The 119,189-nt window shown below is 31.6% G+C and overlaps 12 protein-coding genes and 1 non-coding gene across 17 annotated transcripts; 7 read left to right on the forward strand and 6 right to left on the reverse strand.

Moving 5' to 3' along the window:
- The first annotated feature begins 1,342 nt into the window (after window positions 1-1,342).
- On the forward strand, window positions 1,343-9,401 carry LOC124835750 (alpha-mannosidase-like). Its single transcript, XM_088100583.1, has 29 exons — window positions 1,343-1,606; window positions 1,692-1,775; window positions 1,958-2,046; window positions 2,240-2,414; window positions 2,568-2,687; window positions 2,766-2,849; window positions 2,954-3,025; window positions 3,135-3,248; window positions 3,350-3,450; window positions 3,556-3,649; window positions 3,761-3,928; window positions 4,036-4,113; window positions 4,364-4,429; window positions 4,502-4,558; window positions 4,793-5,012; window positions 5,261-5,400; window positions 5,571-5,615; window positions 5,705-5,761; window positions 6,433-6,504; window positions 6,914-6,961; window positions 7,113-7,235; window positions 7,328-7,393; window positions 7,519-7,631; window positions 7,703-7,787; window positions 8,201-8,311; window positions 8,386-8,481; window positions 8,568-8,615; window positions 8,860-8,928; window positions 9,099-9,401. The coding sequence occupies exons 1-29, from the start codon at window positions 1,397-1,399 to the stop codon at window positions 9,285-9,287; spliced, it is 2,994 nt and encodes a 997-aa protein (XP_087956709.1). The 5' UTR covers window positions 1,343-1,396; the 3' UTR covers window positions 9,288-9,401.
- Window positions 9,402-13,533: 4,132 nt separating this feature from the next.
- On the forward strand, window positions 13,534-19,244 carry LOC124835747 (protein EARLY-RESPONSIVE TO DEHYDRATION 7, chloroplastic-like). Its single transcript, XM_088100109.1, has 4 exons — window positions 13,534-14,516; window positions 15,478-15,644; window positions 17,587-17,671; window positions 18,422-19,244. The coding sequence occupies exons 1-4, from the start codon at window positions 13,612-13,614 to the stop codon at window positions 18,609-18,611; spliced, it is 1,347 nt and encodes a 448-aa protein (XP_087956235.1). The 5' UTR covers window positions 13,534-13,611; the 3' UTR covers window positions 18,612-19,244.
- Window positions 19,245-19,580: 336 nt separating this feature from the next.
- On the reverse strand, window positions 19,581-21,249 carry LOC124835746 (large ribosomal subunit protein uL2x). Its single transcript, XM_047310737.2, has 2 exons — window positions 20,723-21,249; window positions 19,581-20,068 (listed from the first exon to the last, which is right to left on the reverse strand). The coding sequence occupies exons 1-2, from the start codon at window positions 21,160-21,162 to the stop codon at window positions 19,723-19,725; spliced, it is 786 nt and encodes a 261-aa protein (XP_047166693.2). The 5' UTR covers window positions 21,163-21,249; the 3' UTR covers window positions 19,581-19,722.
- An 18,397-nt stretch (window positions 21,250-39,646) lies between these two features.
- Window positions 39,647-46,603, forward strand: LOC124835741 (histidine kinase 1-like). Its single transcript, XM_047310732.2, has 13 exons — window positions 39,647-39,999; window positions 40,237-40,479; window positions 40,826-41,623; window positions 41,809-42,056; window positions 42,402-42,561; window positions 42,645-42,771; window positions 42,884-42,973; window positions 43,572-43,766; window positions 43,866-43,935; window positions 44,119-44,161; window positions 44,346-44,486; window positions 44,795-45,961; window positions 46,126-46,603. The coding sequence occupies exons 1-13, from the start codon at window positions 39,712-39,714 to the stop codon at window positions 46,339-46,341; spliced, it is 3,786 nt and encodes a 1,261-aa protein (XP_047166688.1). The 5' UTR covers window positions 39,647-39,711; the 3' UTR covers window positions 46,342-46,603.
- An 83-nt stretch (window positions 46,604-46,686) lies between these two features.
- Window positions 46,687-46,760, reverse strand: TRNAI-AAU (transfer RNA isoleucine (anticodon AAU)). Its single transcript has one exon. It is a non-coding gene; the product is annotated as a tRNA-Ile (tRNA).
- A 3,868-nt stretch (window positions 46,761-50,628) lies between these two features.
- LOC124835734 (L-ascorbate peroxidase 3-like) lies at window positions 50,629-52,854 on the reverse strand. The gene is made up of 9 exons (XM_047310717.2): window positions 52,592-52,854; window positions 52,386-52,510; window positions 52,121-52,170; window positions 51,889-51,954; window positions 51,737-51,785; window positions 51,434-51,516; window positions 51,259-51,338; window positions 51,051-51,153; window positions 50,629-50,958 (listed from the first exon to the last, which is right to left on the reverse strand). The coding sequence occupies exons 1-9, from the start codon at window positions 52,852-52,854 to the stop codon at window positions 50,785-50,787; spliced, it is 993 nt and encodes a 330-aa protein (XP_047166673.2). The 3' UTR covers window positions 50,629-50,784.
- Window positions 52,855-53,542: 688 nt separating this feature from the next.
- LOC124835725 (pyridoxal-phosphate-dependent serine hydroxymethyltransferase, putative (DUF632)) lies at window positions 53,543-57,765 on the forward strand. The gene is made up of 4 exons (XM_047310700.2): window positions 53,543-54,628; window positions 54,864-55,069; window positions 55,418-55,641; window positions 56,718-57,765. The coding sequence occupies exons 1-4, from the start codon at window positions 53,902-53,904 to the stop codon at window positions 57,499-57,501; spliced, it is 1,941 nt and encodes a 646-aa protein (XP_047166656.1). The 5' UTR covers window positions 53,543-53,901; the 3' UTR covers window positions 57,502-57,765.
- A 786-nt stretch (window positions 57,766-58,551) lies between these two features.
- On the reverse strand, window positions 58,552-62,250 carry LOC124835727 (L10-interacting MYB domain-containing protein-like). 3 transcript variants are annotated; one of them, XM_047310703.2, is made up of 3 exons: window positions 62,075-62,250; window positions 61,032-61,385; window positions 58,552-59,146 (listed from the first exon to the last, which is right to left on the reverse strand). In XM_047310703.2, the coding sequence occupies exons 2-3, from the start codon at window positions 61,383-61,385 to the stop codon at window positions 58,583-58,585; spliced, it is 918 nt and encodes a 305-aa protein (XP_047166659.1). In that variant the 5' UTR covers window positions 62,075-62,250; the 3' UTR covers window positions 58,552-58,582. The 3 variants fall into 3 exon arrangements, with proteins under 3 accessions (XP_047166659.1, XP_047166658.1, XP_047166660.1); XM_047310702.2 differs by having other exon boundaries at window positions 61,032-61,553; window positions 62,075-62,249; XM_047310704.2 differs by having other exon boundaries at window positions 58,552-59,137; window positions 61,032-61,553; window positions 62,075-62,244.
- Window positions 62,251-62,878: 628 nt separating this feature from the next.
- LOC124835726 (3-dehydroquinate synthase) lies at window positions 62,879-68,225 on the forward strand. Its single transcript, XM_047310701.2, has 8 exons — window positions 62,879-63,281; window positions 63,754-63,904; window positions 63,991-64,158; window positions 64,262-64,488; window positions 66,801-66,924; window positions 67,433-67,495; window positions 67,606-67,749; window positions 67,834-68,225. The coding sequence occupies exons 1-8, from the start codon at window positions 62,968-62,970 to the stop codon at window positions 67,963-67,965; spliced, it is 1,323 nt and encodes a 440-aa protein (XP_047166657.1). The 5' UTR covers window positions 62,879-62,967; the 3' UTR covers window positions 67,966-68,225.
- A 5,526-nt stretch (window positions 68,226-73,751) lies between these two features.
- Window positions 73,752-76,585, forward strand: LOC124835728 (rac-like GTP-binding protein RHO1). Of its 3 annotated transcripts, XM_088100230.1 has the most exons (9): window positions 73,752-74,018; window positions 74,097-74,169; window positions 74,260-74,479; window positions 74,770-74,857; window positions 74,945-75,054; window positions 75,199-75,262; window positions 75,842-75,906; window positions 75,987-76,052; window positions 76,130-76,585. In XM_088100230.1, exons 3-9 carry the CDS (start codon window positions 74,381-74,383, stop codon window positions 76,229-76,231), a joined length of 594 nt encoding a protein of 197 aa, XP_087956356.1. In that variant the 5' UTR covers window positions 73,752-74,018; window positions 74,097-74,169; window positions 74,260-74,380; the 3' UTR covers window positions 76,232-76,585. The 3 variants fall into 3 exon arrangements, with proteins under 3 accessions (XP_087956356.1, XP_047166662.1, XP_047166661.1); XM_047310706.2 differs by lacking the exon at window positions 74,097-74,169 and having other exon boundaries at window positions 73,752-74,079; XM_047310705.2 differs by lacking the exon at window positions 74,097-74,169.
- A 1,263-nt stretch (window positions 76,586-77,848) lies between these two features.
- On the reverse strand, window positions 77,849-88,823 carry LOC124835724 (vacuolar protein sorting-associated protein 35A-like). The gene is made up of 21 exons (XM_047310699.2): window positions 88,516-88,823; window positions 88,299-88,395; window positions 88,054-88,177; window positions 87,429-87,614; window positions 86,922-87,009; window positions 86,715-86,771; window positions 86,516-86,605; window positions 86,296-86,418; window positions 85,239-85,373; window positions 82,414-82,530; window positions 81,885-82,124; window positions 81,748-81,813; window positions 81,483-81,572; window positions 80,635-80,724; window positions 80,276-80,365; window positions 79,938-80,006; window positions 79,776-79,856; window positions 79,522-79,629; window positions 79,330-79,433; window positions 78,470-78,583; window positions 77,849-78,376 (listed from the first exon to the last, which is right to left on the reverse strand). Exons 1-21 carry the CDS (start codon window positions 88,606-88,608, stop codon window positions 78,154-78,156), a joined length of 2,385 nt encoding a protein of 794 aa, XP_047166655.2. The 5' UTR covers window positions 88,609-88,823; the 3' UTR covers window positions 77,849-78,153.
- Window positions 88,824-100,476: 11,653 nt separating this feature from the next.
- LOC124835743 (GDSL esterase/lipase EXL3-like) lies at window positions 100,477-102,632 on the forward strand. Its single transcript, XM_047310733.2, has 5 exons — window positions 100,477-100,789; window positions 100,876-101,006; window positions 101,112-101,345; window positions 101,895-102,150; window positions 102,265-102,632. Exons 1-5 carry the CDS (start codon window positions 100,477-100,479, stop codon window positions 102,456-102,458), a joined length of 1,128 nt encoding a protein of 375 aa, XP_047166689.2. The 3' UTR covers window positions 102,459-102,632.
- Window positions 102,633-104,045: 1,413 nt separating this feature from the next.
- On the reverse strand, window positions 104,046-106,126 carry LOC124835748 (small ribosomal subunit protein uS11). Its single transcript, XM_047310739.2, has 6 exons — window positions 105,974-106,126; window positions 105,745-105,864; window positions 105,619-105,664; window positions 104,962-105,047; window positions 104,566-104,695; window positions 104,046-104,347 (listed from the first exon to the last, which is right to left on the reverse strand). Exons 1-6 carry the CDS (start codon window positions 105,974-105,976, stop codon window positions 104,280-104,282), a joined length of 453 nt encoding a protein of 150 aa, XP_047166695.1. The 5' UTR covers window positions 105,977-106,126; the 3' UTR covers window positions 104,046-104,279.
- Window positions 106,127-119,189: the final 13,063 nt, after the last annotated feature.

Below are 119,189 nucleotides of genomic sequence, written 5' to 3' on the forward strand. Positions count from 1 at the left end.
TTTGTACAAGTGGTAAAATTAAATTTATGAGGATGAGTTAGAAAATAGAATAATTATACAAAAAATCATTAAAAAAATATTTTATATGAAAAAAAAAAATAAAAATATTAAAAAGAAATTTAAAATAATCAAATGTGTTTTAAAAACGATTTAGTACACCACGAAACTAAATTTACATAAGAAAAAAATAATAAATAATTAAAAGTAGGATAAGGTAAAAAATAAGAAAAAAAATTTTAATATCAAATTAATTATTCAATAAAAAGATAATGAAATTTGTTTGACTGAACACAAAGTTCTTTAAATAAAACAAAATTTAAAAATGAAAGAAAATATAAAAAACAAAAGCTTTTACATTATCTAATAAATAAAATGTTTATGCTATTCAATCCTTAAAAGTCTGCAAATCAGACATTTTCATGTAAAAAAATAATTAATAAATAAAAATACTAAAAAGGAATATAAATAATAAATATGAGAACGAAAGCACCACAATTATGTATATATCTGTCCTTATCTCCATATTTTATTAAAAAAAATCCATTACTTATATCTTGTTAATAAGATATTTTCCTTTCATATGATTATTTTTAATATATTAAAATATTTTAAACTTTTATGAAAATTTTTCTGAATATTTAATGGTGTAATATTTAAGAGCATTTAAGACTATTCATCAGTTACTTATTTATTATAACATCTTTTATAACTCTCATAAATCCTCAGTTATTTTAAATATATTATTTTTTTAATGAATTTTTCTTGAGTTTTGCTTGTAATGTTCATACTAGTAGTTATTTTAATTGTAATCAATGATTTTATATGATAAGAAATGATAAGTTCTTTGGTACTTGAAGATGGCTGATATGTCAAAAGTACGTCTAGCATAAGTTTTATAAAAAAAATGTAATAAATTCTAGAAACTTAATCAAGTTTTAAGTATATTATTAATTTAAATATTTTTAATTAATATTATAAAAATATGTCTCTATTAAATACTTAATTTCTTTTAAGTTATCTAAATACTATCTATTTAATTTATCAACAAAATGAGACTACTATTAATTATATCGTTTCTATAGTTCATTGACCAACTTTTTCTTTCTGTGTGCAAAATAACTGTCATCTTATTATAATTATGACAGAAAATTAAAAGGTGGGGATAGTTAAAGAAAATCTTAAATGAACATATTCCAAATAGGAATTGAAAAATACTAAAAATGATGAGATAGTCAAATTTAACGGATGTGTAAAATAAACTGTACTATTGTTCCTCAATAAATTCGTATGCAGACTTATTTTTGCGGTCTCTACTTATTCATTGAAGTGTGAAGGCTGAAAATTCATGCACTTCACAATCGAATCCTTCTCAAGCCTATCCATTCAGAGGTGAAAAATGTCAGAGAGAATGACTATAGTTTCAGAGTGTTTCTGTGTTATTCTCCTGCTTTATTCATGTGGCTCCGTAGTTTGTGTCAAATACAACACTGGAGCAAGTATTGTGCCAGGCAAATTGAATGTTCATCTCGTTCCTCATTCCCATGATGATGTTGGCTGGCTCAAGACCGTTGATCAATACTATGTTGGGTCCAACCATACAATTCAGGTTGGAGTCATATAATCAATTATGTGTGTTGCATTTTGTTGAAATTATGTGTGTGTATGTTTTTTTATGGTTAATTTATTTTCAGGGGGCATGTGTGGAGAATGTGCTGGATTCGGTGGTTATGTCCCTGCAGCGTGACCAAAACAGAAAGTTCGTATTCGCTGAGATGGTAAAACATTGGAGTTGGTGTCTACTATTATAATGTTTCAGTTCAGTTTTTGGAGATTTTGTACCTTTTACTGACAAAATTACATAAAACCATGTTAAAATGATGTCAAAATCACTATCTATTACATCTGACTCTTTTCTTATTGAATTGAAAGAATAAACTGAATTCCATGTGAATGACAGGCATTTTTCCACAGATGGTGGGTGGAACAAACTCCAGAAACACAAGCGCAAGTGACAAAGCTAGTGGATGCTGGCCAGCTAGAATTTGTGTACGTTGATTCTGATCTGAGTTATGAGTGAAAGATATGATGTGTTACCTCTAATTGTTTATCTATCTGTTTGTGAAAAAAGGTTCTATGAACTAAGAACACGTAGTTGTGTGGAACTGAGAAGAATATAAATCTGAGTCATTCAATTACATAGAGTAAGTTGAAGTGAGTGTGATGTGTTTCTGTGATGTAGAAATGGTGGTTGGTGCATGCATGATGAAGCAACTACTCACTACGTAGACATGATCGATCAAACCACTCTGGGTCACCGCTTTATCAAAAACCAATTCAACAAGGTCCCTCGTGCAGGGTGGCAGATTGATCCCTTTGGACATTCTGCTGTTCAAGCTTATTTGCTTGGTGCTGAGGTTCCTCTCTTCACTTTCTGTCACTTCGTTTACGCTAAAATAATTATACTGATCAATGCCTTGCCGTGTCATGTCAATTCACATTTTCCTTTTTATGAATTGATATCATAATAACACCCCAAATGACTAATATGCTTTCAACTATCCCTGCAGCTTGGTTTTGATTCAGTGCACTTCGCTAGGATTGATTATCAGGACAGAGAAAAACGTAAAGTTGATAAAACTCTTGAAGCTGTGTGGCGTGGCTCCAAGACATTTGGCTTTTCAGCCCAGGTTTGGTTTTGTTAAGTCATATTTTCTCATTAACAAAACTACTTCAACTTTTTAATTTACCTTTTGCATCTTCAACAGATTTTTTCCAACACTTTTCCTGTTCATTACGGTCCACCGAAAAACTTCCATTTTGAAGTCAATGACGACTTTGTTCCCATACAGGTTCTTACATTTTACCACTAAAACTTGAACATTGCAAATGTTGTGCTGCATATTTATTTGGTTAAAGCACATTGCTCACTGTATGTTACAATTGACGACTGCAGGATGATCCCCTTCTATTTGAGTACAATGTGGAACAGCGAGTCCAGGACTTCATTGCTACTGCTATTACACAAGTAGGCTCGTTCACTACAGTATCTTCTGCTATTACACAATGTAGTTTTATTAGAAATAACAGAAAAAGAAAAAGATTCCATGTTCTTAATTTGATTGCATCAATAATAGGCAAATGTGACTAGGACGAACCATATCATGTGGACAATGGGCGATGATTTCCAGTACCAATATGCAGAGAGTTGGTTCAAGCAAATGGATAAACTAATTCACCATGTTAACAAGGTTTGTGTTTGAGAAGGACACAAAACAACCCACTTTTGTACGTTGTTTTGTATCATGATCAGGCAATAAACACATGTTTCTGCTTGTTTTGATGTTGTCAGGATGGCAGAGTGAATGCTTTATATTCTACCCCATCTATTTACACTGATGCAAAAAATGCTGCAAATCAACAATGGCCACTGAAAATTGATGATTACTTCCCGTATGGATCGACTTGTTTTGTTAATGAAGTAGCTTATACTCTGATATATGCTTATGTACAAACAAAAGATTGATTGTTGATTATTGATGATGATTTTTATCATAGGTATGCAGATGATCCATATGGTTATTGGACAGGCTATTACAGCAGTCGCCCAGCCTTTAAGCGATATGTTAGGATCCTAAGTGGATACTATTTGGTATAATTAACATTGGCTTCACATTTTGTTAGTTAGATTTTCTAATCAAATGAACTAGGGTGGATTATATAAATATCATAACCTTTGCTAAATGTTAATATTTATATATAGGCAGCACGCCAACTTGAATTTTTTGCGGGAAAGAAATCCACTGTAAACTACACTTCAGACCTTGGAGATGCTCTGGCCATTGCACAGCATCATGATGCTGTCTCTGGCACTGCCAAGCAACACACAACTGATGACTATGCAAAACGACTTGCCATTGGAGCCTCAAGGGTCAGGAGATTAACTCTTTCAAAATTTAACTCTCCATACTGTATTTGATGTCCTATTTTGGCATTTTTGTGTCAGTCAAATATTATAAAATCAATGATTTCTTGTAGGCTGAGGATGTTGTTAGTTCCTCTTTGTATTGCCTTACTAGCAAGAAATGCACAGCACCCACATCGGCATTTTCCCAGGTAATATTTATAAAACAAACTTAACATTCTATTATGTCTCTATTCCTAGTAGAATGCTTTAAACATTGGACTCAAATGCCATGGTTCACGTAAACTACAAAATCATATTAACTTGTTGAAGAAGGTTCTGGTACCATGGGAGCTACTGGTTAATTTTAGGACTGTTCTTTTCTTTTTCGGCTTCTGTAAGCCTTGTCCTTGTAGATTATGAATTTTAATATGTTTTTCCATATATTGTTTGATTTGACAGTGTCAATTACTCAACATTAGTTACTGTCCACCAACAGAAGACAGTATTACACAAGCGAATAGTTTGGTATGTTACCATATTTTGTTTAGAATTTTTGGTTAACTTTTTTGCTTATAACGTGCTAACGATTGCTGCCAGGTATTAGTGGTGTATAACCCACTTGGATGGAATCGTTCAGACATTGTAAGAATTCCAGTGAGTATCTATTAATTTGCTTGCTTTTGGTATCATAAAATAAACCAAGTGCTATTTCACGTCATAACTTATTGGACTTTCTTCTTAGTTTACCATATTTAAGTGGCGTTATACTGTAATGCTCACTTTCTGCATTTTTCACTGTGCTCAAATGCAATGCTTCTCTTAATTGTTTCATTAAATTTTCTGTACTTCATCCAACTTACATCTGAAGGGTATTATCGTTTGCTTTAGGTTAATGACGCAAACCTTGTTGTCAAAGATTCATTGGGAAATCATGTTCAAACACAATACATAGAAGTGGATAGTGTTACAGCAAATTTAAGAGAAATCTACGTCAAAGCCTATCTTGGGGTGTCACCAAATCAAGCCCCAAAGTACTGGCTTATGTTTCAGGCTTCGGTACCTCCACTTGGATGGAGTACGTATTTCATTTCTAAAACAGAAAGAAAAGGTATTGTTAAGCTTTACCCTTTTCCTTTTTCTAACTTCAAAGTCTAATACCATGCTCAGAATGCTAACCGGATACACATTTGATTGCCATACTCGTAATTTTCTATTTTTCTTTTCATCTTTTCTCCAAAGTTTCTAAAAACAATACTTAACTTTAATTGAATTCAATTTTTATACCAACACTATGTAAATGTTAATTTTCAGCACTTTCATATTTCATATCCTTTACTTGTGTTTCAATTTAATTAGTTGAAAGCAGAAAGGGATTTCTTTCGCACCTCACCACCAGTCAGAGAAACGATACAATTGAAGTAGGACCTGGAAATTTGAAGCTGTCTTTTTCTTCAAAGTCTGGACAACTCATACGCATGCATAATTCCAGAACTGGAGTAAGTAATTTTGAAACCTAATTCGCCCAGAAGATTAATATTCCAAATAGGGCTAATTATATGAATGTGTCTCTTCATATATTCAGTTAATTAACACTATATCGAGATATATTTTGAAGGGTGCAGATTTTTACCGAAGAATTTTCATGTTTTTTCAAATATTTTTTCAGGTAGATGTACCAATTCAGCAAAGCTATCTCTGGTATAATTCTAGTGTAAGTGTAGGTCTATGATTTTGTATTTTAAGAACAACACTTACTATTGTTCGAAGTATGCTACAATATCAGCTTTGTTATTCCTCCAGGATTCTGGCGCATATACTTTTCGGCCCGATTCCCCTCCAAATATTGTTTCAAAATCAGTAAGTTTCTACCTCTAACTGGTTAACTCAAATATTGAAGTGTTTTAGTTTCTAAATTTCCCTATAAAAGCATTTGCATTGGGTCTTGATGTTTTAACTTCTGAGTTGAATATGCTATTAATTTCACCTAGATCGTGGTTCATCGATAAATATTTCCTGGTATTTTGCCTTCTTTATATGTGTATTCACATTTGTTTTTATGATGACGAGTTTCCCAAAGAATATTACAGACATTTTTTCTCAATAGAAACACTTGGTTTCATCAAAAAAGAATCACAAAATAAGAAGTTATTCTGAAATTTTGAAACCCACCTGCTGTGTTTACAAGTTTTTCCTCACAATGTGGGACAATGTTTTTCAACGTTCATTTATACTTTAACCTCTTAAGTGGTAGAAAAGTATTACATTAAAGTAGTGTGTTTATCCGTATGTTGCTGTCAGATGTAAACTCAAGTATTCGACTGATTAAAGTATAGGTTCAACTGTTTGAATTGACAAAAAATAATGTTCTAATTAGACACCTAGCTAGCAAAGAGTGTTCAACTTGTGTGTCGTGAAGATGTTAATATCGGAAAAGGTCCGACACAACAACAATCTGAAAGCACGAACGTACTTCCTAGCAAAATATTGTGCTTCCACAGATGCATTTTGATTTATTTGATGCAATGCAGGTTCCCTTCAAGATAATCCGCGGACCATTAGTGGACGAGGTTCATCAGAATTTTAGTTCATGGATTTACCAGGTTAGTGAAACAGATAGACTCTTAATTGCTCTATATGACCATGGGTGTTTTTTATTCCCGAATTTAGTGGAGGTGAACTTAAAACCTATTTCTTGAGTTGGATAAGTGATAATGTGGAATACATATGCCGAAAAAGAATTGGATTCTTGCAAGAGGAGAAACAATAAGGCATATAACGTTGTCTAGGATATCTCACAATGGTCATTTTAATTTGCAGTCTTCAATTTGCATTACATAGATTAGAAATAACAAGGATTTTGAAATCAAAAGATAAACACATAAAGACCATTGTAGTGGAGGAAGTTTTAGAGCTAAAACTCATCCATTTATAATGGGTATTCTCTTTAATTGCTTACATAGTTTTTTTAGTGCGTGAGGAACTTACTGGTTTATTGTTTATTTTGTTTAGATTACCAGGGTTTACAAAGACAAAGAGCATGCTGAGATTGAATACACTGTAAGTCGCATCATCTAGCCTAGTGAAAGATAACTTATTTTCAAGGTGTAGCTACTAAATAAATACCGTGGCTGTTAGGTGGTCTAATAATGTTGATTGTGAAGTTGTAAAAAGAAATATAACATAAGGATATTCTGACATATTTTTGAAGATTGGTTCAATTCCTATGGAGGAGGATGGAGTTGGGAAAGAGGTAATCACACAATTGACAACAAGTATGCTGACAAACAAAGAGTTTTATACTGATTCTAATGGAAGAGATTTTTTGAAACGGGTAAGTCTCTTCTACAAATTTTCTTCGGTTTATCCTGCAGTATTCCAGAGGTTAAAAAACATACAAAATTAACTTTAATAAAAATTATGCAGGTACGAGATTATAGGGAAGATTGGTCCCTTCAAGTTAATGAGCCAGTAGCAGGCAACTACTATCCAGTAAACTTCTTTGCTCGGTTAATTTCTTCTGGAGTTTTTGTTTTGGTTGCTAATAATCAATATCCAATTGAAGAAAAGAAGAACAATTAACTTCTACTTTTCTAACTTATTTTTCTCCCATTCAGCTCAATCTTGGAATTTATATTAAGGATAATAAATCTGAATTATCAATCTTAGTTGATCGGGCAACTGGAGGAGGCAGTATAAAAGATGGTCAAGTGGAACTTATGCTTCATAGGTACAAAACTAAACTACGAGATACTTTTAGGTTGTATACCAAGTACGAATTACTGATTTTTACCACTCCAGGCGACTGCTTTCTGATGATGGCAAAGGAGTAGCGGAAGCTCTTGACGAACAAGTGTGCCAAAATAATAATTGTCAAGGACTAACAGTATGACAACAATGTCCCAAATTAGTTCATGTTCAAACGAATATAATTGATTGAGTGAAAATTTAGTTTTATGCTCCCCTTTTCTGCATGTGCATGTATGCATGCTGATCAAAATTACAGAAAAAATGAGTGAAAATAATTATAAATCATTTTCGAAATTTTAGAATCCGACATCTTGTATAATTCAAAAATGGGCTTGTGCTTTAATTTCCAGTTCAAGAACTTGTGTTTTTGAGTGCTTGTTGTATAAAAAAACTACTGTGTTTGAGTGGTTGTTGTACATAAAACTGTCTCCTAGTTGTAGGGAAAATGATACCCAGTTCTAAGGAAGCCATAATCAAACTTACAATGCTCTCCACATAGTGTCTATGAAATTCTATCCCCTTTTTGTAATATTTTGTTCTTTGTATCAGGTAAGAGGAAATTATCATGTGGCCATCCACAACCTTAGATCTGGTTCACAATGGCGCCGTACAACTGGTCAGGAAATTTATTCACCACTGTTATTGGCGTTTTCACATGAGGTATGACTTAATGGTAACTATTTCATGGATTAATCATCGCCATATTACATATTCTTAAGATATTTATTGATCAGAACATGGGAAATTGGAAGGCCTTCCATGAGACCAAAGGAACTCTCATTGACCCTAATTACAGCTTACCTCCCAATGTAGCTCTGATAACTCTTGAGGTACACTTACGCCGACAGAACTACTTGCTAGAGCACACTTGACTCTACTCTGTCATTCTTTCTCTCTAACTTAGGTAGTTTTGCAGGAGTTGGATGATGGAATGGTGCTTCTCCGTTTGGCACATCTATATGAGGTATAATAATTTAATCAATATCAAATATCATTTTCCACTTCACATTTTGTTTTATACATACTCTCCTCTCAGGAAAATAATGCATGAACAACACAAATGTGATGAGAAAGAAGTATAAATATGATGAACAATATGATAATAATAAATGGATAATATGAATTAGCCAGTACCAATATCTATATATCATTATTCGTCATATGTGAAATCTACTCATCAATTTTTTTCTTGTTTTAAATGTGATTAGTCTGGTGAAGACGCCCAGCTTTCAACTTTAACCAAAGTTGAATTGAAGAAAATGTTTATCACAAAAACGGTACATAAAACTCTCCCTAGCTTCAACGTCCACTGAATAAATATACATTTCCAATTTGTTGAAGTTTTTATATGTGAAGCTCAAACTTCCTTAGAGAATCATTATTTAGATATTTTTTGAGGCTACTGTCTGTGTGGAATAATTACTGTTTGGTGTTTTATTTTATGCAGATAAAGCAGTTGACTGAGGTCAGTTTATCAGCTAACCAAGAGAGGTCAAAAATGATGAAGAAAACATGGAAGGTTGAAGGGGACAAAGGACAAGAATCAAATGCAGTTAGGGGTGGTCCTGTCAGCCAAATCACTCTTGTAGTTGAACTTGGTCCAATGGAAATTCGCACTTTCCTACTGAAATTCTAAAAATGGCAAACTCAATATGAATATTTTATCATAAAACATGTTCATTGCAATCTTCTGTATCTTATTGTAGAATCCTGTTAGACTATTAATTATGCAAATTAAACTTACTGTTAATATGAATGGCATGGCACTACACATAATTCAGATAAAATAACACGCTATCTTTATGAAATCAACACATGCGAGAATGCTTTTGAAAGAAAAATAAAAACGGACTTACCTGAAATTCCTCTGTCTTCTGGCTTACGTTCCTTCCCATTGGCTTCTCTTTCTTAACAACATTGGAAGAATAACGTTGCCCAAACCAATTTCGTTTCAGAAACAAAGCTATTCAAAAATGGAAGAAGAAAGAAAATAAATATAGAAAGGAAAAGCTGATTTAAAGAGGAGAAATCGGATCTTTAGAAACTTATTCTACTTAGCTATATTAATAGCAGATATGGATGTTTAATTATCTTTTGTTAATGAAGTAAATAAAACTGTCATGTATTCGATTATATCTAATAATTATTATTATTAAATTTTAGTTAATTAATCTTTTAAATTTGAATGATGAAAATAAAATTAATAATGAAACCTATTAATCATTTAAGAATAATTTAAAATTTGTATTCACGTATTTCTATTTTTTTATTTAAACTTATAAAATTGAATTTATTTTGTAAGAGATTAAATTTTTAGAATTTATATTTTTGTTGCAATTCATTTAAATTTAATTTCTAAAAAAGTTAAATTTATTTGCACTAATTTTTCATATAATTTGATTTGAATTGTACTTAAGTTTTTTTTAATGGGTTAAATATGTTTTTAGTCCCTAAACTATTAAGCGAATTTGCTTTTAGTCTTTCTTTCAAACTAAGCTACATTTTGGTCATTCTCCTTAAGGAAACCATAATTTTTCGTCTTCTAAAACCAATTGCGTTAAAAATAAGTTGAGGTGGCTAACGATGGTGTGCCATGTCATTTTTTTTCTAACACTAGTCAACTTTTCCCAGCCCCTCCCTCTCCCTCCGACTCTACCACAACCACCTCCGACGCCACCTCCGACGCTACCTCCGGTGTTACCTCGAACACCTCTGTCGTGATCGCGAACCGCTCCTTCCTTGCCACGACCGTCCCCTGGCCACGTTTTCCTCCTTTGCAATTTTTGTTTTTCTCATTTTTGGATCTGGTGTTGTGTGAGTCATCTAATGCTTTGATGGATTTTTGTTCTATTAGAGCCTTTTAGTTTAGCTTACTGATATGTAGTATGATTATTTCTTACTTTATAATAGCTAATTTGAATTCACCCTTCCAGATCTTATACTTATTCCATTCACTCTTGATCGCGAGCTAATTACTTATTACTAATTACTTCCTTGACCAATTCTAAAAGCACGAATTATGAGTGCCTAATTACTTTTTAAAATATCTGAGACGGATATTTCGATGAGATATTTGTACCGTTCAATTTTGTTGCACGAGCTAAAAGACATTGGAATGCATCTTGATTCGTTAGGATATGGAAATTGTTAATGGAAATGCATTTCACGAGAAAGCTAACATTTGAACTGATAATTAGTGAGATCTATATTGGAAGCTGACCTTACACACTCCGATGTTTTTCGGTTTAAAATATGCTCCTTGCATTCACTTTAAGTTTATAAAATTGGGACTAATTCTATTATTGCTAGAAATGGAGTTTCTCAAACCATAGTTTAGAATCTAGTCAGTGCTTTTATGTTTTTAACATGTCTTTGTTTCAGTTTCCTCGTTGTATTTTCCATGTTTTAAGTAGTTGCGTTAAATTTTAGATTTCCTACATCAATAAAATAAAATCTTAAAATATTAAGATGTGCGAACATTCGACTGCTTCTAATCTGAAAGTTTTGTGAAGTGAAAATCATTATCACTAGAAACTTATTATTATATTGAATGAGATTTTATCCTATCCAATGGTTGAAAACTATACTGTCAGACTCTCAGTGACCATTGCTTCTTTGTTTTCTTGATTTCAGATTGTGGGGAAGTCCAGAAGTGACTTGCAGGAGGCACCACAGCTAGGGGCTGAGTTTCACGATGGCAGAGGTGAAAGACTTCAAGATCCGGCTCCAGGGGACGGCTGTGGAAAGGAAGGGGCGGCTCGCAATCACACCGGCGGTGTTCAAGGTGGCACCGGAGGTGGCGCCGGAGATGGCTGTGGTAGAGTCGAGGGAGAGGGAGGGAGAGGAGGTGGAAAACGTTGACTAGTCAGAAAAAAAAATGACATGACACACCACCATTAGCCACCTCAGCTTATTTTTAACGTCGTTAGTTTTGGAGGTCGAAAAATTATGATTTCCTTAAGGAGAATGACCAAAATGTAGCTTAATTTGAAAGAGAGACAAAAAACAAATTTGTTTGATAGTTTTAGGACTAAAAACATATTTAATCCTTTTTTAATCTAATATAAGTTTATATTTTATTTTTTAAAATTTAAAAATATAAAATATATATGTGGATATCCAGTGATATAAAAAAATATACTACAATATTTTCTCAGATACTCAATCGATAACATGATGACTAACAGATATGTCAAATTAAGTACAAATAGGTAGAAGAAGATTAAGATGACATGGGTGGGGGTGTAACTATTGCGTTCAGGTAATATAAATGAAGTAAAATTAGGATTTGAGAAATAAATTAAAAATAAAGTTTTAACCTTTAACCTAAAGATAGTTTTGAAAATAAAATAATTTGAGGAGGTGCATGAAACATGCCGTGAGGAAGGAACACTCTATTCCTAAATTCAAGATAAAATATAATAATTTTTTAAGATGCTTAAATTTAAAATAAAAATTTGTTTAATTGTTTATGAGTTTTAAATTGATTTTTTTTAATCTTTCTAATCTCATAAAAATATACTTTTAGTCACTATCCATTCTCATTATAGATTTAACATTATTATCAAATAAGTTTGAATTACAAAAAAATATACCTTGTTCTTATTTATTTTGTTCAATTAAACATAAACCTAATATATTCATCTAGGCACCATAAAAACAATAAATTAATTAAGATGTTAGAAATAAATATATACAAAATCAAGAATTGGATGAAAATTGCGAGAACTCTATAAAATAGGAAAAGCAAACATCCCTATTTGTGATTAAAAAGACCAAATCATAAATTGAAGTAAAGTAGCAAAATTATATCTAAATAAATGAAATATCGTTGTATTTGTTTTATAAACATTCATTTTGGCAGCATTTGAACAGGAGGGACGAAAATAACTTTTTGATTATATGATCATAAAAATAATTTTAAATTTTAGAAAAAAGCAAACTTATTATATTATAGGTTTAAAAGACTAAAAATATATTTAAAAATGTTTATATACATATATAAACAAACAATTTTTTTTTATGTAATATTCTCATATTGCATATTTTGTTACTATAAGCTCATAATCGGCTCATAGTTGGCCGAACAATAAAGGTTCAAGAGAATCTCTACATTACTTGTTCATGTCCGGTCCTGAGAAACGTTAAGCTGAGTTAAGACACAATAAATGTGACAACGGCCGTTAAATAATTAAGATTTTCATTAATAACCATTAAGAAGTAAATAATTGGCGAGATTTCTTTAAATCCTATAAATAAGGGTTTTAGGTTTGAAGTAAAGCTCACTCTCAGCTAAGGTTCCATAACCTATGTCTAACTTGAGTAATCAGAGTGTTTTTTGCAACTACCTCCCATTTTTTTCACGAAATCAACCAAACAATCAAAACTGAAGTCCATGGAACGACCAATACCGAAGACAACCGAGCGGTCTAAACTGGAAGCATACAAGTCAAAGGTTAGTCTCTCAGTCTCACAAAATCTCTATCGAAATACATTTGTTAAACATAATATCGAATCAAATATTTGTTTAAACAATTTATTTATAAATATTTTTAAAAAACAAAATAATATTTCGACTGTTGGAAGAATTTTCAAAATTCTCTTATGAAAAATTTCAAAATATTAATTTTGAACTTATACATACATACATACATATATATATATATATATATATATATATATATATATATATATATATAATTGTAACAAAAAAAAAAGTAAAAAAGAAATAGACACTACTAAGGTACTCTTTGGAATTTAAGATTAAATTACTAAGAATGCAGTAAGTTTAATATGAAATATTACGGGTATTCGCGCGGGAATCTTAAAGTGGAAGTTATAATCTGTCTCATTCCCACGCGTCTCTTCTTTATTGGCCATTCCTTTCTCTCTCGCGCTTTCAAAACTCAACGCTCCATTACTGCAACTAAGTTCACTCTTCAGCAATTCACTCTTCAGCAATGGCTTCTCAAAACCCTAATCAAAGAAATTCTCTCTATCCTCAGGTAATTGATTCTAACCCCGATCCTCCCTCGCCTCTCCTCAATACCAATCCCTCATCCTCTTCGCAAACCACACTTTACCCCTCCATTGACTACAACGACCTCGTTCAAAACCTCTTTCCCGAGGATGCCTCCGCTGCTAGCTCCCCCTCCGCGCCGCTTGAGGCCACCGAGGAGGTCCTCCTCCGCATCCCCGGCGCGATCCTCAACCTCGTCGATAAGGACTACAGCGTCGAGCTTGCGTGCGGTGACTTTTCCGTCATCCGCCTCCGGCAGGGAGAAAACGCCGTCGCCGTGTACGCGCGCGTCGCCGAAGAGATCCAATGGCCACTGGCGAAGGATGAGACCGCCGTGAAAGTCGACGATTCGCACTACTTCTTCTCGTTCCGCGTCCCCAAGGGCTCCGATCCCGGGGAGGAGGAAGAGGATGTTCTAAGCTACGGGTTAACGATCGCTTCGAAGGGGCAGAAGGAGCTTCTGAAGGAGCTTGACGCGGTTTTGGAGAGCTGTAGTTGCTTCTCCGTGCAGAGGGTTTCGGAGAATGCGAAGAAGAAAGGGGAGGCTCTGGATGGGAGCGTGGCGAAGGAGGTTTCGCCGAAAGATTTGAAGTCGGGGAAGAAGAAGGAGATGATGGAGGAGCGGTGCGCTGCGTATTGGACGACTTTGGCGCCCAATGTGGAAGATTATAGTGGAACTGCTGCGAGGATGATCGCTGCAGGATCTGGACATGTGGTTAAGGGGATCTTGTGGTGTGGGGATGTGACCATGGACAGGTTGGAATGGGGGAATCAGGTTATGAAAAAGAAGATCACTCCTGGTTCCAATGCTGAGGTTAGTCCTCAGACCTTGAAGCGGATTAAGAGGTGGGCTATTAGTTATGCATAATCTTGTTATTGTTGATGTCATTGTGATTTCTGTGCTTAATTCTACATGGGCAGTAGTGTGACAGATTTTTCGGGTTAATTTTGTTAAAATTTGGTAATTTACTTTTGAATTTCTGGAATTTGATTAAATGTATTGTTAGGATTTATTTGTTATAAAGATTTTACATTATCAACAACTAGGAGTTTAATTTATATACATTGTTAGATTATAAAATTTGAAGTCATCAATTTGATCTGAAATTATCACTATGGTTTGTAAGGAAGTTGTGCTAAAAATAGTTTGTAATTGGAAGCAACCTGAAAATCTTTTATACTATTGGTTAAATAATTAGAATTCGCTTTCGATATAACTTTTAAATACAGAGACTAAGATTTTTCGAATGAGTATATGTCAATCTATAGTGGGATGATTGTGTAAAAAAGCCTTTTACATTTTTTATGTATTACAATTAAATGTTAATTTACCGATGGTTGGTGAAATTTTTTATTATAGAATGGTCTGCCTCATATGTTACTAAATTTGTTAAGAATTCTTATTTTAAGTACTTGGTTTTGCAATTAAGCTTCAAATAGTATGGTAATACGTCTGTGCCCAGAATGTGCAATGAATTTAATTTATATGCATTTCTGTGGTAATTGTTTTTAAGATTTCAACTAATTAGAAATCACCATTGAATTTTAAACTACTTATTATATAATCAACAAACTTGTTACGTTGCTAATGTGTTTTACTAAAAATGGTAAATAATAATTTACCAAAAATCTAGCTCTGCCAGTATATTTCATGTCATGTCTATAACAAATGTTTTATTAAATGAGGAAGATAGAATCACTTACTTTTTTATGTTGTTTTAGTTAGTATCTCTTTTTGTGTTATCAGTTCAAGTGATCATTTAATTGACAATTTCGACCTTTGGTTTGATATGCGTTTCTTTTACAGGGTTAAGAGAGTTACTAAAATGACAGAGAAAGTAGCAAATGGTTTCCTCTCTGGGGTCGTGAAAGTGTCTGGATTTTTCACCGGTTCAGTGGTAAACTCAAAAGCTGGAAAGAAATTTTTCAGCTTTCTACCGGGGGAAGTTCTACTTGCATCGTTGGATGGATTCAGTATGTCAGCTATATTATTACTACTGAAATGCTTGCGTTCCTCGTTTTAACCAATAGTTTTATATTAAATATCTTTCAAATAAAATGACAGGAAGATTGAGATAACCCATTGATTTGTGATTTGACTCGCACAATTGTTTAGGTAGTTGCTTGTAACATGACTTTCAGACGACTTTGAATTTTGTGACGCATGAATAAACCTGTGGGATTTCGTATCATTCACATGGATGATATTGAATCTTATTATCAACTCAATGGGGGTGTTTTAACTTGAAAATTTAGCACAAGGTAATTCCTAGAATTTGAACCTTTGTCAATTTGTGGGGTTAAGTTTGGTCCTAAATCCAAATTCTAAGAAAAATATCGGCTCACTTACTCAAATGATTTTATGATAGTTTAATATTATTTTTGTTGATCAAAATTGTAATTCAAGAATTAGAAATCTTGTCCAGCTAGAAAACATGCGAATTTTATGCTTATACCAGAGTTGGTTGGCATTGTCTAGTGTAGTAGATAATTCAGTTAGTGTTGTATCTTAGGTAGTTAGTGGGCTGTTAATTAACTACTTATAATAGTTCTATAAATAGTAATGATCTATTGTGATACATGTGTGCGAAATATATAATTTCAGATTCAGTATTATTCTTTGTTCTCTTTCCCTTTTCAACTCTGTTTTTATGAGTGTGTTTAGTGTGTTCAAAACCTTTCTTAATTAGTTTGTTTCATTTTTTGTTTCAATGTTCACAACATATAAGAATTTGTTTGGTTTGATAGAACATTTTCAGTTTTCATTTCTTGTTTTCCTTTTCCAAAATAATTAAAGAAATGTCATCTTGTTTTTAAAAACGTATGCATGAACTAGTTAAAACAACATTTGCCGCTTTTTGTATTTTCCGTACAAATTCTCAAGAACTGAAATTAGAGTAACATGTGAAATTTTTAATTATTTATGAAAACTATAGTAGACATAGAAAATGTTCTCTAAAACATAATAGGTTAAAAGTTTCTTAATAGATAAATTAGCATGTATCGTTATGGTTAACTGAATGTCAATTATTTCCGCCTGCTGCTACAATCTATTTGGTCTGGTTGTAACGCAATGATTTTTTATCAACATTTTCACCTTACCACCAGTTACTATTGTATGCTGAAAAAAAAAAATTCAAGGATAATGATTAGTTATCGTAATATGTTGTTTTATGTTCTATACACTTCAATAATTCTGGAGTTGGATAGGATTGAAGAACATTTAAGTGAAGACCTGGCGTACATTGTTAGAAATTGGGTATGGTGATGATAGATGATGTTGGCATTGTATTTTCACACGGGAGATTCATGTGTATGTGATTTGTCGCTCCTTTTTCACTCAGATAAAGTTATCGTCTTCAATAATAGCATCCTTACCTGATTGTGGAGATACATATAAACGTAGTGATTTACTTTTGAGTTTGATCTGCGAGTCTGAGATTTCTTGAATCAGTGTAGCAAGATTATATGCTGTTTGATATGACTGTGATAGGGATTTGAGTATTATAGGGTGCTTAAGTCCCACATTAAGGTAATATGAGATACTTGGTGGAGTATTTAAGTGTTTTGTTCGTTCTTCTTGATAGCTAGTTTTAGGGTGGACTCGGCAAGTGTTTCAGTGCTTAAATGTTTGTGTCAAATTTAGCAACTCAAGGTGATTTACCTCTCATCAGATCTCCTTGATTCGTCATGTAAATATTGTTAGGACCCTCCATCTTGGTCCATGATAAATTTTTAGTCAGTTATATTTATGATCAAAACCCTTATATTTGAACTGTTAAGATTGGCAAAACATTATTTCGTTGGTTTTTTATCGTTTACCTAGCTAGTTATTACTTAATAGTCTGTCTGTCCAGTAAAAGTTTGAATTTTCTAATTTGCATACCCTCTTAAGCTTCAAATTTCTTGTAAATAGGTAAAGTGTGTGATGCTGTTGAAGTGGCTGGAAAGAATGTTATGTCAACGTCATCGACTGTGACAACCGAGCTTGTGAATCACAGGTAAAGCTTGATGTATGCATTATCTAGAGTGTAAAATACCTATGCATTAGGGAATGAGTCTGGTGATAATATAATATTTACTTTCTTAAACTATTGATCAATATCTCTTGATGTGATGTGATGTGCTTAACTCATGATACTATGGGAGACTACGGCATACAAGTAATTTTGCACTGGTCTATAAAATACCCACTACATACCAAGAGTTCTAGATTCGCATACTTGGGAGTGTGAATTAAAATTTTGTTCCATGTATAATCACCAAAAATGAGGAGATCTTGACTTCTCTAGTATATAATATCCCAATGATTCCATCCAAACTGCGGACTCTAGTAAGAGAGTTACAATTATTAAATTGGAAGTATTAGCATGTAATATCTTGAAATCCTAAATCTTTCAATACTTTATTCCTTGGGTGATTAGGAATTAGTAATGTACATCGTGTTCGTTTCTTAACCTTTGCTCTTAAGGGCAAGTAATCTAAATTCTATTTATTTGAATGATTTTGTTCAATGTGCTCTGAAATGCTATTATTGGATATCACGTAGAGGATGTGTTAGTAAACATTAAAAGCTAGTTACACTTTTAAATAATATTCAATTTGATCCCTTAACCATAGCCTTTAGGAAACTGTATCATTTTTTACGACATACTTTCATAATATAAGCATAAAATATAGCACGAGTGGGATGCCATCATGCTTCTCTAACAAATCAGAAGTGCATTTGGCAATCTGTATGTATACTGCAGGTATGGAGAACAAGCAGCTGAAGCGACGAGTGAAGGCTTTACTGCTGCTGGCCATGCTTTGGGTACTGCCTGGGCTGCCTTTAAGATCAGGAAGGCTATCAACCCTAAGAGTGTTTTTAAACCTACATCCATCGCCAAAGCTGGTGCTAAAGCTGCAGCTTCTGAATTTAAGGGTAAAAGTTCCAAGTAATTTATGCCTGGACCTCTTCAATTTAGGCTGTCCATCCTACTATCAGAAACTGCCACTTTGGCTTTTCATTTCCCAACATCAACGCGTGATTTGTTGTTGTTGATGTTATCCTTCCTGTTTTCACTGTGTGAATGGGATTTGGATCCTCTCTTTTTTCTATAATTTAGAGAAAGATAGTTACCATGTGAGAACCCACCATGATTTGTCATGAGATCCACTAGTTTTATTGAAAAAAAAAAAAGAAAAATCTCTCTTTAAGAAGACCATATATCGATACTGGAGAGCATGGTATGATCCAAAGATATATACTTGATGTACCTGTATAGCAACTGTATTTATGGCGTGGGCTGCAAGAACTTCAAATACATATGGGGATGAATGTTCGAAATTAAAATAGCCTTTTACTTCTGGTCTCCGTGAAATGTGTTTCATTGTTCGAAACAGTTGTTTGAAAAGTGAGATTGTACATATCTGCAGGCGATTGGAAGGTTTCAAAGACTAGTTCTTCAGATAAGCTGCCATGATAACGGTACTATTCATGGTGACTTGGGTTAGTTATACATAGTTTTCTTCTGACATTAATTTTGTGGATCAACCGATCATAGAATGAGACATGCGATATATATTTTATCACTTCACATGCTACTCACAAGCTTCTCACTGGTTTTTTCCTAACACCGTCGGCTTATTGTACAAAAACAAGGTCTCCTAGCTCTCAAGCAACATTCCTTTTCAAAGTCGAACTAACAACACAGCTCATCTGAATAACAGTTGAGCAAAACACCTAAAGTAGAAAAACTACGGATGGCAGAACAACACTAAAATACTGGCAAGCAAAACCAAATTGACCTATAAAAAAAATAGGGATCGGTAGTGGTTCAAAAACAGAGGGTAACCATACAGGAATGTTAAAAGTTACAACCAGTTGAAATCACCAAATGATTGACAAACAGTAGGATTGAATGGTACTGAAAATATAAAACACCGCACAATACAAGCTTTCATATTAATGGTGAAAATGGTACTCAAAATAGTAGCCAAAAGTTGAACAAAAACTATCAAAGAAACAAAATTTGAAAATTTGTAATTAAGCATATCTTTAACAATCTCCTTAAGTAGTCTTGTCAGCTTTAGAAGCAGTGGCGGCAGCTTGCCCCCTAAGACGACCAGTTCTCCTGGCGGCAATGAGACCAACCTTCTGGCCAGGAGGAGCATCACGTCTGACAGTACTAGCATGCCCAATGTGCTGGTGGTTACCTCCTCCGTGAGGATGCTCAACTGGGTTCATAGCCACACCACGCACCTTAGGCCAGCAGTTCCTCTTAACTCTAAACTTGTGGTAAGCATTACCAGCCTTAAGAAGAGGCTTCTCAGTTCTCCCTCCACCCGCAACTTGCCCAATCATTGCCCTACATGCACTCGGCACGATCTTCTTCGCTCCAGAAGGAAGCTTGATCCTGCCAAAAGAGTGCAAAGATGCATTCAAACGCTTGCACATTTGTCCAGAGAGTAAACTTCCACCTTACAAACTACTCTAAAAAGATAAAAATATAGAACATAGTTCATATATCTGCCGAATTATCAACTCCTAATTTGGCATTGCGAATATAACATGCTTTACAACAAGAACCTGATAGGCCGTTAACCATCTTCGTAATATAGAACAAAAAATAACTAAAAAAGAAACCATTTGATCTATTACCTAATTTGTGCAAATTCAATAAATTAACATCACTAAAATCTAATTATCCATAACCTAACCATAACTCATGGACAAGTTTACTTCATTTTTTTTCGTATTTGATAATACAAATACTATTTTCTGTTACAAATACAGTCAATCGATGGAAGTCATCCAAACAGGGCACCTAATTATATCTCACTTTACTCTCAACTTATTCATCCAGAATCCCTAACTAAATGCCGAGCTTTCAGTTCCCTAATTTCCTACAATATTAACAAATATAATTCACTTTAGTTAACAGTAAAAGAAAATAAAACACCACGCAAACCAATAGACGCACGCCTCAAACACGAATTTTGAATCACAAACAATCAAACAAATCCAAAAACAGTAATCCGGAGTAAAATAAAAAGACACGAGTGGTAACCTAGATGTGTCGTTATCCGGGTTGTGGCTGATAACAATGGCGTAGTCACCGGAGGCCCTGGCGAAGACGCCACGGTCGCCGACATGGTGTTCAACGTTGCAGATGACGGCACCCTCGGGGATAGATCGGAGGGGCAAGACGTTGCCAACAACGAGGGTGGCCTTCTTGCCGCAGTAGAGGAACTGCCCAGTGTAGAGACCTTCCGCGGCGACGAAGAGTTCCGTCTGCTTCTTGTAGCGGAAGGGATGGCGGAATGTAACCTTGGCAAGTGGAGCGCCACGACCGGGATCGTGGATAATGTCGGTGACCACTCCCTTCAGGTAGCCGTTGCGTTCGCCGAAATCGAGGCTGCGAAACCTCGCCGGACCTTTGCGGTGGTGGGTGTGGGACTTGAAAACAGACCCCGCACCCTTACGCTGGGCGCGAATTACCCTTCCCATTCCGATTCACCTGTGTGTGTATCCGCCGCGCAGATGGAAGAAGGATGGATGGGGAAGCTAGGGTTTTGGCTATGCGAGTAATATATAGCTGACGCGCCTACGTAGATTGCAATTTAGTAACTTAGGTTTATAGATTTCAGGGAGTGCAGGAAAACAAAAGGAGGTGCATGAAGAAGCAGCCTAGAAACTTTTAAGATCGGGGCCTAATCACAAGAGCCCAATAACTGCCTAAATGGGCTTTAAAGGAATGGTATTGTTAGCTTTCTGCGCCCCAATCAGTTATTGGCTATTATTATCTGCACCTTCATATTTTCTTCTCACACTTCTAAGACTGTGAGACACCACCGTTGCCGTATACGCGCGCGTCGCCGAAGAGATCCAATGGCCGCTGGCGAAGGATGAAGCCGGCGTGAAAGTCGATGGTTCGCCGTACTTTTCTTTCCGATTTCCAAGGGCTCTGATCCCGAGTAGGTGGAAGAGAATGTGCTTACTTAGCTATGGATTAACGATCGCGTTGAAGGAGTATGAGGGGCTTCTGAAGGAGCTTGACGCCGTTTTGGAGAGCTGCAGCTGCTTATCTGTGTAGAGGATTACGGGGAATGCAAAGAAGAAAGGGGAGGCTCTGGATGGGAGCGTGGTGAAGGAGGTTTCGGGTTAATCTTGTTAAAATTCGTAATTTACTTTTGAATTCCCAGAATTTGATTGAATGTATTATTAAGGTTAATTTGATACAGAGGTTTTACATTATCAACCACATGAAATTTTGTAAAACTCTTGAAATTTTATAAAACTTAAAAGTAAAACATTTTAGAAGTTGCGATACTCTAAAATTAAATTATTTTAATATTAAATAATTTATTTATAAATAATTTTGTTATAAACAAATTTTAAAATATACTATTTTTTTATAAAATTTTCTGTTTTCTCTCTACATCTAACTAGTTGTATTAGAAAAATAATCTCTCTCTATTTAGACCAGAACTCAATATTGGAGAGCATGTTGGGATCCAAATATATATATATATATATGTATGATGTGCCTGTGTATAGGAAGTGTATCTATGGTGTGGGCTGCAAGGACTTCAAATATATGTGGTGATGAATGTTGGAAATTAAAATAAGGTTTTAGTTGTGGTGTCCGTGAAGTGTGTTCATTGTTGGCAGCAGTTGTTTGGGAAGTGCGATTGTAATCACATATCACTTTCACTCTTTGTGGACTGTGCCACTTAGGTACAGACAAATTTTAAATGTGTGTAGGTAATTGGAAGTTTTTAAAGACTCAGTGCTTGAGGAAAAGCTGCCATGATAAGTTCTCTTATGACGTTACTTTTGTGGATCAATCCATCAATAGAATGAGATACACGTTATATATTTTTTCCTTTTACATGCTACTCACAAGCTACTCACTGGTTCTTTCCTAACACCGTCGGCTTATCTGCTGACATTTCACCACTTCTCGGTGGCTGACAATATTAATTGTCAAACCATTAGTTCCAGGGACTAACGAACGAGATTCAGCCAACTTTTCTGTGTTGAAAACGAACCCATATACAATATCTTAATTCTAATTGTTGTATGTACTCTCTTTTTCTTTCATTTATTGGTAAATGTTAGTGGTTAACTTTCTCATTTTCTTTATCAAAATCCTTTAAACTAACTTTATCTCTTAAATGTTAGGGAAAGAATTGAATCTACAACTTCGCTCGTCTTTCCTTTTAACTTTTTATCATTAGGTCAATCTTATAGGTCTTATGTCTACTTTATTTAAAATGGAGTGAAAGTTATATATCCTCTATTTTAAATAATCTTACATTATTATTTAGATTCTTGAAGTTATATGCAATATTTTATTGGAAATTTTCAAAATATCGAACTGAGAGGTTATGTTATTAATCTTTTAAAACATTATATTATCTATTTAAAAACTTATTGTTCAAGAGAGGACCATACCATAACCATAGTGGTAGACATTATTTCAATCTATAATTAAGAATTACATTATAATGATACGGAGATTAATACAAAGAATAGTATGTCTTAAACATCTCTAAACTAGACCTAGTTTATTTGACATAAGTTCACTTAGGTAAAAATCCATGAAAATGATATAAAAGAGACATTCTTCATGAAGTAAGGTAGATTTGTTTATTACAACATTTATTTTACTTCATAAAAATTATTGACTTGAGCTTACAATGTCTTTGCAAGCACCCACCTCAATATCTTGGCTAAAGAAAAGGTGATCATCTCAAACAAAAAAGGGAAAAAAGAGCAAAAAGAGAATTTTGTAAAGACACCTAGAATCTATGGTCAAGAAATATGGTGAATAGTTTAGCATCTATATGGTTTATCACATGGAAAATGAATTTACTACACTAAAACTATTTTAAGAGTTTAATAATGTTAAAAGGTTGTTTTTGTTATAAAAAAAATGTGACTCACAAATAATTCAACTCTTCGATTCACTGTAGTTATTTTCATTGAATATTGACAACCTTTAAGTGTAAATAGAACATTGGACCGAGTACAAATAATAAAAGTTGAAGATAAAATATCAAGAGACCCAAAATAAAATATACTTGATCTATCTCTATCTTATATTAACAAAATAAAATAAAATAATATTGCACCTAAATAAATGAAAAATCAAAACTACCAATCTATATTTAATTTCTATCGAAATCAAACTAAATATTACTATACCCAAATTAATAAAATAAGATTTAAACAAAATTATTAATAACCTCTGAAATTTAAGTTTATCCCAACAGTTTTAACTATAATTCTTTTCTTAGTGGATGAATTTGGTAGCAATTAAAAAAATATTATAGATATTTGATATATCACTTTTAGTAAAAGGATGAAGTAATACATGTTGTGTATGATGAAAATATGTATTTAGTAAAATCTTACATCTTCTAGAATAAGAAATCTTAAGATAAGCAAATGAGTGGATGTTGGTGACTATATAATCGATTATATGTCCATGATGTTTCTTGCCCCAAGTTTAAGACACTTTGAGCTAGTGTTTGACTTTTCTTATACTTTTGTAGTAGAGTGTTATGAGGTGTAGTTAATTTTTTTCTCTAGAGAGTGTGGGTGTACTTGGGGTCAAAGAGTGGTCTATGTGTTGTATAAATTTTCACAATGTTATTCTTTAGTTGTCTTTAGACAACGTTCATGATTTTTCTCTAGATTTGGCGTTCCACATTATATTATTTGTGTATTCTTGTGTTTATATGTTAGTAGGATGATTCTCAAAGGTAAAGACAATGCATTTCTTTTCCAATAAGTGGTATCAGAGCTTATGATTCAGTAGGATTTTTGTAGTATGTCCTATGATTATAGCTTAGTCTGATCTTTAACATCGAAAAAGATGAATCCTTGTTACTAGAGTATCATCGTTGTTTGTTGAAATCGCAATGAGAAATTTGATGGAAGGATCACTGTCAGTGTTATATTGGCGCGGTGAATCATGTACGATGTGTAGTGGAGTTCACATTTATAGTGAGATGCTCCTAGACTGCAGAGGAAATCACGGTTGGTGTTCGTTCATGGAAGATTGTACTGTGTTGGCGCATTTCGAATCTATTTTTCACGATGGAGATTTGATTTTGTGTGAGTTACGATTTACAAATCTGCTCTGGTTGTTCGTGCAACTCGTGGATTTGGACTCGAGATTTGTGTTGTTGAATAGAGACACAATGGGTGTGGATCTGGGTTTTGAGTTCGCGAATCTGGTTGTTGTGTGGAGGAACCCTAAGCTTGCATGATGGAGAGTGTTGTGGTTATGCATTTTTCAGCAAGGTCGAACCGTGGAGCTCACAGTGGTTGGAGATGTAGGTCATGGAGTTCAAACGATGATAGTGAAGCTTCGATGATAATCATAATCTATAAGATTATGTTCTTTTGGAAGAAAGGATCTGAGGGAGATGGAAAGGATGAATTTGGATGGATTTGAAGGTGAAATTTTGTGTCTTTTAAAGGATTTGAAGCTAATGGTGGAATGAATCTGGGAATAAAGTTTATGAAAATTTGTAAAAGATTTAACTTATATGACAAATTAAATGATTTTTTAATAAATTAAAAAGTAAATTCCTAAATTTCCCTTTATGTTAAAAGTAATATAAAATGATATTTAAACGAGTTAAAATTATTTTCTCTTTTTTTTAAATGAATAACTTTTTATGGAAAAAGTATTAATTGAAATAAATAAAGAATACAATATATATTTGTTCAACTTGTCCAACACTTCTTGCAACAAAACTCATTTTTTTTATTACAAACCAAAGCTTTGGAATCGGTTCCAAGCATGAGAGAATAAATTCCAATACCATGGAATAAGTTCCAAACAAAAGAGAACATATTTGTAATCGGTTCCAAGTTTTCCAAAATCCGGTTCTAAGTTTTCTAGATCCGATTCCAAGTTTTCTATATCAAGTTCCAAGTTTTCTAGATCTAGTTCCAAGTTTTCCATATTTGTTCTAAGTTTTCACATATCCGATTAAAAGTCTTTACAAATCCTACATTAACCCCTACTATGGATTCTTAAAATCGAGCTTGCTTGTCAAGCTTCTCCTATGTTTTCAAGCTTAACTACACTTCTTAAAATATTTTACCATAAACCATGAACATGAACCATGCACACACACTTGCCACACTAATTTTGAAGTGAGGAATCTCTCCTGTATTCTTTAGGAATCTCACATGTGCATGTGAAAATAACAATGGTGGTGCATATGAAAAAATAATAGTGAAAATTAAGCAACCTAAAAAAACAGTGGACACATGAAAATAAAGTAAGGATATTTACATTAAAACGATATATTCACTCGTAAATCACTTTGTGGTAGCGAAGTGCAAAATTCTTATGTATCTCGCAAATCATCGCTTTCTCATCTCTGAAAATAACAAAAAAAACATTCAAATCATCACTTCCTCTTCTCCCTCAATAATAATCACCTCCAAAAGAACACCGCGTAAGGGTCTCATCATAGTGGTTGTTGCTTGTTCATCCAATATGCCTCACATTAGCTTATGTGGGTCATAAAAAGGCGACCTAAACTTGAGGTGGGGTACACGTGGAGAGGTAGAGCTTTGGCAAGTGGAGTTATTTACCTTGACCATGTGCGAGCGGTGGAGTCATAATCTATAATCATTTCAAAGGAAGCTATGGTGGTTGCGCACAAAGATTGATGGTGGTCTGAGCAGTTTTTGTCACGTGTTTGGTGCATATTTGTCGATATGCATGGTGAAGGTGTGATCTCCAATGATGTCGTTTTGCATGGCTTGTGCGGAATTGCTTTGTTGGTGCATGAAGAGATTCACTCATGGTGGCTGTAAAATGAGATGGTTGTGAGGTGTGGTATTTGCAAGATGTAGGTGTTTGAAATGTGATTTATTTCGCAAGGTTCGTGTGGTGGTTTGTGTCATGGTTGCGACATGGCGACAATAAGGTTTCATTTCGAGTGAGTGTCGAACTATGGAGCTAATTAAGTTACGATTGGTAGTGGTGTTCAACAGTGACTTGTGATGAAGACAAAGATAAAGACTATATATTTTTCATATTTTCTTGAAGAAGAAGAACATGAAGTAACAGCTCCTTGTTAGTCAGATATGTGTGAGTGGAGGATTGTGGTTGGTCAGATTTTGAAAGTAAAGAATTTATGACATATGGTGGCTCCTTGTTGGGCAAATTTGTGAGTGTTAAGATGAGTCTTTTTTAGCTTTAATTTATACACGATCATTGGTTAACTTTGATGTATAGTGTATGAAAATTGTTTGAATGATTAATTCTAAGTAAATATACTCTTTATGGTGAAATATCATCTATTTTACTCATGGTGGATTTTGTAGAATATGACGAAAATATACATTTTGTAAAGTTTCACCTCTCTTAGTATAAGCAAAAGAGTGAGTGTTTGAAAATATATAATAGATTCTAAGTCCATAGTTTTTCTTTTATCAAGATAAAGACACTTTAAGCTAGTGTTAAGCTTTTCTTATATTTTTGTAGTAAAGTAAGTATTATGAGGTGTAGTTAAATTTTTGTTTTAGAGAATATGGATGTATCTAGTATCATGATCAAAGAATTTAAAAGTAGTATAAGTATTTTATATATTGTACACATTTTTACATCATTGTTATTTTTTAATTGCCTTTAAATAATAGGTATGGTTTTTCTCCAATTTGTAGTTTATACTGTAGTTATGTTTATTTATTAACTCGGTCGAAAAATAGTAACTCAAATATTTATCCTTATCATTATTCGTATTATATTACGTACGTTTGCAAGCCATGTTTGAGTTGTTTATGAGTATTTAATTAACAATCTCCAAGTGTCAGCTTCTGAAACATAAATTTGGAGAGAGAATAAAAAGAGTAGTGGGTTATGGAATCATGAGCTTTTGCATAAACTTAATATTTTTCTTTGGTGGCATGGCAGGCTAAGCACCAACTTAAGTTACGACAGTGATGTTTTATTTTAAAATGTGTATGCCAAGCTCTCTAAATATTGATCCCATAAAATTCTACAACTCTTTGCAGCGAATCAAATCGCCTATATCATAGTTTTATTATTCCACTATTATCCAATCTTCAATTTGTGCTCTTGAGGAAATTAAACATAAGCCACATTTTATAAGTTTGATCACCCTTCTTGTGATTAGGAAAAAAAACTGACTTATTATTAGTAGCATTGTAAATAAAATCAATATTTAATTCATGAAATTATTATAGTTAAAAAAAAACTTGTTTATTATGAGAGGATTATCATTAGTAGTGGTACTATTAATCTTCATTATTCCTAATAAATGAAATGGTTAAGGCATCCAATGAATAAGGACAAAGAAGTGTGTGGGTCAAAAAGATATGATTCCACTTGATTCCCTTCATTGAACATAATCTCCATGATTTGTTTCATATTTTGACATTCTGATCACACCATGAAGACGACTTCTGTTATTGTCATTTAAAATTATTAATGTATCACTTCAAATTAGGAAAAAAATTATCCTTATCTTATTCCCTTTTCAAGAAAGACCACAAATTAGATCGAATTCAATTCCTTCTCTTTCTCCCTCCATTGAATATATAAAACTAGTTTTAAGTATATGTGACTCAAACAATTCACAATTTTAATATACTTTTTCTTTTCACTTTATTGGTGTCCTAAGATTTTGCATATCAAGCTTTTGCTCTACAATTTGCTATATGTTGTCGGCTATAACACCAAAAATTTGCTATATATGCACTAAGAGGTAAAACTTTTTCTAAAGTCTTTTGTTTGATGATAACGCTGCTAATTCCCCTTCTCGGAAAATTATACTAATTTTATTATGAAAAGTTAATCGTACAATTTGGTGTTTATATAGTTTTGATCAATCTTAACATTGTATAACTAGGTGTATTATCCACTAAGTGTCCTTATTTTAATTAACAAAATACATTTCTTATAAACCTCTTCTAACATTAAATTTATTGAATTAAATTGTTATAAGTTTCGTATTGACTAGAGATAAAGATGACAATGTGGATCAATCTGGTTCGTTTAGATTCGACTCGCACTTGGCCTGCAATATGTAGGTCAGACTGGCCTGCCCCGCATTGGAATTGGCTCACAAACTAGTCTGCATACTTAACATGAACTTTTTTCTTAATTAATGATAAATTTCATACTTTATAAAAATAAAATTCACTTGTATGTAATGGTTGAACAATTTTCACAAATTTTATACATGGTTCAACAACTTTAGAAAAATGAAGCGGTTACTCTATATTATTACACTCTCATCAAACTTAATAGTTATGCCTGAAATGGCTGAGACTATTATATGAGTGTGTTGCTCTGAAATGAGAATAGATGACGAATGAGACACTATGTGTTGTGCTTCATGAGAGAGAAAGAAAAATGAAAAACATAAATAAAAAATGCAGAACACAGGATGAGTAAGTGAGATGTGTTTTGGGGAAATAAAATAAGATTTAGAATTGTTTGTGGATCAAGGGATTATTCTATCATGTCTAGTTACAGGTCCACACGGGTTGCACGTTATGCATGTCAGACTTATTTAGACTATAATAGGCTTAGAACCCTAACCTGTCTCTTGTTTTATAACAACAATTTGTAAATCAGTTTGTTTAACTAGTTTCGTATTGGCATCCTTAACTAGAGATAAAATAATTTCATAATATGTAAATTAATTTAGTTAAGTTAAAAATTGAAAGAAAAAAAAAGCATCTAAATGATATGTTTTTTCCCCTTGAAATTTACTATCTTTAGCTTTTTGTTTCCTTAAATCCATCAATGTTGTTCTTAGTTTAGATAGTAGGATTTTATAATTTTATCAAGTGTTGAATATATTCTTTGGAGACATGACAATCCACTTTTATCATTTTATTAATGTGATTTGATAAGTTAGTCACATAATAATATCAGTTATATATTTCTTTTTAAAAATCTTATATATCCTCTTTCAACAATTCTATAAAGTTACTTAATTTATAGTGAGATATACTATTAAAGGAAATAACAATGTATAATGATTGACATAAACGTTTAATTGAAGAAGATTAATTTAATGAAAATGCTGACTTATTTGATGTAACAGTTTGTATGCAAAGATATATTTAAAATATTATCTAATATATATCATATCAACATAATCAACTTTTAATGGCGATATAAATTTGATTTTCAAATAATTTAGTCAAGATTTTTTATTCACTTTCAATTATCGTTTATTTTTCAACAATTGGATAAATGATTGGAGATACACCAGTCTCCATCATAATCTTCTTATCATGCTATATCTCATCTTTAAATATTCATTAACATATTTTGATAATGTGTAGGTCAATTTATTTAATTCAATCATTTTTAATGTTTAGATACATGGATCATTGTCATAACACATTTGTGTGATCTTCATGTAATTCATAATAGACCTATAATGTCTTCACATATCATGAATAAAAAATAAGATAATAATAATAATTAAAATGTTTAAATATAAATTCTTACACGAGTTTAACTAAGATAACGAAAACTTAAAAGACAATATGACACCAATGTTACGAATTCAAGTGTGACTTCAAATCCTATATTGGATAGAAATAAAAAAGTATAGTATTATATAATGGTGAAAAACTCATTAACTCATTGTCTTAAGGTTTTGGATAGATAATGGTGTCAATCACTTCCCTTATATGGTTGGACTTATATCTCATTGGTGTTTTTATTTTCTTAGTGAATTTCTTCCTTGATAAACCCAACAATTGTATCAATTCCTTATACGGTTAGGCTCAGATCCCAGTGGTGTTTGTGTCTGCCCGGTGAACCTCATTCTTGATAAATTCAACAACCAACTCTAATTAATAATTGCATATAAAGTATTTTTCAAAATTAACCCCTACTTTATTAAATTTCTCTTTCTCCATCATGAATATTCAACATTATCAATTTTCAATTAAAATTTTATTACTTTTATTACTTTTCAAATTACATTAATTAGCAATGTTAGTTTAAAATTAAAAACCTTATGCTAATATTTAATTTTTCAAAAAATTATAAATCACAATAATAAATAAAAAATCGAATAAATTTATTAAAAAAATAAAATGTCAATTTAATAAAAGAAAACTTGCTTCTATAACCAAAAACCAAAAGTCAACAAATTAAATTAAAAATTAAACAATTGAAATAAAACAAAAACAGGCTTGTAAGCACAATTAAAAAAAACTATACATAAAAATACGCTTAGAATCACAATTTTTTTAAAATAAAAATCCGTGGTTTTAAGCACGACTAAAGAAAAATTATATTTCTAAAATACGATTTTTTTAAGAAAAAACATGTTTTAAAGCACAACTTTAATTGGGACAAGTGTAAAATGTTTTTAATTTTGTCCAATTCCACAATAGTGGATGTGAATTGGACAATTTTTATAAAAGAAAAAAGAAAAAAAAATCAAATTCTCTCCTGGATTCCCTTAGGTTATAGTGAAATATCATAGTAGGTTAAACAAAATATAATAAGATATTAAATATGTGATAAAAAGATATTATTTAATATCTTTATGATCAAAATGAAAAAGAAGAAGAAGAAATATTATCTCTTAAATCAGTAGGGGAAATGTTTAATGGGGTACTGTTAGAAATAGGATTTTTTGAAAAATAAAATATAAAATATTCTTAGTTATTATTTTACTTTCGAAATCAAATTTATTTGCGGCCACTTATTTAAGAGAAAACCGAGTAATTTTATAATTAACATTGACGAAGATTTATTTTTCATTGACGAAGATTTTTACAAGCTTTATTCTTAGTTGTTCATAAACTAAAATTTCTAGGATCTTTTGCCATTCCTGTGGGTCATACTCAGACAGAGTGGATAAGTTAGGTTTTAAAAAACTATTTTATTTTATTATAATTTTCATAAAGAATTACAAAAGAATCGAATTATTTATACTTTATTTCCTATTTTGAAATATTCGTACAGTGAAAACAAAAAAAAATAATAAATAAAAGAAGGTGCGGCACTTGGTTTTAGTATTTTATTGATGGTATGAGATTGTTGTTAGGTCGATGATCTTTTATACATGCAATGGAAATGAAATACTGTGAAGAGTTTTGGCACGTAGTTTAATTTGGCGTAATTGAGCATTAAAAAGAGGTTAATTAACCCTAATCTAATTATTGAAATTGAGGATGATACACCAAGAACGAAATTGATGTGGATTAGTGAGTTGGAGCACAAAAGTGTGTTCTAGAGCCTTCAACCAAGTCAAATGTACAAGTGCACGCCTTATAGGCCCACATTTTATCACTTTCATTTTTTTAATGCCCACTCACATGCATTTATAAAAGACACTTGTATATACTGTATAAACGGAAGACTTTCGATTACATAATTTTTTTGTAAAAATTAAAATTAATTTCTTTTCCAATTTAATTTTTTAACTTTAGAAATATATCAATTTAATTTTTTTAACCAAAATTTATTAAATTTATATAACATTTTAAAATATGTTTTTCAATTAATATTAAAATAGAAATATCTCAAATAGTATGGACAATTTAAATATTACCATAAAATATGTTTGAAATAAAATATGTTTGAAACGTTAAATAAATTTTTTCAGTTAACTTTGATAAAATTTTAAGAATAAATTAATTTTAACTTTTAATTAAAGTTAAAAAATAAAAAATATATTTAATCTTTCAATATATTTATATGAACATATTATCAAGACAATTCAGTTTTGATATTTTTAATAATTTAAAAAAAAAGTTTATTAGGAACATTCAAATGAATATGACATAAATTCAATTGATATAAAAGATTTCAACCAAAAATTTACTATTGATTTATGAGTTTTTTCTTATTTATTATTCAACTTTATTAATTTAACTTAATATAAAATTTACACTTACATTTAGAAATAATTGTTCTTCTTTCCTTTTGTTATCTCAGCATACTTCTTCTCTTTAAGTGGATTTCTCAATGAATGGTCAAGTACTGTTGAATTTTTCTTTCATATACTTGCTCATAGCTAATGTTTCATTGTGTGGTAAACTTAATGTTAATTTAGAAAAAAAAAATGGCGAAAAGAATGTTATTAGAAACCTAATAAAAAAAAATCATTTTTAACTTATATCAAATGTTAGATAAAATATCAATAAATAATGACATATTTAATTCTGACAGAGTACGCCGTATTTAGGCATTGGTGATTTAAAGCACTTATTTTAGTTGATATCATATGTTCTGGTGTGAACTTGGATAGCCCAAAAGGAACTGAAATTGTAGAAATTTGGCTTAATCATAACGATTTAATACTAAAGATAAAATTGTTTAAAGAATTGAGTGTGATTATGGAAAAGATAACGATATTTTGATAAAATTTTTTCTATAACATTTTAATATTATATTATTATGTGAGTGGTCCAAAATTACTTCACAATCAATAATAATAATCATAAACATCAACATAAATCAATTTATATATAAATAATGTTAAAATATTGTCAAAGTATAGTGAAGAATGTACTGTTGCTTTAATTTGTTATTTTTTGTATCTATAATTTTTTGGGAGATTTTGGGATGACGTGCCGCAAAAGTTTGCATTGTCTCGTAACAACCAACTCAAATGGAAAGAACAATCATGGCTTCTAGAAAAAATGCTTCATGCTTATACAACACATTTTCTTCCTATATGAGACTATGAAACACTTTTTCTTAAACTCCTTTTATGTCTTACAATGTTTAATTATCTCAACTCTATAAGTGTAGTCATTTTAAAACTAACATTGTATTATTTAAGGTGTGTTTTTATAAAGTATTTGAAATCATCAAATATTTTTACATAAAGAATTGAAATTATTTAAAAATTTATTCTCCTAATTTGATTATTTAAAATTACATAATTTTAAACTTTATTTAAAAATACCAATTCGACTTGCCAAAATATTCTGAAAAATTTGTTTTGCTATAATAAAATAGAAGAAAAAAAAGGAAGAAAAAGATGTAATGAACAAAAAACATAAGTGAATCTTATTGTATTGAAAAAATATCTTACAATAAAAAGTAAATTCTTCTTATATAGAAAATTGCTAACGTATTAAAGTAACATAGGGATAATTATCTTGAAACTGACAGCTATCCTTACATAATATGTTACATGAAAAACCTAAAATAAACATTAAGAAATATTTTATTTAAAAGTGAGAAAGCTATAAGAATTTTTTGTCGACGTATATAACCCTTTTGTTTATAAAAGTTAATAATAAGTTGTCTTTTTAATAGTAAGTTTAAAGATTAAATCTTAGAAACCTTATCCTATTAGGTTGAACTATAGGATATAATAGGTGGTGTTGATTACACATATGGGTTAATATTCTAATTGTAAGAACATGAAAATTAATGTAAATATAGGGATAAAAAAATAGTACCAAAAATCAAACCTTAGTGACTAATTAGTTTAGCTAAAAGATAATTATGGTGCTAACCTTTGTTGGGGTCTATGTTGGCATAATTAATTCATTGCTTTATCTGCATCATTTTTTTAATATTTTTTTATATGAATAGGAGCTTCACATGGTCAATAGTCGGTGATTTGCACTTTCAATGTGTTTTAGTAAGAACAAGTTAGTCTACTTAACTTTCATTATTGTATTCGAAAGTGAAAACAAGTACTTAACTTTCTACCTAAGTGTGTGGCTTTGAAAGCCTTGAAGGCTACTTAAAATCTTTTGGGACCATCTTTTCCACAATGATCATATGCATATCTCTAATGTTATTTCACCAAATCTATTTAAATGATAAATATTATTTTTTCATCATTGCATATGCAGAGGTTAAGAATGATTGTATATGCATGGGTTAAGAGATGCATTTTAAGTCGAATTCAATACTACAAAATTAACTTGTAAGAGATGGTATAATAAGTCGAACAAATAAAAAATCTTATTAGAATAAGTTTTAACTCATGATTTAGGTATCATGTTAAGAAATTAACTTTAAATATATTTTTAATCATACAAAATCGGTTTGTAAGATGAGACTTGCACCACTTATATATTTTAAAGTGATCTTATATCTATTTGATGTGAAACTTCCCATAACATAAAATCAGTCAATATGTTTTCACTCATAAAAAAAATAAAAATAATCTACTTTCATGGTCCAATACTTTACATTACACTCTAAAACTTAATTTCTGAATTGTTAAAAAAAGATTAGGAGTAAAGTTCACATAGTTACCTTAAATTTCACTATAATAAATAATGTAATACTTATGATAAGTTTTATTAAAATGTTAGAAGGAAAAAATATAAAAAAAAAATCTATAAGTTTAAAAACACTATTTTATATGTTGTGCCTATAGGATAATAAAATGAAATAATTTACGCATTAAATACTTTAGTGTAATAAAACACAGTTGTAAAATTAAGGTTTAATATTATTTTTTATTCTTATTTTAGTTCATTTTATTCAATATATGACTCAACTTTTTTGAGTGTTAAACATGGTCCTAATTTTTGTAATTTTTGTTTAAGTTGATTCTTTTTTCTGATAGCATCTAAATCGTTAACGACACAAGATGTACGTGAGCAATTGAGGTGTTCATTTTTGACCTAAATGGTTTGTCTATATTAGGGTTTCAAACTTCTACTTTCCCTTTCCACTCTACATGTTGCCACCCATGCTAGGATTTCAAATTTCCACTTTTCCTTTCTTTCCTTTCACCTTCCATGTCTCATTTGTCATCAATTCATGCCTTTTATTTTCACTTTCTTTCTACAATTTGGGTTTGCAGCTCAAATTTAGTAGAATTGCATTTGAGGTATTTTGTTTTGAAAATAGATCTAATGAATGTGTGCCCTGTTTTTGGTTGTATGGGTGTAATGTTTGGTTTTGTTTTTTATTATGTGGGAAATAGAAGGAAACATGGGAACTGCATCTTGGTTTATGATTTTATGTTGTTTATGAAGTAATGATTAGGAATTTATGATTTAGGGATTTATTTAGGGAGTTGCATCTTGGTTTCTGATATGTGCGTGCAGGTGATTCATTGTGGTGCGTCATCAACACTATGAGGTGGAGGTGCGTGGTGGCTAACGGTGATGGTTAGGGTTTTTGTGTTGGGGGTTGATGATGATGATGTGGCAATGTGAATATTTTGATGATGAGTCGCGTATGTCAAAAACAAAAACCTCATTCATTGATTGCTCATGTAAACACTATGTTGTTAACGATTTAGACGCTGTTAGAAAAAAATCAAATTGAATAAAAATTACGAAAATCAGAACCATATTAAACATTTGTCTCACATTTAACAAAGTAGAAAAAATAAAGAATAAAAATGATATTAAACCTAAAATTAATCATACATGGTTTAAACTAATTAAAATAACTTTTCAAACATACTCTAATCAAACTCAATTAATCATAGAAAAATATAAGAATTTGTCTTAGAAGCACATTCTTAATTCAAGTGTTTTGGTATTCAATACAACATTACTTAAAAAAAGTACAAATATATAACTTAGAAGTTACGGATAGGACATTTGTCTTTTCCAACCATATTTAATTTTTCTAATGAATTCTACTCCATTTAATTATAAAAATTTAAATTACAAAAAATACATGTAAATAAGTATACTTATTTTTTAAAATAGAAAATGACTTTTTTATATGTTGTTTCAAGATGTATGGGTTAGACTTGTTATCAGTCTTCAATATTGAGTATTATCGATTCTCGGGTTTCTTCTCCATGTCGTTCAAGTGTTCATGTTGTGTTTTGTGATTGAACAGGTACTAGGTCGAGTTTTCTAGTTCAGTTAGATGATACATGCAGAAGGTATTTTGATGTTAAAGTCAATAGATGACTGATTTGTAAAGTATTAATGCAGTGATGTCTATGAAAGCCACACCTTAGAGATTTATTTTTAGTGATTGTTATTGACTTTTACTTTTTTGTTGGCATATAATTAGGACTCAATCATATCTTAATTGGCATTAACAAGTTGATTCATTATTACCATTGTTAATCTGACCATTCTGTAACTGATGGAGTCATGTCGTTCAATCTAGATAATCAGTCATGTGTGATATGTCCATGAGATTTACTCATAGTAGCCATCCAAAGGAGCTCAATCAAGAGTAGTCAGTCACAAATAATCGATCAAAATGAACTTGGTTAGAGAAGCTCAATCCAGAATAACTAACTAAGAAAAAGTCAACCCAAAAAATTCAATGCAGAATAGTTAACCAAAAATATTATTAATCTTAAAATTTAAACCGACCAAAAATATTATTAATCTTAAAATTTAAACCGATCATGATTGACAGTACGAAATTGACGAGAGCATGGGTTACATATATGTAAAAAGTTAAAACTCACCAAATTATGTCAAAATACGAGAATCCAAATGAGGAAATTTGCTGATCTTTGTGGTTGTCATCTATTGGTGAAAGGCAAAGAGGTGGATGTGGCATTGTCACACAAGTGCGTAATGACACAACACAACCAAAAGTATCTATAATTAACGTTAATGACTTTTTCTTCATTAGTTCTCATTTTAATTCCATTGCCTCGGGTTATGTGGTTTAACATTAAGAGTTCCCTTCTCATCTCAAATTCTTGTAATAAAATCGTCTAATAGATGAAACAACTAGTTCTAATCACGTAGATTAATTAATGCGAGAACATCTAATTTAATATGAGAAGTAAGTCCGGAGTACATTAATATTAAATACTTCAAAAATCATTTTATTTATAGAAATTTTACTCTATTAAAACAAAAATGTCTTGATAGAAAATCTATGTATTTTATAAAAAATCTTATGATTTCCTTTTGATGTTATCATTTACCGTGATCAATAGATTATTCTCGTCAGCATTATTAGTGAGACTGTTATTATCCTCTTACATTAACAATAATATTATTTTTATATTAATCACATATTTTAATTAAGCTTAAAAAATAATCTATTTAATTAAGTTAAAAATAATAATCTATTTAATCACTCTTTAGTTCAATTAATAACTATGAAACTTAGTTCAAATCTAACAGTGTTTCAGATTAATGATTTTACAATCTTAATTTAAAAAAATCTCTTAAATCTTTCTTTTAATATAGTTATTATAAAATTTAAATAAACTTATTGTAATTTGTAGGTAACGAATATGATTCGGTAATAATATAAAATACTTTTACCCTATTGGTTAACACATTCTAATTAAATTAAATTGTAAACCTCTACTAGAATTAATAATTTCTCATAAATTTTAAATTTATATGTTCTTTTTGTTACAATTTGGGTGATATATATATATATATATATATATATATATATATATATATATATATATATATATTGTAAATAGAATCATATTATTAACTGTAAAAAATTTTACCTCCACTAAAAAATGATTAATGTAATTATTATAAGTTTTGAAAAATCATTATGTTATAAATTAATTTTATGAATTTAAACAAGACCCTGAACTCAAAGTTTAAAGTACACAAAATTAAATAAGACCCTAAACTGAGGTTAAAGTAGTGTAAGTGAGTTGTTACCTATTACGAAAAGACATGAGAAAGCTTTTTAGTTTCCTACATGGAGTTATTAAAGTTTATCCCTTTCGTTCTCTTCTTTAAGATATTTTTACTTTATTTTCGAGTTCTATATTAAGATGTAATTATCACATTTATGCTAGACGTGTCACAGTTCATCTTTAACCTTTATATTTCTTGATATTTATATATATATGGTTAACATTATGAGTATCAATATATTTTCTACCCAAGATTTTTTAGATAACTATGTTATTGCTATACGTGTCTATCGTTTTTCGTCAAGAACTATTTTTTTATAAGGAAGAACAGTTAATCACCTAAAAAATATTATTTTTTAATCCTTAGTGATTAAGTATTGATGAAGTGAGCTTCTACTTCTAATGGTTATACTAACATTGATTTGCTTATGCATTTCCCATAAATGATGATTAAGTTTTACCTTTTCCATTGACAATATTGACAACTTCTATGATGATTAAAAACGTATTATAGCCTTTAGTTATGGTTAAATTTATTTCTACTAAGGTGATTAAAGAACTAACCACAATTTTCCAGTTGGTAGTTAAGTTTATATTCTACCTGGTTCTGCAACTTAAGAACCTCGTCTTTTTAATGTCTTGAACATCCTCATTTTACTGTCTTTCTTCTTACATTGTCACGATTAATTAATAACAATTTATAGTGGTTTTATTAGCAAGATAACATTTTCAAAAATGGTTTTATTATAAAATCATTAACTATTACTTAGACAATATATAGACAATGCAAGTGTTTCATATTTTGGATACTTAGTCGCATAATTGGTGGAAACAACTGAGTGCAGTGTTTTTTAAGAGTTGGTCAGTGCGAGTGTGTTGGAAGGCATGAATTTTAGATTTGTTAATAAAAAAAAGAAGTCAATTTGATAGCAAACGGTTTTGTCAAGTTGCTTTTATTATCACGAAAATATATATATAAGAGTGTATACACTTGTCTAAACTTTAGTCTTTTTCAAATTAATAATTTTATTATCTAAGAAATTAAAATTATGAGAAAAATATAATTTTTTAAGTACAAAAATTAATCAATTGTTGAGATTTAAAATTAATCATACGTTTACAAAGTTTGCTATGAAATAAGATGAGATCAAACTTTCACTTTAATTGAAAATGTATACATTTGTTTTTTGTTTGGGAGAAGTTGGATGTCTTAGTACCTTTTCCTTAGTACAGTTAATGGAATGCTATAAAATTCTGAATGTATGTCTAATATGAATGCATTATTACGAAGATATATAAAACAATGCTTAATCTTAATGCTAAATTAAACGTTGTGTTATTATGTTATTAATAAATCCTCAAGGTATTGTGGTTACTCATACTCTATATATTGAAGACTAAACAACAAGCAGAGAGGCTTCTCTGTCTCACACACAGACCAACATAAACACAATCAGGTTGGAATCTCTCCGATGTGTGACTTTATATGCTCATGGCTTGTGCAGGAAGAGGGAGTTTAGTTATGGCAGAAAACAAAGACGAAGCCTATTCTGAAACTTCTGAATGTTCATCAGCTTTAACCATGCCAATGGCTAGCAGGTGCAGATGCTTGTTTAATAGATTATGCGGTTCTACCGATTCATGGAACAAAAGCACCACCCCAAAAGGTCGAAGACTTTTCCACAGAGATGTGGAAAAAGAAGAATTCCAGTATGCTAGCAGTCACTGTCTCTCATCGTACTATAGTGTCTTTGTGGTTCGACTAGCAATCATGGTCAGTGTTTTTTGTCCTTCAAGTTTTGGTCTCTAATTTTGCTAGTAACTCAACGATTTATATGTAGAAACTTACTCTTGTTTGTTTCTTACGTATGTTTGAAATTACATAAGTGAAGCCAAGGAACTGGTTGTGTAGAAAACAGCTGCTAGATTAGACACCCTTGTTGCTGATAACTAAAACATAAGATCGATTTCTATTTTTTGACTAACCAAAAACGATTTTGTTTTCATGCAGGTCATGCTAGCCATCTTGATAGGCCTTCTCACTATACTGACATGGCATTTCACGAAGATTTACACAGCAAAATCACTTAACAGTTTGGCATATGGTTTGCGTTATGAACTTCTGCAACGCCCGGTTTTGAGGATGTGGAATATTTTGAACTCTACTTCTGAAATTACTACTGCTCAGGTCAAACTGTCTCAGTATGTGATCAGACGTCACAGCAACCCTGCAACTCAAGCAGAACAAGTTGAGGTCGACTCTAAGACAATTACGGTTTAATAAACACAAAGTTATATTCAATAGCTGAACCATGTACTGTTATTCTGATGATTACTGCATATCAAGTTCCAAATCAATATTAATAACAAAGCTATTTGTTAAACAACGAAGCTTTAAAATAAAGTTTCAAGAAATATTTTAGATATGAGTAGCTGATTTACTAGACCACAACTTTCAATCTGACAGTTTGACACAGGATTTATTGAGTTGATTCTTGTATCCGATTTTCTTTTTTGTGTTGTTGTGTTCGATACTATATTAACACTTACCATATTAACCAACTATGTCTTGGTTATTTGTTATGTTGCAAATCTAGCAGCTGTATGAAGCGATGAGGGCTGTAACATGGGCTTTATTTGCAAGTCGGAAAGCTCTAAACTCTATAACTATCAACTATAAGAATGGATTTGTGCAAGCATTCCACAGAGATCTGAAGGACAACAACACATTTTACATCTATTCTGATCTTTCAAATTATTCTATGGGAGTCAGCAACTCCAATGAGGCCAATTCCGTTTCAACACATCAAGCATGGGATGATAAAACCCCTCGTGGAAACTATTCTGCAATATGGTACCGTGAGCCACTTGACCCTGTGAGTGGTGAAAAGATTGGAAAAGCTATGAAAATTGCTCCCGAAGACTTGATCAACATAGCTGGCCTTTCCCAAGTACCTGATGGTGTAGCTTCATGGCATGTTGCCGTGAGCAAGTTCACAGATTCACCACTGCTTTCAGCAGCATTGCCAGTTTGGGACTCTTCTAATGAGACCATTATGGCAGTTGTGGGGGTCACAACTGCATTTTACAGTGTAGGACAGTTAATGAGAGAGCTTGTTGAGTTGCACAGTGGCCATATGTACTTGACTTCCCAAGAGGGTTATTTGCTTGCAACTTCCACAAGTGCACCTCTTCTGGCAAATTCAACAAAGCCTCCTAAGCTTAAGATGGCCGTTGACTGTGAAGACTACGTAATTCGACAGGGAGCTGAGTGGTTACAGAGAACTTATGGGAACAATTTTCCTCCAAGTCACGAGATTCATGTTGAAAATGTCAAGCTTGGCCACCAAAGATATTACATTGACTCGTTCTTCCTAAATTTGAAGAGACTTCCTTTGGTAAGTTTGAAGATACTTCACCTATTCCTTACATTTTATCTTGCAAATAACATTACTTTTCATGATAAGGTGAAGTGAAACATTGTAGGAAAAGTTTCTGCCTTAATTTCATTTCTGTTTTGAGTAACCAACTATCCTATTATACTTTCTGAATGTCTACGGAATGTGATTTAAACTTTGTACAGGTTGGTGTGATTATCATACCAAGAAAGTATATCATGGGACAGGTTGATGAAAGAGCCTTCAAAACGCTGGTTATTCTGATATCTGCATCATTATGTATTTTAGTCATTGGGTGTGTTTGCATTCTGATATTGACAAACGGAGTATCCAAGGAAATGAATCTAAGAGCAGAACTGATAAGTCAACTGGAAGCAAGAAGAAAAGCAGAGGCATCAAGTAATTACAAAAGTCAATTCCTTGCAAACATGAGGTTTGTTTTTCAAGTAAAGTTATGAAAAACATAAAAGAAAAGCTTTCTTTATCCAATATATGATCTAAGTTTATGTTTTAGAGAAAAAAGAAACAATTTTATCAACAAATAGTCAATAAGGAATCTGAGACCACTAAATTTATATATTTCATGTATTGCTAAAACTTTTTGTGTTCTGAAACATGTTGATTGGTTACTACTATAAATTTGATCCTTTCTATTTATGATACTTTACTCAAGCTATTCAAATGACCTATCCTTTGATTTGGTTTATAAGTCTGAGATTATCTTTCCATTGAGCATTCAACAAGTGCTTCATGGTTGCTATATTTTGGTGAATAACAGTCACGAACTGAGGACACCTATGGCAGCAGTAATCGGGTTGCTTGACATTCTCATATCTGATGACTGTCTCACAAATGAACAATATTCAACCGTGACTCAAATAAGAAAATGCTCAACTGCTCTGCTCCGTCTTCTTAACAACATCTTGGATCTGAGTAAGGTGACACATTAGCCAAACATTCTTGTTCAACCCTTTACCTCTGCACTGCTGCCAAAAGTTTCCTAACACTATAAATACTTTAGGTGGAATCTGGAAAACTGGTCCTAGAAGATGCAGAATTTGATTTAGGAAGGGAACTTGAAGGGCTTGTAGATATGTTTTCTGTCCAGTGCATTAACCACAATGTGGAGACTGTTTTAGACTTGTCTGGTATGATTATCATTTTGGTAGTACGAGAGATTTTAGTTTAGTGGAAAGTAATTGATAAGAAGTTCTTTTAGCAAGGTTTTAAACCATCTAGCAAATAACTATTACCCTGCAGATGATATGCCAAAGATCGTTCGGGGTGATTCTGCAAGGGTGGTTCAAATATTTGCAAATCTGATCAACAATTCAATCAAGTTCACTCCATGTAAGTCGACAATTTAATGTTTCTAGTTTTGCTACGAAGTGGTAATGAAAAAAAATATAAAAAGGTTTAGCAGAATGAAATAAAAGGTCTCACAAAACATTAAAATTGGTTTATTGGAATGGATCTCCATTTTAACCCCTAAAATTTTGTGTCAAACTTGAACATTGGTCAGTTCCATTGTTTTCCTGAAGCATAAGGTTTGAAGGTGATGAAAGGCTTCTTCTTTTCAGGCGTGTTTCTCTTATGAGGAGTACTACATAATGACTGGACTACAATGAGAGTTAGTTTTAGTTGTTTTGTAGTTAGCTCCTTCATTATGTAAGTTGTCAATCATTTGAGGGTTATGTGAACTCTATTCCTTCCTTCCTTCTATACTGAATTTTATTTAAATTTCTTTAACTAAGTATTGAGAGAAGATCTTTAGATTTTATTCACTGATATACTTTTAAAGTTTTAGTTTGAGTTGAGATATTAAAGTTTTGACCACATTCATTAGCATTTCACCCCAAAATTCAGAAGACTTTTAAATGAGTCTATTGCTACGAACCAATAAAGCTGTGTTAGAAGACTAATCTTAACTCTTTCAAATGTGTTGCAGCGGGTCATATTGTTCTGCGGGGATGGAGTGAAAGCCCAAATTCTTCCGTTGGAAGTCCAAATGTTCCTCTTGACCAGAAGAAATTATGGAGTTTACAGAAGTGCAGAGAGAAACCAAACGCAAATCATTCAAAAAAAGCATCTATGAAAGACAACAAAGTGATACTTTGGTTTGAAGTTGAGGACACAGGCTGTGGTATGAACCTGTCTACACAGAACCCTCTCTTTGGTGTAATAGTAAAATCGATTTAAGGATAAATAAATCACTCTGATTTTCTTTCTCTGTGTGATATAGGTATTGACCCAAGCAAGTGGGATTCCGTGTTTGAAAGCTTTGAGCAAGCTGATCCGTCAACTACTCGACTGTAAGGAGTTCAAATTTTCAACAAAGACAAGAATAAAAATTTACCTTTTATCTAGCAAATGATATTATAACGAGATTGTCATTAAACTAAAATTAACTTGAAACTTTTATCCAAAGGTTTAAAAACCTTTTGAATGGTATGGCGTCAAGATTTATGGAGTTCTGAAACCTTTACTCATTTCAGGCATGGAGGCACTGGTCTTGGTCTTTGCATCGTCAGAAACTTGGTAAGTCTTACCCTGATGTGTAAAGTTTCATATCAGTTAAGTACACTTATCATTTGTAAATCATAATGAATGAGTCCACTGAAAGCAAAAGGAAAATGCCTTGGTATTTGTCCTTTTCTCTTCAAAAATAAATTGAGACTTGAATATAATTTCCTTTGATCTCGTTACTATTGTGGTGTGGCAGGTTAACAAGATGGGTGGGGACATAAAAGTAGTAAAAAAGGAGGGCGCAGGAACACTGATGCGATTATGCTTGCTTCTCAGCGCGCCCATGGATGTCACAGAACAACAGTGTGCAGTAGATTTGACAGACAATGGCTTAGTGGTGAGTAGAATCACTCTTCTGGGTCAATAATTTGAAAAAAGAAATATTATATATTTGTGTGCATGATTCTGTTATAGACTATGCACTAGTGAGACTCTAAAAGGGGAAAAAGTTGCACAGTTGACTTTTGATTTAATAAAAGTCATTCAATTTAAGAATACATTGTTATCATGTTTGTGTGTCTGTGTGTGAAGCAAATGGATACGTATCATTTGGTCATGTTAGTCAGAATCTATTCCTACAATAACAGAAAGGAATAAAAACAGGTTTCAAGTGGCTGCAGAACCTAATAAGAAGTGTTAATGTAGGTACTGATTGGCTTACATGGCAACATGGGTAGATTAATTACATCCAAGTGGCTTCAGAAAAACGGGGTGTGCACAATGGAAGCATCTGACTGGAATGGACTAACTCAAATTTTGAGGGAACTATTTCATGTACGAAGTTCAGTCCATAATACTGACTTTGATGCACACTATCCAGCAAAAGAGGAATTGAAGTCTAAACTACTCAGCATACGAGATATGAGGAACCCAGTTTTTGTCATTGTTGTTGACATTGGATTACTTGACTTGAGCACAGATATATGGAAGGATCAACTTAACTTCCTTCACAGGTACTTTGGTAGAGCAAAGTTCCTATGGATGCTGAATCATGACACTTCCAATAACATAAAGATGGAGCTCCGTAGGAAAGGGCATTTACTGATGGTCAACAAACCCCTTTACAAGGGAAAAATGATCCATATTTTGGAATCTGTTATAAAGGAGAGAAATTTTGAGCTACAAAAGAAAAGCATGATTGTTCCAAGGACCACAATGAAAGAGGGAGATTTACACGAATTTCTTGAGATTGATTCCACTCATTTTGATGCTGCTAGTTCTGATGATTCTGACATATCTGATATAGCTGGTTCAAATCCTGCTAGTGCTGATGGAGATAAACCAGTTGAGAAGCTAGACAGATCTCATCCATCATCACCATATCATATGAATAATTGCCTAGTTAGATTAACCAATGAAAATGAATATTTGGAGGAAAATGATTTGAGGAAAGAAGAATCTTCTAGTCCCGGCCCAGATTATGCCACTGAAGAAAACCAACCTAAATCACTGTCCACCAAAGAATCACCATCCATTTCAACAGGAGATCAGGATGGAGATTCTGAATGTGGTGAAACACACAGGGTGACCAGCACAAGTAAATCAGTAGATGGAAAGAAATCTCTTGAGGGCCTAAAGATTTTGCTTGCAGAAGATACACCAGTGCTTCAAAGGGTTGCAACTATAATGCTTGAGAAAATGGGAGCTGCTGTAGTTGCTGTAGGTGATGGACAACAGGCAGTAGAAGCTCTCAATTGCATGTTCACTGCTGAAGATTGCAGAAGGGAATCACTCCAGAAGGATAGAAACAAAAGATCTCAAACAGAGATTTTGTCTAGCCGTCCCTATGACTTGATCCTGATGGATTGTCAGGTATATATGATGAACAAAAATTACACAAAACAATGATAGTAAGAAAATTGAAAGAGCAATCAAACCAAATGTTAATATATATGTAATGATAACATTTTTCTTCTTTCTACAGCTAGTTAATATGAGCACTGATATTCTGATTCTGTGGTTCTTTGTGGAAACAGATGCCAAAGATGGATGGCTATGAGGCAACAAAAGAAATCAGGAAATCAGAAGTGGGAACAAGCTTTCACATTCCGATTGTTGCTCTTACAGCACATGCAATGTCCTGTGATGAAGCCAAATGCCTGGAGGTGGGCATGGATGCTTACTTAACAAAGCCAATTGATTTCAAAATGATGGTGTCCACCATTCTTTCACTCACTAAAACAACATCTTGAACTCTCTCATAAGGTCCAAACTAACAAAAGAATTGGCTCAGACAGTCTACAAATGTATAGAACTTTACCTCGTAGAAACATAAAAAAAAAATCATAGTTTGACATGTAATCCAATTTTCCCTGCTCTTATTATTCTATGGTGTGTGCATAGAGGTCTGCACTATGCGGAAGGAAAAACATTATGTTTACTCAATTATCAACTACTATTTACGTACTTTCAGATTGAATGAAGAAAGCAATGTGGGATCAATTTTTAATTTTAGTACAGAACTTTGATACTTTCAGTTTATAAATGCACCAAAATTCCAATATTTTTGGCATAAAAGGAAAAAAAAATGCTTAAATTGGCCCATGCAGGTCTCGAACCTGCGACCTTCGCGTTATTAGCACGACGCTCTAACCAGCTGAGCTAATAGGCCAGTTGAAAAATATTAAAGAATTTAGAAATATCACCTATGTATAAGAGGATTGATACTGTATTTTATTTAACTCTAAATGTTATTGTTTTATTTAACTTTTTTATATGGTTCACCAACAGCGATTGTTAAGTTCTTTTATTGTCATTAAAGGAAAACCTAGCGAGTTAAGTAGATGGGTCAAAAGGAATGAAAAAATGATTATATGTTGAAGCAAATTATATCTATTAAAATATGATGCAGAAGAAAACGAACCCAAATTGTGAATATCATTTCTTTGATTGCAGGATGATGCATCCTCACTCAGTAGTTCCCTGTTTGGTGTTACGAGAAATTTCAACTTTTTATAGTTTTTTTTTTTTTTAAATAAACAAACAATTGTGATGACCCAATTAAACATCTTACACAAAATAGGAGTTATCAAAACTTCAAAGCCTCCTTTGTCCATTGACCTTCAATGTCAGAACAATCTTAATTAAAGTGAACACTAAGAAATTAAATGTGTCCTATGAAGTATATAAACAGAGAGTCTTTGGTACATATTGATCTTACCAAAAGCCCTTTTGGGTATGATATCGTTCTTATTCCTCCACTTAGAGCCACCATGTCCTTATAGTCACTTAAAAGGTATTTCTTAAATACTGTGCATATAAAAATTGTCGATATAGAACTTTCATAAGAATTTTAAGTAATGTGATTACAAGTGGTACTTTCAATATCATCACCACCTATAAATAAAGCAAAAGATTATATGTAAAACAAATTAAGATTGTTTCAATTGTATAGTAAATTTGGGTGTTTTTGAGTTGAGAATTTATTAATTTTTTTACTTATTACTCAATATTTTTATTAACTTGGTGATGTTACTATTATTATAATTTGTTATTTTATCTATTTATTTTTTGTCTTCACTTTTTAGGATTTTAAGAAATGTAAGATTAATATAAAAATGATATTATAATTAATATAAAATCTATTTTCATTTAAAATGTGTTAAATATTGAAAATAATTATATTGATGGTAATGACTTCCTTAATCACTCTAAATGACAATATAAAGTCATCAAAACATATCGACTCCATATAAAATGGTGATAGAGATAATATCTTGATTATTATAAATGATTAAGTAAAAACTATAAAAAAATAAAAATCATTTGTCAATTTTATACTGGACATAATATAACTTATATATTAACTATAAACTATGTTGATACATCTAAAGAGTAAAGTAACACTTTCTTTCATTTAAATTTTCTTCCAACCTATCATATCCCTCACCAGTAAAAGGAAGGAGAAGAAAATTAACCACATAACTTAACTGTTTTATCCCTTATCTGTGTCTTGTTTCAACTCTTGTTTAGCCTCCTGTTCTTCTTTCTGCATAGTTCCAACTGTGCACCATTGAGTAATTAAATTAAAAGTTTCAGAATTAATGGAGACAGACCAAAGAAATTATTATGAATTTATTATACTTCCAACTAATTTTCATGACAGGTATAATTGAATGCTAATATTGATTTTCTTTTCCAAAAACTTGCATTCTGACACTATATATTGAGCCCTAATTCTAGACTACAACTATATATATATATAGTGATTTATGAGGAAGAGAGAATTAGAAAGAAATGGAAGCAGTAAAGCAGTGACGCTTACTGTAAGCGAAGCATGAGAGAGACGCATTTAATGGTGATGATGGAAATGCATGCAAGGCTTTGAATTGTTTAATTTGGGGAAGAGTAATCAGTGCTTATTTTTGCATGCTCGTGAAGGATTTCTGAAGGGATAAATAAAAGATTGAGAGAGAACACAACACAATGATGTTGATGCTGATTTGTTGTTTTGCTGCAGAACAAGAACAAAAACTGTTCATTTGGTGAACAAAGGAAAAGAAATTCATCGTCGTGTGTTTCCATCCCAAGGAGAAGTTCAAACAGCTGATAATTTTGTTTCAATATGAGTATGAAATGTGATCTCAAAGTGAGAACAATCACCTGTGTTTTTGGAGAATAAAAAAGTTTGAATGTAGTTAACAATGACTATAAATTTGTCTTAAGATAAAATAAATTTTATATGTATAAATATTATCACTTTATATATATATATATATTCTAACTAAAAATGACTAGTAAAAACACATACAATTCTTACATGTATATTCACTTTATAATAATAAAAAATAATAAAATTATTATTATTATTTTATTATTATTATAATTAGAAAATTAAGTATAAATAATTTTTATTGCTTTATTATAAATATTTTTTATTTGTTTAGAAGATAGTTTTATAATTAAAAAAATAGTTAAATTTAGATAAACAAACAAATAAAAAAACGGTTAAATTTAAAGAAATGGTTGAAAGTAAAATAGATAAAATAATTATTTAATTTAAAAAAAATATTTAAAATTTAAAATTGAAAAACAAATAAAGTTTGATCTTTATGGACAAACAGTACACGCTTAATCTATTTAAATTGTGCTTCATTAAATAATAAATCACATTTATATTTCACTAGTGAAAACTGTTTTTTTGTTATAGAAAAAACTATAACAAAAAATAAATTTAAATAATCTTATAATTTTATTATAAATAATTTTTATTTTTTAAAATAATTATTTATTATAATAGTTGTTTTAATTTGAAAAAAGTTAAATTAAAAAATAGTCAAAGAATAAAATTGTTAAAATCATTATTTTGATTTAAAAAATACATCAAAAGAAAGAACCTCTCTATATAATAATATAGATACTAAATAAATATTAATGACTATGCAAAAAGTCAGGTAAACAAGTTAATAACTAATTAAACAAAGCATGAGGTGAGTTAATATTTAAGATCATGAGTTCCCACAAGCTCATTACTTTTACTAGTATTGTATATTTATAAATATGATTTTTTTTACTGTTTTATTTTTAATATTTTTATTTATTTATAATAAATAATATATCATTTAAGTTTTTTTTATTTAACTATAGTAAATATTTATTATTTTATGGGTTAATAATAAATTTATTTATTTTTCAATTTTAAAAAAATTGGACAAATCAAGACTCACAGATTTTATGCAGACCAACCCATACCACCTATTTTTAACAAACTTGATTTGAGACAAATTAAAATAGAACGAGCTAATCTTATCAAAAACAAAAAAAAGGCAAAAACTAAATAGAAAGAATTTCAAATTAGAAAGCATAAAGGTCAAATAATTCTTTTATAAAAAAATAGTATCATTATCATAAAAAAAATTCACTGTTCATCTTAAATAATTCTTAGAACATAAATGTAAAGTTATATGTAATACCATTTTATTTTACATTTTTAAGCATGAATACATTTCTTGATTATTAAATAAACAAAATAATTACTAAAACTGAATTTAAAAAAAAAAATTGAAAAACAAAAACAAGCTGAGTGCTTGAAAGTTGGAGTTTCAAAATCTATAATTAGCTTAAAATTAGCCTCAAACAAGTCAAATTTAAATAATATTCTTATTACAATTAAACCTAAATAAAACCTAAACTTTAAATGCCTTGATTAAACTTAATTAATTACTCTCTTTTGTAGTTTGATTTAAAAAGTTTTATTGGTAGGGAGACTATGTACCATGCTGTCTACTAAGATGATTTATTTCTCATTAGTACCAATTATTTTGTTAAAGATCTTGCAATTTATAGTTGAGTTACACATTATTATTTTATAACCCACTAAGGTTTACCAAATAATATAAATTTTATGTAATTTACATAAAATAAACATTAATAATTAATTATGAATTATTATTATTATTATTATTATTATTATTATTATTATTATATATATGACTCTTCAATACCAAATTTATAGTTTAGTTATAACAATACAGCACACATTTCTCAATACAATACAAACATTTTTATTTTCGAGACATAGAAAACCAGCCAAGTGTCCTATACAGTATATCAAACATTAATTTAAGTTAATATATATATATATATATATATATATATATATATATATATATATATTTATATTTATACAGTATTCTTCAATTGGTTCTTTTGTTCAGTTCATGTAAGTAACCCAAGATCACTGCAGTTAAGGCAATACCGAATCCTATAACTCCCTTCGCCAATATGGAACGATGATTCTTCAAACTGAAACCAAGCTCTGAGAGTTTTTTGTGTGAGGTAGCATAATCTTTGAAAAAGGCATCCTCATCCTAGTACAATTCAAAACTATTTTTTTAGCAAAAGTTCACTCTGTATAATGACAGTAATATGTTAATTTCCAACTCTTTGATTTGTCTGTTACCTTTGCATACAGTTCAACATACTTCCGAAACATAGGATCCTCAACTAGAGCCTTGTCTGTGGGAAGTTTCAATAAATCTTTTGATTCCCCTTTCAGTAATTCTCTGTCAGAGTTATGTATCAGCAATTTCAACTTCTTCTTTTTTTACATTTTTAATAAATTAGCAGTAAATAAATATATCAGTAGATCATGGTAGTAAAAATCTTACACAAAATATGAGTTATCAAATTTGAAAGGGTCCTTTGTCCACTGCCCTTCAAAGTCAGAACGATCTCTATGTGCCTTTCCCTTATCGGTTAATAATATTAATGAAAAAGATTAAATTTACAATTTAACTATTGACTGATTAAAGAACTCTTGGATATATGTAACATAGTTTTTACCAAAGTGTGACCTCCAGATAGAGCCACTATGTCTTTGTCACTTAGCCCCATGCGATAGAAGATTTCCCTTATATGCGATGCACCTGAAAATCTTCCATATATATTCTTAATAACTAGAACTCAAAATTCACCATACAACACAGTGATTTAATTAATGAATGTTTTTACTTTCTACATGAATCAGATGAAAAAATAAACGAAGATAAACATGCATGGAGACATATTAGAAATGATGTCTTCAAAATATTTTTATCTGCTAAATGACAGAAAACTGCAGAAAAAATAAACAACACAGTGATTTACCTTGTTTGGCATCTGGAAGACGACCTTCTGCTGGCGATTCCAATGAATCCTAGTAAAGAAAGTAGCATATTGTACAGTAAATAGAAAATTAAAACATAGAAAATCGAAACACATGCATGAGACTAAACAAAATTGGTGAATTATATATATACTTTTCTTCCTGGAACAAAGTCAATAGTTGGTCCCCCGGTGATCTCTACTGCAACAACACCAGCTAGCTGAAATACAAAATAATCCAATGCATGCAACTTAATTAATCTGTTACATGTGAGAACTTACAGAATTTTTATGATTTTTTACTTAACTGATATTAATGTGTTACAAAATATGGTAAAAAATGTGCTTTTTATGAGTGAAACTACATGCCAAAACTAAAATTTTAACCTGGTAAAGGTCAGCATATGAAACTTTTGGATGTTTGGCCTTCACATCCTCTGTTGTACAAAGAAACCAAAAGCAGTGAGAACTATAAAGTGTTAGAAAAAAGATGATTTGGTAATTTTAGGATTTTTTTACATATCTGGATCAAATTTGTCTAAAAATTACAAAAATAGACAAGTTAAAAAATAATTACTAGTAATTTATGAAGAAATTTGCTCCAAACATATATATATATATATAAACTAATTTCAGATGGAAGAAAACTCACCACAGAACAGAACTGCTGTTTCCAGCCCTTTGTTTGCTGCGTGATTCAACTCTCGTGCATTCCTGATAGAACCATTGGGGCCTCCTGTTCTTGTCTTAACATCATAGGTACCAGCATCATGCCACCTACAAATAAGATATAAAAGTTACTGAAAAGTTTGCTGTAAAGAAATGAAAGGAGCTACAAATTATAATTAACATGCATACGCTAATCGAAGCATGAGAGGGGCACAGTTTCTGCTGGAGATAAGAGTACGAAGGTCACGACGAGCCTTCTCAATTTCCTTCACATACTCAGCATTAGCTATAGCCTTTCCCATTGCACCGTTAAATTTCAGAAGCAATGCAACTTCGTGCGCTTTGGTTTGAGAGAGAGGATTATATGAAATGGAAGGTGCAAAGTGCAGAATGGCTTTTGCATGTGAAGGGTTTTTATACGAACCTGATGAACAAGAAGCTGATGCTGCCATTCCAAGGAAGGGATTACTTTGCTGCTGCTAGAGAAAAAGAATTTGTTTTGTTTCCTTCACAACCAGAACATTCACTTCTAACAACCAATAACATTAATTTCCTGAGTTAAAATCAATCTTCATATTTCAATGAAAGGAATATACGTTAAAATACAAGTATATTATATTTACTAAAATGACTTTTCGATCTAATATAAATGTTATTCATACACTTTTATACTTTGAACTTGTTTATTTATTGATTTTAAAATATAAAACTTTTTCTTTAACTAGATTCGTTTATAAATTTACATAATTTTAAAAATATTGGTAGAAGTAATGTTGGTATATCAGTATTCTAGAATCTTAAAAGCCCAGAGTTTAAAATTGTTTAAGGATATCCCAGAAGTCCATCTGATCTGATCATGCATGTGGCCCTTTGGTATGTCGTGCTGTGCATCATGCATGTTACTTCATGTTATGTTATTATGCAAAGTGAAAAGAAAATTTACCCTATAGGCCATGGGAGGGGACATTTTGGTCCACCAAAATTCAAAAACCAAACAAAATTTATTGTTTTTTTTTAAATGATATTTGTTTTCTAAGTATAAAAGTTAATATTTATTATTATTTTATCATGTAAATGTAAATATTAATGAATTTACATTATTTTTTATTTTAATCGCAGGCTCTCTGCCCAACGCCTTTGTCTGTGTGTGTGCTACTTCTCTTTCTGTCCATTGTTGCTCCTCCTCCACCCCACTATAGTATAGAGAGAGAAAACCAAATGCAGCATTCTGAACACAACCACATTCCTAAACTGCATTATCTCTCTTCTCTACTTTAGATTCTGAAGCAAGTTCAAGTGTCCCAGAGAGGAATGCCTTTAAATGGAGGTTCTTTAGTTTTGACCCAAAAATAAAGTACCTTTGGCACTTCCCACCCAAAGCCAGAGTTGCAGCCATTAAAATAGCCAACTTTTGCAGAAGCACCACCACCACCCCAATTTTTTGACCACACACAAACCAACCTTTACTCGTTCCCTTCACTGAAGAGCTAAAGGAGGAGATGGGTTGCTGCCAGTCGAGGATAGAAAGGGAAGAAACGGTGTCGCGTTGCAAATCCAGGAAGCGTTACATGAAGCAGTTCGTGCAAGCCAGACATGCTTTTTCTGCGGCACATGCTATGTACATTCGTTCGCTTCGTGCCACTGGTTCAGCACTCTTTCAGTTCGCAAATGCTGAAACCACGGTTCTCCACCACCTCAACCATCACCATCACCACCTTCCGCCGCGCCCTCAGCCCATTCTCCCGCCGCCGCCGCCGCGAACTCCCACCCCGATGCCGCCGCCACCTCCTCCGCCTCCGATGAGTCTGAGCTCTTACACGTGGACTTCGGACTCTACCTCCTCCCCGGCTCTTCCCCCGCCGCCTCCACCGCCGCCTCCGGTTCCTTCCTCCGCCTGGGACTTCTGGGACCCGTTTATGCCGGCTGCGCCGGCGATGGCTTCCCGGTCAGTGACGGAGGAGGAGTGGGAGGCTACAACAACCACCGGATCAGAAGTGGTAGTGATGGCGGCGGCGAGCGTGACGGCACCGCCGTCAGTGGTGAGCGGGTTTTCCAAGGAGACACCTAGTGAGCTTGCAATGGTTGTTTCAAGGAATAGTACCAAGGATCTTGTCGAAGTTATCAAAGAGCTCGATGATTATTTTCTCAAAGCTGCTGATGCTGGTTCTCATGTTTCTTTGATCCTTGAAGTTTCAAACTCTGGATTTTCTGATAACAGTAAAGCGTGTAAGCCTCATTTTCATCATTGCATGTGACAATTTTAGGAGTCTTAAGTGTTAACTCCTTTTCTGGAGTGTGAATCTCTTGAGATTTGCTTGTGGTAACTGGAAATGAACCCCTTGCATGTTGAATTAACCCCTTTGTTTATGGTTTTAGTTTGACTTCTCTATGTAGTTCAAGTTTTTGTTTTTCTTCAGCATTTTGGATTCTGAAGGGTTATGTTTTCACTTGGTGGTGGTAGGTAAAGTGCACAGCTATGGGTGGAATTTGAGTCCGTCCTTGTGGACTTGGGGTTCGAGTCCGAAGCTGAATGGGTTTGGAAAACTGGCTGAGGGAACTCCCGTTTCTGTTGGTACTTTTGGGGCTAATGGAGGTGGAAGTGTTGGGCACGGGTCCACTGTGGAGAGGCTATATGCATGGGAGAAGAAGTTGTATCAAGAGGTCAAGGTGTGTTACTTTTTTGCTGAGCTTCCCCTTTGATGGTAATAATAAAAGAAAAAGAAAAGGGAAAGGTTATAGGTTATTTCCTTTTGTGGACATAAGATTTGATGCGGGTCTGGTGAAGAAATCTTGTTCTTTACAACTAATATTCTATTGATGCTATGGTTTTCCACTGGTGGTCATGTGTTCATGTGCTTGGTTATTGTTCAATATTTCATTTTCCTTCTCTCCCGTTTGTAGTCCCTCCAAATCACTTGAGGAGGAATCCGACTTTTTCATCAGATTCATAGATAATTTGACAATTCCCATTAATCGTTGTTTAACTTTTTTAATATTTGCTTTGGTTGGTTAAAGAATGCTAAGACTATAAAGATGGAGCATGAGAAGAAACTGGCACTGCTAAGGAAGGTGGAGATGAAGAGAGCTGACTATGTGAAGGCAGAGAAGACAAAGAAAGAAGTGGAGAAGTTAGAATCACAAATGATGGTTGCTTCTCAGGCCATTGATAGTACATCTGCTGAAATAATCAAACTGAGGGAGATGGAGCTGTACCCTCAACTCATTGAGCTTCTCAAAGGGTAAGTCTCTCATTTGAGAATCCTCTTTATTTTTATGCATAACTTCGTGTCACAAATGAATTGGTTACGAGCTAAAGGAAAAAGCTATCCTGCAACAGTAAAAAACAGTAGTATAGTAGCATAGTAGCATAGTAGCAAATAAGATACTGAATCTTAAAGCAAGGGAAGCAATTTTGTTCTGTTGGGAGGGACCCTTTTGGGGTCTTAGCTTGCCGGTGGGAATGGGAAAAGCGAAGAGGCATGCATAAGCCATGGGAGCACCCTTTTCCCTCAAGGGACTCGGGTACAAATTGAGTCAGAATATATACATACGTAGGCGTAGCATCAGTGACAGTAGAAAATATTGCTTTTGACTGCTTTATAGTTTTCACTGATGTAGTTTTGCCCTTGACTGAGACGAGTACAATTCGTACGACCCAAAATCTCATTTTTATCCTGGGTGTTTCCTTTGGATCGGTGCTTATCGCTTCCAAAACCCCCCTATACATATCTTGGACTAGACATTATTGTGGCGTACTTTGTACCATATAATTTCTCACATGACTTTCAATTGGAATGATTATGTACCACTGGATGGGATGTTATGGTCCCCGCATGATGATTCTTCTGGGTTTTCTGTTCATAAATCATGATATCCTTTTTACTTTGGCAACTTGTACAAACAACACAAATTCGAGATAGGTTGAAATTGAGGTATACTCTCTGCTGGGAACTGGCAAAACTGTTAACCCTTGTCAAACGATCCAAAATACAAATCATCCATCGCCATTTTGTTTGCTTTCATTACTGAATGGTTGTTGACCTGGCACAAACACTGTTGGTTCTGATTTGCCAACAGAATGTGTAGCACTATCCCTGCCTGCTAGGATTTCTATCAACAGTGACATAACTGACATTACAATGCAACATTCAACAATCAAAAACATGTATTAGAGAAAAAAGTATGTACTTCATTTTTATAGAAACTCTCTTTTTAATTGCTGTAGAAACTAAAATTATCTTCGCCTATGATTGTTACTAGTGAAGTTTATCAGAATAAGAAGCCTTTCTCAGCATTGTGTTTGCTATGTTGGCAGATTAATGTGCATGTGGCGAAGCATGTACGAGTGTCATCAAGTTCAAAAGCACATAGTTCAGCAGCTAGAGTACCTCAACACCGTACCATCAAACAACCCCACTTCTGAGATTCACAGGCAATCAACTCTTCAGCTGGAGCTTGAAGTACAGCAATGGCACCAATCTTTCTGCAACCTCTTCAAGGCTCACCGCGATTACATCCAATCCCTCACAGGTTGGCTAAGGCTCACCCTTTTCCAGTTCAGCAAAAACCCTCTAAGCAGAACCCCGGAGGAGTCAAAGATATACTCCCTGTGTGAAGAATGGCACCTTGCTGTTGATCGCATCCCAGACAATGTAGCATCCGAAGGAATAAAAAGCTTGTTAACGGTTATTCATGCCATAGTAGAGCAACAGGCAGAAGAGTATAAACAAAAGAAGAAGTCAGATTGTGCGTTCAAAGAGCTCGAGAAGAAGGTGGTTCAGCTTCGGTCTTTGGAGTGCAAGTATGGTCCGTACTCCATGCCAGAATCCTCTATTTCCATGCGAAACAAGGACTCGGTGAGCGAGAAGCGTGGCAAGGTGGAAGCTTTGAGAGCAAAGGCAGAAGAAGAGAAGAACAAATACGAGAAGGCAGTGAGTGTAACTAGGGCAATGACGCTGAACAACTTGCAAATGGGTTGCCCGCATGTGTTTCAAGGGATTGTGGGGTTTTCAAGTGTGTGCATGGAGGTTTTTGAGTCTGTATACAACAAAGCCAAAGTTGCTGAACAGGAGCATGACGTGAAGAGAATATTGCCGTAGGAGAATTCTAGCTCATATGTTGTGTACAGTGAATGTGATTATCACCCTTGCCCGTATCATCACATTGCGTTTACACCAGCTGATATCATGAATCATGATACCTCATACTTTGGTGTAGATTCCTCATTCCGCAAGCATTTATTACGATGGGTTTTACTTGGTTTCATTGTGTACTGTTAATATGATAATATATATAGTCCAGAAAAATTGAGGATTTGAACACCCAGAATTTTGTTGCCAAGTTGTACCTTTTTTTTAAGGTTTGATTCTTCTTCTTAACTTTGGGAAAGTGTCTTGTCTATGCATTCAACAAAAAAACAGAATCACTGCTCCTGTCACGTTTCCTGCAACAATTATGTGCGGAATTGAATTTAATTTGGTACGAGGACTGCAGACTGAACTCTATAGTATAAAACACTTCTATATTTTTTTTCTCCTTCTCATAGAATCCTTCTACATTGGAATCACCGAAAATTTGAATTATATTCAGAAGGGTTTTTTAATAATTATATTTAGGAAATGCTGAATGTAATGTTCCGTTTGTTAGTGGATGTGGTAGTTAGTTCTGCGCTTGTCAGATTTAATCTGAACTGTGCTTAATATGTTGTTCAGCTGATACTGTGGATTTGGTGGCATACATTTAAAATTGTACTACCAACGTTTGACCCATCAAACTATTAAGAAACCATCAAAATCAATTCACCAAGATAAAATCTGTTCAAATAATGTAAGATATCTTAGCACACTCATCTAAACTTTTAAATAATTTTGATGAGACTTGATATATTAAATACATTTTTAATTATTATATTTCCCAACTTATACAAACTACAATTTCAAAAATAAAGTTATAATTTGTAAAAAGACTTGTATATGAGAAATATACATTGGTTTTGGAAATGAAATAATTATGAACAACTTTTTTCAAGTTCAATGGTCCAATTTAAAAGTTTTGAAAACATCATACGTATCGTGCAAACATTAATACTGGTTTTAACATTAACAATTCCGGAAGTAAAGTGGTATGAATGAGATTATGTAGTCAAACGCTGACTAAAAGAGATTTTTTTCTTCTCTTTTTTCATTCTGCACAAGATAAATTGGATGCAACAGAACACTTACCACGCAACCAAGTTAAACGTTTATCCTTTTTGAGGGACAAAAATATCTCCCTAGCATTAGGTTTGTTGAACAGATCAACAGCAGCAAAATATAGATGTTGATCAACACCTTCCATCAGATCTAAGTCCCTAATACAGTCAGCCATGCTAAATCTAGCAATTTGTTGCTCTATGGCAGCTGCCCTCATCTTTGAAGCAGACGCCATCTCAAATATGGCATCTGCAATAGCTTCATCAATTCCTTTACGCCCTCTTTTGCGCTTAGAAATTCCAGTAGGTGTAGTAGGTTGAACTGTTTGAGGATCATTAGCCTCCTCCTCGTCCTGGGATTCTGATGAGGATTCTTCGTGGTGTGTGTTCAATGGCTCTAGACAAGGAGTTACAGAAGTATGTTCACCCTCAGATGCAGCTACATATTCATGTTTGCCATTGGTTGCTGGCTCAGAGAATATTGTAAAAAGTTCTTTAAAGATTGGGCACCCACCGGTTTTGACAGTCTCAGCATCTGGATGTTTCTGCAATCTCTACGAGTTAATCAAATATTATTTTATAGAACACATGCCTGTGTTCATGGAACCTCTATGCAGAGAAAAGATGCTGCAGGCTATAATAGAAACTACAAAAAATGATGGCAATATAAACACATTCTTTTAAACATCCTCGTGAAATCCAAGTTAGCCTCATTTTCTATTATTGTGTATTTAGTTAAACTTATTTTAGAAAACTAATGTTTTTTTTTTCACCAAACATGATTTGTGAATTCCACATGGATTTTAATATTTCACCCTACAATAAAGAATGCATTGTTAGCATTCATAAAAAAGCAACCGGGTTTCAATTGAGAGAGAAATTATGCCACAACATTTTCAAGTTGTTAACATTACTTATTCCATATTTTATCATTACAATGAATATCAAACTTTCGGAGAATTTAAAATTAATTCAGATGAGCTATCCATACAAAACTCTATCTTCACCTTGGTAGGAAAAAAAAATCGGAAACAGATTTTTCATACAAAGCATTATTGAATGTTGAAACTCATTAAGAGCGTGTTTGGTTCAAATAACTGGAAGGGATAAGAGAAGGAAAATCCCCTCACCTCCTTGTTTCTGTCACCCCTCTAATGTTTATAAACCATGCTAATTAAATTATCCTTAACATGAACATTTCAGTTACAGTTCTTTTCTATCATAGAAATTTGAATACCAAGAGGTTTACAGGAACTCACACTACTCAACCAATTGAGCTAAACCATCTCGGTGAATACTTGATATTAATTACTTTATTTATCTACCATAAGAGTACTTCTTTTTAATCAAAGAAAAGAATGCTATTGCATCAGTATATAGATTGCAATCCTATCTAAGTTAGTATATCAATCATTTACAGCATTTTAATACATTAAAAAAAGGAAGAAATACAAAAGTGGGGGACCAAACCAAAACCACTAAAAAAATATAAAATGTGGAAGACTGCATCTATCACAACAAAAGTAATACGCAATACATGGAGGTACACTATAATTAGCTAGGTTATCAGCAAACCTATTTCCCTTCCTAAAATTGAGCAAAAGTGTTAGGGAGTTAATTGTATATAGGAGGAGGGGTAAAGTCACATAGCCTAACTGCCAAGGCAGTTAGGAATAGTTTCTGTTAGTGCTGTTAGTAAGTGATATAAAAGGGGGATTAGTGGTTGGTTGGGATTAGTTTTGGAGTATTATTGTTTTGCGGGAACTCTTGTAGTTCTTTGGAGAGAGGTTAAGCTCTCGGGTTACGTTGTAACACCATTCTTGCTGATTCTTTTCAATAAAAGGAGGCTGTATAATTAAGAGAACTTGTCTTTGTGTGTTCTCGAGTGTTTTTTCCATAGGTTCTTGATCACAAGAACCCATCAAAAAGTCTGAAACGCATATTCTTAATATACTCTAAAGCATTGTTCCATCTGTTTCTTAGCCTCCAAGGAACAATTGAGCTGTCAGAAAAGGATCTAATAGTGAGTAGTGTGTTTGTCTCAATTCAAAGAACTTTCCATCCATTTTGAACCATCATAATAGTAAATTATTTTAGTTTCCCTCTCCTTCTCTTATAAATCAAAAAAGTTGTTCCTCCACGAGAAATTACTCTATAGTTTAAAACTGCCACGTATCCATTGTCTCAGCCAATCTCTCTATAACATGCAGCCAAGTTTTTCAATTTACGAAAGAATTAATAAAACTCAAATGTGTCACATGAAGATTGATCAAAACCATGGCACATGGTCCTAGACCATACAATAAATCCCACCCCTCTACTCCCTTTCTTTAAACCAAACAGTATACAAAATGAACCTATGTTCAAAGTTTCTTCTTTTAGCAGCACCACCATATTTTGATGTTTGTCAATAACAAAACAAAAGATGAAGGAAAATACCTTGATGTATTCCGCCCAAATTTCATCATTAGCTGTTATAGATCCTGTGGATTCATCCCAACTAAAGTCACTTTGATCAAGAATGGACTTTACAATAGAATACTGCCGCCTCAAGACGGAATATCGGTTTTTGAGCTGTTCCTTGTCCCATTTCAGACCTGTTTTGCTGTAAAACTCATCACAAATATATTTCCATGCTTTCTTATTGAATAAATTGTTATGTTTATTCCCTTTATGTACTTGGTCAACCATAAGTGTGGCAAGTATCTTTGTTAGTGATGTTGTCCACCTAGCCCTCGACTGTTCCTGCTGCTGAGTTTCTAGTCTTCTTGATCTCGTAAATTGGCCTGCCATCTATAGTTTACTGTACATAAGTGTTTGATAAAGTGACAACACAGTACACATAACAAGAGTGAGTAGGTATTTAGAACTGCATTCACACTGCAAGAAAGGACATCCAATCATACGCCACACATTGTTCCCGTTTGATTTCCCTCCTCAAGCGAAGGACATGAGTCAATTCTGTAGCAAATGGAAGAAGCTTCTTTCATTGTTTTGACATTGAATTTATGAGATTCATGTAACCCGATGCAACGCAGTAAACACACTGTAATTTTAGCGGAAATGTGGGTCTTTGACACAATTCCAAACAAATTGTGAATTATATCTTCTGGACTTTAAGATTTTAGTTGAATATAACTAGCAATAATTAAAAATGCATAATAAAGAAAATGCATAACCAACCCAATTACGATTGAGAATGGTTTGTACTGATGAAATGGGCAGCATTGTAAGCACACATTTTGGTAAGAGGAGGACACAAATCCTAGAAGACCCAAAAATAAGTACGATCCACTGTGCGATAGCAAGCTTGCCAAACAGCATAAAAGGGTAAAGGTATAAAATTTATTTCATTCAGAATCAGAAAAACAGATGTATCTCAGTTTAGGCCTTTTATGTTGCGATTCAATTGTAGATTCTGTAATTGAATTTTGTTAAACCTTTTTGAAAACCCTAAAGCAGAGGAGAGAAGGAAAATTTACCTTGAAAAAACCAGATCTCTCCAGAGAAGGTTGATCCTTCGATGAGATTACACAATTTTAATCCTTGAAACAGGGGAAGAAGAACAGAGAATACTGACAACAACCTAGTCTGCCTAAGAACAAAATTTTAATCAAGGTTTGCCAAAGTAAACGCTTGTTGATTACTTTTAGTTATAAAAAATATTTTAGATTATCCATTTCACATTTTTTTTTTAGCTGAAGTTACAATTTATTAAAATGTTTATTGTATAAAATTAGTAAATCTAAATTAATAACTTATATCCAAAACTTCATGATACCCTTTGTGACTATGAACAGTTTTACCTTTCAATAAGTAAACAGAATAATTTATTTATTTAATAAAATTAATAATTGAATAGTTCTTTTATTTTAAAAGAATTAAATAATTTTTAAAAATAATTTCACATAATTTTTAATACTATTTCACAAAACGAAAATTTAAATAGATATAAGCACATATATCTTTGTATAGCAAAATATGTTTCGTATTCATTCTAAGGCCAAAATGAATATTAACACATTTTTTTCTCAATATGCTGACTATTAAATGTATTCTAAATTATTAATTATTAAGATAATAATATTTTAATATTATTTAGGTGTCATGATTATTGATAATAATTTTAAATTAATCAATTTAATAACACGATGTTAAAATACTGTAAAATGTTGTGAAATGTATCATTGTCCTAAGAAGTTTTTGGCTTAATTTATTTATTTTAAAAAAAAACAATATACTTTATTTTGATCTCTACCAAACAAACACTTGAAAAGGTTTCACCTACCCCTGAAATGGTGTTTGTGTTGAAGAGAAAGCATGTTATTGTTGTTGTCTTCTTCACTCACCAACCCATTCAATTCCTCATTCCCAAATGGCTTCAGCAGCCACCAATTTCTCTCTTTCTCTCCGCACCAAACAGCAAATTCCAATCTCTAAGCCCTCCTTCTTCTTCTATTCCACCAGCAAGAACAACCATTTGCGCTTCAAATCTAATAAATTTCCTTCACACTCTGTTTCGACCGCTCGCAACTCAAGGATATGCGCCACCTCGTCCCGAGTCATGGATCCCTCCGCTGCGAAATCCGAACCCACCCTTCCCACCACCGTCGAAGTTGATTTGGGTAATCGGAGCTATCCCATTTACATCGGATCCGGGTTACTAGACCAACCCGACTATCTTCAGAGGTAATTGTAATACTTCCTTAGTCAATTCACTTTCTGTTTAATTTTTCCTAAAGTGTTTCCAGTACGTGTGTGTGTGTGTTTTGTTTTTCACTTTCTCAATTTTCAATTAATTGTGCAATGTGTAATATATTGTGTTGTGTCTTACTTCCAACAATGAAAGTTCGGTCTTCGGTCTATTTAATCATTTTTTTTTCCTTTACTTTTCCATTTCTCTATTTCAACTATTAGTTTATGTTTTAGTGTTTATACCGTTATGTTGTGATGGTCTTACACCTCCAGAATACTAACAGGGACTTAAACATAAAAAGAAAAAATTGATTGTGTAGAGATTAAAATTTAGAATTTTTTTTTATAGAGAGACTGAAATGTAAAGGACGAAATGGCTAATTAAACCTTGAAGTGTCGAATAAGACGTGGATTTTTTTTCTTGTTTAATATATTCTGAAGTGTTCTTTTCCCACTGTTGTATTAGGCATGTGCATGGAAAGAGGGTCCTAGTTGTAACCAACAAAACGGTTGCACCACTTTATTTAGACAAGGTTGTTGATGCTTTGACAAGGGGAAACCCAAATGTTTCTGTGGAGAGTGTAATTTTACCTGACGGTGAGCAGTACAAAGACATGGTAAGTCTAGTGCGTAAGAATTGGCTGTGGTGTTTGTTGCCAATTTTGGTAATTGCATAAGAAATGTTGTTGTGTTCAACTGATAGGATACTCTTATGAAAGTCTTTGACAAGGCCATTGAGTCACGACTCGATCGACGGTGTACATTTGTTGCCCTTGGTGGTGGTGTTATTGGTGATATGTGTGGCTTTGCTGCCTCTGCATTCCTACGTGGTGTTAATTTTATTCAGATTCCTACCACAGTGATGGCTCAGGTCTTTTGTGCACTTGAAATTTCTTTAATGTTGATGGGTTCTAATCTCCACTATCTATGTTATCTCATTCCCTTGTTCACTGGGTTGTGTATTATGTTTCCAGGTTGATTCTTCAGTTGGTGGCAAAACTGGGATAAATCATCGCCTTGGAAAGAATCTGATCGGTGCTTTTTACCAACCTCAGTGTGTGCTTATAGACACAGACACGTTGAATACATTACCAGATAGGGAACTGGCATCAGGGCTTGCTGAGGTCATAAAGTATGGCCTCATTAGGGATGCAGAGTTTTTTGAGTGGCAAGAGAAAAATATGCAGGCATTACTGGCTAGGTAAATTTTTAACTAAGTACTGTGTTCTATTCTATTTTCATTATGAAGCTTGTAATGATACGTGAAACATCTCATAGGTTATAATAGCTAATTTTCTGGGGAATTTATGTTAAATATGTTTTCTTTTTTTGCTGGAAAAAAGTATCCCAAGGGAAGCATCATGGGTTCATTTTGGATTAATAGGGCCCGAAAATTCAACAGGAATTTTTTGTTTTGACTGTTGGTGGTGCTGATATTGTTCTGGGGCTGGACTGGTTAACAAGCCTTGGGGAAGTCAGTGCTGATTTTGGAAAGTTAAGGCTGATCATTGGTAAGGATGGAAAGGAGCAAATTTTAGTAGGTGATCCCACTCTATCTAAATCAGAGTCTTCTCTGAAAGGGGTATTGCATGAATTGAAACAAGAAGGATCATGTTTTTGATAAAATGGGGTCCAGAGAAAGAGACAGATTGTAGTCATGTGCCTACAGCAATTTTGGAGGCTTTGAAGATGAATGATGACGTTTTTCAGGATCCAGTGGGACTAGCTCCCAGATGCAATTATGATCATGCAATCCATCTTCACGAAGGGGTTGCCATTCCTAATATTAGGCCCTGCAAGTACTCTCGTCAACAGATAAATGAAATAGAGAGTCTAGTTAATGAGATGTTACAAGCTGGAATTATAAGGCCCAGCATCAGCCCCTACTCAAGTCCTATCATATTGGTCAAAAAGAAAGATGAAGGATGGCAATTTTGTGTGGACTATCGGGCTCTCAATAAGATAACCATTCCCAACAAGTTTCCTATTCCTGTAATAGAAGAACTACTGGATGAGTTATCGGGAGCAACTATGTTTTCCAAGCTGGATTGAAAGTCAAGATATCATCAGATTCTCATGAAAGAAAGTGAGGTTGAGAAGACTGCTTTTAGAACCCATGATGGCCATTATGAGTTTTTAGTCGTCCCATTTGGGTTGACTAATGCTCCAGTCACTTTTTAGTCATTAATGAATGATATTTTGAAGCCATTTTTAAGGAAGTTGGTGCTTGTCTTCTTTGATGACATTGGTGTACAGTCCCACTATGGCTACACATGTGGAATATCTGAAGCAAGTTTTACAGGTGCTGCCACAGAATAATTTGAAACTTAACCAAAAGAACTGTAGTTTCGGGCAGCCACGTTTGGAGTATCGGGGTCATATAATCTTGATGGATGGGGTGGCTACAGACCCAAAAAAGATAGAAGTTATGTGGAATTGGCCGGTTCCCAAAGATGCAAAGGCTTTGAGGGGATTTTTGGGATTAACTAGGTATTATAGAAGATTTGTACAGGAGTATGGTAAGATTGCCAAACCTCTTACATAGTTGCTGAATAAGGAGGGTTTTTTGTGGTCTGTAGAGGTGCAGTAGGCATTTGAGGCTGTTAAGGGGGTTGTTTCTCAACTACCTGTGTTAGCAGTACCAGATTTTACTAAACCTTTTTACCTTGGAAACTGATGCATCTAGCAAGGGATTGGGGATTGTGTTGCTACAGGAGGGTAGACCCCTTACTTTTTTAGAGCCAAGCCTTGTTTGGTGAATCACCCTCAATTGGATGGCCAAACAAAGGTGGTGAACCACTGTTTGGAGACCTATTTACACTGTATGACAGGCTCTCAGCCTCGAAAATGGCCACAATGGTTGTCATGGGCAGAATTTTGGTTTAATACCAACTATAGTGCTTCTACAAAAATGTCTCCTTTTAAAGCTCTATATGGCCATGATCATCCATTACTTTTGAAGGGTAATACTATTCCATCTAAAGTGGAAAGTATTAATCAACTTCAGCAGGAACAGGATGCAATATTACAGGAGTTGAACTGAATTTATGTAAAGCCTATAATTAGAATAGGGTGCAAGCTAACAAACACAGGAGAGATGTGGAGTATCAGATAGGGGATTGGGTGTATCTAAAGTTACAGCCAAAAGATTGAAATCCTTGGCAAGAAAGCCTAATGAGAAGCTCATTCCTAGGTTCTATGGACCTTACAAAATCATGGCGTGAATGGGATCAGTAGCATACAAATTGGATCTACCTGCTCATAGCAGAATCCATCTGGTTTTTCATGTATCTCTCCTTAAACGTGCAGTCCTGCCCACTACTGTTGTCCAGGCCTTACCTCCTTATGCTAGTCTTATTATACTGTTTTTGGATTACCTGTGCATCATAGCTTATTGGTGTCTCATATTTTCTTGTTGCGTTGATCTATTTCTTTTATCTAAATGTTGTGTAACTGCTTTCATAGTGCCCTTCTTTTATTCCATTTTTTACAAGTTAATGTCATCCACTGCAGAGATCCTAGTGCATTGGCATATGCTATAAAGCGATCTTGTGAAAACAAGGCTGAGGTTGTGTCCTTAGATGAGAAGGAAAGTGGACTGAGGGCAACATTGAACTTGGGTCATACATTTGGTCATGTGAGTGACTGTCCGTGACTGATATTATCTTTATTTTTGGTTGTAAAAATTTTCCGTAGGTTTTTTTACACTCCTGACAATATTTATGACCGGGGTTATAAATTAATGTGTTGATAAGCAATTCTAAAACTGTAAAAATAGTGAGAAAAGAATAAATAAATGAACACGTGTTCTTTGGGAAAATTTTACCTATTCAGATGGTGTACAATGTTCCAAATCGATAAGTCCAGTTGTTTCAAACAAGGAATTTAAGTTTTTACTAAGGATAGAACATGAAGAATGTTACTCACTATATAGATTTTAAAATATAATGGTTAAAACATAACTATGTTTATTTTCTGTGCAATCATGACATTAAATGTTACACACTAAGGATAGAACATGAAGAATGTTACACACTATAGATTTTAAAATATAATGGTTAAAACATAACTATGTTTATTTTCTATTCCCAAAATGTTGTTTCTGTAACCTCTGATTTTAACTATTTTTCCCATTCTTATTTTAGGCTATAGAAAATGGGGTTGGCTATGGGCAGTGGCTTCATGGAGAGGCTGTTGCAGCCGGCACGGTATTTTTTGTTTTTTTTTTTTGACAAAATGATATCATGAATTTTACTTATATTCGTGATTAATACTAAAGGAGGTTTATATTGAGGAATCTGTATTCGAATGCACACAGGTAATGGCTGTTGACATGTCATATCGCCTTGGTTGGATTGATGAATCTCTTGTAAAACGAGTTGGAGACATTTTAAAACAGTCTAAGTTACCCACGGCCCCTCCTGAGATAATGACTGTGGACATGTTTAAATCTGTCATGGCGGTAAGAGCTGATGGTGGCTACCCTTTTAACATTCAATTTGTTCTTATCAGAGAGCTTTTTACTTAATTTATTTTGGTATATCAGGTTGATAAGAAGGTAGCAGATGGGTTGCTCAGGCTTATTCTTCTAAAGGGTCCTCTTGGTAATTGTGTATTCACAGGGGATTATGACAGAAAGGCCCTAGATGATACGCTTCGTGCATTCTGTAAATCCTGATGTTTTTGTTCCATGTTTCTATGGCTGCTTTATACAACCCAAGTCCTTTTGTATGTTTGTTGTGTACTTTGGATTCCGACCTTGTTCCCCACCATGTAAGCAAGAGTTTATCATGAAGTTGTATTATTAGAAATTGAGGCATGATCAATAATTATTATTTGAGCATATCATTTTTTTCTCATTGTTGCCCAGAACAATGGTAGAATATATCATGTAAGCAAGAGTTTAATACGAAGTTATTATTAGAAATTGAGGCATGATCAACGATTGTTATTTGAGCATATCATATTTTTCTCATCATTTTCATTGCTCAGAACAATGGTAGTGCAAAATAGTTCCACTGTTACAGTTGCATATTCTCCATCGAGCTTAGAAATATACAGTTACAATTTTCTATACAGTTACAATTTTCATGCGTCTATAGATGAATAAACCCAATAATATTTAAAGTAAAGAATTATGATGTATGCAAATGTAAAATGGTAAAAACAGAGGCATAATATTCTTTTTATCATTCTTCACAACTATAATTGCATATTGTCGCCAAAACAATAAAAATAAAGTCTGTCTAGTTCATGTAAAATTTATTGCCTGATGAACCAAATAGTGTGTACAAAATCCAAATGTGAATTTAGATACTCAAAAGCTAAAAGGATGCAAACAATACAGTCTAAGTCTGTCTGCCTAAATTGTAAAGAATGTATACATGCAATTTTTTAATGGTTTAACTATCTTGGAATGTTTCTTAATCTTAAAATTTTCCTTCCAACATAAGATTTAATGTTTCGATATCTAAAATAGATCTATATGTAAACCAATAGTTCAATAATTAAAGATAAGAGCTAAAATTTAAAAATTGTCAAGAAACTAAAATTTGATTACCTCTCTTAAAGAGTATGTGAGACAAGTTAAACAAAATCTATTTCACTTAGGTCAGGTTGTACAAGCAACAATTGAAAAATGTAGTTGGGTAAAATTTAGGAGTGGGTGTGTGATTCCAATTGTAGATTCCATAATTGTTTTCAATAATTCAAAAAATGTTATAGAATGTAAAACATGAATAATATAATAAAAATAATAGGTATAAACCCTTGTATGATTCTCGTACTTATTGAAAAATCTCAAGTAAGTTCTCTTGTTGAAAACGGTCTTTATTGGATCCTAAATTTGATAAAATCGTAATAATAAAGTTTTTTCTGTTAAGTGGTCAACATCAAAGGGTTCCTCGTCTCGCGCAAGGACAACATTCTCCTCCTTCCTCTTTTTCGTTTTTGGTTTACTAGCAAGGAATTATTCTTCTTCCTTCCTCTTCTTTGCTTCAGGTTCACGCATCCAACCTAGCCTAGGGTTTTCTTCGTCGCGTGAGAGGTGATTATGAGAGCACCCTTCTTCTTTTCCCTTTTCCTTTTATCTCGAGGAAACCTAGAAGCTTTAAGTTTCTTTCGTCTCATTTGCGCGCAGACAACCAACCCGAAGGGATCATTAATGGCACAACGGAGGCGCGACAGAGTGCAAGGGCGCGATGGTTGTTCTTGTTCTTGTTCTTCTCTTCGTTCTGATTCGCAGCGAAGGACAAAGTTTCATTCTCTCGTCCTTTCCTTATTTTGATTGGGTTGTTTTGTGTTTGATTGTTTCTATGTGAGTGGTGCTGGGAGTGTGTTGTCCTCGTTCTTGCAGTTATTTGGAGAGTTCGCATTTTGTCTTGGGACTTGATATCTAGGTTTCTCATTCATTGCAAGATGAGCCGAGAAGAGTGGTTGTATCGATTTGAGTTATGATTTAGTTTTGTTCTTGTATTTCGATCTTGAAAGTTGGATATTTGAATTACAAGTCATCCAGAACCCTAATTTGGATGGAGAATTACAAGTTAAAATTTAAATTTCCCAACTCTTCTCAGAAATCCCTAATGGTATTCAAATCCCTAATTCCCTTTTGAAATCCTTTTTCTCTAAACTCAACTCTTCTTATAAATCCCTAATTCCCTTTTGAAATTCTTCTTTCTCTAAATCCAACTCTTCTCAGAAATCCCTAATCAAAAGTTAAGAAAATTCCTAATCTATTATTTTAACTACAATGACCAATTACATTTTGTCATGTGAAAAAGTAATATACCTTCTTAATTTAAATAATAATGTCACATAATAAAGCCATTAGCATCTACATATCACGTCAGCATCTCATGACGCTTCTGGTCATTTAAGGGAAATGATTTAATTTAATTGCTACAATTTTACAAAATTTAAGACTCAATTGAAACTGTTTTCAACAATAGGACTCACTTGAGATTTCTCAACAAACACGAAGATCATCCAAGAATTAAACTAAAATAACTGAAACTGTTTTCAACATAATTTAATTGCTACAATTTTACAAAATTTAAGACTCAATTGAAACTGTTTTCAACAATAGGACTCACTTGAGATTTCTCAACAAACACGAAGATCATCCAAGAATTAAACTAAAATAATTAAAATTGTTTTCAACAATAGAACTCACTTGAGATTTTTCAACAAACACGAAAATCATCCAAGAATTAAACTAAAATAATATCACAATTACTTTCATCGTTATTATGAAAAATTCTCAAACAAACACGAAAATCATCCAAGAATTAAACTAAAATAATATCACAATTACTTTCATCGTCATTATGAAAAATCGTTTAATGTGTACGTTCTTGTACTCATGTTAATCACAAACGTGCACACACATTCATATTCTTGATATTTACCTAATAAATTAATTAAATGTTTCTTTTTAAAAAATAACTTTTAGTAAAAATTGTTGAATAGATTTATTATATTGTTTTGCAGTATCAATTATTAAACCAAATGTGAAATATATATATATATATATATATGCGGGGTTTGCTACGCCTGTTTTTCAATTGATACATTTTAACAATGTGTATCGGGTTTTAGTAGACAAAAATACCATTATATATCATGGATTCTAAGTTTTAAGGTTAAAGGTATTTTAATAATTTTCATTCTTAAAAAAAAAAAACAAGAAACCCCAAACTCTTGCTCACCTCCCTTATTTCTCTCTTTGATCTCTCTCACTCCAACATTTTCTCTATTATCCTATAGCATTTTCTCAGCATTTTGAAATTACTAACACCATTTAACGCAATTATCGTAGCCAGAAATGCACCCTTCATACACCGACCAGAATAATCCATCTGGACGGTGACAGCCATGTTTTGCTACTTCCAATAATAAGAAGATTTTGCTATGTGTGTTTAACTATGCATAAACTTTATATCAATTTTTTTTTTAGTTTTAATATTTCATCCACGCTCGACGACCTCCTTCGCACCAGGAACCTTCCAGAAACTCAGCCTCTCCTCCTCTGAATGATCCGAAAATGCAACCCTTCTTCTCAGTCTCACACAAACGCCAATATTTTTCTATAATATTTTCTTATAACCTGAGTAATAGTGCATACAATTAAATTTAGGGTTTATAATAAAAAAATGGTTATCAATTTAAAAAGTAATAGTGTGTTTTGCAAATGAATAAATATGTAGTTTCTTTATTTATGTGATATGCAATATTTTCAAACAACTTAATAGTCAAAATATCAAATTTCCTCAAAATAAACTATTAATTCTAAAATTTAAAAATGAAATTTAATAATAAGAAGAAGGAAAAATATATAACACAGTCCTCCAATCAAAAATCAACATCAACATCATGAATTATTTTATTATTAAAGTGAAAAACAAATGAACAAACAGAGCAAGAGCAACAAATTGCGATGTCGCAGGTTGTTGTGTCTAGGTGAGGGAGAGTATGGAGATGAGAGAGAAACAAATTGGATAAGTGAGGAAGGTGGATTAAAATTAGGCAAGTGTTTCTGATTTTTTCAATTCGAGGTTACAATAGGGATGATAGAGAAAATGTTGGAGTAAGAGAGATGAAAGAGAAAGGGTTGAGAGAAATGAGTAAGGATTTGGGGATTTCTTTTTTTGTTTTGAGATTTCTTTTTTGTCTACTAAAACCCGGTACACATTGCTAAAATGTACCAATTGAAAAACAGGCGTCCACATTAGCAAACTCATATATATATATATATATATATATATATATATATATGAAAAAATACTAACGATGGGGTCAAACACAATTTTAAACCTTGGTCGAAAATGGTTGAAATTTAGCAAAATAAATTTATTTATTAAATGATTATGTTCTAGTCAAATAATCTTGTAGGCTTGTTAAATAAGCAAATAAATTATAAACTATATATACAATTAATGAATTATAAACGATTGTAAACATGTCTTTTTAAATAAATATTACAAAAGTAATCTTGAAACATTCTTCATCTGTTCTGGTTAAAAAATGTTCAACGTTCTGATTATACATGATAATTTATGTTTAAGTGAGAGTGCGAAGCCTAATATTGCATTCCAATTAAATTCTTAAAATATCCTATATTTTTCTTTGTTGAATATAGAATCATAACTTGCTTATCTCACTTGTACATTGAGTTTTAAACTTTCATTTATCTGATTTTAATATTTTATTATAAGCCTTCCATGGTATATGTCATATTGCTTCATAAGATCTTCTTAAGTTTAGCTTAATAATAGGCATTATCAGACCTCTAAGATTTGCGAGGAAACTTTAGTTCTTCTAACCCTGTCATAAAATTAGGCTCAATATTGTTGCTGATTAAGGAATATATTTATCCATAATTTGTTCACATGCAAAGTAAATTGTAACCAGTAAAAAATTAACTATATTTACATAAAATTTAGACATTAAAATTAAATTAAGTTTAGTATATTATTTTGATTAAAAAAAACATTGTTGATAAAGATATTTGTGTGACACTAAACACAATGCACCTTTTAAAAGAAAAGATTGAAAAATTAAGAAAAGGAATGGATAAAGCAACACTGGTTTTACTTTGTTAATAGTAACTCCTTGAGAGGAAAATATTTCCGATTCATATTGTGATAATCATTTTGGCTAACTTATCTATGCATGTGCAAATAGAATTAAGGCCACTTGAAATATTTAAGAAGAAATTCTGAGAATGATATATTTTGAGGTGGAGGAATCACCATGAAAGGTCCCTTATCTGATTTTGAAAGTATTAGAAACCCCAACAGAGAAAACAAGAAAATTTGGAAATACAAGTGTGGCGTCAATTATCAATTAATGACAAAGATCAATTTGTTGGTTGACACTTCATATTCATCACATCCTAATCATCCCATAATGTTTGGTTTGAGTGTAGAGTTTCAGAGCATGCTGGGTATGTTACACCAAAAAATAGATATATTCACATTGTTGAAAAAGAAAAAAGAACAAATTAGGTGTGCCTGTATCTTCTTACATTTTTCTTGAAAACAGTGTTTGAAAAAGGAGAACGTGCTACCATAGCTTTTAATCTCACAGATAAAATAAACAATATTATATTATCATTACATTTTTCTCACACTACAAAACAAAGATTTGCTTGGTAACTACCTTTTTTTTCATCTGTTTATCCTTTGATACACATTTATCTTGTCTGTACATAAAATTTTATGCAGTTTATAAATAATTAGATGGGTTGGACCCGCAGTGGTCGATGATGATTAGTATAATATATGGCAGTTCATAATTTAACAGTTCAAGTTGTTTTGGTGATATTTCTCTTACAGAAAGTTACTCTGTGAATAATCTGAATATGTAAAAAAAATTTGAAGCTTTGAATGTTTAAAAATGTGTATAATTTTGGAGTGTCCTAAGGTGAATGGAGATGCTTTTATTGGAATAATGAAGCCCCGAAATTGCGTAAAAAGAGAGTGAAATTGAAGATGTGAGAGTAAGGAAAAGAAAAAGAGAGAAAAGGTGATGAAGAAGCATGAATGGGTGAGGATGAATTGATGCAGTAAGGATCCGAAATTGTCTGCGATAAAAAGAGAGTGATAATTTATTTTTAAACAAAGGAATAGAAAAGAGGGGTTAATAAGAATAGAGTTTGTTTGTTGTGTAGTGTTGTGCTGTGTAGTGTTGCATGAACGGTTCAACAGGAAAATCTTGCGGGCCAAAAAGGTTTCTCCTTTCTCTCTCTCTCCCCTTCGTCAATGCCTTCTCCTCTCACTCTCACAACAGGGTCTGTCTCTTTCTTAGGGTTTCCTCATTTCTCCTTTTTCCATTCCCTGCTTTCTACCTCTCTATCTCTTTCCGCATTTTCGCAATTAGGGTTTGTTCTTTCTCGGTTTTCGCTTCTTCTCCTCATTCTTTGGCTTCTTCTTCTGTGTTTTTTTTTTCATTTATTTTTTTGTTGGCGCAGATGTGTAATTGAGACAGAAGAAGAAAAAGAAGAAGAAGAAATTGGAGGGGGTGTGTCATCGGGTCCTCAGGTGAAGATCTGAGGCTTTTCGTGTCTCTTTTCTTTTCTCCGAGTTAAAAAGATGAGCGCTTCTAGGTTCATCAAGTGCGTCACTGTTGGGGATGGTGCCGTGGGCAAAACCTGTTTGCTTATTTCCTACACCAGCAACACTTTCCCCACCGTTAGTTTCTTTCTCCTTTCTCTTTTTCGCATTTCAAACGTTAATTTTTGGGGTCTGGGTGATTGTTCAGTTCCGCTAATTGAAGAAATTCAGTTGCATTTTTCTTGTCATCTACATTTCGGGAAGTGATGGGATATGTTTCATAAGCCTGCAAACAGCATTTTCGAAGTTAGAATGGGTCCTTTATTACGAAGTTTGGTTAGGAAATTGATATTGTTGTATTTTCTGGGAGGGCGAGGCATTTAATGTCTCCTTTTTTTTTCAACTTGGTTCTTTCTATGTGGAAACAGGATTATGTGCCGACTGTTTTCGACAATTTCAGTGCAAATGTGGTTGTCAATGGTAGCATTGTGAATCTGGGTTTGTGGGATACTGCCGGTAATGCTGTTGTGTGATTATGTTTCTATGACATTCGTGATGTTGTAGAAAGTTTTCTCTGGATTTATTGGGTTATTTGTGGAGCAGGACAAGAGGACTACAACAGATTAAGACCTTTGAGTTACCGTGGGGCCGATGTTTTCATTCTGGCCTTCTCTCTCATAAGCAAGGCCAGTTATGAAAATGTCTCTAAAAAGGTACTTTGTGGTGGTCTCCTGTGTTTTGGGTGTATTTCTTGTCATTTATTTTGAGAATATTACAAGGTTTCTGTATGGCCGGTGATCTATGTATCATTTTATAAAAAATGGATGATAAAATGAATGTGTTGGTATCATTTTCAGTGGATTCCAGAGTTGAAGCATTATGCACCAGGTGTCCCCATAATTCTGGTTGGCACAAAGCTTGGTATGTTTGTTTGTGTATAACCTGATACTGCTATTGTCATTCATTAGATGCTTCCATCTGGCTTATCCATTGATTTCATTTATTCCGGTTTGTGTTACAATGAAATATATAAACTTAACCCAATGGATTACATGTTTGATAAATATTGACTTTAGATACTAGTACAGCATCTTTGAAATTCTCCATGATCTTAGTGAACTGCTGAATCAGATTTCTTTTGTCTTTTTGGCCAGAAGCGGCTGGAGTTCTGGTGCATTTTATTCTCATTTTTCTTTAGATTTTCATCTTCACAGTTTTCCCAACGTAGTTGATACTGCCATTAGGATCAAATTTTTGTTGATGTTTCCGGTAGGTTGTTAGTTTTATTCATTCATTGTATACTTTGAAAGGCATGCCCTGCCTATAAATATGTATTACAATTTTCAAATAATCTTCCAGTTAGGTTCAATGCCTAATTTGTTCTATTGAGGTGACAAATGGTTGTGTTTTAGTTTCTTCAGTGTTGTTGCATGTTGTATTGATGGTTTTTTGTCAACTAAGAGTCCGTTGATTGTTAATTTTTGGTTTGTAATGGGATAGATCTTCGGGATGATAAGCAGTTCTGCCAAGACCATCCTGGTGCCGTGCCTATTACCGCAGCTCAGGTGAATATTGATTCTGGTGCACTGGAATCTTGTTTAGTGATTTCAATTAATTTAAATCTGACATGTGCATTCCCTTAAAGGGGGAAGAGCTTAGGAAGCTGATCAATGCACCAGCTTACATTGAATGCAGTTCAAAAACACAGGAGGTAAATGGTTGAGTTGAGTGCATTACTTTTTCTTTTTTTTTTTTGTTATCTAAATTTATCTGTGGCATGTATTGTAGAACGTGAAGGCAGTGTTTGATGCGGCCATAAGAGTTGTCCTTCAACCACCTAAGCAGAAGAAAAAGAAGGGTAAAGGACAAAAGGCTTGTTCGATATTGTGATTCACTAGGTGTTAACATTTGACTGCCCTTTGTTCTACCTACCTACCTGTATTACCCTCCCCTTCTTTCTTTTTATCATTTCTTTGCTATTAAAGAAGTTGCAGTTTATGTGGGTGTTCGTGTTCCTCAGACAAATACTCTAGATCTCCTTGAAGCATAAGGTGCTTTAATGCTTTACTTTCTTTCAATTATTGTCAACTCTAATAGTCAAATTTGCATTTCGTGGTTCCCGCCTTTTTCTTATAACTTCCGTTTTTATTTATGTATTAATAGACTGGAATATCCCAGATAGGATAACGACTTTGTTTGTTTCATATATATTTAAATTATAATATATTTTGATTCAAGGCTTCATTCAGGTTTTTAGTTCATTCTTAGTAGTAGTCATTTGGTTGGATTAAATACTTTGACTCAACCAGTTTCCTCACGTTATATTTATGGACAAATTCTAAGTTCTGCGAAAAAAACGTCAAATAGTAATAGTTTTTTGTTCGTTTACTTAATTTTGTTACTTTTTTTTTGGGTAGACACGAGTTCCTGCACATTTTTTTGTTAGTGCAAATTGCTGGGCGTTGACCTGACCTTAACTATAAGTTGTTTTAGTAGGTTATGAATATAGCAAATCAATTTGCATAAAACTCAGATTACAGTCAACCTCGTGACTTTTTTATCCACTTCACGAAAAAGAAAAATGATTCGTTACGAAAAGTCAAATATTTTTGCTTTTTTGTATATATTAACGAGAGGAGTGAAATGTGTTAAAATTATAAATGAGATTTGTTGAATACAATAAATTAGACTTATAACTTTTTGTAATTTTCACTAAATTTCAGTCAATAATAATAATAGTGTTAAAAGAATGTTTTATGGGAGTTTATTGTTAACATCTTTCATATTAATGACTTTTTAAGTCATTGAGAATGGATTTTGCTAATGTGCATGTAAAGAACTATAATTTTCCCCTAGAATTGCAAGTGGGACTCGTGACGATTGTTTTCGCCAAAACAATAAAGTCTTGTGCTGTTAGTAATAGAAACTCTAAATAAAAATTATGAAGTAAAACGTAAAGCGATCAAATACACTTGTGCATTACACTACTAAGATATCATGTGAGGCGAAGCATTAAAAGATAGAAATATTAAATTCCTAACCATGTTTTTTCCTTTACTAATAATCCGTTTTTAAAACATGCACAGCTGTGGTACTCAATACCTAGCCCGATATTTAGCTTTTGCACAAGTAACATTCATAATTTCAGCTATAAGGGTTTCTTATGTTTCAAACGTATACATATGTCAGCATGTATATTACCCCCACAAAGTTTAGGGAAATTTAACTTCGAATTCATAAATATTAAAAATTACATGATTAAGGGGTAAGTACCGAGATTACATGGTTACATTACATCTACAGGGCATCGAAAAACATCGAACACTCCATTCCGGCCTAACAATTCACTAAGGAATTATTGTTTCCTTTTAAAAATCGAAACTCGTTTGTTTGATAATAACATCTAACAATTATTTGAAAAATGATATTTTTTACTATTTTTAAAATTAAAAAACATAAATCATCTATGGAGATTTCGTCTGGCATTGCAAATTAACAAGTCCGACCGAGTAAACCTTTGCGCACACTTTATGAATTTAAATAGGAACTGTACTACAAATAATTTCTCTTAGCTATTGTAAAATTTGATAAAAGAAGAAAGATCGATCTAGCAATAGTGGTTCAGTCTGATTAGTTACACGGTGAATCGGTGTTCTAACTCAATGACCAAGTAGTTTTGCTGTCAAGCACAGATGAGGAAGACACAAACTTGTGGTTGTGGAGATGAAATCCAAAGAGAATTGAAACAGTTGCTTGAGCAGCACAAAAACAGGTTGCTTCAAAAGCTAACATGACAAGATGAAGGGTATCGGTCATCCAGCGTGTGAAACCTTGAGGGCTTCATACTTCTCGCCTACGGTACCCCCTTTTTGTTTCTGGAACTCTATATATCGCATAGTACTGGCTAAGAAAGCATCGGCAGCTGGATCTGAAGTCGTGGTATCACTCTGCATTTCGTTCATAATTAACTCGATTAGGCCCTGTATAGCAGCAACGGTGACTTGTAGGTTTCCCTTCTCAAAGAAGTAAAGATACCTAAAAAATACAAACACATCGTCATTATTCCATTTTATATGTTGCGAACCAAACAAAAGCCATGCTGACTAGAGATTATGCACGTTAACTTACTTGTTTAATATCTCGATGAAGAGCATTACTGATCCCGTGTTACCTCGAGCTGCATTTGACATTTGTTGGGCAGCATTTGCAATTCGTAAAGCCCGTTTAAGACATAATAGGACCCTGGTTCAAAAATAAATTCGAATATAACAAAAGCAGTAAGAATCATGATAAAATAAATTAAGAAATAAATTCCCAAAATCCTTTTTCAAAATATCCTCCTACATCTATTTTCTCTCCCCAAGATACTTTTCCCACTTATAATGCTCTGCGGGGTCGATGTAAATATGTTCACTCCCGTAAGAGAGCACAGCATAGGAGGACAAAAGCATTCTCACTCTCCTTTAATACACTCCTATATTATAAAGGGTTTAATCTTGAACACAGATATCCTTTATACTTACTATCTTATGCAGCTACACTCTGTCTTCATTTTGTAATACGTTTTGATCTTTTATATCAAATCCATATATTTCTTTTCTCTTTAACTAGTTATCCAATCAAAGATGACTTTTAGTTTCTCGACTAGTTTATAGTCTATCTATCCTAAATTTTCCTCTACCAACAATAAGTACAGAAAAATATTTGCAAATCACCGTTACAATAATAATTCATTAACTAAACTATTTCCAAATCTAAAAGTTTACTTTAGAACCGATATAACAATCTAAAATATTTTTAAAATTTGCATTTTTCTCTTTTTCTAGCGTATTTACAAACATCTACAACGTCCTGGATACTGAATAGTTATCCTACAACAGGATTCATTATTTGGACATGCAAACAATTAAAATTCACCAGCTATTTCTGTTCAAGCAAAGAAATACGCATTCATTAGAAGTCTAAAATCTCATGTCTATAAAACAAACCTCTCTCCATCTTTCAAGTTATCATGATCATCAACCCAAAACAGATGTGAGCATGCATATACAGCTCTGCATTGATCTGGCTTCTTTAAAAGCTTTGCAGAATACTGTCCAATGAGAAGGCACCAAAAAATGAGGATTTGGTATAAAAGTATATACAGAGCACGAGTGTGCATAATGGAATTGACTAATTACCCCTGTGGCCTTGTGAGTTAAAGTGTCCCTGTTTTCAACACCAAAGACATGCATCCTTTGAAGAGTTCCTATTATTAAATGGATAGCCGTGACCTGTGCTCTTGAATCCTAATATTGAAAAAACAAACACATAGTTGAGAACGGCTAACCAATACATTTTGTCAACATATTCACTCCTCCACCTGATGCCATGAAAATAACAGGATTTCTATTTAGGAAGGGAAGTAAGCACAAAACTAGAAGAGGGTACTTACAGAAATTTCTTCTTCGTATAGAATATAAGCTTGGGTAAAAAATTCATAAGCAACAGGTTCCAAATCACAGTCATTTGCAGCCTCAATGAAAGAACAGAAGCAAGAAATTAGCAAATAGAGTTTGTCATATCATTTTGATAACAACGAAATACATTCCATTACCTCAGCACATTGCAAGTACAACTGCAGTGCTAATTCTGGTGCCAGAACACCTGACAAGGTCTCGATGGTCTGAGGCAAGATAAATGTATCATCCAATAAATTTACGAGTTAACTGTTCATAACCTTTAAAAGTACATTGAAAGTATTGAACACATATTGAAAACAGAGATATCTTGCAAATACAAACTGTTACGATTATCGGTTGCTTCAACAACAAATAGTCACTATCTCTATATTATTAAATATTAAATCATCATTAACAAAAAAAAATGGCATAAATCACCATTAAAAGGAAAATAAAAACCCACGTCCTTTTTGTAAGGAAAAAAATGCGTTACCTGATTTAAAAGCTGAAAGATTTTCTTTGGTGTTACTGAGGCATCATCTCCAAAAGGATTTTCTTCTTGACCTTGCAACTGCCTGACCAACTGTAGACAGTAAAATAACATACACTGCATAAATTCTACTATTTTTTCTTTACTAAAAATATAAGCAGCAAATAGCGCAGTGGCAGACAGCAATTGTCATTTGCATTGAAGATAAAACACGGAACAACAGCAACATCAAGAAAGCATGAAGCAAAAGATAAGCAAGTCTTGTCATTTTGGCTTCGATCTCCAGCACTATGAATTCATCATTGTGTAAGTAAAGCAGCACAAATAAAAGCCAGCAACTGATAAAAAAAGGTCACACAAACCTTTAAAGAAGAAAAAACAAGAGGTGGAACAGTGAAAGGCAGACGTGTTGGTCCTCCAGTCAGTATGTGCTTCCTCACAGTATCAATGATCTGCGATTTAGTGCACAAAAATTGTTAGATAAATTAAAGATTGAACTCATAAAATAAACACAAACTCCTATCATCTATATAGGGGTCAAAAATGTAGTTTGCAGTCACAGGAAAAATATCAAACAATATTTGCTCATGTTAGATATATTAAAATCACAGATAAGTTTAGAAGGAAAACATGTCTTAAGACTCATAAGTTCCTATAGCCAGTTAGTGCTTTATCAATATATTCAGTTTTATTTATACCCTTTTTTTATAAATATTTTTAGATAAACAAAACAAAAAGATAAAATACATTGGATTTTCATAAGTCAAAATAAGTTTATACATCTATTCTATCCTAATACACTAAAAAATCTACAATTGCTAACTAGTTTATAAATAGTGTTCTTTCTTAATGTACTAAGCCGTCTTCAGAACAAAAATGTGAGTTCTAGGAGATTTCTAAGACAGAAAATACTTTCAAATGTTTACATAAATAGGTCTAACATGGATTTGGAGTCAGAACATCACTTAATTTTCATATTTAAAGGAGTACATGACCAATTAAAATGATAAAGCAATATCCCAAGATAACAAGTTCAGTTTAGTGCTTGACAAAGATTTATTTTTTAATATCTGCTTGGGTAATATTCATGTGCAGCTTCAGTAGAGCCGCCTAAAATTACTAACTGGAGTTTGAAAGCTGAAATTTCCAGCAGAAAAACAAGTAAAAAAAAAATTATGATCATCAGAACACATGAATATAAGTAATTAACCTTAAACATTTCTTCTTGATCCTCATTATAAAGCATTTGGATAAGGCGGGCAACAGAATTCTGCTCCTCTTTGAAATCGTCTTCATCAAGCTAAGGGAATGAAGGAAATAAGTAAGGAGTAAGTTCACAAAAGTAAGGATTATTTTAGCATTTTACATTTATGGGAACATATAAATGTATTATAAAAGGCAACCTTAATAGGAGAGGTCAAATAGGCATTGTAAAAAAAATAGAAAACTGAGACTAGTCATGGTACTAAAGCGACCTCATCTTTAGGAACCCCGTCAGAATCCTTGATGAGCCCCTTTATCAGTCCAAACAATGCATCAACCTACAAGCAAATCAAGTTATGTTATAACAAGAACTCGCACCAAAAAAGCAGACAAGAAAAATACAACATACCTTTTCTGATGTAGAAATGTGTGTTCCATTTTTCATAATGCTTTGAATAATAACAGTTGCCATGACCTTAGTAGTTGGAATATCAAGGTATTCCATTACACGAGGATAATTTGAAAGCTTCAATGCAGTCATAACATCGTTATATTTCTCTAGTGGAGCACTTAATAGAGCAACAATCTGCTTAGTTGCCTTGTTGTCCTCAATTTTCCCTTTGCCAGATAGTTTTTTCACACATGCTCCCTAAGAAAGTATATATACAGTCAGTGCATAGATATTACAAAACACAGGAAAAAGTTTGCTTCCTTAAATGAAAAGAACTAATGTTGCCACAAATTCAATCGAATATATACACACTAAATGCAATTATTTTATCATAAATTTCAACCGAAATTGTATTTTTCTTTTAAAGTATTAGTGCATTACCATGAATTATAAAATAAATAATGCCAACGGGTACATTCGGGTAAGAATAATTTATGAATTGAAAAGAAAACATGAATGTGTGCAAACAGTATGAAATGAAACATACCAAGACTTGATCTGCATAATCAAGGCGATCAGGGTGAACATGAAGCGTGAAGGTGAGAAGTGATGAATACAAAGTTACAACTCCAACAGTGGGCATGTCAGGTTGTGCCTCTATTACCTACATAACAAATCAAGGCATCATATTTCAAAACCCATAGCATAAAAACAAAAATATTTTATAAAAAAAATATGAGAAGGATGTAAAATACACTTTTCTAGTCAAAACCATCAAAATCGGAAGTATGAAAAATAAGACAGTTTCAATGTTCAAGTGGAAAATGAAAAATATGGCATTTTCATTTTAATTTTTAATTAAAAATAAATGGGCCAACTGGCCAAAGCGGGCTGAAAATACCAACCTGGCCAGCCAGGTTTGGCCCACTTTGTCATCCCTAATTGTCTTCAGTGTCCTGCCTCACAATCCACTCTACTTTATAGATCCCCCTGAACCTATTTTCACCCTTCCCATGGCTGTTTGGCTACCTTGGCTGCAGCTTAGTGGTCAACGATTAAATTGAACACTCTCCCACCCCCTATCAAGTTTGACAATGACAATTTGGCATTGTTTCTTGGTAGTCTTTGGGATGGTTATCTATGTTCTTGCATTGATTTAGGCTCTTGTATTAGCCCCCTATTATTTTACCTAAAGTGATCTGGGTCCAATTCTAGACATGGACTAACCCACCATCTCTAGTCCTGGACACAGCCTGACCCCATGATATTGTTAGTTAACCAACTCTCAACTCAACTCACCTCTAAACACAAATGCTCTGATTCCATCCCCATTCACAAACATTATCACCTACCACCACTTATATACTGTTTAGAATATCAAGAAAAACATCTCATCCTATCATTATTACGTCATAAAATATGCTAACATGTTTTATATAACCTCCTAGGATTAGATTCCATATTTTATTATATCTTATGTTCTTTTTCCTTAATTAGTTAGGATAAATGAGTCTACTATTAGTAATTTAAGGGTTAGTACATTACTTTTGCATAAAACCATTGAAATTCAAATATACTAAAGTTACATTATTATTTAGAGTTTGTTTTCTCTTTTCCTCCATCTCTACTTCTGTATAATTTCAACAATGTTTAAATATCATTAACAAGTGACACTGTATTTGCATTAATCCTTTCAAATTTATTTTGCCTTTTGGAGACTTGGCTACCTCACTAATACCGTTATCATTCATCACTTATGAATCCCAGATACAGAGATAATAATAATAAAAACAAAAAACTTAATGTTTACTTTATATCAAGTGTATCAATTATCCTGAAGTCTGGTTAAATCTTAGTTCTGAACCTTAAAACTTAATGTCTACTTTATATCAAGTCTATCAATTAGCTTACAGTCAATCGGTGATTAAATCACAGTTATGAATCTCAAATAGTGGCGTGTAGCAGTCAACTCTAGAAAATAGCACAGAAGGATAGAGGGAAGTGCGATTGACATTATTTTAAATGCTATATAATCAGCTAAATCCTTTCAAATATATTCTTCCTGTCAGAGATTTGGTCTGTGTTAAGAACATTATCATTCATTACTTAACCACAGATAGGAGATGATAATAAAAAAATAAAAAAAATCTAATGTCAACTTTATACCAAGTACTGAGGTCAAATCATAGTTATGAATCTCAAACAGTAGCATGTGGAGTCCAACTATGGAAAACACAACAGCAAGGTAGGGGGAAGCCAAAAATAGTCATACTACGTGTATAAATATCAAAGTAGTTATAATGCAAACTAAATAGTTATACTACACATAAATACTTAAAATAAAACAAAAATACCGAAAATTAAAGAAATGGATGATAAATAATAAGTCACATCTGACACACAATCACCACCAACCTAGGGGCAATAATAACTAAGTTATGAAGTCAAAAGATGATTGATGAGACTATTAAAAAAAGAACGTAACAAATTAGATAAAAATTGGTAGAATGTCATCAGGGAAGTAGAAAGAAAGAATAAAGAACAGAATGCATAAAAATAAAAGATAATCTGTGAAAAGAATGGAGGTCAAAACTCAGGAACTTGTGTGGAATATTTACTTGAAAAACCTGAACAACAGTGTTCCAGGAGACTATAGATGCGTAGCAAAGCAGGCATTCCCATCCCCAAGCACTACAGGGGCTGCAGTAGTAGAGTGGCTTTTGGGGGTGTAGCTGACCAAATAGCAGCCATAGCGGATGGATGGAAGAACTATTCATTTATCCAAAAAAAAAGCCCCGTGAACATAGACATTGGAGCTTTGGGGGCAACTATTTCTGGAATTTCAATTTCCAAATGAAATCTATAATTGTAATAATAGTGAAATTGATAAAGACTAGGATTTTGAAAATGGTGATTGGTGATTGATTCCTATCTAGGAAACTTGTATTTGGCCTTTGTTTTTCAAAACACCAACGTTCTATTGTTGATTATGAATATCACAAATTTAGAGAAATTTATATCATTTTTCAGAATTTATGTATACTACTACAGACTGTAAAAATCAAAACTGACACCAAGAAAAAACGGGAATTGAAGGGCCATATCCTGGTAGCACCACTATAACATAACAAAAAGAAACTGCAATTGCAGTGGCTACTATTGAAACCCAATCCGCTATTTGAATCCCATATCTGTCCAAAGCTAATCCCCTATAGTGCACTTGACTACTGTGCACTAAATCATGTCGGTTGCAAATATTGGACAAACCGTGACTTTATGGGAGCAAAACAGTATTGAGTTTGAGATATATATATATATATATTTGCACTAAATAGCTAAAATATCCAAGATAAAAGGAATGGGAAAGAATACCTTGCCAATGGCATTGCTCAATTTCGAAAATGCTTCAACTTGCAAAAACTCTGGCAGCACCTCTGCACTTGAAGCTGCATAATTTGAAAGCCTCTCCATCAACTGAGACAGCACTGTCTTGATATCAACTGACGCCTGAAAGATACAGTGGGGGTAAAAACAGAAAGCTAATGCGTGGTGATACCTGAGTATTTGCAGCACAAAACTGTCATGGATATTTTGGATGCAATTTTTATAGTTAAGCAAAAGATACAATAGACACTTTCGAGTGTGTACTTATCAATTAATCCAGAGTGGAAACAGTTGTATGCTTAGCTAATAAAACCTTGGCATTCAACATAGATTGATTTTCCTGACACACATGCTCACTTTACTAATAAACCTTGCATTCAACATAGATTGATTTCCCTGAAACGCATGCTCACTTTATTGTTCAACGTATGATACACCAACTAAAACTCAAAAAAAGGAGATGCTAATTTATTGAAACAACTTCTTAGTAACTTTGTACCTTGAATCAGAAAATTACAGATCTCAAAATAAATATATTTTAAAATGCACTGGTGACTGTAACATTATTAGTAAATAAATACCGACAATATAAATATACATATACATATATATATATATATATATATATATATATATATATATATATATATATATATACACACACACACACAGACATACACAAACTTAGAACTAAGACAAGTTTGTAATTAAAATCATATTCTATAGGGAAATTTTGGAGACAACAAATAAAGCTCCTTTCTTGAATTCTAACTTTACAAGTATTACACCTGGCAGAAATTTGTGCAACAGTTTGACAACTCAGATGATGTGCTAACTGTAATCACTATATAGATATTTACTTTCTCTATTTTTCAGAATTCTTTGATTAATATCTTCATGTTCTACTGGTGCTTCTTCACAATAAAATAATATTATATATTAGTACAAGTTCACTAATCTGAACTTTCATGTTTTGGAAGGAGAGAAAACATATAAACAAGGAATCCTCCAGAACTAATACAAACAAATGTACAAGTTCACTAACCTGAAGTTGAGGGTAAGCACCCAATAACACATCAAGAGTTTGCAAGTGATACTCATCAGGGAAGACTTGAATTATGCAATCCATCAAGTAGAACTGAGCCAATTCATCTTTGCAATTCACAACCTGTCCAAGATAATTGAAGAAAAACAATCATATCTTCTGGTTAGAAAGCAAACAATGCTTTTGATTACCAGAAACAGAAACAATAGACCAATTATACCTGCTCCAGTACTCTGGGAAGCACGGCATCTTTGTACATATCTAGGTCAACACCCTCAATCTGACTGAGAACATGAAGATTCTTCCCAACCTAATAATATATCAAGGACAAAAAAGCAATAGAAGCCTTCTATAAGCATTTCATTGTGTATACAACCCCACTGCAGTGAAGCAAAACAGTTACAGGCTTCAGGTATTACAAGATCACGCAACTCGCTCCTTTCCTTTTCTCGTTTCTCCTTCTCCCGGGCAGGCCCCTGCAGACCAGAAAGCCCGACAGCAAGCCTCAACTCAAGGTCAGCTAAGAGTATGAAAGATTCACATGCATTACTACACCTGCATGACCAGAAATCATGCCCACGTGATATATTTTACCCTCGTAATGTGCAACAGGCAATTCAACCAACCTGATGTTGCATCCGCACCCAAAGTTTGTTCATTTCAGTGAAATTTTGAAGTACAAATTCTACAGCATCCGCTACAGTATCCGCATCCCTGCAGTTGTCAAATTAGGCATTCGTTGTCAAGCTCAATTTGAAATTGGAGCAGCTTTAAGATTATTGTGACTGCCACATAACAGGGAAGACACAAGACACAAGGTGAATCAGAAAAGGACACAGAAATAAAAAGATGAATAATAAAATAAGTGTTAACAAAAAAGGAAGCTCAATTATTCTAAAGACTCCATGAGTTGACATCATGCATCAACACTGCAAAAGTAAAATGGAATAATGGTAACGTTGGCAGCACTAATAGAGAAAAGGCGATACTCAGGCTGCCATCAATTACGTTCCAAATGTTCACTGTTACTGGCTCAGTTCCTTGAAACTTCAAATCTAACTCAATTAAGAAACCTCCGCGGAATAATCCTGCCTATGAAAGAAGCGGAGGGCAAAAAATCTTGCTTTACTTACCCTTCGTACTCTGAACCAATATCTGGCAATTTATCCCTACTAACTTGAGAAAGGTAACTCCTTAGAAAGAGTCCACGAACAGGGTGTTGAATACCACGACACATCTCCACAAGATCCTTGAGAACATCCTTTGCAGGAGCTTCCTTGGACTTGATGTATACTGATCCTACTGTACAGAGGAGATACCTGATTGTGATCATAAAATTAACAGCTCGCAAGTAAGAAGCATGTTAAACTCAGAAGAGTGAACACACAACCACTGCAAAAGCTCAAAACAATAAATGTTTCCCACTAAAAATTGGAGCAAACCATGAGGTTCAAAACCACCAAGTTGTCAATGAGCAAAGTTACACAAATGATTTTTAAACAATCCAAAAAACCTTCCCCACGAGTCGCGTGATGAACTAATAAACGTCAATCTCAATTACACTCAATTAGCAGGAGTTAAAAATATCAGCATGAGAATGCATTGTTCCACATACAAAACATAAGATAAAATAATTTACAATTACATTTTATAAGCAAGATTAACACGAAACATTCGGGAATATTTTCCTATCATAAACGGTGTATAATAAAAAATTATATAAGAAGAAAAAATGGATTCCGCGACACTCTCACTCACAATCGCGGCAAAATGTTTCCGGCATGCTGGACGAGTTCATAAAGATCAATAATGGAACAACCGCGACGAGTCTCTTCCTCGAAGAACATCTCAAGTTTCCGTAACTGATCAAAGGCGCGCATATCTAAAACACCGAATTCAGAGAAAAAGAGATGCAAATTAGCTATCGCAAGGACAGAAGCAGTTAGGTAAAGGATCCAACGGAAAACAAAAACAAGGTAACGGTGGATCCGAGAAGAACGCACATAGTTCGTAGTACTTGTGAGGAGAAAGCTTGGAAGTCCTGAGCTCGGAGAGCATCTGAGCCGAATACTTCAAAGCGTCTCGGAGATTGTTGGAATCCTGCGACGAATCGAAATTGGATCGGAATGAATTAGGAATTTGGACATCGAATCAGAATTAGCGTGATCGTGCGCGGTGGAACAGAAGAAGGTAGAGATTAGGGTTTAACGGAGGAGTTACCAGTGCACGGTGCATGTAGAAGGAGTTCTGCTGAAGACCGGCGATTCCGGCAGCGAGAAACTTCTCTTCATCTTCGGTTCCATCTAACATCATTTTCTCTCACTTTCCTTCTCTCTCTCTCCGTGTAACTTCGCCTTGATTCCTCTATCCAACTACCGGTCCAACGAACTTGCTTTGCTCTTCGTGCTGGTCTCTGCTTGGGATTTACGTTCAGAATGGACAATATGCCTCCTCTTGACCTCCCCTATTCCTTTTTCACCCTTACTACCTATGCTTTCACTCACCGATTTCGTTCTCACGCATTTCGTCCATGTTTCATTTCATTTGCCCCTACAACTTTATCAGTCACTTTTTATATTTTTACCTACCGAAAAAGTAACTTTTTCTTTTGTTAATGTTTACCAAAATGTAAATAAAGAACTAGTTTAATTTTTTTCATTTGTTTCTTATAACTATTCATTTATTAGAGTTTTTGTTTTTGTTTTTTTACGTATCAAACAATTTACAGCCATATATCATACACTATACAGAACCATGAGTTCTTTTTGTTGAGGATCTATCATAGCTTAATTTGTAGATCATCAAATTCCTATTTAAAAATAAAATAAGTCTAAAATATTTTAGTACTGAAATTTAAATACAAATTATGATTGAATATAATGTTTCATTTATTTACCTTATCTATACCTGCTATTATTTAATTTTGTGTGTTTGACTGAAGTAATAATATGATGTAAATGATGTAGTCTCTATTTAATTAAGGGTTATATTTTTTTTTTCATATATATACGGAAAGGAAATGAAAATTTGTTAATATTATCATCTTTGTTCACTTGAATGAATTTGGGAGAGAATGATTTGAAAGTAAATTTTTTTGTTGTTTATTTGGGTGAATTTTGAGACAAGTGAGAATAGAGTTGGAAGTAAATTCTTTTTAATCTCTCACATCAATTAAATCCAATAAGAAAAGATATAAAAACACATTATATATAAATTCTAATCAAATATCAAATGACATTGTTTTCATTATATTAATTATGTTTTAAAATAAAATAAATCTTAAAAGTACACGTGTTATCCTATTTAACTCATATGACCACTTAACGAATATTTCACATTTAAAAAGCGTCAATAAGTTATGGACCAAAACAAAAATAAAAGTATTATGGAAATACCAAAAGTGAAAAAAAAAATACATGTCTCGAAAATATACTGCTCAATAGTATATTTTCTTATTCAAGTTAAATGACTTTAATTAAAAGTGACAAAAAACAAATCAAATTTTATAGTATATTTTCTTATTCAAGTTAAATGACTTTAATTAAAAGTGACAAGAAACAAATCAAATTAACTCGTTTGACTTTAGATTTTGGTCTATTAAAAATATGTTGGATTGAGTTAGGCCGTTATTTATTAATTGATTAACTTTTATCATTAATAGATCAATAGGCTAGGTTGTCAAACTTGGAATAATTTATCATTTATTTAAATATAATTTTTTTTTACATTTGAATTTTTCATTAAATATCAAAAAAATTTGTATTAAATAATTTATAACTTATTTGGATATATTGTCAAACTGGTCTATCAAACTAAACAAAAGGAATTTTTTCCAGTTAGGTTTTCTTAATGATACTGAACTATCAGACTCGATGAGAGGAATTCTTTATATTTAGTTTTTTAATATCTAATTGAACAAAATGAATTATACTGAATTATTATATGGAAGTTAGTCAAATTTCATCATTTTACTATTCTCAATTTTAGTTAAGCAAAAGAAATAATAAGGGTTAAATATGTTTTTAGTCCTTAAACTATTGGTCATTTCTGGTTTTCGTCCCTCTTTCAAAGTAAGGTACAATTTGGTCCTCATTCTTTTCGAAACGTTCGTTTTAGTCCTCGAAACTTTGGTTTTAGTCCTCATTTGTTGCTAAATGAGGACCAAATTTTTAAACAGTGTTTAATTTTCGAGGACTAAAACGAACGTTTCGAAAAGAATGAGAACCAAATTGTACCTTACTTTGAAAGAGGAACGAAAACCAAAAACGACCAATAGTTTAGGAACTAAAAACATATTTAACCCAAATAATAATTATATCTATCTTGCTTAAATTTTCATATATTAGCTTGAGTGATTAGAATTTTCGTTGAAGTAAATTACTTTTGGTCAAGTAACAATTTTTTCATCAAATAGTGAAATCCTCACGTGAGAAGTGTCGAGGCTTGAACAAGATATCTAAAAGCAATAAATATAAAACAAGGTCTCAAAGGTAACATATATCATCTTATAGCCAAATAAACTATCACAACTAGAAAAAATAAATGTTTATCACAATACTCAATAATTTTTATCTCAAAATTCAAACCAGCATATTGGGATGTGATGTATATAATTACATTGGATTCATAGGTCAAAATGTATCCCACTCAAATTAACCATAATCTTAAGTCTTTTATTAAATTTTTCACTTCGACATAAGTTATTTTTTATTTTAATATGCAAATTTTTAACTTCATTCGATATTTATCCAAGAATCATAAAAATATCATTATCATTATAAGTACTAGTGAAAACACGTAAACGTAACATATGTTATTTTTTTACAATAAATAAATAATTTAATATTAAAAAATATCAAATTTTAAACAAACAATTATTTAAAGGGGTGAAATAGTAAAAAAGCAACTAAATTTAAATTAAATGTTATTTAAATAATAAAAATAGTAGGAAATTTATTTTAATTTAAAAGAACCAATATTTAAAAAGGTGAAATTAGAAGAAAAATGTTATACACCGAAAAAAAAGACAATTTTTTTATACGATAGTATATAACATTTTCAACATCATAATCAAATCAATGTAATAAATCAATCATAACATATTAACCAAATATGCAATTATGTAAGTCAATTTAACATCATAAACCCGGTCATATATATTCTTTCAACCAACTATTAGTATTTATTCAAACAGTTATTTAATAATATGGCTATAATGGAGATAAATTACATTTCGTTATACTATTTTTTTTTCAAAAGGTTTGATATCAGTTTATTAATTACGTATGTCAGTTTTTTCATGTTTTTTGTTATCTTATATTTTTCCAGATATTTAGCAAACGAAATTGTCTATTTCATTATAAAACTAAAATAACTCTAAAAGGGATTTAAATAGGATTTTATTATAAAACTAAAATAAGATCATTCATCTTGAGATGTGTGATCATACCAAAATCATACACTTTGCTTCTTCAAAAAATCATATATTATATAATTTTTTTTCACACTTTATTTCCAACATCCTCCGCTTTGAGACTTCCTTCACGTTTAATAATTTCATTAGTCATCCAGACATAATTAGTTCTTACTTGTATATTTCAAAATCTTTGGGAATAGTGCACAAAATGTCCGATCTGTCATTACCCAATTTGTAATTACACTTTATTTCAAAAATTAAAAATTAGTTCATTTTCATTTTAAATTTAAAAATAAAAAGATTAATAATTAGAAAATTCCAAATGGATGTGTTTTATTGTTTTGATATGAATTTACCCTAATTACCTCCCCTTAGTCCCATTTGTTTCTTATAGAATGGATCGTACCAAAACTATACAACTTCTCTAAATTTTAAATGGTCACCGTTTATACGATATGAAATGATCTTAAAATAAAATAGGATTAAATATGTTTTTGATCCCTTAAGTATTAGACAATTTTGGAGATAATTTTGGGTTTAGTCTTTACTCGAACTTTGATTGTTTTTAGTCCTTTTGAAACTATTATTATTAGTTCTTAAAATTGAACGACGTTAACTTTTGTTTCATGTGGCAAACGGCGAGGCCACGTCTTATGCCAGCTTGCCTCTTCACTCTCTGCCACGTTGCTTGTGCTTGAAAACTTCGTTCATCTTCTCTGGCAGAGCAATCATGGTTTCGCTTCTCGTGCATCATTACCCCAATCGCGCAACAGCCCAAGCTGCAGATCAAGCAAGCATCTCCATTCTTCACTGCAAAGAATCCAAACAGCGAGCCCTTTCTTCTTCCTCGCAAGTCATCCATGGCATTCCCAAAATCACCTGAAACTCAGACAAATCCAGAAAACGCAAGCAACCCCAATCGCAAATCGCATCGTGTCGGAAGACGTACACCTAGTTCGCTTCGACCAATCAAGAACCACGGCCAAGCGAAATCCCAAATCGCGAGTGTTGCGACGAACCCTAAATCCCCTAAGCCTCTTAGCCATCGCGCCTTCATCTCGCAAGCTCCCCTGCAGCGACGCCATCCTCCATCAACGCCACCTTCAACGCGCAAAATCCTTGTAAGCCGCGACATCCTCCCTCGCATCATCACCGTCATCCAGATGCGCCATCACCTGCAACAGACTTGCAAATCCAAAAACACAACAGAAACTCCATTCGCCACCTGTAAGAGAGCAACCCTTCCCTTCTCGCGTTCTTGGCTCATGACGGCGTAAGATAGAAGAGCAAAATCGTGGCGTAGGTGCAGGGGTAAGTTCCCCCAATCTGGCAAACCCTAATTTGGGGTGGAAGGGGACTAACACGTGTCAGATTCTTATTGGTCATATAAAAAAAAGCAACGTGGCAGAGAGTGAAGAGGCAAGTTGGCATAAGACGTGGCCTCGATGTTTGCCACATCAAACAAAAGTTAACGTCGTTCAATTTTAAGGACTAATAGTAATAGTTTGAAAACTATAAGAACTGAAAGCAATCAAAGTTTCAAGTATGGACGAAACCCAAAATTGTGTGATACTTAAGGGACGAAAAACATATTTAACCCAAAAAATTATGATTATGGTTAAAATAAAAACATATAATGAAAGAGCCCCAACATATATAATAAAAATAGTTTTAATATAATATTTTTTTATAAAAAAAATTAAGATAAGGAAGAAGGAATTGGGTTAAAGCCCAAGAGTTTTCACAAGTTGCATAATAAAGTATAACATTGAAAACAATTTTAATTTTATAATTTGGTTTAAACCCTCGGTTGGTCCTCATTTTTGTATGGTAATCTCGGTTGGGTCCTCATTTTTGTAACTGTCTCAATTGGGTCATATTTTTTGTAAAAATGAGCCAATTTTACCATAACCGTTAAGTGCTCTCAGACAGCGTTAAATTGAGCTGATGTGTTTATGCTGACGTGCATTGTTTTATTAAATGGAATTTTTATTTAAATTAAAAAATTATGACGTGACAAAATTGAATTGGTTTATGTTAAAATAATATATTAGGGATTGAAAATGTTCAGGAAAGGAAATAGTGAATCAAAAAGGAAATTAGGAATTTGGACATTAACCACCGAGCGTTCTTCATCAAGTTCGGCCATGGGCCTCCCCGCCCGCCGCCGATCGTGGTCGTACCTTTGCTGGCGGCAGTCTCTCTCTCTCTGTCTTTCTCTTTCTCTATCTTCGTGTTCAGATTCTCTCTTTCGCTCTATGTTGGAATGGTCTCTCTCGTCATTATTGGTGTTCTGATTAATGGGTATGCCCTGCCGCTGTTCCCACACCTCACACATCATCGAAATCATCATTATCTCTGGGATGATTCTATTCTTCCATTCTCTTGTTCTGCAAAAGAGGGGCAACAGACGAGGATGATTCCAACGTATGATCTGCACTCTCTTCATTTGTTCTCCCATGGCTTTTCCCCCAAAGAACACCATAAAAACCAGTTTTTGACTTTACTTTGTAAAATACTTCAGACCATACATTTTTTAACACCCAATTCACCCTTATAAAATGGAAACAGGAACAACCATTCAAATATGAGGTTCCTCCGTCATTTTACTGATGACAAAAGTAAAATGCATCAAAGATTTAAGCAGGCCACCAATGGCAAAGACGGCTCTGGCACTGTTTTCAGAGGCGTACTTAAAGACGACAAGTTGATTGCCATCAAGGGTCTGGACTAAGAGGGAGTAGTATCATGGAATTGAAGGTGGAAGAATCGTCGTAGATGATGCACACAGATTCAAAACCTCAATCACAAGGAGGAAACCCTAGAATCGCGCAACCCCAATTTGGGAAAATCAACACCAACTTGCAAAAAACCCAAAGAAGAAACGCAAAATCACAAAACCAAAGAAACCAACCCCGACATCTCCTCGTCGCGCCTTCACTAGCAACCTCAGCCAAACCCAGAAAAACAAACACGAAACATAAATCCCTAATTCCCTAAAGTAAACAATTAGATTTCTGCCACGTAAAAGACTCTTTATTTAAATAAGAAAGTCCACGTAATCAAAGAATATACATCAACATATTATCTCTGCACCACGTCACCAAATATTAACGACGTTTGGAACAACTTAACAGTTAGGGTAAAATTGGCTCATTTTAAAAAAAAAAATATGACCCAATTGAGATAGTTGCAAAAATGAGGACCCAACTAAGATTACCATACAAAAATGAGGACCAACCGAGGGTTTAAACCTTATAATTTAAGTAAAAACATAAATCTAAAAATTGAAATTCATATAAATATTCAATTATTATTTATTTTTCCTTTATTACATGACTTGATTATTAAAAGACCATCAAAATAAGTTTTGATACAAATCAATATGCTTATACTTGCACATTTTCACTTAGATAATTAAAATTCATGTTATCAAAATGTTGTGTATATATTTCTTTGATGTTCTTAGTTCAAATAGTGATTTAATACCGTAATCATTGATTAAGATAATGTCTTAAATGACTAAGCACGTCTTCACAACATTGAGATAAATTATATTTGGTTATATATTTTTTTTCAAAAGGTCTTATATTAATTGAACAATTACGTAGTTTTTTTTATCTTATATTTTTTTCCGATACTTAGCAAATGAATTTATCAACTTTTATTTGATAAATATAAAACATGTAAGGGATTTAATTTGGGTAATGAATATATTAAGTTATCACAACAATCAATTTTCAATATTTTTTATTTTTTAATGTACAACACTAAAGTATAGAAAAGAAAAAGTTTCATAATATAGAGTAGAATATTGTGATAAGTCTATTTTATATTTGAAACATGATTCATTTGTCATAGTGAATCTTGGTAATTATCATATTCATAAATGACAACAATTTGATTGATTTAAATATAAATATTACATTCTTAATTCTCAAAGAAACAATTTTGTAGAAAACATAGTCAACATTGATGTATAAATTTGTTCATTTCCTAAAATGCTGGTAAAATTGATTTTGTTTGTCATGGATATTTTGAAAACTATTATACAAGTTTCTTACTGAATAGAAGTTAATACAAAATTTTAATTACTTCTTATATTTAATCCTTTAAAATACTTTTACCTTTATATTATTCATTGTTATAATTTTCATATTTCATAATTTTTCTTACAAATATTTTGCATAAAATTTGCAAAATTCATATAAAAAATTGCAAAACATTCATTTTATACAATTTTGTAAGAAGATGTACATTAAAAATCAGGCAGAAACATGAAAAAAAATTGTAATACAAACCAAATCTATAATTTACAAAAATAATTGCTTTATTTCTATATTATATTACACTAACTAATTAACTTTAATGACAGTGCATGTGCTTGATAAAGAGTTATAGTATTTATATATATACTATATTTTAGTAAATAAAAGATGATAGTGAATTAATCTTTAATACAAGAAAATTCTCATACATCCTCGTGATTAGTACTGTAATAGTAATAAAAAATTGACAGATTTTCCATTAATACTGTAATAGTAATAAAAAATATAGACAGATTCTCCATTATTATTAAACTCTAAACATCTGTCTATAAATAGTCTATCAGTGTCGAAGAATATTCATTTATTCATTCGAGTTTGTTTGGTTAACTAGGTTTAGGGTGAGTTTATATGTTGGTTTTCAATTTCATTATTTTGTTAACTGTTATTTAGGTTATTTATAAATATACTTATTATTAAATGTTTTTTTTAACTAATTATTATTGTAATGAATGAAAATATGATTAGGATATATTACAGGGAGAAGAAAATATATAAAGATGGGATGTGCATGCGGAAAAGAGGCAAAAGCCGATATGAATGAAGAAGTAGTGACTTACGAACATCAACCCGAAGCAATTGAATTCAATAAATCTCCAGATTGTCGTTATGAACATATGTTCAATGACGAGAACACAAATTCTTGCAATATTATGTGAAACATGTATTTCATCTTACTAATTTATATGTTTCTTATATAATTACACTTCTCTTAATAAATTTGGTTAAATGTTTATATCAATATTTACTGTTTTATATATTTTTTCTTTCATTTTTTTTTCAAACTTGTTATTATTGTTTGTGATTTTTGAGAAACATATGATTATTAAATATTTTTGTTATGAGAAATTACGTACATAATGTTAATTGTTGTTTCTTTTTCTTTTGACTATTTGAAGAATATATATATATATATATATATATATATATATATATATATATATATATATATATATATATATAACATGTTTGGTGTTTTGGTAAAGTAACATTTAAAACTTCTGTTTCACAAATTAATCGAATATTTTAAGGTTTTAATATAACTTCTGTTTCACAAATTAATCGAATATTTTAAGGTTTTAATATATACATATATATATATATATATATATATATATATATATATATATATATATATATATATATATATATATATATATATATATATATATATATTGTGTATTTAAAATATGTTTTAGTAAATAAAAGATGATGGTGATTAATCTCTCTTTTTTAAAATAAGTAGAAATTAAAACCTGTTTATGTTTATAAGTTACTTTAAACTGTTTATCTAAATAAGTAGATACATAAACAAAATAAGCAGAAAAAAATATACTTTAAAAAAAACGCTTTTAAAAAATTATATTTTTTTGTCTAAATAAACTAGTCCTTAAATATGAAGGATATTTAATTTGCAGAGACACTTAGTTGATTAGTTTTGTATTATGCAGCCTTCGGTATGAGGAATTAAATGTTTTTGGATCTTGCACATGATTAGCATTGATGTTAATTATAAATAGTATTTGTGAATAATTATTTATAATACATATTTTTATTATTTTATCATCAAACTTTTTTGAATAATTATTTATAATATATATTGTTATTTTTTTTAATAGAACTATTGTATCATATTTTAATTTTGTCACTATCATAAATAGTATTTATGATAAATTAAAAATTAATCACAAATAATATATAAATTGCGACAAAATTTATATTTATAACTAAAATTTTGTCTCAAAATCTTATATTTTATACAATAAAATTCACAGATATCTTTCTAATGAATACTGTAACTCGGTATATTATATAGTGTAAGAATAGAATAATTGTCTGATTATCTATGACGTTTCTTCAACAACATTGCAATTAATTCCAAAACATCTCTCAATTTAATACTCCTATTTCACAAATCAATTCTATAATATTTAAAGGTTTTAATCTAAACATATGTTAAGTTAATAATTTCCACTGCAATTACAATTTTGGGAGGTTTATCAATAAAAATACAAAGTACCAATAACTTAACACATGGTGATCACGAATTATAATCACTCCCAACATAAATCAATTGTCAATGTATTATCAAAAACTTTAAAATATATATCCATAATATAAAAATAATGAGTAGAATAAACTACAAATCCAAAATGTGTTATTCTTTAAAATGTATTTAACTTTATAGTAAATTATTCTAAGTTGTCCATTATATAGCTTTCAAAATAAGATTCGTATACATAATAATATTTAATTTTTTTATCACTTTGAGAGTGTAAGAAGTATGTTAATGTAAATCTTTTTTTTAAACCAAAGATGGTATAAGTAACCAAATATGGTAATATAGATACTATCATACAAATTTTAAATTCATTGGAAAAATAACTCTTATCAAATGGTTATGTTGTGCTTATTAATTAATAGAGAGGGGAAAGAGTTGCATGCTTAACTAATAAAACCTTGGCATTCAACATAGATTGATCACACATGCTCACTTGATACACCAACTTAAAACTCAAAAAAAGGTGATGCTAATTTATTCAAACAACTTATTAGCACCATATGTATCTTGAATCATAAAATGGCAAATCCCAAAAATAATATATATTAAATGTTTTTATAAAAATAATATATATATATATATATATATATATATATATATATATATATATATATATATATATATATATATATATTACTTGTTTTATAAAAAGAAAGTTTTCTTCTTATCCTTATGATTTTTTTTATAATTTCGAATGTTAATGGTATTTATTAATATTTTTTATAAATTTTAAATAATGTTACTAAAAAATAATATTTTAAAAGGCAAATTCAAATAAAAGATAATCTGAAAGTATATTATAAATAAAAGTGATTAGAAATCAAAATAATTGCTAAAATTTAAATTGCATGATTGTCATGTTCGTGTACGAGGAAGGACGATATATTATAACGCATTACATTAAATAATTTACATTGAAGATAAACAATAAGTATATGTTAATATAAGGAAATAAGAAACGTTTTTATATTAAATATGTTTTATCATATACTAACACCTTATAACATAATTTAAAGACTTAAATTATCATTGAATCCTAAGAGCATGTTGATAACTTTTTCACTGCATTGACATCTATTATGCTACAATGGGTCACGAACACTTAAAGAATTTTCCTCATCTTTTAACCACTTGATGTTTTACTTTTAGATGACTTAGATCCTAAAGGTTAACCATAATGCTAACCCCCAAACTTTAAATCTAAAATCTTAATCCTAAACTTAACCTTAAAACCTAACCATCACCTCATTCTTAACTTTAATTCTAAATTCTAATCCTAATCATAAACGTAACTCTAACCCTAACTCAAAATCCATAAATCCTAATCCTAACCTTATTCTTAATCATAAATCCTGAGCTCTGAATTTTAACCATAACTTTAACACTAACCATAACCATAATAAACTTAACCTTAAACCTTAAACCTTAAACCTTAAACCTTAAACCTTAAACCTTAAACCTTAAACCTTAAACATTAACCCTTAACCTATAAACTCTAGACCTAACATTTAAATCCTAATCCTAATCATAAACTTAAACCTTAACCCTAACATTAGTGGCGCATGGACATAAATTGACACCTCTAATTTTAAGGTGTGCATGTTGAATAACAAAATAATTAAAACGGAAAGATCACATTTATTTAAACTAAACAGAAAATTTATATTAAAAATAAAATAAATGATATTTTGACACACAAATTTTTTACATTCATTTGATATTGTTTTTCTATTTTTTTTAAATATTAAAAATTTATTTGTTTATAATTATTTTATTTCTATAACATTTATCAAATAAATATAAATATATATATCACTGTATTATTACTCTAAAAATAATATCTTATCGAGTCAGCCGAAAGTGTTCCATCTCTGAGTACTGCAATCATCTGACGGTGAACATTCTACTTGTTCCATAATTAGTATGAAATCAAAATAAGCACTCATGCAAAGTTCACATTTGTTGGAACCTTTCTAGTTGAGTTCAAGGAGATTGCATGGTGGGAAAGCTCACACGACACCCCTATGAAAGAAGAGAAAAAAAAATGAAAATATGATACCAATGTTAATTATTTATGGCACTTTTATTATAACTCAATTTAGTCCAAATATATAAATAATGGAAGGATATGAATTGATTAATAAGTTTCATAGTTTTATTTATGTGGTGTGCAAACCTAATTGAATATTGGATCTTTTTCACATTAAGTCGACTACCTTCTAAGTTCTAACAATCAATATCAATGTCAATAGTAATTTTGACCAAGACTTGGTATCACAGGAACAACAAAAAGTTGTTCAAACACACAAAAATGTGTATTATAAGTAGCTTGCACCAAAACCAGAACTATCCATTTACAAAGATCATTAGGCTATTTAATGAAAAACAAGGCACTTGCCAATCATAGAAACATGAAGTTTCTCTTCCAAAACCTTCTTTCGCATCTTCCTTTAATCATTCTTTGGTCTTTTGCCATTGTTACTCAGCATACCAGTGTTGTGTTGAGTCTTCCAAACGATGAAACTGTGCCAGCAATTATTGTGTTTGGAGACTCTATAGTAGACACAGGTAACAACAACTTCATCAACACCATTTTCAGATGCAATTTCCAACCATATGGTAAAGATTTTGGTGGAGGGAATCAACCAAGTGGGAGGTTCAGCAATGGTATAATCCCATCAGACATCATTGGTATGAAAATCCTTGCTCTTGCACTATGCATAACAACGAACACTTTTATATTCATTTTTAACATATTTCTTTTGACCCTCTTCTAGCTGCAAAATTTGGAGTGAAAAAGATTTTGCCACCTTATCTTGATCCAAAACTGCAACCTCAAGATCTCCTCACAGGTGTAAGCTTTGCATCTGGTGGTTCTGGATATGATCCTCTAACTTCTAAATCAGCAGTAAATAACTGTCTCTAAAACCTTATTATATATATACTCATACATCTCCATTAATCATTTTCCTTAACATACTAACATCACTTTCTTCGCCGTGTGTCACACAAGTCTGTGCTATCACTGACAGATCAATTGAACAAGTTTAGGGAATACAAGAGCAAGATAGAGGAAATTGTTGGAGAAAATAGAACATCAACAATAGTATCAAAAGGCATATACATATTGTGCACAGGAAGTAATGACATTGCCAATACTTACTCTTTCTCTCCAATTAGGCGAGCACGTTATGACATTCCTGCATACACAGACTTAATGACTTCACAAGCCACAAACTTCTTGCAGGTATATGTTTTACTGAAAACACCAGAGAATTGGAAGTAAGAAAGCTAGCATATTTCTTTGCATATGCTCACTGTCTGATTATGACATGCTAAATGATGTTCTGTGTATGCTGGTACAATTTGTTGTTTGTAAGTATATAAATGAATACAAATTTCACCTAATATTCAGTTTTATAAAAATGAGTTAAACTTAAAATCAAGTTCCTCACATGATTTTCAGACATATAAGCAAATGCTCAAAAAGATTAGAACAATATGGTTGACAAATGACACTGTCATTATTAGGCATTAGTCTCTGTCTATAGTTGGCAAGTTTGTATCTTTTTGTCAAAAGTTTGCTAAACAAACAATTGGGTCAAAGGAAAAAGTGAGTGTATATCAAACATGTGTGTATGAATGTGTTTATATGTGCCCCCACATTCATGTGTGAACCACATGCCCAAATAACAACTTGGTGTAGACTTTTCTATATTATCTGACATCTCAGTTCATATTCATACGTATATCTTCTGCGTTTGAATATTGATATTTTAAAATGAACTGAACTCAGGAACTTTATGGACTTGGAGCAAGAAGGATTGGAGTGATTGGTTTACCAGCTCTAGGGTGCGTGCCCTCGCAGAGAACAATTAAAGGAGGCTTACTGAGAAATTGTTCAGATTCTGAGAACCAAGCAACAATCCTCTTCAACACAAAACTCTCGTCACAAATAGATGCACTGAGTAAAAAAATTTCAGAAGCTAGACTTGTCTACCTTGATATTTACAACCCTTTACTCAAAATGATTCAAAATCCTGCTAAATATGGTAATAAGACACATGTATTATATTACCATCATATAATTTCAAAAACTTTTAGTTTGTTTTGTATTTACATTTCCATTTCATTGATTCATTGTTTATGGTTTTACAATGGTTTAGGTTTTGAAGTAGCAAACAAAGGATGCTGTGGCACGGGAAATTTTGAAGCAGGCATACTTTGCAACAGTTTGACACAACACATATGTTCAAATACCAAAAACTACATTTTTTGGGATAGTTTCCATCCTACCCAAGAGGCATATAATGTGCTCTGTTCTCTGGTGTTGGATAACAAAATCAAGGACTTCTTCTAAAGACAGTTTCTGTCTTTTTTTTCTTAATTATTCCCATTCTTGAATTCTAAATTTTTAACGAATACGGTTTTTCTTTTTTTTGTTCATGTGCGGTTTGTAACTTGGTTAGAAATTTGCAAGCGATATTAATATCCCAGGAGTATAAAAATACTTAACTTTTATATATTTTTTACATTTATTGGCTTAGAAATTTAGTTGTTTATGGTACTGATTCAAAATTCAAACAGTGTTGGCTGAAAGATCTTTATGGAATTGAAAACGAGGGATCTTATATTATATCCCTTCATAAAATGAAGAGGGTGCTTTTGGTAAATTAGCAACTCCAAGAGCATTATGATCGAATGACAAATGTTTTTCTTTATTCCACGTGTTCCCCCCATAAGAGAAGTTCACAACAATATTGAAACTATTATTAAATAACAATAAATTTTTAATTAGGACAGAAAACAAGCTAAAGTTGAAAATCAAGTTACTATTGCTAATGTATCTAATTTTTTTCAATAAAGATGCATAAGAGGCAAAGCAATACAAGAAACACTTTTGCAATTGAGAAGACAAAACAATAATATATCAATGCAGGAATAGATGCAGCAATAGATATACCAAAATAATTTAATTTTCAATTATTTATTGTATCGGCCTTTTAATTTGGTACAATATTTTCAATTATTTGCAGTGGCCTTTTAATTTGGTACAATATTATTCATTTTTAATAAGAAGAAAACACATTTTTTCTTCTAGTTTTATTAATTTTTTCTATCATACTTTTCATCGGTTCTCTTCCTTTCCTAGTTAACATCAATGGCCACTTATCCAAATTTTGAGCAAGTTGTCATTTCTGTAGTTAATGGTTATTAGAACTATTAGACCATTGGTATTTTCAACGAAAAAAACATTGAACAATTGTTAAATGCAGAATTCAATAGCCACCAGCTGCTGAGACAAATGCACAGAAGATTTAATCAAAATGAAAATACTTTTCAAGCTATTGATCGTCCAATCATAGAGATTATATTCAGATATAGATGGAGGAACATTTTGGACTTAACTGAAAAAAAATGGCAGATTATTGCTAGGGTGAAGTCAATACAACTTCAAATATTGAGAAAAAAATCAAGTTTTGCAGAAGATGGATGTGGAATTGTTGGGAGGAAGACGTTGGAGATGTCAACAAAATGAGATGTCACAATTAAAAAATGACATAATAAAATGACATAAAAAGAACTTAATAAAAACTCAATTAAATTAAAATTTAAATATATTCAGGAAGAACTTAAAATTTAATTAAGTCTAATTTAAACTTATAAACCAAACTTCTCTCAAAAAGAATTGATTGAAATACTCAACTATTTCATTAATGATTTGGATAATTTATATAATTCAAACATTTTAAAGCTCAACAATTAATTCATCAATTTACACAACCCTACCTAAGCGGACAATTTTCATTCCCAAAATTAAGAATTCGACAATGCCATAAAGCATGATTCAATTAATGAATAATAATCTAATTTCTAACCATTCTTGCACGCTAAGACTAGATAAAAAGGGAGAACGAAATAATAAAAAAACAATAATGAAATAATAAAATAAGAATGTTTCATCAAGTAGTTAATTAGTAGCTTTCTAAGACACGAAGTAACATTCAGAACTTTCAAAAGCCTTTAACATTAATGTCAGCATGTAAACTTCAATTATGTTCGAGAAAGCTGAAGAAATACAATAAAAGTTTGATATGAAACCCAACCAAAATTTCGAAATGGCACAATTCTACTTGACATGGAAATAAAAGCAGAGCGACTCCAGACATATAGCAGAAGCTTAAAGCCTTCTACCCCTCCTTCCACTCTTTCTACGTGTGCTGTCGGAAGGAATGGGAGTCACATCCTCTGAAAAAAAAAGCAACAATTAACATCTAGCATACAATACAAATACCATACAAATTAAATCAATCAGAAAAGAAAACCGGAAAAAAATGAATACAGAACTAAATTAAAAAAACCAGCTAGCTACTATTTGACTTAAAAACAAATGAAAAAGGACAACCAGACATTTGAGTACGAGGCAATCAAATTGAACTAGGGGTTTTCTCTTAAAAAGCAAATACCTATGCGACCAATTTTCATTCCTGAACGAGCAAGGGCTCTAAGAGCGGATTGAGCGCCAGGACCAGGTGTCTTTGTCTTGTTTCCACCAGTGGCACGGAGCCTGATATGAAGAGCAGTTATGCCCAGTTCCTGATAAAAATAATTTGAAACAATACATTAGTAAGTTTGGCAGCTTCAAAGAAACAAAAAATAGAATCATACTCACTATAGATTCATAGAGCATGAACAGAATAAAAACAGTGAAAGAAAGAAAAGCTAGCCAAAACAATTGACCAGTGATATCCGCTTAGCAAACAGGGAAATCAAATAGGAATTCTACAAATCCATAAGAGCGGCATGACGATCACAAAGGTCAGAAGAGAAAAAGTGATTGTACTAATGTGAATCCCACTGACCTTGCATCTGGCAGCAACATCCTGTGCTGCAAGCATAGCAGCATAGGGAGATGATTCATCTCTATCAGCTTTAACCTTCATCCCACCTGAAATTAAAAAGCAAAAATACGTAACTTATAAGTAAAGCACATTAGAAAGCTAAGTCATAAAATACGTAAAGAACAGTCGTTTTCCCATATCTACTAAAAAAGAAAAGACTTGACCAAAATTTTCTAATGGCAAAGAATGTTAGTTTGGTTATAAAGAAATAAATTTCAACAAGTACTGTAAATAAAACACTCGAAAATCTTAAAGATAAAGCCAGACAAAGTTGTAAACACTGCAGGTCAAATCTCAAAGCTCCCTCCATTATAAGACATGGGAATACTTAAGTGACAGATAAGGATCATGAAAGCACAGGTATTAACACTCTAACAAGAGTGTTGATCGGGGATTAAAAATCAAAAGGCATATGTATCAACACTCTAACATAACATCCACTGAAATTGGATATGGGCAATTTCATTATCATTATCAATATTATAACATGAGAAAAATTGATAAAAAGAAAAAGAAAAAGTATAGAAGTTACACAATAGCCAATAAATTGGTAATGGTATAATGGAATAATAGCGTACAATCAATTCACTCCTATAATGTGAATAAAAGCAACCGTACCAGTTATGCGAACAAGTGTTTCCCTCCCAGACAAGTCAGTAACATGCTGCAACCATAAAAATCAAAAATCAAACTTAAGCAATTGAAAAGTGAAACCACAAAATAAAAAGAAAAGCATATACTTACAATGAATGTGTCATTGAAGGAAGCAAAGATGCGAGCGACGCCAAAGACGTGTTCACCGTCTCTAACAGCTGGACCTAGAGTCACATTTTCTTCTTTTGGCTCTCTAACCTTTCTCCTCGACTGCAAAATAACAACAAAAACCCTATCAGAATAGCTACCATAACATTCCCTACACACCACTGAGTCCGAAATTATAGGGTTTATATGATTGATCAATCGATGTACGAACCATGTTTGTTGCAACCCGGCGTAGAGATTCGGAGATTAGATGAACCCTTTGGCCGTTTAGAGCTGTGTTGCTGCAAAGTGAAAGATGGAGGCTCTTTTCTTTCGATTTTATATATGATAACGATTAGGGTTTTGCAGAGGGAAAGTAATTCAATTTACAATGTTACCCCTCAACTATTTTGTTTTTTAAATTTACCCTTATAAATATATAAATAGCGCTGACACCTGTCTTGTCCTTTTTTTTTGAAAAAAAAATTATTTTGTTGAGTTTTTAAAATATAGAGAAATTATTTAATCTCATCTGTATATAAATGGATACACTTTTGTTTCTATTTTACCTTTAATAATAAAAATTTTAATTTATTTACTAAAGATAATTATATAAAATTCTCATTAATTTCAGTTTTTTTTAATAAAAATTATTTATATTTTATTTGGTAATACTTTGTTATTGGTTTTATTTTTAAATTTGGATTAAAATTTTTACTAAAAATCGTTTATATTTTATTCGATACTATTAAATTAGTTACCTTTATTAATTTAAATTTTTTAACCAACATTTTCTATTTTACGTGTTTATAATTTTGTAACTGAAAATTTATATTTTTTAACAGACTTAAATATTAATTTGCTTTGTGAATTTTTTTAATATGATTTTAATTTCTTTTATTTAATAAAGTCTAATTTTTGTTTATTTTATTCTTTTTACTTGTTTAAATAGGTAACCGTGTGTGTAAACAATATATTTCATGTATGTGGGTTTTTTTAAAATATGGTTCGTGTGTCATATTTTCTTAATTTTTAAAACTACTTTTAAACCAACTCTAACTATATTATTAAAATATAATTATTAAATTTATTTTTATTTTTCCTACAGGAAAATAATAAGATTAAAGTTGATTCAAAAACCTAACAATTATATTATAAAGATATATTTAGAGTTAATATAAAAATAATTTCACAAATATTTAATAAAAATATAAATTTTAATAAAATATTTACTATAACATTTTTATAAAAAGAATATAAATTATCTTAATTTAAACAAAAACATATTTAAACAAAATTACGAAAATTATGACTGAATATGAATAAAATTAAGAAAACTAAGACTCAATTAAATATAAACATTAATAGAAACATTTGTCATTATATTGTAACATCTCAAAAATATAGCAATAAATCATATAATAGAATATTAACAATTAATAATAATTTAGATCAGTCTTAACATTAAAAGAACGTACGGTTCTGGCCTAACGGCCTTACATAAACTTTCCAACTTAACTGTACAAGATAAGTTAAATTTGACCGAACGGTTTACAAAACCAACACCGAATGGTCATACAAAAGAAGGGAAAAGGTGATCGAACGACCACCTTACCAAAAACTACACTACTAACCGAACGTCTTACTGTTCGGTCTTAACTTCGACTTCGACCAAGTTCTCTTCTTCCAGCGCCTCTTCCAGTAGCGCGTCTCCTTCTACTCACATCCACACGGATGATCATTGCAACGACAAGGACGGACATACAAACAAGACAACACACGGAAAAACACAGGGTAAGCTTATATAATTTAATTCATGCATCAATATACATAAAACAATCCAACACACAAGAGAAAATTCAAGTTATGTATCATACCAAGCCTATCACTAGACTGACCGTCCGGACTGTATGACATCTGTGTAGCTACGACGTTCGTGCACCCGGGTGGTGTAGTAACTGGGATACACTCAACAGCTGCCACCCGAGGTTAGCCCTATCTGTCCAAAGTACCCCTAAGGACCAGGACCTCCTGCCGTTCCCACACATGACCTACCCTCCTCTACATGAGGACGAGTATTCACGGAACATCAGGATGAATCGACAGCTTAGCATTACCACAGTCATACTTTACCAACTTCAATTCTTCACTCAAGAGTCGCTCCTCCCCGGAACGCTCGTTCACATTCCACATCATATTATACATCTCATATACTACTCATCTGTTATTATCCATCATCCTAACTTCATCTTTATCACCAATTTTACTAACCATAAAAACCGAACGTTCAATCCTCACTCAGAATGAGGACGAACACTAGGAACGAGACCAAGAAGTCGCCTGTTCCGGATTAGAATAAAACCGAAAGGGTTACTAATAGATTTAGGAATAGACCGAGTACAATCATATACCATAAGACGAACGTTATTTATAACGTCAATCAGTTGAATGAACTGACTCTCGTAAGTTCAAACCAATACTCAAGAATAAATTAAGTACGGGGCTCTAGGCCGGAACCAATGAATGTAGACACGTCAAGACGTTAAAGAATCATATTTAAAATAATTCATATACAGAAACCTGATGCCGGTCAATGACCGAACACGGTAAAGGAGATTCTACTGAAATTGGACGAACATTATTTCATCAAGATTGATTTACTATGAATGGGTACGAGCGCTTGGTATAAGACCGAGCGCTACTCATCACAAGAGCTTGGTGTGAGACCGAGCAGTAATAAACTTCAATTAAAAGATTCATAAATAAGATATTATCGGACTCGTGTCTAAGAATAACTACCATATACAAATACATACATACATACATACATACATACATACATACATACATACATACATACATACATATATATATATATATATATATATATATATATATACCAGATCTATGTTTGTCACTGAAAGCTCAGATGCAACTACGCTTGACCGAACGCTCAAGCGCAGCATTACTACAAGAAGGCGCTCGTCCTCAACTAGAATTCTTTCCAAATGAAAGAATTCAATGTCAACCAGTTTACTAGGAACACCGAACGGTCAAAGACCGTTCAATGACGAACGTACATTATCATAGGAAAATTTCATATTCAGTACTCATTTATCTTCAACTCATTTCTCATTACATAATTTCATAACTTTATAAAATTCATATCATAATCAATTTGCATACTTATTACACTCCATATCATACTAATAATTCATATTCCACATAAACAATCATATCAACATTCATACAATCCAAACATATCAACCATCATGCATAATATTCATTCAGTCAAATAACGGACATTCATACAGTGCAACAACATATAAATTAAATAAAATAAGCTTCCCTTACCTCTAGTGTGAACGATCGTCCTAGAGGCAGAAGTATGGTTTGTCTGACTAAAATTTCTTCTACCCTTACGTTCCACAACTCTTAATTTAACCAACAGCCAGAAACCAAAAATGGATCAGACGAGGTATCAGCATGCAACCGAAACTTGGTTTACATGTACTATAGAACAAACGACTAAGGACAAAAGACTTACCAGTTTTAGAACTTGGAACCGTTCGGTTCAGATTGTAGCTTGGGACGCCGGGAATGCTCCTATGGTGCCTAAACGGTAATCGAAGCAGAGAAAAGGTGAGTTTCAGTAGAGAGAAGGGAGAGTTTCTAGAGAGAAAAAGGAGAAATGGAAAATCAGAGTTTGGAAAGAAGAAGGTGCATGCAGAAGAGAGTGGGTACGGGTTTTCCGAAAAATCTATTTTTGCTTTCCACGTCCAAACGGACGTCCGCTCTCTGCCGACACCTGCCTTCCACTATTTGATTTTCGAATCCTCGTTGATTGACACCTGGCGTCCGTGCAGAGAGTTTTGAGTGCGTTTTAAATGACTGACAGGAGGGATTTGAGTACATTTTTCCGAGGTCTGACATATATTATTATTGTCATTTCACACGACATTTACTTAACACGTGAATTATATTTTAAAAATTAAGAAAAAGGAAACATGTATTGAGTGACATACATAGTTAACTATTTAAAAAATATTAATAAAAGAGAATTAAATTAAACAAAATTAACGAAAATTAAAACTTAATTAAAAAAGATTATAATCATATTGAAAAAATCTCAACAAAAACATAGATCAAATTAATATTTAAATATTTCTAATAATTTCATTAATTATTCATTGTTTTTTAACATTTTTAATATCTCATTTAACCCTTTATGAATCAAATTAACTTAACTTAAAAGATTACAATGATATAATATTTAAAAATGCATACAGGCGGATAGTGCCTATGTTTATATGCTAAATTATCTATAACGTATTTAAAATACATACTTTAATAAAACAAGTTGGAATATGTGATAAATTTATATCATAATATTTTTTATCCTACTTAAAAGAGAAAATATATGTTAGCATGTGAGAATTACTTTTTTTCATACAATGATTTTTTATTATATTTGAAAGTATTTTTTATTGGTTGATGAAATAATTGATATGGTATTTTAGGATTTTTTCAATAACTATTTCGTTCGAAATTAAATTTATATTTGATGTCAAATAATGATCAAGTTCAAAACTACACACTGAATAAAACGAAAAAAAAAGTTTATAGTAAAGATAATTGTAATATTTGTGGGAGACAATCTTAAACATAGTTATTAATTCTTATGTGTATATTTGCCTATTGTCAGTCAAAGATATAAAAAGGTGACTAAAAAAAACTATAATCTGATACACCAAATGGTTAAGGTTTGTACGGTCATCTCAATCGTTCGGTCTAAACTTTTTATCACATAAGAAAGTAAAAACATGTATAGAAGATATTGGATCAGTTCTATTTAAAGGCCAAATATGAAACTTATAAATACAAAAGTAAGATAAAAATGTAGATGATTGCATTTATTAAGTATTTAAGACTTGATTCAAAAGAGTTAAGAAGATTAAGTGAAAACTAGAAATAAGATTAAAATTGTGAAAGTGTGTCTTCCGACCCTACATACTGAAACAGTTGTGAATATTTTTTTAATCATGTTTATAAGTACGTCTTAAATTGTATTATATAATAATTATGCTTTCATCAAATTAGATCCATCAATAATATAATGAGTTCATTAAAGTATTACATATGATGTTTGAACAACATAAAAAAATCAATACAAAACAATGCTCTAATCAATCATCTCCGGATTATTTATTTTGTTTAAACTTCCGTTAACTCAATAAATTGTTGCATTCTACCAAACATAAAAGGATGGTCATGTCCTAGGTGTATGTTAGTAAGTTGACCAAAGCATATTCACCTTTGACACAAAAGATCCATCTTGTAGTTCTATCTACGTCGTTTTTTAAAGGCTTAATTGCTTATTTGGTTCTTATATTAAGTGGTTTTTTTCAGTTTAGTATCCGATTTTAAAAGTGTATACATTGGGTCTGAAAGTTGTAAAAAATGTACGAATCACGTCATTTCCGTTAAATTGGCAGAAACAAAGTTAACTTTGTGCTGACGTGACTATAAAATCAGTATTGTTTCTTCTCTTTCATATGCTTTTCCTGTCATATCTAACTTTTTCTCTCTCTCTTTTATGCAAACTAACTTTAATTTTATCAAGTGAGTATTTTTCTTTCTAAAAAACATTTTGTCCTGATTAATGTTACATCATTAGTATATTTTATTTTAGTTTTGGATCGAGTAAAATAATACTTACGAACTATTTGATTTGAAAAAATATTGAATTTGTTATTTATTCGGTTAATAGTTGGATACCGAATTAAAATTATCTATAAAATTTTAAAAAACATACGAATATTTATGGCTATTTAAATTTTGTTATAGATTTTTAAAATACAATTTAAAATAGTTTCCAAAAAATATAAAGGAAAATATTTTAAACATTAACATTTAAGTGAATTGTAAAATTTATAAAAATAAATAGCAATTTTAATATTAATGTCAAATTTTTGTGTAGAATATTTAAATTTATCTGGCATGTAATATCACCAAATTGGATTAAGAAGTTTATTTAAACAAGTGAATACTCATAATAGAAAAGATAAGAAAGTTTTTTTTTTAATAATCTAATAGCATGTAATCACCACCATTAACTCTTTTCTATAATATGTGATTTGCTCGATATCAATGTATTAAAAACTAAACAATGCATTAAATTTTAATTAATTATGAAATACTTTTTGTGTTTTCAGTTAATTAGGTAATTCGTAACTTTTTTTTTTGTCTTGGTTAGCATTTATCACCTGCATGATGTAAAAAATAATTTAAATTTTAAATAACATCTTTTAAAGTGTGAAAGAGAACAAATAATTCTATTATCTTTTTAGATTTTTTTAAACTAAGTAATATAACGAAGGTACTTGATGTTAACACAAAAATAAAAGGTTTAGGTAAAAAAAAGGAAAATGCAACAAATAATTGAAAATATAATTAAAATATAGCGTGAAAAAGAAGAACAAGAGTAACTTAGACTGGTTATCTAGAAAAACTGAATTATTTAATACTATAGAAGTAAATGATATATGATACAAAAAAGATATAAAAGAGAGAGGAAAAATTGAGATATGACAGAAAAAGCAGTTGAGAGAAAAGAAACAATATTGATTTCACAGTCACGGTAGAGTTAACTTCGTTTCTGTCAATTTAACGGAAGAAACATAATTCATACATTTTTTACAATTTTGGAACTTTCAAAACGGAATATTAAATTGAAAAAATCGCTTAGACTTGTATATTTAAGTAAATAATTAAGTCTTTTTTTTAAAAATGGTTTGTATTGTGAATGTAATGACTTGTATATCTAAACAAAAACGTGAACCTGTACAAAATAGACTTCACTCCGTTACAAAACTTTAATTGTTTCTCAATGCATGATCGACACATATGTTGATATCTTCTAATTGTGTTCGTTTTTGTGAAATGTTATTTATTTGTTTTCTTGTAGTGATCATCTGTTAATTATTTGCTATTTATATCATCTGTTAATTATTTGCTATTATATTCATTTATTATAATATTTCTTTCAGAAAAGTTAATGAATAATGTCAATTTACCGATTGTCATAGATATGGTTATACTAAAAAATAAATAAAAATTAAGAGAATTTGTAAACGAGTTCCCATACAAGTTACAAGAAAAAGCAAGAGACATTTTGATATAAATTATGTGAGTATCTATCATAGGTATGTCCTAATTGATTAGCTACTTGTTTATTTTTTATTATTTCTCTAAAGAAGTAAACTCAGAGATTAATATTATATATATATATATATATATATATATATATATATATATATATATATATATATATAAATTCAAACTTGAAAATATTTTATGTCAGTGTGTTTTATTAGCTTCTATAAAAAAATGATTTTACCTTCATGTAAAATTATTGTTTTTAATTTTCCTAAAATGAATAAATTTTGGTTTTAATTTCGTAAAATATTTTAATCTTAATTTGTAAAATTATGAAATAACTATTTTCTACCTTAAAATATATTTTAAAATGCTTAAATAATATTTATTTTGAATATTTACATCTTTTAAAGATATTACCTTATTACGGTCTACCATGGACAAAAAAAAGGTGTTATTGTTATATACTTGACATTTCACTGAATACATTGTTGATAACAAATGTTACATAACAATGTTATTGGAAAAAAAATAACTGTTTTGATACTTTCATAAGAAATAAAAATATTTACATCATTACGTTATTACATGAGATGTTATAAATCAACTACGCAATTTTGAATTTAAAAACTAATAATAAAATAACATGTACGATTTAAACCAGAGTATAATTAGATTATATTCAAGTTACCAATTTAACTTACCAATTTTTTTAATTTAATCCAAATAATTATATTTTGAGTTGAGGTGACTTTTTTATTTATCAACAATAGAAAATATATAAAATATAGATAGTAGTGGGGTATTTCAACTCTTTATAAACATAGATTATATAAAAGTTATCATGTAAAAGAAATTATCTACTATTTCAGTTTTAGAAATGATATGTATTACAAATAAGTATTCTTATAGCTTTTCATTATATTGACTATGTGCATTGTGTTTGTACTAATATAGTCACCACACAAAAGCTTCAACCTATTGTGCGAAGATCACTACCAAATTTATACCATAAATAATTTATTGCAACATAACTCGTCTTCTTAAGTATTTTTATTATTTTAAAATAACTTCATTTATCTGGATCATAAGATCATATGTTTATTTTTTTCACTATATTTTAAGATATTGTTATTTTCAAAATAGTTGTAATTGTAGACCACCACTTCATATGATCATAAATCTATATATAAACACGTCAAAAATTACTTAATCAAATAACAATAACCACGAAAATGACATGTATTACAACTTATATTTAAAAAGGTAAAATGTAGTATCTTTTAAAATCTAACTAATAAATGTGAATGTTTCTTCTTTTTCACCAAAAATTTCAATTCTTATTCCAAATTTAGGTTATGAATCCTTCCTTATTCATTTCAACTCAACTCCAAATACAACTAACAAATAATCCACATCAGCTAACATATTAAAAAGTCATATAATACATGATGTATTTGAACATGTTGAAGATCTAATTGAACGTTTTTAACAAATTTAAAGAATAAATTAAATCAAAAAATAACAAAAATAACTAAAATAAACAAAACCAACATATTAGAGAATTAAATCACTAAATAAGCATATTTATAATAATAATAAAAACCAATTCAACTTTTTTACTATTAAAAAAAACGAAGGAATGAGACGTCTTATATTATTAAATGTAAACAAAAACAAGATTGGTGGTAATGGAGAAGGATAAGAGTGACTTTTCACGTTTTTTAAAATATCATGGGTGAGAAGAGAATAAAAGGAGGTGTGAGTTGCAGTCTCAAAGAAGCAATAACTTGCAATAAATAGAAAGCCCAGTTTTCTTATCTGCCTCTCCCAATCCAAAACGTTAAACGGTTCAGTGGTGGCATGGTTGCTTATATTTATAGCTCAAATCATATAATTGCTTAGTTTTATTCTGTTTTTTTTTTTACAAAACAAGACAACCATGGATTAACATGGCCTACATAAGTTTTGTACTTTAAAGATTTCTTTGTTTTTTCTGAATAGTTTGTTGCGAAATTTATGCATCTGTGTTTGTTGGACCTTGTGATTGATTCCATTCAAGAAATAAAGAAGAACAAAAGTTCAAAAGTTGGTAATTGATTGACATTGATTTTGAATGATGGTTTTCAAGTTTACCTTTCTTGTTCACTAGTGTACCAACATAATGGTTGTCACTACACAATCTCATGAACACTCAATGAATTCATTAGCCATTTTAATCATGTTCCATTCAAACTTTTTTACATTTTTTTTTAATTTATGTTGTATTATTTGAATAAGAAAATTTTAACTTTTTAAAATAGTTTAATTACTTAAAATTATAAAATGTCAAAAATGTTATTTCTAGATACATTCAATAACAATTTTTGGGGCATGGATAGAATTTTAAAACACGCAATTAAATAAATCTATATATAGTAGCCCTTTTTAGTTGTGCCCGCCGTAAAAGTAATGGCAATACTCCATAAAAATCCAATCTTTTAAACAGAAATCATATAGTTCATTTACTTTCATCACACTCTTTCTTTGCTTTTAAGTATTTACAAAAGATATTTTTGTCTATTATAGAAAATAGAAACTTCAGAGAATATGATGAAAGCTAAGGAATATTATGTTATTGTCATGACTAAATTACTCAAACCCAGATTTAATATTTCTATTATACGTATTTGAAGTTGAGACTAATTGCCCAATAAATATCTTAATATAATGCAAGTAACCTTTTGTGTCTTTTATCTTGTTTGGTGTTATATAGATAGAAATTAATCTTTTTCTTTCATTGTTCACCAATAATTTCTACATATTTCATTCCTCTTGTAGTTTCATTTTTCTAATTTAAAATCAAAATGTTTGCTTGTAGTTTATATTATGTGTCCCAAATAATATAAGCAACAAAAAGAAAGTGGTAGGAGTTTTGACTAATAATACAATATTTAATCAATTAAAGTTGACATTTTGATAAATTCGCATACTCATTTATAAAGATTCATTGTGGAAAAAAAAAGTTTATAACATCTGCTCGCAAAATTCCACGATAAAAAAATATAATCATATTTTTGTAAATATTTTGTTTAAATTAATGTTAAATGATTTCACATTATACATTAAATCTTAAGATCAATTAACGTTAAATAATGTTAGATAATCTTAAAAGCAATGTTAAATTGATAATTAACATATGTTGTGAGAGAATATGACATCAATTTGTTCTTTTAAATTTTTAAAATGGCATCAATATCTTTTTCCTTTTTTTTCTTTTTTGTGCAAAACTTTCAATTAAAATGCAATGACAATGTTAAATCCGTAAGAGCAAGTTCTTCAACCTATTTCACTTTATCTGTGTTGTTTGTTTGGACTAAAGCTTTCATTTTCGTCAATTACATTTCGTATTAAGATTAATATTTTAATTCATTAGTTAGTGTTCCATGTCCCCATAAATGTCACAAAGTTTTGTTTTTGCATTTCTAGCATAACCCTAGATTTTAAAAATTTATTAAAAATATTAGGAAATTATTTTTGACTCAAGTTTTTATAATGACTTCTATTCCGTTGTTTTCAAACCCAAAGGTTTAGATTTGATGGTAAAAAACTTTAAATAATAATAATTTTTGTTACAAATTTGGATAAAGATGTTCCAAAAATTAAAGTTGTTAAAAATGGGATAGTGAATGCATTGGACAATACCAGAAGAGAATTATGGATTTGAAATTTAAAAAATCTATTATTTACGATATGTTTTCTTTTTTTTTTTATTAATTTTCATCCATTTTTTTACACTTCACAACTTTATTTGAGATATTCATATTACTTTAAAGATTTAAAAATAAAAATTATGATATATTATTATATTGTATATTAATTTTTTCATAGCTTTAATGAAAAAAAATAGAAAAAACAAGCAACTTCACAAATTAACGTACGTTGTCAATGCAAGGTATGTTAATTAACCAATTATTAGTGACAATAAAAGTTAATTTTACATCTCCGACTATAATGTCAAACATTTAATAAACGTGGAAAAGTCAAATATTAAAAGTTTTTTTTTTCTAGTGATTGTCTCTAACAATTTATTGTTTTCTAAAAAAATCACATTTGTAATTATGGTAGCAAGTTCCCATTTATATTACTAATATCTCGGTTAAATTAATCTACATATCATACCAGTTTTTTTCAAAATAAATATACACAGGACATCTTGTTTTTTAAACTTACAAAAATAAATTGCTGTTATACAATTTTTTTAATAAAAAATACATGTAATAAAAACTACATGAAAGATTTTTTTTTTGTTAATTAACTTAACTTATAGTTTTATTATGTTTATACTTTTTTTCAAACATCTTAAACTTTTAATCCTTGCCTACTAACTTTCAAAACTTACAAAACTATCGCATAATCCAATTATAATTAAATAAATATGCGCAACACCATATTCTGTTTTTCTTTTCCTTTTTCAATTCACAAAACATTGAATAACACATATAGCAATTATTGAACATCATAATAAAATAGCAACCTCTCAATTCTACAACGAAGCTTGAAAAATTCATTTAAAACGATTTCAGATAAAAAAAAAAGTTAGCAAATAATACCACTAATTTAATATTATTTTTTCACAAACTCTCTACAATTTTATGGTAAATTAACACGACAGTGTGACTTATTATTATTATTTTTTTAAAAAGAAAAAACTAAACTCTTAATGATGCATTATTCATTTTAGAAAAAAGAATACAACAGTAGAGATAATTACAATTATTTCTACAATTGTTTTAGCCACATGACCCAGCATTATCTTGTGAATTGAGTATCATATTTTCTGATAAAAAAAATAAAAAATACATGCAGAGGTCCCATGACACTTCCCATAATGGGACAAGTTAAAATCCATCTTCATCTTGCATTTCCAATGTATGTCATCCACACACAAAACATTGTCTTAGGTGTAAAAGAATATCTGATGAAGACATAAAGTTATAACCACTTTGTAATTTTCTATTAAATGTCGTAAAAACTAAGTGCTTAACTAAAGGACCATTTCTGGCTTTCTTCTATTACACTCTTTTCTCTTTTTATCTCATATTTTAGTTTATTTTTAATTTTGAAGTATTAAGAATTTCTTTTATAGGTATATCTTTATAGTTATTGTTTTATTTTTTTATCAGAATATATTAAAATTATTTTACTATAATGATTATTGTTTTTAATATCATACGTTACACGGTATACTTTTTATAACTCCAATATGTGGTGTAAATACTATACGTTAATCCAAACGACAGTCAACGATACAGAGCTTTGATAAATTGAATATCAACAAACCTAAATAATTTAAAAAATTCTGTGTACGCTATAATTCATATAGAATTATCTTCAATAAATAATTATGTGTTCTATCAAAACAAAAAGAAGAGAGAATCTCTTTCCCATGAACTGAAGACGCTTTTCTCCCGTGACTAAAAATTAGGCTATATAGCATGTAGTTTTGCCTGCCAACAACATCTTAATTTGTCTTTTGTAAAAGACTACGGTCGTAGAGATGACAAAAGTAACTGTATTCGCAGGTATTCCTAAATAGAATATGTGGCTTAAAGTTGGTACGGTGGTATATGTAGGTTTTTATTTTAATATTGATTTATAAATGGTCAGTCTAAATATCATATTATTTATATTAATTTATTGATATTTATTATTTATAAAAAATTAAATTTAAAATTTAATTTATACTATACACTGTACGATACAGCTCGTTATATTAAGGCGTGTCTAGGCTAAACGTCAGGCTATCTACTCAGACCATCCATCTAGGTTGTCCTCTCAGGTCGTCCATCTGGGCTGTGCCCAGTATGACCAAACAGTATGGTCAGATTATTAGTGGTAATGACTCGTCAAACCCTTAATGCAGATTAAAATGTGATTAAGTCCTCATTGGGTAAGCGAAATGTAAAAACTTATTACAAATAGTATAAATAAATATCTCAGGTATGACTTTAGGATTATTATGCACAATATATGTACTTGTGTTAATCTTTTGATTATATTACTCACTTCCTTTAAAGTACCTTTGACAAGCACCTACACACTTGGACAAAAAAAAGAGAATAAACAAAATAACTTGATGATGGAGAACCACTAGGAAACTCATCTAATCTTCAGGAAAACTTGGAGTGCTTTGAGTAAAAGACCTTATATCCGAAACATATATTATATTTTATTTTAAAATATTATAAAATAATTTTTTAAAATATTTATAGATATACATACAAATTTTTAAATATTTATATGTCAAG

The sequence above is a fragment of the Vigna umbellata genome, chromosome 10 (genome assembly GCF_029865625.1).
Source record: "Vigna umbellata cultivar VRB3 chromosome 10, Vumbellata_1.0, whole genome shotgun sequence".
Taxonomy (NCBI): domain Eukaryota; kingdom Viridiplantae; phylum Streptophyta; class Magnoliopsida; order Fabales; family Fabaceae; genus Vigna; species Vigna umbellata.

Coding starts and splice junctions, on each gene's coding strand:
- LOC124835726 (XM_047310701.2), top strand. CDS start 62,968: ATGGCTTCAGCAGCCACCAATTTCTCTCTTTCTCTCCGCACCAAACAG. Junction 64,159..64,261: donor CTACCACAGTGATGGCTCAG/GTCTTTTGTGCA, acceptor TTATGTTTCCAG/GTTGATTCTTCAGTTGGTGG. Junction 67,496..67,605: donor AGGCTGTTGCAGCCGGCACG/GTATTTTTTGTT, acceptor GAATGCACACAG/GTAATGGCTGTTGACATGTC.
- LOC124835750 (XM_088100583.1), top strand. CDS start 1,397: ATGTCAGAGAGAATGACTATAGTTTCAGAGTGTTTCTGTGTTATTCTC. Junction 5,762..6,432: donor CAAATATTGTTTCAAAATCA/GTAAGTTTCTAC, acceptor GATGCAATGCAG/GTTCCCTTCAAGATAATCCG. Junction 8,312..8,385: donor TATTGGCGTTTTCACATGAG/GTATGACTTAAT, acceptor TTTATTGATCAG/AACATGGGAAATTGGAAGGC.
- LOC124835748 (XM_047310739.2), bottom strand. Junction 105,048..105,618: donor AACACTTGTTCGCATAACTG/GTACGGTTGCTT, acceptor TTTTAATTTCAG/GTGGGATGAAGGTTAAAGCT. Junction 104,348..104,565: donor AATGAAAATTGGTCGCATAG/GTATTTGCTTTT, acceptor TTTTTTTTTCAG/AGGATGTGACTCCCATTCCT.
- LOC124835743 (XM_047310733.2), top strand. CDS start 100,477: ATGAAAAACAAGGCACTTGCCAATCATAGAAACATGAAGTTTCTCTTC. Junction 101,007..101,111: donor CTCTAACTTCTAAATCAGCA/GTAAATAACTGT, acceptor GTGTCACACAAG/TCTGTGCTATCACTGACAGA. Junction 101,346..101,894: donor AAGCCACAAACTTCTTGCAG/GTATATGTTTTA, acceptor AACTGAACTCAG/GAACTTTATGGACTTGGAGC.
- LOC124835727 (XM_047310703.2), bottom strand. CDS start 61,385: ATGGCAGGCCAATTTACGAGATCAAGAAGACTAGAAACTCAGCAGCAG. Junction 59,147..61,031: donor TTTGGGCGGAATACATCAAG/GTATTTTCCTTC, acceptor ATTAACTCGTAG/AGATTGCAGAAACATCCAGA.
- LOC124835725 (XM_047310700.2), top strand. CDS start 53,902: ATGGGTTGCTGCCAGTCGAGGATAGAAAGGGAAGAAACGGTGTCGCGT. Junction 55,070..55,417: donor AGTTGTATCAAGAGGTCAAG/GTGTGTTACTTT, acceptor GGTTGGTTAAAG/AATGCTAAGACTATAAAGAT. Junction 55,642..56,717: donor CTCATTGAGCTTCTCAAAGG/GTAAGTCTCTCA, acceptor CTATGTTGGCAG/ATTAATGTGCATGTGGCGAA.
- LOC124835724 (XM_047310699.2), bottom strand. CDS start 88,608: ATGATGTTAGATGGAACCGAAGATGAAGAGAAGTTTCTCGCTGCCGGA. Junction 81,814..81,884: donor ACATTTCTACATCAGAAAAG/GTATGTTGTATT, acceptor ATTTGCTTGTAG/GTTGATGCATTGTTTGGACT. Junction 81,573..81,747: donor ACGGGGTTCCTAAAGATGAG/GTCGCTTTAGTA, acceptor TCATTCCCTTAG/CTTGATGAAGACGATTTCAA.
- LOC124835741 (XM_047310732.2), top strand. CDS start 39,712: ATGCTCATGGCTTGTGCAGGAAGAGGGAGTTTAGTTATGGCAGAAAAC. Junction 41,624..41,808: donor ATTTGAAGAGACTTCCTTTG/GTAAGTTTGAAG, acceptor AACTTTGTACAG/GTTGGTGTGATTATCATACC. Junction 45,962..46,125: donor TGATCCTGATGGATTGTCAG/GTATATATGATG, acceptor TTGTGGAAACAG/ATGCCAAAGATGGATGGCTA.
- LOC124835747 (XM_088100109.1), top strand. CDS start 13,612: ATGGCTTCTCAAAACCCTAATCAAAGAAATTCTCTCTATCCTCAGGTA. Junction 14,517..15,477: donor ACCTTGAAGCGGATTAAGAG/GTGGGCTATTAG, acceptor TTTCTTTTACAG/GGTTAAGAGAGTTACTAAAA. Junction 17,672..18,421: donor ACCGAGCTTGTGAATCACAG/GTAAAGCTTGAT, acceptor TGTATACTGCAG/GTATGGAGAACAAGCAGCTG.
- LOC124835746 (XM_047310737.2), bottom strand. CDS start 21,162: ATGGGAAGGGTAATTCGCGCCCAGCGTAAGGGTGCGGGGTCTGTTTTC. Junction 20,069..20,722: donor CCGGATAACGACACATCTAG/GTTACCACTCGT, acceptor CTCTTTTGGCAG/GATCAAGCTTCCTTCTGGAG.
- LOC124835734 (XM_047310717.2), bottom strand. CDS start 52,854: ATGGCAGCATCAGCTTCTTGTTCATCAGGTTCGTATAAAAACCCTTCA. Junction 51,955..52,120: donor CATATGCTGACCTTTACCAG/GTTAAAATTTTA, acceptor TTTGTATTTCAG/CTAGCTGGTGTTGTTGCAGT. Junction 50,959..51,050: donor ATGTTGAACTGTATGCAAAG/GTAACAGACAAA, acceptor GAATTGTACTAG/GATGAGGATGCCTTTTTCAA.
- LOC124835728 (XM_047310706.2), top strand. CDS start 74,381: ATGAGCGCTTCTAGGTTCATCAAGTGCGTCACTGTTGGGGATGGTGCC. Junction 75,263..75,841: donor TCTGGTTGGCACAAAGCTTG/GTATGTTTGTTT, acceptor GTAATGGGATAG/ATCTTCGGGATGATAAGCAG. Junction 76,053..76,129: donor GCAGTTCAAAAACACAGGAG/GTAAATGGTTGA, acceptor CATGTATTGTAG/AACGTGAAGGCAGTGTTTGA.